Source organism: Lathamus discolor, chromosome 1 (assembly GCF_037157495.1).
Source record: "Lathamus discolor isolate bLatDis1 chromosome 1, bLatDis1.hap1, whole genome shotgun sequence".
Lineage (NCBI taxonomy): Eukaryota > Metazoa > Chordata > Aves > Psittaciformes > Psittacidae > Lathamus > Lathamus discolor.
Genome location: NC_088884.1, coordinates 54,684,991 through 54,806,314, shown reverse-complemented (window position 1 = coordinate 54,806,314; position 121,324 = coordinate 54,684,991). Strand labels below are relative to the sequence as shown.

At 42.1% G+C, this 121,324-nt stretch overlaps 1 protein-coding gene and 1 pseudogene across 2 annotated transcripts; both read right to left on the bottom strand.

The window, feature by feature from the left end:
- Positions 1-4,867: 4,867 nt before the first annotated feature.
- On the bottom strand, positions 4,868-18,201 carry LOC136007144 (very long chain fatty acid elongase 2-like; annotated as a pseudogene).
- Positions 18,202-18,607: 406 nt separating this feature from the next.
- Positions 18,608-101,397, bottom strand: KCNA1 (potassium voltage-gated channel subfamily A member 1). 2 transcript variants are annotated; one of them, XR_010609501.1, is made up of 3 exons: positions 100,136-101,397; positions 19,089-19,169; positions 18,608-18,961 (listed from the first exon to the last, which is right to left on the bottom strand). XR_010609501.1 is itself a non-coding variant. In XM_065665062.1 (1 exon), exon 1 carries the CDS (start codon positions 101,009-101,011, stop codon positions 99,536-99,538), a length of 1,476 nt encoding a protein of 491 aa, XP_065521134.1. In that variant the 5' UTR covers positions 101,012-101,397; the 3' UTR covers positions 99,378-99,535. The 2 variants fall into 2 exon arrangements, 1 of the variants encoding a protein (XP_065521134.1); XM_065665062.1 differs by lacking the exons at positions 18,608-18,961; positions 19,089-19,169 and having other exon boundaries at positions 99,378-101,397.
- Between the last annotated feature and the right edge of the window lie 19,927 nt (positions 101,398-121,324).

The following is a 121,324-nucleotide window of genomic DNA, read 5'->3' as shown; positions in this document are numbered from 1 at the left end:
GCGGCCCCCACGCGTGGATTTCTCGCTAAAGGGATTGCTGGCAGAGAGGGCTCTGGCTGTCAACCCGCAGTCTCCGGTAATGAGAATCATAATCGAAAGCCCCGGGGATTCCTGGTGCTTCTTGATGTGTGTGTGCTCCCCTTCCGCGCCCCCCCCCCCCCCCCCCCCCCCCCCCCCAGCGTAATAAGAACAAAGGAAGGGATTGGGTATTTTCTTTTTTTTTTTTTTCCAGTTTTGTTTGTTCTCCCCCCGCGCATTCCCCCCAGTTTATCATGGTGCAGCTCAAAAGGTGCTCCAAAGCCAGCAGGTGACAACATTTCTATCGGGTTACCTTCATGTTGGCATTTGTGAACTGTACTTTCCCTTTGATGCATTCTTAAACCCACATCCAGGGCTGGTATGTTGCAGTAGATGCACATTTTATTAAAGAAAAGGAATCGAAGCAGCTTTACACGGTGACTTCAATTACAGTTCAGTAATACAATCAGTGCTAAGATCTTATTTGCTGTATTCATGAACTCATCTATTCTACTGAATATCTACATGGGAATATACTAAATATGTATACAAATACTGTAGATTTAAAACATATATATATATATATACCTCTCCGTTCCTGCAGAGTTTCTGGGTTTCAAACAAAATATGTATAGAAAATATTAAGTGAAAAACCATTTTGCCTTTCAGTTGGCATCACTGTAGTGACATTTTTACTCGATCCTTGTGGTAGTACTCACAGCTCCCTCAAAAAGTTTACCTAGATTCACAGAGATTGGTGGGTTTTCACTTAATTTTAAATGTTACCTCTGTGCATGAAATATGCCCAAAGATGTTAAAAACAGTGCCAAAAAGGAAAACCATGATTACATTAACTGGTTACTGTAAGAGATAAATTGCCCATAACATGATTGTGTCCCTTAATTTACTTCTGAGGACTCTAGCACAGAATCGCTGAGCTGTTCTGCCGCTGTGTTCACAGTGAAGGACCACTTTAGTCACACAAGTATTTTCTAGATGCAAAATGACAGATAAGTTTTCTAGAGCAGCCCTTTTAAAATAATGGCCCTTTAATTTACAGTTATTTAATGGAATAATGTATTAAACCTGCAAAATGTGTATAACACCTTTTGGGACCAGGAAGCTGCGATAAATAGACACACTTGTGCACCCCAGCAAGTATTGGCTCATCTGTTTTCAATGAATGCCAGGGATTATAGCTGGAGGAAGAGCTTGCACACTGGTTTTCCAGCTCTGTCAGCTCCTGTAATGCAAGATATTCTCCCTCTAAACCTTACTTCAGAAATAACACTTTATTTCAAGAGGAAACATCCCTAGACATGTCCATACAGATCTCTCAGAGGCATTGCCAGTCAAAATTATTAACTTGCACCCCAGGAACTGTGGCACCTGGCTGTCACAACAACCACCTTTGGAGTCTGCTCAGTGACTAGGTCCCTTTCACAGGGCCAGTCACAGGCATCCACAGACACTCAACTGTGCTTTCACCTGCATATGAATATAACCAGTTATACAGCATAAAACTGATGACTTGCTGGCACTTGTGCCGAAGTATTTTTTACCCTGAGCACATACATGCATGCAATCAGTCCCTTGCACTCTAGCCCATCCACACCGAAACTTAACCATTCTTTCCTGCTCCCACTGCCACTCGGTTCTTCTAATCCAGTTATAATAACTTGTCATGCTCTCTGACTGGGGTGTTGCTTTTCCTCCCCCTACCTGGTCCACACAGCACCATTAGCGCCTTATCCTGCAGTGTCATTTGCAGGTTTTCTCCTGTGGCTGGATAAGGGGCTAGTAAATGGGACTGCCCTGGATAGGCAGCCTCAAGGGGCTGCCTAAATGCAGTTCTAACAGTTCCTACTTTACCAGCTAACACCAGTGAGGGGCTTATACAAGCTTTGCAGAAGCAACTCTGTCCAGGCTAGAGATTCTTTATCTTCTACCTAAAGGCAGGCTGCATCCCCAGCGGCACCTTATCAACATGTCTATGGGGAGAAAAGAATGATCATATCTTTATGCCCTGTACGTGCTGGGGACACTTCTATGCTCAGACCTGTGTAGTAACGGGCACCTGCACCACGTAGGAGACAGCTGTAACTGTCTCTCTTCTGCTGCTGCATTTTCAGCTTTGCACTGGCCTCCCCTGTTCTCAGGTACTGTGACAGATGCAACTGGCTGATCCAAGCCATCATGGGCTGATGGGCACCACCTAATACATTACATAGAAGAGGCAGTGATGTGGCTACTGGGAGCTGTCGTTCAATGTCTGTATTCCTTTAGTCATACACAAAAGCACATACACACACACTACACACTCTCTGGTATACCTGACTGAGGTATAACCTTAGGGACATCCAGTCTTTTCACAAATACTCCCTTTTGGGCCATCCCTATCACTGACAGTGGCTGTGGAGCTGCAGCATCACAAAAATAAAAGTACAATGCTGAGATGTGGAGAGATGCACACATCTCTCCACATCTGCCCACAGCCCTCCTCCTCAGTGGTAGATATGTCTGCTTTGACACATTTTGTGGGGTCAGGGACCCCACGAATGTGCCTCTTGGGGTGACATGGATGACTCCTTTTTTTCCTCTTCGTGTGTTTACTAAACAATTTGCCCATCATGGCAGATGGTGAGGAAGTCAACAGAAGCCAAGAGGAAACTGAATGGGTTAAAAACAAATCCGTGCCTCCTCCACTTGGTTAATTCCCCAGCAGCATGATCCTGCCGTTGAGATGATTCAGGCCAGAGAGAGAGACTGCCACAGTCCCCAAGGGAGACCCCAGAGAAAAGACTCATATTTCCTGTTCAGGAGGATTAAGTACAAGGCCATTGACAAATCACAGTAAACATCTGGATGCGAGCACTCCATCTATCAAGCCCTAATCCACTAAGTTATTCATTAATGAATTCGGCAAAATCACACTGGTTTATATATAGGGTCGGCTGTTTTTTAATGTTTTGCTTGGAGGTGTTTTGTACCTGTGTCAACAGATTTTTATTTGTTGCACAAAGCAATCTACTGTAGTCTGCTTTTCCTTAATTAATTGTTTAGAATTTTTTTTTACCTTTTTTTTCAAAAAAAATCAAACCCACACTCTGCCAATATTTTCTGATAGCATAAAAAAAAAAAAAAATCCTGTAGTTAAAACCCAGCCACCTTCCTGCGTTTTATATTTTTTGCAGTTTTAAGCCCAAGTCCCTCTGGAAGCTTTCCAGCACACAGTGATGGGAAAAACATTAAATAGTAATTGATTTTCTTTTCTGTATTTTGTTTTGATTAAAATGGGAATCCCTCTCATTTATCTTCAGAGAAAAAGTAAGCATTGAGTAAATGGTCTGGTTAATTCAAAAGTAATTTGATCAGAACATCCATAATTTACATTGACTTGAACAGCAGGAAAGATGCTGAGCACTACCAGATATCAAGCTTATTCATTTAAGCAGACTACTTACATTATACTTTACATCTTGTGAACAAAAGCTACTCTAAGAACATATACTGATTCACATTTTATAACGGGGTGACTTGCACACAACTGAGCCCTTAGAAGTCATCTGGTAAGCTTGAACAACACTGCAGTCTGCTCACACGCAGACCAGACCAGACCATGTAGCGGAGCGCATTGTTTTTCACACAGCTGTGCCATCTTGCTTCCAGTGACATCTGCAGGCTTTGCCATTGGTATTGATGGAATCAGCATTTGGCCCAGAGGTTTATACAAATCCAGCTGCGACAGGATATTTTCAATTCACCCTCAAAGCTTTGGACTCTGCCAGACAGCATGAATCATCCAAACTTGCAATTTATAATTTCCAGCCCTTTTGACTTACAGTGCATTGCTGTGATGTAACATTTAACTCTAGGGACTTGATCTTAAAGGGGTAATCTCATTCTATACCTTTATTCTCTTTTAAATTCCTGGAGCACATACCTCTGTCTACCCTAGGTTTTTGTGCTTTTCACAACAGGATGCCCCAAGTGTTCAGTACCAACTGTGATAACCCAGTTTAAAACAGAGGGATGAAAAACAAGTGAGTACAATCTGAAGGAGCAAAGAATCAAGACCTACAGAACCGCTCAGCTATACCTATGTAATTTTATCTGTACTGCTAATGCAAATAATCTTACAAGTTAATTTTGTTTGCATCAGTGCTTTTGTAGTGGCTGTACTCCATGCCGACATCTATTTCTGTATGCAAAGCATGGTGTTTCTGGGGAAACCTAACCCTTCCTTATCACTCAACTGAAAATACTTTATTTATTTTCATCCTATGGCTATTGAACTCATGCTGAAAAAAGCCCTTACCAATTCAAAGTACAAGATCAGGCCACTCAAGCTGTAAGGAAGAGGGACAGGAATAGATAGATGAAAGATTGCATGTGTAGGATGAATAGTTACAGTGGCATGTGATTGAGGTGATCAGTCACAAGCTGTAAGGTGGCAAATTCATACTTTTGTATTTGTTACCAGCTATGTGGCTAGTCACAGTCCAGAATCCACTGCAGTAACCTCTGTCATACACAGACAAATTAAACTGCATAGGCTGCTAAAAAAAAAAGCTAAATGGCATGTTTGCAAATGTATATATTTTAAAAATGAGCGGATTTGCAAAAACATTGAGTGAGCACATCCAAATTTCCTGCTCATTTCTATTTTTTAAGCAGTCACTCAGTTTAAAATAATTCATTGACAATTATTCAATTAATTATTGACTATTTTATATTTAATAATGTATTTATTATTTATTTAAGGATACATTTAAAATTATGAATGTATCAAGAAAAATCAAAATATGTGATGCTTAGTCTCTGAATTCTTGAAATTAGTAACTACAGTCTGAAAAAGCTTATGTGAGAGGAAGCTGAGGCTGAGATCTACTTGTGATTCCCTCACATATAGGAAAGAACGCTAAATTCATTACATTTCTTTGTGAGCACAGATAATTTAGCCAGGAAAGCATGCTCTACCATGAAAATAGGGTCCAAATGTACTGATAGTTTAAGCAGGATAAGGCCATAAGTGCATCATTAAGTGGATAAGAGTAATGAAACAGCTTTACTTGCACTAAGTCTCCAATGCTGGAGAGGCCTCTGAGGAAGACCTCAACATGAATACACTATGTTAGATACACAGCAGCTTTTTTTCCCCTGCCTCACCAAATAAAGGGAAGAATCGAAGACCCACCCAGAGGTTTTTATTCTCTAAAGCTCTAGCAAAAGAAACATTCTCGTATGCAAAAGCAGCACAGTTTATACAGTAGGTAGCATAGAAAAATATTTGACAGGAAGAAAAACAGCTAGCACACAGATGTAAAATAAGCCCTGCTTTGCTTTTCATACTCACCAGTGAAAATCAGAAGAAAGACTACTCAAGTCAAAGGAATGAGATTTATGATTTATCATTGTGGTAATGTGAGCAAATCCTTTGTGTATGTGTGTGAAGGGGAGGAGGGCAAGGGATAGAAGAATACTGTTTTCTCTTCTATATTTGCATGTGAACACACACCGGTGATGAGCAAGTTGCATTTCTTTTGCATAGCCACTAAACTCCAGATTGGTGTAGAGCATATTTTTTTTTGTGTGTGTACATCCATTTGCTAGGTTCAGGCTACCATCTAATCCTCTGGACAGTAGAGACAAATTTGGCTTGACAATGGCAATGCACCATGTTACTAATTCTAATCCTCTCTTTCAAGAGCTTTGTGTTTCAACTGTGAAAAAAATCACTCCTCCGTAATACTTGTTTTAATCAACAAAGCAGAATGCAATAAATAAATACTACTTTGTAGTTTAAAATCTAAATTTAGGGTTTTCAAAGCACTACCAGATCAAAACTTTAACAATATGTAAGTGTCTGCAGATGAATATTAAGTGCCAAATTCTAGGAGCAAAGGAGAAGCCAATAAGTGATGTGCTAAAGTCAATGGAGCTAACACAGCTTTGCCCTAGCCAATGAATTGACTTTATACATTTTTTATTAACACTTTTACAATTAGGTAGTGGAGGTGGTTGCTTATGACAGTGTGAAACTTATATTTGAGGGGAAAAGTATGAATAGAAACCTTCAGTCTATTCTGTTAAAAAGTATGTCATCATAAGGAACAATGCCAAGTAGTCTCAAATTGCACGGAAAGTTCTCTATTGTTATGAGAGCAACCAAAAGCAAGTAAGCATTCAGAAAATGGTACATGATGATTCTTACTGCATTAGTTTCTTTCACGGGATGAAAGTGCTAATAATGCCTTCTTTCTCTTCAGAACAGTGAAAAAACAGAGGCAGCTGTCCAGGCAGACAACATGATGTCCAATTTCCTTCATGCTTGTGTTAATATAAAGTTAAACCATCAGGACCATATAGCTGCAGTTAACCCCAGTTCTGGTGAGAGCTTTCTTAACATGAAATCTGGGATTCAGTGCACAGATGAGTGCATCCTGCAGTCCCTGTGAGTTCCTGGCTGCTGCTGTGACCTGGACACTGCTTTCAAGGCTGGAGGCACCTGCCCCTGCCTGATTTGGAAAAGTAAGCTGAGATAGTCTTATGAATGCAAAGAAAGGCTGCTATGCTGATGACTGCTTGTTTGTCTTGGGTTTGTATCAGCTTAATTAAGTGTTCTCCTAAACACCTTAATCCCCGAGTTTGTGTTATTCATTTTTCCTTCCTAACCTGAGATATTTGAAGGTAACTCTGAGTCTGCACATGAACCTCGCACACACTCCCCAAATACATTTTCTTCACGCGGTAATGTTAGAAGCAGCAGAAAATGTGCAAATTCATCAGACTGTGCTCACTCTCCTCTTCGATTTTCTTTAAGTTAACGTCTCCTGCTTCGCCCTAAGGTAGGTTCATTCGTAGAAGTACAGGAAGAGAGCAGTGAGGCTGAGAACGTAGAGGACTGCAGTGTTGAAGCCACTGGGGGACAGGCATTCTGTGAAGAGGTTGTAGGAAGAATGAGCAGCAGTGGCTACAAACTGGGACTGGAAGGTGAAAAAAGAAGCAGCCAGATTAGGGAGCCTACATGAGACATACCTCAACTGACCATTAGGGCCATCATAAAGAGTATCACAACATACCAGTAGCATCCTCAGCCTTAGTATTACCTGTTTGCCTCTTCTGGCATCCCTGAAATCACAGAATCACAGAATCACAGAATCCCAAGGGTTGGAAGGGACCTAAAAAGATCATCTAGTCCAACCCCCCTGCAAGAGCAGGGTAACCTACAGTACATCACACAGGAACTTGTCCAGGCGGGCCTTGAATATCTCCAGTGTAGGAGACTCCACAACCCCCCTGGGCAACCTGTTCCAGTGCTCTGTCACTCTTACAGTAAAGAAGTTCTTCCTGATGTTAACGTGGAACTTCCTATGTTCCAGTTTACACCCATTGCCCCTTGTCCTATCACTGGATATCACTGAAAAAAGCCTAGCTCCATCATCCTGACACCTACCCTTCACATATTTGTAAACATTGATGAGGTCACCCCTCAGTCTCCTCTTCTCCAAGCTAAAGAGACCCAGCTCCCTCAGCCTCTCCTCATAAGGGAGATGTTCCACTCCCTTAATCATCTTTGTGGCTCTGCGCTGGACTCCTTCAAGCAATTCCCTGTCCTTCTTGAACAGAGGGGCCCAGAACTGGACGCAATATTCCAGATGCGGCCTCACCAAGGCTGAGTAGAGGGGGAGGAGAACCTCTCTTGACCTACTAACCACTCCCTTTCTAATGCACCCTAAGATGCCATTTGCCTTCTTGGCCACAAGAGCACATTGCTGGCTCATGGTCATCCTCCTATCCACCAGGACCCCCAGGTCCCTTTCCCGTTCACTACTTTCCAGCAGGTCAACCCCCAACCTGTACTGGTCCATGGGGTTGTTCTTCCCCAGATGCAAGACTCTACACTTGCCCTTGTTAAATTTCATCAAGTTTCTCCCCGCCCAACTCTCCAGCCTGTCCAGGTCTCGCTGAATGGCAGCACAGTCCTCTGGTGTGTCATCTTGCCTTTCAAGCCCAACAGTGTTTTCCCAACATGAAAGCATGCTACATGTCCACCAACCATTGAGGCTTGCCCACTGCTGCAAGGAACAGGTTTGGAATCTAGCCTCTTCTGCCTAGAAGGAGACCACTGCCCTTGTGCCACTTCTCTGACATAGGCCAGTAGCTGAGATCATGAAATATGGAAACTAGAGGTGGAAGACTCCTCTTCCCAAGAGATAAGCAGACTGTTATACCCAGAACTATCTTGATTTGTATTCTAGCTTACAGAGAGGAACTACAGATGCTACTTTTATTCATTTAAACAATAATCCTTTTTTTATGTTTTACTAAGTCACTTGTCTCAATACCCTTAAGCAATAAATTTTATGTACCAGAAGTATGTTACATAAAAACTTATTTCCTGTGCTATGTTTTGCATTACAAATATATTTCAGTTTCATGCAATGCTTTCTTGTTCTGCTTTTGCCATTCAGGATAAGTAAGAATTCTGGACTAGTCTTCAGTGCACACTATTTTGCATGTACCCTAGCTCTACTTCCTTTTCTCTGGTCTGGAACATTGTTTTTAAGCTCTGCCTTTGAAAAAAACACAGGTTTTCAGGATCTGCCACCTCTTCAGAGATGAGAGAAAGAAAATCCAAAGGGATTCTCTACAGAAAGAGTAAAACTCACATATTTTTCTTTAACCCACCTCTGTTTGCCTTCAGTGAGACATACTCTTCCTTTTTGAAGAAACAGAATGGTTTTCCAGTCTCCTGGCCTACCAAGAATCCAAAGTTTCCTCAAAACACCTCTCAAAAGCAAGCTGTGTTTTCAGGGGATCCAGAGGGGAAAAGGATGCCATATGCAACAGAAAAGGAAGGAAACTAATTGCTAATTTTTCTCTCTCCTTCCCATTACAAAGGTGGGGGCTTATTATTTAATACAGTCACTTCAAGCCTTTTGCTAGTTTTCTGAGAACACCATTCAGAGCAGATCACCCATCAGCTGACCTCTCATAATGGTACATGGGGACACATGAGGACATTTTCATAGGCACCAAACAGAAAGACTTGAGCCAGTGAGGTGACACAGACAGACAGCAGGGACCATCACACACAACATACAGACATTCAGAAGTTAACACAATAAACTAATTACCAGCTGCATGGTGCTTAGGTAATGCTTCTGCCACAGGTAATGGTTCATCTGTGGTCCCAGGCTGACCAGGATATAATAGCTTGTAAATGTACAAATGAGTTTAGCATCCCAATAAAGAAGGCTGAATAGTAAAGAAGTCAGGATGAACAAGACACATAAACCATTCAAGACTAACCTATTCAAGACTAACTCTGTGATGAGCTCACAACCACTCTGATGATGCTTTCAAAATAGATCATATTATCCCTATGCATAAACCTTCAATCCATACTCTACCTAGGAAGCATGTCATATTCTCCATTCTCCTTTCAGCATATATCCATCCCATGTCTAGTGTTCAGAGACAAGAGCTTGAAAGGCAGAGGAAACAATTCTTGATCTTCTGACCTAAGCATTTCATACCATTCTGGTGTCAAGGCGATGCAGCCAAAATGGCTTCCCAAAAAAAGAGCACCAGAGCATCTTGTATAGGGCATACCTACAGTGGCTTAGTATTCAGATGCTTCTCTTTCAGTGGAGCAAAAAGGAGAAGCAGTCTGGATATGTACCAAAAAGTGAGCGAGGACTAGGCTGAACACAGCAGGAAAAAGACAGCCAGAACCTGGGCTGCAGCAGCAGTCCCAACTGAATGGAGAGCAATAAAGCACTGGTTTGGGTGGAGTTACATACAAACCTTGTACAGGATGTTATTGTTTCTGTTTGGACACATTCTGTTGGCACATTCTTGTTTTGGATGAGGCAGTAGATATAGCAGTCTAAATAGCCCAAAGAGCTGAGCAGATGGTATCAATTGAAATGCACATTGTTTTCACACCTTTGGAACTAGGTGAGCTTTCTACCTGCCAGTCAGCCCATCTGCATCATATATTCTATCTTCACACCACAAGAAAAACTGAAATAAAAGGTGTCTGTGGAAGCATACCTCATCCTCCAGGCACATATTTGACCCCTGAGCACCAGTTGAACAACATAGTGCCATGATGGTACACTTGCAGAAAAGTCAGCTGTTCTTGTTTCTTGCACAGGATAAAGAAAACCTGAAAGGAGACAAAGGAAAATCTTGAGATGATGTGTTTAAAAAATAATAAATGATAATAAAATAATAAATGATAAAAATAGATTATAATAAATGATAAAAATAGTTAATGGTGATTTTGAATCTCCCAAACCTATTTCCTCTGTTGTTGCTAAAAACTAGTGAAATTTCACACATGGGATAGATCTCACATTGTCTGGAATGGGGAGTAACTGGGAGACAGAATTTCTTCCACAGAGCCCCAACTGTTTTTACATTTGGATTCAGGTTTCAAGGTCCAAGAGGGACACATCTGAGCTCTGACTGAGCTTCTATACAATTTGCAGCTGCTTAGGTCTGGTCCTTTTCAGGACATAGGTTGGATGTTACTGGTACCTGACAATGATCCACAGAAAAGGTGCTGTGCTGAATGCCCAAATCCTTCCGGAATTTGTACTAGTAAAGAGAGTGGTGTTGGCAGATGAATACATGTCGGGTCACCGTATTTCAGTGTGCACATGCACACACACATAACAAAAAGTGAATCTGCTTTTCGGGGACTCAGGACTGGCAAAAAGCTGCTTTTGTTGCTGATGAAAACAAAGAGGATTGGTCAACGCACTGGCCTAGAAGGGCTACGCAAGCTGACTCACTTTTCAGACAGTGCGTTGTCAGCTTATACCCCAAAGAGCACTAGACTGAAGTCTTGTTCTAGGATACAGTTTACTCTTGCTGATCAAGCAGAGAGGTAGGATTCCTTTGCTAGTTCAGTCATTTAATGAGTTTGTTTATAATACAAGAGGCCTGAATACAAGCTATAAAATGGTGCTATCTTCAGGTGAATTTCCAGTTTCACATGGGACACAAACCTTTAATCCACAACTTTGGCACGAAAAATACCACCTCACATACTTGTACATTTACAGTTTCTTTCTTTACTGTCCAACTAAACACTATTATTCAGCCAGACGGGCAATAGAATATCCTGTCTGGCAGCCTTAATCAACTGGCAGCTAAGATTCTAGGGGGAACCATCTGGCAATAGCCAAGATTAAACCTTTTTCTGTAGCATTGTGGTTAGGAGGGAATGCCCACCCACAGAAAGGGTGCTGGGGAGGGAATGGGTGCAGCTCCTGGGGCAGAGACAAGCAAACTGGACAGCAAAGATTCTTTTCTTTTGGAAAGCAGCATGATAACCAGCTGTGATGCTGGACTTGTGCAGGCCAAATGCTATCAAAACCCAGCATGCTTGGAGCTGAGTCCTCTTTTTTAACAGCATCACCCTTATTCCCACAAACAGGCAGAGCAGAACACATGAAAACAGCATTTACTGAAAAGCATCAACCAAATCAATACAGGATCAACCGAGGACATTAGCTTTTGGCACCTTGCCTCTTTCTGACAAGGAAGTGATTTATTTACAGCACCAGTCCCGCTACAGAGCCGAGCCCTCCTTACCGTATCGAGCAGCATGATGACTTTGAAAAAGAGCCACCAACACACTCTTGCCATCTTCTGGGCAACACAAGGAAACGCTGTTAGACCTCAAAGTAAAATCACTGCTCAGTCTCACCGTTTAAGATTGACAACTATGCACTATGTGAACGCTGCCCACTTGGGATCCACAGGAAAAGGGAAGACCTAAAGGGCTCTTTAATAGCTGTTGCTGTTTCTTTTTTTTTTTTTTCCCCTTTTTTGTTTTCATTGGTATGGGAGGAAGAAATGCACTTAGGGTTGCTTTGGCTCTCAGATGGTTGGTTCACTAGGGTGCTCGCCCTTTGAGAAGGCACGAGTGAGCTGCTCAGAAACTGTTTCTAGCCCGTTGGCTAGTATCTGAAAAAATGAAAATATTCATGCAGCTGCTCAAAGCCTGGTTATATCTAGAAGCAAAACATAATAGCTCTGAATTCAAACAGCAAAAACTTATGCAGCATTTTGGAAAGCTGAAGCTGGTGGGACCCCGCCCCCTCTGTGATGAACAGATAAGGAATAGTCTTAGCCAAATCTCTCTGCTAAAAGAAATGTTGAATATGATTTATGCCATGCAAAGCTGAGGGTATAAAAATCAGTTTTCGTGTTGGTAATGATCACCCAGAATCCTTATATAGTCAATAGACAGAGTTACATATATTTCAAAGGCAATTTGTGTTGTATATACTGGACTTCAGATGGTAGGATCACCCTCAGCCCAGTGATCAAAGAGGGAACTTAGATGGCTATGTTGACTGAGATTATTGATTTATAGAGAACTAAAGCAAAGTGCAACTGTTGAAGCAATTTAGTGAAATAGATTTACAAGCAACAAACGGGACTAAAAGCATCCTTAGGCATGCAAATTGCTATTTATGAGCTGAACAATCTACACACCCATGGGAGGAGCAGGGCCTAAAGCAAGCTTTATATAGAACTGTACCCTCCTTCCTAGTTCACTTCAGCTGTTATCCACTGGCTGGCACAGATAGCTGTAGTCATCCAAAACTGAAGATACCAAAAGCTGAAACAAAAGGAAAGAGAGATCCATTTTCTGTTAAATGCCATCTATTCCAAGAAGATGTGCATATTAATGCTAAGGTCCCAGTGTTAGGGTATCAATCTAGTACTCACTGACAGAAAATCTGTGTAATTTATACAGCTGAGCAAATAGTAATGGTCTAAAACAAAGTACTTCACATCCTAGTTAGAATCTGAAAAAGAAAATTTGGTCTGGGCATTTTTGTAACTCTTTATGCAATGAGCGGAGTGCTCAAAAATACTTCAGCAGGAACACCGAATGTGGGGATCCAGAAACTCTGTGAAAATACACTGATTTCCTCTGCAAAAATCCCATACTGTTTCATTTTGGCTGGTTTCATTTCAATATTAATTGGAAAGCCAAAAACTGGACCAAACAACCAGTATAACTGAACAACCAAGGACATACAAGAAATTTTCACATCTGTCCTTAGATTAAGTAGTAGTTGCTAAAAAGATATTTACAACTTGCTTTAACTAAATGTAACAATTGTGTTATAAACTAAAAGTACAAATTTGTTAAGATTATAATGTTTCTCAAACCTATTTGTCCATATTCCCCTGAAGAACTTCCAGTGGCCAACATAAACTAGGGAAAGGCTTATTCAATGAGAACAAGCAGAAAACAATGTCACCAATACCCTCAGCAGCAGGAAGCTGCAGTGTGCTTGGCACTCTTGGAGAGGAATGCATACGTCTGGGAAAGCAGTTTTCATTCTCAGAGACAGGTACCTCACCAGCCAGACCCAATATGAAACAAGGAGGTTCCACTCCCTCCATACGCTCTGTGTCTCTTGGGGAGATCTGACTTTCAATACTCTCATTCAGGAACCTTTCAATGTTAATTTTATGAATGAGAGAAAGACTGAGAAGTGGGAGGAAATGAGGTATGCCTTGGAAATAATGCTTTCAACAGAGCAATACTGCTTCTCTTGTGGCAAAACATAACGCATGTCCAAGTTGGCTCTTACTCGTTTCATTAGAGTCCATCAGCATAGGTTGTTGAAATAACTCTGGCTTTCAAATGCTTCCTGGATGCTTACCTAGGAGCCAGTCCTGTCTCCTCACCTCTTAAAACATGTAGCCTGATAATGCCATCATGGCTAGATTGTAGGCAATCAGCAGGCCTCACAGCTTCAGTGATTTCTACTGATGCATGTAGAAGGGTCTCAGTGCCACAACAGAGAGGCAAAGGAAGTGTAACTGGAAGTGAAGAGTAGACCGGGGCCATGGGTCTGTTCTTGGATCTGAAAAGCAAAACATACAGCCAAAGCTGGCACATCTCATTGTCGTGGTTTAAACAAAGTCAGCCATAAATCACGCAGTTGCTCTCTCACTCCCCCCCTTCTTGCCCTCCCCCTACTCTCAGAGGGATGGAGAGGAGAATCGAAAAGAATGCAACTCCCACAGGTTGAGATAAGAACAGTTTAGTAACTAAGGTATAACACAAATCACTACTGCTACCACCAATGATAATAATGCTAAAGGAAATAACAAGGGGAAAGAATACAACACCTCAGCACCAGCCGACCCAAAACTCGTCCCACCCCACCCGACCGAGCACCAACCGATACCTTGTCCAACCCTGCAGTGTGTACTAGCCCTTCCTGTTAACCTTCAGTTACATCCTGGGCATGACGTGCTGTGGTATGGAATACCTCTTTGGCTAGTTTGGGTCAGGTGTCCTGTCTCTGCTTCCTTCCAGCTTTCCCTCCTCCCTGGCAGAGCATGAGGCTCAGAAAGTCCTTGGTCAGACTAAAACATTTGTGTTATCAGCTCTGTTCACAGGCCGAAAGTCAAAACACAGCGCTGCACCAGCTACTAAGAAGGAGAAAAATGACGGCTACTGCTGAACTCAGGACATTCATACACTGTATGGCAGATATATTTAATGACTTTTCTTTATGCTCTCTGGTGAAAAGAAAACTCGTATCACATGCATCTGTACAAAGCAGTGCCACAGTCCTCCTAATACCTTGGAGCTCCATTTGCCAGACTTCACTTTTAATGAAGGCTTTAAGCACATTTGAGTTGGGACTGTAATATTAGAAGACTGCTCTGCTGAGCACCAGCCTTCTGCAGCACAGGAGAGAACAGACCTTTCCTGTCATGAGCTGGAGCCCTCACCACAGGCAGCGAGACTGTCCCACACACAGGTGAAAGAAGTAGGTCAGGACACATGCAGCAGGGATGCACTGAACAAACCAAACTGTTCCTGGCTTTTCAGGAGTGCAAACCTTTACAGCTAAATAATAAAACTGTTTCAACCACTGGTACTATTTCCTTCCTGCCCCACAATGCTCAGGACTGTGCTTAGGAAATGCCACTTCACTCAAAAATGACAGAATGCTTCTCACTGCTAAAACTGCTCTTCAAAGGGAAAAAACTGCTTCCTTCAAAGGGAAGCTTAACAGATTATCTGCCATGCCACCTCTTCCTAATCCTGCCTTATCCCTGACCCAAAGAAATTCAGGACACATTAAACCTGCCAAAGCGTCCCAGTTCCCATTCATGCTTTCTTCTCCTATTCCCACTGTGGTCACTGCTCTGCTAAACTCTCTCAGTATCTCCATTTGCTTCCTTACCTGCCAGTCCCAAGCCCCTGACCCCCTCTCGCTGTTGCAGCCCCAGCATCCTTGCAGAAGTCCTGTGTTGAATTTTAGTCCTTGGTTCAATGGTGTGTCCATGGGCCTCAGGGGTTTTTTTTAAGGTCCAGATGACTCTGTTAATCCCCACCACTTCTAAACCTCCCAGTTCTTTCCTATTAGTGCTATGGTCTGTGTCAAGAGCTCTTTGATATTCCACTTCTGGATTTAACAGGCAGTCAGAAGTTCCAAAACTCAATTTAGACCCTCATCTGAAATACAAATTCTGAAACATTTACAGCCTGAGTACTATGACCCATGTCTTGCTCCTGACAAAGCCACCATGCAAGCTTGCCATTCTACCTTTTATAGCTTTTCCATATATCCAGGTGTCCAACAGAGCCTTGTGGGACAAAGTGGACCTGTATAACCTCTAGCTATTTAAGACTTGAAGTCTCCTAACTGCAAAAATGTCAAATTGAGGAGTAGGTTCTGTCAATATTTCATTTCATAATTGTTTTTACTGGCATCACAAGGAGTTTAAACCTCAAAATATTAACTCTTTGGTCTACTAAGCTTTCCCATGACACATGAATATGCCTTTTAAAAAAATTCAGTTTCTTTAATATTCCAGGCTTAACAGGCAATCCTGAGCACATACTTACTGCTCATCCTGTCACGAGCCTGTTGTAGATTGAACAGAAAGCTGCTAAGAGTTCCCAACTCTGGGCAGGTGAAGTCCCCCATGCCTTCATTTCTTACAACTGGAAGTGTCCCTGAGATGTATTTCAAGACTTGAGGGAAGTTTGTGATCATGGAGAAGGAAAAGTGAAAATCAGCCTAGTGAAAAAAATGAGGGCTTATATGAGGATCACGATCCTTATAGGTTTGTTCTTCATGATCATGCCATTTATGTAGAAATTCCTATTTAAGACAGCAACTCTACCTACCTCCATTTTCAAGGACCCAGTTGTAGAATTCCTGAGTTTTCTGCAAGTTGAAGCCATCACAAATTCTGGAAAGAAATTAAAATTAGCATTCATCAGAAGAGGTTAACCCCGTTTATCCTATCCTTGACTGAGTTTTGAATAAGGAGGCTCCTAAGTCAATGGCTCAAGACTACAGGTAATGAAAATAGTTTGCTCTCTGTTGAAGTTAAAAAGTTGGGCCAGGATTAGTCGTGTTTAAAAAAGGAGGGAAGAGAACCCTCCTGTAGTGATTAGCTGTTTAAGTGGTATTTCCAGATTTTGATATTCTGTTGGAGTTTCACCTCTAAAAATACTCTGAGAAGCTGCATACGAAATGCCCAAGCCAGGAGCGCTCTGTACCTTGTTGGGAAGTCAGTCACGTGATATTTTTTGTAAAGCAGTGTAGGCACAACATTCGTGCAAGGACACACACCAGGTGGCACAACTGCATCCTTCTGCAGGCCTTTGTGGAGATTCACAATGCTAGCAGGCAGTTTTGGATAGATTCAGGACTGCTGCTGCTCCAGAGATGTCAATTGAGCTGTGTTGGTTGGTTGGCTTTCTGAGGCCCCGTATATACATTAAGGTTGTTTTGCTTTATCTTGTATATATTCTATAATAGGGTATACTGAATTAGAGCACTCATATAGAATATGATGCTCCTCCTCTTCCCTTCTTTCCTTTAGCAGGAAGACCTTTTCAATGGCATTTAGAAGTTCATCTAGAAAACACTTAACTGCAGGTACTTTCAACAGCTTCTGTTATCTGCCCTAGTTCTCTCCATTAACAAATACACAGGAACAGTTTCCTCCCAGTTTGATCTCCTCCTGGTGCTGAGAAAAGCACATTTTCTCCTTTGACTTCCCATAGGCTGATGACTGCAAGGTACCTATGCCTCCTTTGGACCTGTTCACTACTCTCCTGTGTTCAGTGGGTCCCTGCAGCACAGTAGCTTGTGCATTACACAGCAGGGAAAACTGTAGCCTAATATAACGCCTCTTACACTGGTACAAATGTGTTTTAAGAAGCTTTATGAATATAAACAGTTTCTTAATACCCAGTAGACATAGTTCTGCCAGAACTACAAATGCATAGAGCACGCCTGGCACTGTTTACCAGCTGTACTTTTGACTTTGCACATCTGGATAAAACCTATTAAAATTAACAAAGTTTTTTGTATCGCAGCTGTATACAGATTTATTCTGGTGAAACATAGCAAGCATCAAAAGTTGCTATACCTACACCTCCCTGTCTTCAGACCACACAGACCGACATGCAAATGCACACACAGCATTGTGTCGGTGACAGAAGCACACTTGCACAAATTTCTCTCCTGCAGTCAGTCATTGCAGTCAAACCCCTTTTTGGTGTGTTTCTCCGACATTTACCCCGAGACCCTCAAGCACAAGCACGTTTCATATGCATCCTCACACAGACACACCCCCTTGTAATCCGGGCAGGATCTGCCAGCAGGGGGATTAGTCCGTGATTATCAGCTGGCTCAGAGTCAGTCCAGCAGGGATTTCATATAGTTACATGCCCTCAAACACCCATAAGCATTCCAGCTCACTCTCACTTCACTTCCTTTGCTTTCCCCAAACCGTATTGAACAGGAAAACCCAGGAAGCAGGAACAGACTTACCCCAGCAGAGCCCGGATTTGTGCCTCCCTTCCTTCAGGGGCGTCCTCAGCATACAGCCGCTGCTCCTCTTGCTCTGGGTGCATGTGGCAGCAAAACAAGAAGCTGCAAGAGCGTGTGCCAGTAAAGCAGACACTGTGCTCAGCTTTCTTCTCTGCAAGTGAGGTGAGTACATCCCCTGCTGGGTCTCACACAGATGTGGTGGATCTTCACACCTCTTAAGCATGATTCAGAGTCTCCCAGTGGTAACCACCAGAAAACCACCAGGCACCATGGTGTTATCTCGTAACTTTGCCAGAGCACAGGTTACATCACATACTCTTCCCCCTCCCTCTCTTGACTCCCCACATGATGTATCAGATATGGGGACAGAAAAGAGGAGGAAAATTAATGTGGAAAAGGACTGGGATTCCACAGGAGTGAACCACTGACCTTTAGTATCATGCTTGGGAGCCTGGCCAAGTGGGAACCAGGACAGCATTTCTTCTGCAGGTTTCTTCAGGACATGTCATGACAGCTTTTCAGACAGTGAAAGATGAGGAATCATGCTTGGACAAGACCCTGGAAAATAGTCTGTTTGGAGCACTCCTTCAGCCCATCACAAGGGGCTGTCAACGAGCCTTTTATGTGCCCAAAATGCATCCAAACCACAAAAGGAGGGAACAGAATGGTGGGAATACCAACCCACTCACTCACTGAGGGAAGACAGAGCAAACTTAGCTGGAGTCACCCTTCATATCACGCCTCTGTTCCTAGGGAAGCTGCATTTACTTTTTTTTAAGATATATGAAACAAGTTTGAGGAGTTTGTCGGTGATGTGAGGTTTCCCCCTCTGTTTATTTCTGGCAACCATAGCAAGGAAAGACATAGCGTTAGTCAGCAGTGGCACAAGTCAGTAACTAAAGTGCATGTGATTCTGTCCCATGAGAAGGTACCTGTGCAGAACCAGCACCCTGGCCCCATCTCACCAAGAAACAACAGAAACACAAGTGATGGGGTTCCGTTTGGTCACCTGAGGTGTACCTGCATCTGGGTATAGATATGCTCTCTTATTTTCCCAGTGGTCACAGCTTATTAGCAGAACTCTGAAAAAAAGAGGGTAGTGTCATACCTTGTACCCCTGCGTTGTGTCTGTCACCAGATACATCACAAGCACTTCTGAAGGGCAAAACACCAAAGATTAGCTTTTGAAAACATGATAATTAGACATACCGTATGGTGGTAATTATTCATTGGAACACATCACTTGCTGATGCTGCTGGACAACTACTGTGTTTCCATGACTTATGGAAGCTATAAAAGAAATTAAACAGATACTTTTGGAAAAGGTGATTTGAGTGTGGGGTTTGCCTGTGGTGGGGGGGAGAGAAAGGCAACCCAGTTTAGGAGAAGGTTTGACTGACCTTTGGTATCCTATTGGTTATTTTTTCTGATCCAGGTTGTTGTTGATTTAGGATCAAGCAGACAATGACAGTGAACTTTACATATCATTTTTTTACTTCCTATAAAGTCCGTTTCTACTCATTAACCAACAGTTTTCATCTCTAAAGTTTTGATGCTTGTTCTTGAAAATATTTGGTGATTTATCTGTGTGAATCAATGGAGGTAATATATCAGACCAGCCTTTTCTATCTGTCCATTATGTGTAGATGGGACTGTATTTTATTACTCCTATCTGGTAACTTTAAGTAATGTTTGTTGAGCTATTTAGATTGATTATGAAACTCAGAATTACAGACAAAATTTTTCCATCAAGCATTTTTACCCTGGTGAAAAAAATTCAAAGTGAATTTTCTCAGACATGTTTCATTTGGGGCAAATTTCTTTATAGTTCATGTAAACTGATTAAAAAAAAAAAAAATACCGTGAAGCATATTTCAGTTTTTAAAAACCTGCCGTGTTCTTGAAGTATTCCCAGTGGTACTGTTGCAGATGTTCACTAGCATGGCTGGCAGATGGAGAGATGACATCAGTAACATGGTACTTTTACACTCCAAGAATGGGTGTCCTTTGATGGATGTCAGTTACAACTGTGAGGGCAGCTCTGTGGGGACCATACCCAAAAGCCATGGGGGCTTTCATTTTCAGCAAAAGCTCAACAGAAAAAACATTCCTCCTTCACTGAAATAGTATTAGGGGAGCTATAACTGCCAAACTGAATTGGGCTTTTCATTCAGTGGCTTGTCAAGAAAAAAGGGTATTGCAGGAACATGGATTACAGCCATAGTAATAAGCAACTCAGTTATGTACGATATGTGATAGCTCAGAAAAGTTAATCAGAGATTGAAAAGATTGCATATTCTATTTTAAATCCTGTGTATCTCCTGCTTGTAACATAGGTGTTTGACACAAAATCATTATCAATAACAAATACCAACAGCAAAATAATTCTGACAGCTTCTAGACAATGCTGGTTTTGCTATTTGGTCCTCTGATTGCTGTTGCTTCCTAATACTAAAAGCACAAGTTAATAAAACAGACCTACTTCAATATTTGAGAAAGACAAGGAGCAGTGGGCCAGTTTCATCTGGGTATCACGGCTACATTATGGTGATGCTTTCAACACCATAGCAGAGGCTTATCAGATCTGACATGCCTGTGTGCTTTGCTTTTCCTACCTACACTTCATAGAAAGGAGATGTATGGTGGTACGCATCTAAATTCTAAAACCTCATGGGTTCTAACCTCATCTCTTGTAGCAATGCTCTTTGTAGCTGTGAGCAATGTAACTATCTATCTTAGGTGGCATGGTTTAGTGGCCAGTGTCCCTGCCCATGGCAGGGGGGTTGTAACTAGATGATCTTAAGATCCTTTCCAACCCTAACTATTCTATGATCAAAATTGCTTATGCACCGTAAAACTTTATTTTAACATAGATAAAATTGCTTAAAAAATCAGGTTGTTACATCAAGTTTAAGACCTATTTTTTACTTTTCCAATCTTAAACTATTACCGTGTTATTATTTCAGTCAGCCACTGAATCCAGGCCAAGTCCTATAGGGCAGGAAAGTCTCAGATGCAATATCCCGTTTATGCTCATTTCCACAGTGTTACAAAAGAATATGCTATGCTCATACGACACCAATAGCCAATATTAAAACTGCCAGAAAAAAATAAGTGACTAAGTATACCAACCAAGCAAACTGACTTTTTTTATCAGCTTCTAAACTGCAGGGATGCATGGGGTGATACTGAAAGCAGTGAAAGACAAGATTTCTTCTGCAGCAGAAGAAAACTTTAAGTGTTATCACCAGCCTGCTGAAATGAACAAACACTAAATAATAGCAGCAGGAATTTCAAGCTGGGTCGAAGAATATCTAATCATCAGTTAAGTCATCACAGCATACCTTTTACGACCTGAGGTGACCAGATAGATACCCTCTAATCTTACATATACCTGGGCCTTGAAAAACTTGAACGGCACCAAATTCACTTCATGTGTAATTTAACTGAACTAAACATCTTAACTGTTCTTTGCACACAGGTATTCATATGCAGTGTTTTATATGCAGATATTTAAAATTATTTGGAACTTATGTATGAAACTTAGGCCACCTGACCAGGGATGAAATCCAAAGGAATATGTGCACCACCAGTTTGCAAGATACAACTCAGGTGGCAGCTTTCCTGACTAGCTTCATCTGGCATGGAGGGCTCTGGAGCTGGAGAAAGGTTTCAGCAAGTTGTAAATGTCAGAGCTGTGGATGCAACAGCACAGGAATGAAGGCAAAAAAAAACCAAAAACCCACCCCAAACCTCTCATATCTACATCTGCCCTTTTGCTAAAAAGGTCTAAAGCCACTTATGGGATAACATACCTCCTAGGGTGAGTGCACCGAAGTCATGAGAAGTCAAAGGACAGGATCAGATTGTCAACACTACCAGCAGATGAAGCACTACCTTGCTCCTTAGCAAGACTGTCCTCCAAAGAATATTCTGAACTTCTGAAATGGCATATTCACGAGTATATTTGTCAAGAGAAGTTCACGTAATCTCCCCTACTACACAATCTTTAACAATCATATCAGCTTTCAACCACTAACAACAGAAATAAACAACAGCTGGTTTTATGAGTACTCTCTCAACAATGGCTAGCATCATAATAGATGTTTTTACAGCAGTAGAATTTCTTATAAAATAATAATTGAATGACTTGGCTTGTTTTGCTAATATGGAATTACCAACTCATATGTATTTCTAGAGAAATGCAGTGATTTCAGGTGACAGTCAACCATCGTTCAAACAGTCTGAAAACCTAAACAAACTTTTCAGAATATCTGGGTCTAGTTCACAAACCTCTTGTACATGAAAAAAACCCTACATAGAGCAAATAGAAGCCTTTAAGATGCACAGTGAAGCAGTTTAAGAAGCTCCTTCTGGCACAGGGTTTCTTTTTCTTGATTGCCTCATTTGTACACCATGCAACCAATTGCACAGACCTTGGAAGGTTTGGCAGAAGTACTGAGCAGCCTGTCTCTATGCACAGGACTGAAAGATTACAGCAGCTCTTGTGTAAAGTAAATATCTTCTCTCATTGCGTGCTTTTGTGACTGAACACCAGTCTTGGTTGTTGGAGCCTGAAACGTCGTGTCTGAAAAAATGAGTTCCCAAACAACTTCTAGGTCTGGAGAACTCAGAAACCTTTGACTTTAATGTCAAAATCTACTGATCATTCATCATGTCTTGAATCAGTATTGTTTCAAACTCAGAGTGTGACTGGTAAGGAAGAAGTGACTTAATGCCAATTCCAGTCATCATTCAAAAACCTCACAGAAATCAGCAGAAAAATACATCTTATTAAAAAAAAAAAAAAAACAACAAACCCCCCCCCAAAAACCCCAAAAAACCCAAACCCCAAAACACAAAAAAAACCCAAACACCAAAACCAAACAAAAACCCAAAATTGCAGCATTTAGGGATGGTAACAGCAACAAGGTTTTTATGCTGAAATCTTGGCCAGAAGCAAGGAGCAAAAAGAAAGAAAATTTGGAACTGATGAGCTTTCATTTAGACGTTAGGCTGGGTGTTATCACACCTTGTTTTATACGCCTAGTTCTGAACTAGTTACTCCAGGACTCAGCACAGAGAAATAGGATCCCCTAGTAACCTACTTATCTGCCTTAACTTAGATGTCAGTCTTAGAAATGAGTTGCCCTCTGGGCTTGCCCCTCTCCATTTGCTATAGAAGGAGTCACTGATCATAGAATAGTTTGGGTTGGAAGGGACTGATGATTAACTCTGAATCAGGGCAATAAAACTGGAGGAAGGAATCTCAGCCCAAAGAATGGAAGGAGTATTGTTCTAGTCCTAGAGCTTTACAAAGTACACAGAATGAAATAGTTTGATCAGAGCTTCTCATATAGGCAGCATAGTCTCCAAAATCAGACCTTATAGCATTTACAATATGCATGAGCCATGGGCAGAACATACATTTAATTGCTGCTGCAAGTAGTGCAGTATCCACATAATAAGGCTACAGTGAAGCAGTGATCTGTGGCTGATCTGTAGTTATCTGAAATTATGACCTCTGTCTTGTTTTCCCATCTGAAATCACAGGAATACAAAACCTTTATAAACCTCAATCTTTGTAATACTTGAGTGTTTCTGTTCTTTTGGAAATTTTCCTTTTCCATTTCACTCCCACACAAAACCACCAGCAGCACTGAACTGAGAAATTAATTTTGACCAGCTGTTCCTATCTGAGGGAAAGTACATAATAGTACTTGTCACTGAGCATCCACTGCCACTAAGGAAGGGATTTTCTTTTCTTTTCTTTTGTACCCAGCCTTCTGATGTTCTTCCCTTATGTGCACCTAGCTGATCAAACATGCCAGTCATACTAGATGCTATGCCAGAGGCTGAAGAGAGGTATAAAAGGTACATAGATTTTGTGCAGGCCACCAACAAATGGCTGGGGTTCCCACTACAGGAAAAAAAATTCTCCTGTAATTGAAACGCTGACATTAGAAGCAAGTAATGTGTATTCTGGTTCTGAAATCAGATGCTTTGAATTACTGCAGCAACATCTATCAGCGTCATGGGGATTCTGAAAGTCTAAGACATCTCTCCCTCTGCTTGTTCACCTAGTGAATACCGGTATCATATTCCCTTTGCAAAGAAGTCTACATCAAATTAGTCTTACATAAATCACTCTGTGATGCCACCATGCTTTCACCCCCTTCTGTTTAAGCCCTACACCTGGAGAAATCTCCCCACACAAAGTGGTATGGCTACTGTCTCACTCCTTTTCATCTTCACGTTTTTCGTTCTACTTATGCCTGCAAATCACTGGCATGTGGTGGTCAACAGGCAACAGCCAGATTAGAATGTCTCTTGAACTCTTACCACTTTACCTTCTATTCGCGTTTTCCCTACTCCTACTTTTATCCTGCTCATATCTGCAAAGCATTTGATTGTGTCTAACACACTGATTGCAAGCTGCATGGTCCAATTCCCCATGCAGTGATGACCAAAGTACTTACAGTAGCAATAAAAATTGAGGATGCAAAATCCTCATTCTTCCTTTAATGATGTGGTACATCTGCTCCCAGTGATCTGGAAGCCAAATAGAGCAGATATTTATAGGAGCCAGAAAATGAGCAATTCAACTTTCCAACTTCTAATGGTGGATTGTGTAGCCAGTAGGTAGTACATAATGTTCTCTGTCCTTACGATGCAATCACCATTTGGAAAACAGCAGACGCCTTCCTGAAATTGCCTTACATTTACAATAGCAAAAAAGATTCAGTTTTGTTACGGCCCATCCTTAATCTTTTACCTATGCATGGTCTATGTGAAATAGAAGACTTTGCCTTGAGTTAATATAACTCATAACAAAAGACATAATGACATGAAATCTTTACCAAGGCAGCATACCTTCATTCACAATGAAAGAGTGGTAACTTCCTTACTGGGGAGGACCTTTGCTGGACTTTATATACCATTCTCATTCTCTCTACCAGCAATGAAAACAGTGTGGATGATGACTTTAGGGGGAGGAGGGGATTCTATTCTATGCTATTCCCCCTCCATTTATTGCAGAAAAAGGGTGCAGTTGTGATTCCAGTTCCAGCAGACTCCTTAACCTGGTGGGGAATCAGTTAATAACTATCAAGGCCATATGCAGTCAAAGAGCTACAGAGCTGCATGGTAAAGTGCATGACGTGAATCCTTTGTAACTCCCTGAGGTGTTATGCAGCTTAATTACTGTTTACATATGCTTGGAGATTTTCGGCTAAAAGACAACATGTTCATGGGAAGCATCATTAATAACACTACTGCTGTTGGCTAGTACAGTCCTCAGAAAGGTGACAACAAATTAGGTAGAGTTCTCCCTCCTCCTGCTGCAGTATGCAGCAGTGGGAAACCTACTGCTTTCCAGTCCCCTGTGCCAGTATTACATACCAAGGAAAGTTAAGCAATCCTATGGTCATAGGCGTGGTCATATTTACAGATTATAGGACAAATCCTGAGGGATGATGAGGACTGGCAATCCTGCTTTTGTAGCTCAGTATATTTCAAGCTGCAGTATATTTCAGCCTTCCTTCCTGTCTTCACTACTGTAAGAAGTTTGGAACTGGTACATTCAGGATTGTACATGCTCCTGGGCTTTCAGTTTTGTCCTTATTGCCCTCCAAATCTTTGGGACACAATTTTCTATATACCAGTATAGAAAAAACACTCTTAATGATAGCATATACTCCTAACTGTGGAAGTCCCCACACTACCCTTCTGAGATGAAAATGCTGAACTCTGCCACAGGAGATACAATGCAATACAAAGCAGACACCGACATGGAAAGAAAGACTGCTTCTGAGTATGTGGATCACATACCTCTGTCTCATTTGTTTGCTCAAAAAATGGATGATGTACAACTTGTTCCTTTCATGTCTAACATATCAAGGAAGCCTTTCAAATGACTTTCTGTCATGAGGAAATTAGACAATTAAAACATGACATAATGACTGCACAGCTAGCAATGGACAAACTATTTAGTACAAAGAAAGCAGATAGAAGAAAGAGAACCTGGTTTTGGAAAAAAATGTTCATATGGCTCACAACTTCCTTAAGGCTGAAGAGAGTCTAACTCACATTAGAATAATATGCTGAGCCCCAGGTTGATAGTTCCACTTCTATATAAAGTAGGCAAGGCAGAAGCACAGATTTAAAGGTTTCCCTGCAAAAACATATCCAAAGGTGTGCATTTAGGACTCTGATAAGTGAAAGCATGTTGCTAGCACAAGTAGTCATCAGACTGATTTGTGTAGTGCCTAATCACTGGCCCTCCCTCCCCTCTTACAAATAGATTCGCTTCAGGATTTCACAGCTTCATTTGCGCAGCTCTGTTCCCCAGAATTAATTGCTTAGCCAAAAACCAGCTGCAGTAGTAAAAAGGGATGAGTGAAAGGCTTAATGAAATATATGAGTGCTTACTGGGATGCTGGCGATACAGCAAGAGAATACATTCAGCAGTGGAGGGGAGGCAAGAAGGTTTCCACCCCCGTGAGAGGCACTGATTAGTCACAAAGAGGATAGACCAGTTGTGGTCCTAAATTAATAGACTAACCCATCCATCTGGCAGAATCAGGGAATCACCACTGTTGGGTCTTTTATACGTCAGTTAAATGGAGTATTCAGAGATACCATGTAGATCTCTGGCAAAAATTAATTTCCTGTGAGATACCTGGAACTCAGCCATATATGCCAGGGCTCAGTTGTGGACTAAGGAGCCATGCCAGTTATCTTATTAGCTGAGCATTTTTTTTGCCATGTAGCCATGGGCCTTTTTTCATGTCTTAGACATCACAGTCTCTTCTTCTGTACCTAGGAACATTAAACAGCTGCATCAGCTGCAGAAACAATCTGTTTAAAAAGTTGCCATAAGTTGGCTTAGCAATAATGGCAGGATGTCGTACAACTGGGCTATTGGGCTAAATGAACCAAGTTTTTTTGTCATAACTGGGTACTACTGTTGGAGTCGCGGGAGACAAGCCTCATGCTCTCATGGTCAGCAAGTCTCGTTTATTTAGCAAGACACATCCACTTTTATAGTTTGCAGGGTTAGTTACATTGTCTGATAAGATACAGCAAAATCATTGGTCAGCCTGTGTCGACGCAGGGGTCTCCAGGTAACTGTGACCACTTCTTGTCTCAACATGTCTCGACATGTCCCAACTTGCCCAAGCAAGACCATTGTGCTATTCCAGCAAGATACCGTTGCTCTTATCTCAGCAAGATGCATATCCTGTTTCTTAAGCAAATCAGGGTAAACATTAACCACGAGATTGCTGTGCCCTGGAGGCCTACATTTCCACCAGCTGCACGGTATCATGCCCTTTGTTACTTAGCCATTCAGTTGTTAAGCTCTCTACACTTCCCCCGTTTTCTTTAACAGCAAGCATAGCCATTTTATGATTAAAAGCGTTCGATATCATTTTCTGTAAACACTGCATAATACACGGCAAAAGCAATACTGCTAATAATATTACAACCACCACCAAAACAATTTTTTCTATTAAGGTAACAAGCCAGGGAGATAGCCCGAAAGATGCCAGCCAATTGGTAAAGGGATCACTTGTTTCTTGTAACTTTCGCATATTGTTTCTCAACTGTGCCAATTGTTTGTGAATGGAGTTAGAATGGTCCGAGAGATTCATGCAGCACATACCTTCAAACTCATCACACCCATGACCTTGTGCGAGGAGTAAAAAATCTATGGCGGCTCGATTTTGGAGAACTGCATGCCGGACTCCTTCTAAGTCCATGGCTAGATTTGACAATATGTTTGTTGTAATGTTTATTTGTTTTCCTGTCCAACAAGCTAATTTTCTTAATTGAGTGAGAGCTTGAGCAGATGCTATACCCGGAGCAAAAATACTGGCTAAAATAACTTCAGGAGGATCCCAGAGCGTAACAATATCGGAGCACTCTGGGCCCAGTTGTGTGGTGGCTCTTTTACGGCGTATATGAGTTTTATTGGCTTTAAGAACTGTCATTATGTCGGGTGCAAACATTGTTAGCTGGCCTATATAGCAGGGTCCCCCCTCCGGGCTTCTGGGGATTCCCTGCCACGCCCTATCACCGCAGATCAAGAAATATCCATCAGGCAAATGGCCTGTATTGGACGTTACAATGGTTTTGTGTGTGATGTTTTTGCAATAAGCGGTCTCATTATAAGGCCTATTTGAGGAAACATTTACTGAGTTATGTGGAAGCCCAAAAGGGTCCTTCCAAGAGTCAAAGTGAAAACAATATTGTGCAGGCGCAGAACCAAGCAGGTTAAATTCTTGGATTTCAGAGACATTTTTTCTTATATTGAGCTGAAAGGTAAAATTGGCTGGGACGCCTATCAAACAGGTTCTAAAGGGGTCAGAAGCTTTAGCAAGAGCAAGGCATAAACTACTTTGGTTAACTTTTTCAGCCCAAGTGACCCACATGTTTTTTCGTTCCTCTATTTTGTTTAGAGTGTCCCAAGCTCCTGTATTGAGGCCGAAAACGGCGACAAATACGATCCCAATCTTCAGGTTTAACTTGCCACAAAAGCGGAATACCCACATCTTTACCGCACTTAATCTCTAGAGGCACTGTGGCTAGTGCGGTTTGAATCTGGGAGAGAATCTCCTGAACCCGATATTTCAAATATCGTTGTTCCAGATCTTCCCGATTCTCGACTAATAGATACGTTAAGGGTAGATTTATGGGAGGAGTTATACCTGCCTCCGCCAGCAGTGCTCTATAAGGATTATAATTATGATGGGGATTCCAGGTACAGTTTACACAAGCACCATGTGCCTGTAATTGGCTTTGGGACACCCAAACCTTTTGGTAACAATTTCCACACTTAATTTTGATCCAAGCTCTATGATAATTTTGTAAACACGCTAAACAATGACGAGTAGGAGACAAAATCCGATCAAATGTTCTCATAAGTTCCCAAAACAAATGGAGTTCTGCCTCTTGAGTCGAATAAGAAAAGCGAATCCCAAAACGTCTTTCAAGCGGTTCCAGCAATGGGCGAAGGATCAGCTGCAGACGATGACGATGACGGAGTTCTGGGCTGTTCATTCGATTGAGCAGCTCGAGTCCCGCGAGCAGGGATCCACTTGGGTCCAAACACCAGGGGCCTGACAGTCGCGACGAATGTGGCCTAATTTTCCGCATCGAAAACACTTCATTCGGGTGGCTGGGGCTGCTGGACGAGTCTGCGCAACTGCCGCCTGAAGAGGTGCAAGGGCTGCCAAAACTTGGCTTTGAACTTTAGATTGGGCGTTAAGGCCTTCACCAATTTTGTTAAGGGCTTCCACTACAAAAATTTGACTGCTTAAGGGGAGAGTATTTGCTTTATCTAAGAGGTCTTGAATTACCCAGTTGCCAGGAGCAGTAGCGATAAGGGAGCGTGTGACTTGATTACCATTTTGTATAACACACTGCTTTAGGAGTGCGTCCTGCATGTGCTCCGCAACACCAGCTTTAGAAAGGGCTTGCATCAATTTGTCAATGAATGACCCAAGGGGTTCCTCTCGGACTTGTTTAATGTTCATATACATAGGAGGCCCCCCCGGCTCCCAAATTTTGTCCCTTGCTTTTTTTTTTTTTTTTTTTTTTTTTTTTTGCCACCCGCATGACCTCTCTTTAATTTTTCTACTCCTATACCAGCCTGGGCATCTGTTCGAGTATAATCACCGTTTCCTAGTAATTCATTCATTGTAATTCCAAAAAGGGGGTCTCCTTGGGCACGAGGTAATGCTACTGAAGCAGCCGCTTCCTCCCCCCATCTTGCATCAAATGTAAGTTTCTGATGAGGGGTATAAATTAAACGAGCAATACCCTTGATGTCTACAGGCAGGAGAATCATTGAATTAAATAAGTAATCAAGCATCTGCTTGGCCGGTTCACTAGTAACCCCAAATTGAGAGACTGTAGCTCGGAGTTGTGCTAATATTTTCCAATCCATTTGAGTGATATCTACCCTATGACCGCCGCCTGGTCGAGGGTGAAAAATAACAGGAAAGGCCATAGAAGTAGCAACATGGTCTTGTGCCGCGTCGGCAAGGACCCTATCTCCGTTTTCGACTCCGTGGCGTGCCAGAGCAGCCCAAACTTCCCGTCTCTGACTTGCCATAGCCTCCGCGAGGTCCGAAAGGGCTCCGGGGAACGGCTCCGTGGCATTAAGAGACAAAGGAAGGGAGTTTGAGACTCAGATGGTCCGTTTTCCATAATAGAGGCAGACGGGGGAGAGGGAAGAGGGGGAGGAGGGGGGGGGGTATCCGAGGGGGGAGGGAGAGGAGGAGGAGGGGGGGGGGGGTATCTCGACTGTGGAAACGGTCGGCGGATTAGGGGCAGAAGGATCATAGTGACGATTTTGATTTTGTGCCAAACGGGCACTTTCGGCCGCACGTTTCTCTGCCTGTACCATCAAGAGTTCGTTATGTATCAAGCGCCATAATTTGGATAATTTTTTAGCAATTTTATCATCGTCTATCGTAAGGTCCCATAATTTATCGCCGTAGCGGCGCCATTCCGATAATTGGTGAATAGAGTGGGGATCACTAAAAATACCGAGGGACCGAGCATGGGAAAGAAAGGCAGGGAGGTCCTTATCAAAATCTAAGCCTTTTACCCCCCGACGACGGAGGAAGGCAGTAAAAAGATCATACGCCGCTTGCCTGTCCATATTTACCGGATCCGTTGCACCCTCCAGGCGTCGGCAGCGCGTAGCAGCAGAGCCTGCCGATGCAGCACTCTGGGCCAAAGCAGGAGACGAGCAGCCCACCGATGTAGCACTCCCGTTCTGCAGAAGCCGTCTTTAAATCGAGACCTGCACCCAACGCAACTCCTTCAGGCAAAGGGAAGTGTTCCTGTTCGGGCGCCAGTTGTTGGAGTCGCGGGAGACAAGCCTCATGCTCTCATGGTCAGCAAGTCTCGTTTATTTAGCAAGACACATCCACTTTTATAGTTTGCAGGGTTAGTTACATTGTCTGATAAGATACAGCAAAATCATTGGTCAGCCTGTGTCGACGCAGGGGTCTCCAGGTAACTGTGACCACTTCTTGTCTCAACATGTCTCGACATGTCCCAACTTGCCCAAGCAAGACCATTGTGCTATTCCAGCAAGATACCGTTGCTCTTATCTCAGCAAGATGCATATCCTGTTTCTTAAGCAAATCAGGGTAAACATTAACCACGAGATTGCTGTGCCCTGGAGGCCTACATTTCCACCAGCTGCACGGTATCGTGCCCTTTGTTACTTAGCCATTCAGTTGTTAAGCTCTCTACATACTACTTAATAGTATGGTAAGATTTTTTCATTTCCCTGCAGAATTTCCTGAACTGGATGTGATTTCCAGTAGGTCATTGGATTTCATCTCACTGGACAGCAACTGAAGACATTGAATTTGCCTTTAAACATAGCTACAAACAGATGTGTGAATGCATGTAACACAAAGATCGATTGCTTCCAAGTTCATGGCTGCAGATGGCCGGAATTTCAGTGAGGGAATGTTTCAGAAATGCTGGTGCTATTTGTACCAAAATATACAACTCTCGCATCACCTTGACAGGTTAGAAAAGTGTAACAAGCAAAGCCCAAAGCACGGAATAATTAAGTGTATGAAAAGTTGAGCAGGTTCCTTTTTCTCTACCTGATGAACTTCAACACAGTAGATACTTCCTTTCCTGGGTGATGAGTGGAGATAAGAGTATGTAAAGAAATTTAAGAGCAGGATGGTACATTTACAGTAACACATTCACTTCCAAATGAGATGTTCTGACTTGATTGCCTACCTCAACAGAATTTTACCCTCTTCTGCCATTAATTATTCCATGGCCTGAGGTCACAGAGAGATTTTGATATAGATTCTGATTATGCAACCCCTCAGTCACCTGCCTTCCAGAATGACGTTTCCAGGCTGCTTAATCTTTCCTCTGCAGTTCTTTATTTCCAATATATATAGCATTTGAGTTGCTCTCTTCTGAAGCCTCTCAAATTTGCCTACTTCACTAAAATGCAGTGACCAGTAGTGAATCCCATTGTCCAATAAAGAACACATAAGTGGAAGAAAGAGTGGAATAATTCATCTAACTTCCATCACTTTTTGACACTCCTCACTTTTTTATATGTAATACTCCTTTCAACAATATTTAATTAAACCATTAACTCACTTTAAAATGCTAAGATTGATGCATGCACTATTGTTTGGAGAGCCTAGATCCTGGTTATACCACATCAGTCCAGTCCAGCCCACAACTCTCAGTTGTTCCGGTGTGAGGCAGGCTGTGTTTACCTTTACTCTTTCATCAGTATGTTTGAGAATATTATTCTTAATATTAGTGAAAATATGTATTTCTCAAAAGCCCCCAAAACAAAGCACCAAGCATGCTATGCGAGTGGATTAGTCATCATCTTGTACTTTAGGCAAGATATATAAATTTGTGCTGGGCATGTAAAATGTTAAATGCTACTAGATCAGCCTGCAGAATGGTATGGTCCTTTATGAAGACTAAAAGGATGCTGCTGCTGAACAATAAACACCTGCAAATTTGTCAGGAAGGTGATGCCAACCAGGCAAACACCAGGCTTTGAGATATATTGGCAGGGTGTTGTGCACACACAGACTACAGAAAAAGTGCTGGTAAGGCTTAAGCCCAGCATATGTGGTGTGGCATGATTGTAACCTGCCAGACTCACAGGAAGGGCTTGCATTCTAGTTCTGGCTACTGCAAATAGCCCTTGAAATTGAAGAAGAGTGGGGCTATGCACCATGTAAATTTTTCTTTTTTAACCTAGTTTACTTTCACATTGTGGTTTTCAGCTTAACAGAAAATAGTCACTAACACCTCTGACCTCTGCAGAATTTCCATTTCCCTCAAGTAAGCAAACTAGCAGGCTGAGTCTATAAATAGAAAGCATTACACAATTTATTAAGAATGGAATAAGTACCATCAGGAATTGTTATAGGGATAGATTCTAATATATATATATATATTTCTACCACTAGAGGCCTGTAATGTGCTGCATATTTTGCAAATCCACATTATCTGTCAGTAGCACAACAGTACTGTGAGTACAAATCTGCATAATGTTTTTTAAGAAGTTTCTACCTATTTAATTTCAGCTTCCAAAGAGAATTCTCTGCCAATAACAGAACAAGTTCAACTGTTCAGTGGTTTAATATGATCATAAGAGAAGACCCTTACTAGTCAAATTGGATGCTTTTTATGCATGTGAGCAACTTTCCTCATCTCTCTTTAAAACTCATGGACTGATCACTTGTGTGATATTGCTCAGACTGGGATTTACTGAACAGATACCCAGGCAACTAGCTTCAAGTTAGGAGTAAATAGACATTCAGGAATATATCTTCACTTCTAGTTTGTATGTGCATTTGATTTGAAGATACAGCACATCTGACATCTTCCCTGTTATTGGTAGTCTGAAAAAAAGTACTTCACCTCTACATAAATGCTACACTTAATGCTATTAAGAGAAACATTTGTTTATTCTAAAATAGTCATGAGTTGGATATTAAAAAAAAAACAAAACTTCTGTTTACGATGTTTGTTTGTTTTTTCATGTTGATTTGGCCGTTTGATCACTCTGCTTTGCTCTGATAAGGCAAAGGTTTCCTCAAGTATAAGTAAAACTTTTCTGTGGATTTCAGAGGAACCATTGAGATCTCAGTCTTTAACTGAAACTGAGCCCTCAGACTGGTGGTTTTCTACTTCTAACATCCTCCAGACTATCACTCCAGATTTAATGGTTACTCCTTTATAAGCTGGCCATAAGTACACAGGTAGAGTGCTGACATTTCCCGATATTCATTTCAAAACTCTTGCTTCACAGTGAAGCACATTTCTTCACAAGTCACTGCACAGGTTTCACTGGAAGTTTTAGCAGAGGAAGGTGAGAGATGGCAGCAGGAATTGATTCCTAAAATTTATCTTACCTAAGTTTACCCACCTGGAAGTTAGATGTCTTCAACAAACCCACAGGCAGTGGAGACAAAACTGGAGTTATTAGGAGGTGACTCACTGTGCCTATCTGTCAGATCTACCATGGGGCGGCATGAATCACGTTAGCAGTGCCTAGCTTTCTTACTGACAAAAGAAAGAGCCTAGACAATTAAATTAGGTTTTATGCAGTACCAAAAATACTTGGGTCTGAAGCTCTTTGCTTAGGGCTCTGTGCAGTAATTTCTCTCTGGAACATAATGCAAAGCACACAAAGTCTAGTGTAAAGAAATGGAGAAACTTTTGCTGGTGCTTTCTCCCCCACTTCTGTCAGTGTAAATCACTACATAAACCACAGGGCAGTCAGACTAACCCACAGTCCCTAGACCAATTCTAACAGCCAACAGGACACATAGAAAAAATGCATGTCTGAGATCCTCATAGCAGATGCTGTGCTTCCCTGCTCCGCTCTTCCCACATGCGTGGCACTGCCACCATCCCTCTCTGAACTGAGAATCAAGGGTCACTGCAGACTCTGAGAGCAGAAAGGCAGCAGTGAAGCAAAAAGAGAGGAGTTTGGGTGGTGCAAACACCACCCTTGCCACCCAAGCCAAAGCCTGAAGGTGACTCATCCTCCTCTGCACTAACTCTTGCACAGCTTCTGTAAGAGGGAGTTTTATGTGCTGTTCTTTCTTTCCTTCCTTTTTGCCTTCCTCTCTTTAGAGGTGATCCAGAAAGTTCTCCTTTTTCCTGTGAATGACTTCCCTCACATTCCTTCTCCAGAAAGTGGTCTTTTCTGCTTGGTCGCTGGCCTGTGCAAATCCTGTTATTATGCATGGCTCCAGGCACTGTACAAGCCTTTAAGCATTTACTGCAAAACAGCATATCAAATCTGACACACTTGGTGGAATACACATTCAAAGTTGGGTTCTCAGCACATATAAACTGATGTGGCTCCAGAGAAAAGATGACCCTCAGTACCAGTCGGTCGCTTGGGACAATAAATACAAAATGCCCCTACAAAGACTTTGAAAGCAGACTGGGTTTAAGTGGGTGCAGCTTTGCTCATTTAAAAACTGTTCTGCTTATAATTCACACCAGCATGGGAATGTTCGATAACAGCCTTATTGTGCGCTTCAGCGCACAGCAAAACCTATCTTCCTACACAGAAAGGAGGCGTCTTCTAAAATTAAACGTCATTCTAGTTAGCATTGTAACATGCTGGATTTTCATATTGAAATATGGCATATTGGCATATTGAAGAGCTGATAAACAAATACTCAAGAATGAAACTTCAAATGGAAGAATGCAGCAAAGCAGAATAATACTGCCTTTCCCAAGCTGTAGATTTGGTGCAGCAATTCTAGGGAACAGAGATCATCTAAGTCTCTGCATCCCTGGCACAGTTGTGTATTTACTTGTTCTGACAATGCAGAAGAGCCAGAGGACTCGGTGACCGTGGGAAGCTAATCAGCTTCTAACTCCAGGAAATTCTTTCCGTAGGAAGACAGCATTCCCTTTCTGGGGTTGCTGAAGAAGACATGCACCACTGGAGTCATTAAGGAAGGGTTGGTTTCTCCCTTTCTCAAGACTACATCAGTAGGCTGATGCACACAATGCAAAAAATACACGGGAAGTACAGAAACATCCTTTCTCTCATCCCAAAACAAGTCCTTCAACCTAGCTGAGGCTGCCCTTTTAGGCAAACAGCTTAGCTTTGCACACAAGAGACAAGGTCCCTTGGCTGCTCTAAGCAGGTGTAGTTGGCCTGACGTCAGGGGACACCAGCTGAGGCTCAGGTCAGACCTTTCTCCTGGGCCCATATGTTTCACAGGACACCAGCTCCGTACTGTTGCATTTTAAGCACTAACTCAACTCCTGTAATTAATAAAAAGCAAACATAAGCCTTCTGGCAATGGAGGCAGAACAGCTCAGTGAACTATAAGAGGAGAGATTCAGGCTGGATGTGATGAAGAAATTTTTTACAATGAGGGTGGTAAAATCCTGGCACAGGTTGCCCAGAGAGGGTGGATGTGCCATCCATGGAGACATTCAAGGTCAGACTGGATATGGTTCTGGGCAATCTGACCTAGTTGAAGATGTCCCTGCTTATTCAAGGCGGTTGGGCTACATGAGCTTTGAAGGTCCCTTCTAAACCAAATCATTCTATGATTCTATGACTCAGTTGCAAATTGTGCCCCTCCCTACACTGCACTAGAAGAACAAGGAGAGGCCATCAGATGAAAAAGTGACCAGTAACAGTCCAGCAACCAGGCTGAGGATAAAACGTTCCATCCCAAATTTCATTTCCATCACCAACTCTGCAACGAGCTTGCTTTAAAACTTCTGGAAAGCCCTTGCCTTCTCACACCAGTATCCTTTAGCCAAGCAAGCTCAAACCACCACTGAAAGATGCACAAGTATTACTTTCTCTACTTCTGTCCACCTTCTTTGGGAGGGGAGGTGTTCATACTGTCTCACTGGAGACTACTGGCTTAAGCATTTGTACCTTGGAGACATCCCATCATTCTTCAATTTCTGTATAACAAAGCAAGTCCTTAATGTCAATTTTATGAACAACTTCTAAATTAGGATCTTAACACAGATGATAAAAATACCTGCAATAGGCCAAAGGCTGTTGGCTTTTGGGAATTTGAGCCCTTATTTGTTGCAATGGTTTTTTGCCACCTCTGTAAAGTGTTTAAATTAGGACTAGGATCAAGATGGGATCCTTGGGTAGTCATCACAGGGAGGCATACACCTTTATTGGGAAACCATCTTGGAGGAGGTCTGAGCTGCCCTTTGTAGATATTTATCTTTCCTGAGAGGCAGGCAGGGATAAGAAGCCAGTAACCTATTTAGAGTTCATAGTTATGCATAATAAATCTAGACCATAAGTGTGAAAGAAGAGAGAGTTTGTTTCTAGAAGGGCTGATGCAGTTATTGATATCTCAGCAGGTTTTCCAGTGGAGCCTGGACCTTCACTAACAGGTTTGGATCAAAGGTAACTCGTGTCACACCATTGTGACACACACAATCTGTACCTGGTTGCGCAGGTTGTTCCAAGACACACTTAGAAGAGGTATAGCTATTGAACAAAACAGGCGTGTAAAACACAGATTCCCTGCATGCAAACACAGTTTATGTCTTCTGTGGAAGCAGAAGCCTGCACAGGGCAGCAACAATACTCCTGCCACAATGGCACCCTTCCTATTCCCATCCGGAAGCAGAGTGGGTAGCATCCTGCTCCCAGCCCACGTACCAAAGTCATTGAGATGAAGGGCAGAAAGTTTGGTCAGGGGGAGAGGAAGCAACTTCCTACAGGGCTCTCAAAGCTAAATGGTAGATTCAGAACCTGTGAACAGCCATGGGCTCATGTGTTTGATTTAAGCCAGGTCCAAAGCAGGCAGAAGCTGGCGAAGCAGCCTCTGCAGTGCTGTTAATGTGCTGCGCTCCAGAGCTGCACTTCTTAAATATCTTGGTATGTGTGGCTCACTCTGGCACCTGCTTCACTTGAAATCTGCTACCCACAGCCTCAATGAACAGCTGTACGTTTTGGGGCTCTCATTTCCTTTTTCCCTGATACGCAGATTCAGAGAGAAGACAATGACAGCAAAAATAGAATAGAATAGACTACTTCAGCTGCAAGGGACCTGCAACGATCATCTGGTCCAATTTAGGGCTGACCAAGTTAGAGTGAGTTATTAAGGGCATTGTCTAAATGCTCTTAAATGCTGACAGGGATGGGACATCGACCACCCCTCTAGAAAGCCTATTTGAGTGTTTGACCACCCTCTTGGTAAAGAAATGCTTCCTAATGTCCAGTCTAAAAGTCACATATGGCAGGAGGATATGCTGCATTTACTGCTATTGGTGAGACAGGGAACTGGGAAAATGAAGGTTAAAAGCTTATTCCTCCCAAGAACCTTTCTCCTGAAATACAGACATCAGTATCTAAGCTATAGCTGCTGTTGTACCATCATTCATGTTGATATTTGCTTTTGTGGTCAACTATTACATTCAAGTAAGGATGCTCTAAATAAATGCAGAATGAAGACCATTCATTCTTTATCTCTTTTGGTTTAGCTTTTATGAGCATATTTGAGTGGAAGGTGGTGTAGAAATGACTACTTTCTTTCCTTTCAGACCTCCTACCATTGTGGGATTTCTGGCACTTGACTTACTTGGTCTAGAACTTTTTCCTATTATAAACAGAGTTTAACTGAAGCTACTTTAGTGAACTAGGCATGAGGATTGTCATGGTTTAAGACCAGCCGGTAACTCAAAACCACTCAGCCGCTCGCTCACTCCTCCCCTCTTCCCCCTCCCCTCATTCCTGGAGGAATGGGGAGGAGAATCGAAATAATGTAACTCCCACGGGTTGAGATAAGAGCAGTCCAGTAACTAAGGTATAACACAAATCACTGCTGCTACCACCAATAATGATAAGGGAAATAACAAGGGAAGAGCATAATACCGCTCACCACCTGCCAACCGATACCCAGCCCAACCAAGCAGTGATCTAACCCTTCCAGGTAACTGCCCCCAGTTCTACACCCTGGTCATGATGTGCTGTGGTATGGAACACCTCTTTGGCTAATCTGGGTCAGGTGTCCTGTCTCTGCTTCCTCCCGGCTTCCTCTCCTCCCTGGCAGAGCATGAGACTCACAAAGTCCTTGGTCAGAGTAAACATTACTGAGCAGCAACTAAAAACATCGGTGTTATCAGCGCTGTTCCCAGGTTGAAAGTCAAAACCACAGCACTGCACCAGCTACTAAGAAGGAGAAAAATGAGTGCTACTGCTGAACCCAGGATGGGACCTAGAAATAAAAGGCACTAGAAATGAAAGTCTCATACAAGACTGTGGAAAACTTCTACTGCTTCAGTCTTTGACTCTGACTGTGCTGGCCCTCAGTTTCTTATGGGAAATGACTGTAAATCACATCCAGTCTTCCTGGGTTTCTGACTGTCAGTGACTTGGAAGAGACCTGCTGTGCTTGCAAACTAAAATTAACACCACTGCTCCTGCCCCCTCAGAAAGAAAAAAAAAGAAAGAAAAAAGAAGACTGGACACCAAAACCTTGGGGCGTGGACTTGCATGTGCATATACTGAGAGGGAATCCTGTTATTGCAATCTCTAATGCACTGGAAATATTTCCTTTGTGAATCCATATGGACTCTTCTGCTGCAGTTCTCCATGTGTAGAAGATGACAGGATTTCTTCTAAGAAGAAATGAGAGTCCTCATATGTCCTTGTCCTGGGTTCAGCAGTAGCAGTCATTTTTCTCCTTCTTAGTAGCTAGTGCAGTGCTATGTTTTCATTTTTTGGCCTGGGAAGAGAGCTGATAACGCCGATGTTTTTAGTTGCTGCTCAAATGTTTAGTCGGGCCAAGGACTTTCTGAGCCTCATGCTCTGCCAGGGAGGAGGGGAGGCTGGGAGGAAGCAGAGACAGGACACCTGACCCAAACTGACCAAAGAGGTATTCCATACCACAGCACGTCATGCCCAGGATGTAACGGAGAGTTACCTGGAAGGGCTGGGACTGCAGGGTTGGGCGAGGTATCGGTCGGTGCTTGGCTGGGGGGAGTGGGGCGAGTTATCAGTCAGCTGGTGCTGAGGTGTTGTATTCTTTCCTCTTGTTATTTCCTTTAGCACTATTATTATTGGTGGTAGCAGTAGTGATTTGTGTTATACCTTAGTTACTAAACTGTTCTTATCTCAACCCGTGGGAGTTGCATTCTTTTCGATTCTCCTCTCCGTCCCTCCAGGAGCAGGGGGAGGGCAAGAAGTGGGGAGAGTGAGTGAACGAGGTTTGTGGTTGGGTTTAAACCACGACAGTCCTCATACTGGTATATCCTGTAGGATTCCCATGAGAACTTGGAGCAGCCCATTTGTCCTTCGTTAATCTAACTCAAGGACATTTTTAGTTTTAAAATAGCCCTTTGAACATGACAGTCTTGTGCATATAGTGAGGGTTGCTCTGAGATGCAGGAGTGTTCTGTGTAGCTGATATTTGGTTTAAGAACTTCCACCCAAAGACTGAACAATATTTTGGCATTTCTTTGAATGCTGTCTATGAAAAACTACTGGGGAGGGGGAGGGAAGAGACAGAGGAGGGGGATTGCTCTTTTCTAAACCTCTGCATGATGCCATAGGACTCATAGCAAGAGATTTACCAATGTTTCTAACTCCAGGGTCAGCATCACTAATTGAATTCATTGAGGCTGTGCTGATTTGCACCACCACAGAATGTGACTCCAAAACATTACATTTAAATTCAATTCCCCTTCCCGCTTCATATTTCCAAACAGCAGAGTATGAAAGAGAGACAAACTGCCTCCCCCTCAGCAACTGTAGAATACAGTGTCACAGACTGATCTGTTTGACTCTCCTTGCATGATCCAGAGCAGCGGATGAAAATGGAGTCCACTTGCCAGTGGTGGCAAAGGAGGTGAATGGAGGTCCACTGATAACAACAGCATTTACACGACCTGCCTATCTTCCCCAGTAGCATCACACTAATCCCACCACTACTGCATCTTTTTATTAAGGCACCTCTTCCTCCTAATGGAGCACTTAAGGACACCAATGGGGAGCTTGTGCTGCAACAGAAGCTCAAGCCAGTTCTGCTGTAGGAAACAGAGGTCCTCTTTCCTGTATGTCTCTGGGACCCAGCCCAGCAACTCAGTCTGCATGACAGTTTGCCCCTAGAAACCAACAACCTATTGCCCTGCTTTAGACATCAATGCATAACCTGCTTACTCCACTTCTACAAGAGCTTGCTGGCTGCCCATCCATTCAACTGCTCTGCATAAAGCACAGTTACTTCCACACATAGTGCCCTGTAATTCAGGTGAACTCTGGTTCACCCTGATGCTGCTATCCATTTTCACCTTAGAGCTACATTTCTCCAAATTAGCTGTGTTCCTCCAAATGATGTCTATTGACTTGGTAATTTAACCCTGGTCTCCCTTCACATGTTTATATCTCTCCTGGAAACGTCAGTTGTCTTTGTAGTGGAATAGGGCCTCTTTGCACGTTTGAGAGTGTTTTCTAGGATGCTGCAACACTCATCACAAATTCCCCTGCACTCCAGGTATCACATAGAGTATCACATAGAGTATTACCAAGTATCACTGCTTGGATGCAGTGCTGCACACCCCACGGATTTTGCATGTTCACAAGCACAGAAAAGCAAGGTTCAATGCTGATAAACCACTTGCTCATTCTTGCTGCCTCTTGTCCATGAGAAGGACAGAAATTATAAACCACAATTATAAGCAAAATATCTATGCCATGTTCTCATGTGATACCCGTCAAGACAGCATGGAAGAACTTTGTGGTCTCTAGGGCAAAACCTTAGAAGCATAGGAAAGAGCTATCTCCTTGTATGTAGAAATTGGGGCACCTTCCAATTTTCAAGAGGAGATAGAAGTTTGGGTATCAAAAGTATTTTATATGCAAGGGATTTTCCACCCCTCAGTCCTGGAATGAGCTCTGCTGAGAGAGGCCAACTTGAACTGCAGCCTGAACCCTGAAGAAACAAAACAGGCCAAGCTGTCAGATGCTTAACCATTGGTAGTCATGCTCCCAGCGTGGCCATCAGCTGCCGCTTTGACCGGAATCCAGCATTGTTTGGTGGTATTTACCTTGGGGGGCAGACATTCTCTGCTTTAGGGAGAGCAATTAAGATTTCAGAAGTCTGTATGCATGTTTATTGCTTTTTCTGTTCAAGTATTATTCATGTCACACCTTATACTCTGACTCAGCTTAATTAGCATTGGAAAGGTCATCTCACAGTAATTTAGGTAGATGAAGTACCATTTCCCTTTCTCGCTACAGGATGGAAAGTCTAAGTATCTTTATGCTTGTTCTTGGCTATGTTTTTGATCCATGGAGATGCCATCATATTAGCAGTGATTGTTTAAGGTATTGCCAACACTCATACTGCAGTCAGAGGTTAGCTTTGCTGTAGCAGAGGAAATAGAACATATGCTGGCTCTTTGACTGTTATTGTTTGTATATGGTGTATTATCTGAAAACAGCAAACATTCTTTGTGCGGGTGTCAAAACAAAAGTAGCTTGCAAAAGTAAGTAAGGCTTCTGAAAAAAAACCACAACCCACCTTTACCTATATTTTTCCAAAACCGTGCTTCTACAATTTTTCTATGGCTATGCAGTGTGTTTGAAAATGAGTAGAAACCATTGAATTAGACAGGAACACTGGCTCTCAGGCAGTGTGCTCCTGGACATATCAAATTCAATAATGTGTGTTTAATGGTACGTCATTAAGATGATGTTGAGTTGGCTTTACCCTCATAAATCACATATCTCATTGTATGACGTAACTTTATTTTTTCAATTTTGTTTCAATAATATTTCACAGCCTAATCAAAGCTATCCCAATGCAGGAGAGGCTATCATCTTTCATACAGTCCATGCCCATCTTCTACAAGTACAGCTTTGCCTGATATTTCTATACCTCACCCACTGGCTGCCAGAATCCAAGACAGCAAATGTGAGGTGACTTTAATCACTTTATTTTTTTTTTTTAATTCTTGCCAGCAATAAAAAGCATCATGTTTTTTTCTGTCTATAGAGTGCCTGACCATTCTTCCTGGAACTAAGACCCTACAGAAGTGCTCAACCTCATTATTTAAGGATTAAGTCCAGCATTAAAACCTAACCTTCAATCAGGAAAGCTCACTGTGGTTTGAGAAAAATGGGAAAAAACAAATATAGAGAATGAACTAGAGGACTTTTTCCACTGGTACTGGCATGGTAGGGGTCCTAACTGCTTTCAAGGCTATTACAGGGGTGATTGATAAGAATAATATTATTATCATATCAATAAATGCCCGAGAAACCAAAAAGTACACGTAACAGTAGCTATGCCCAACAGAATTCCTCATTCCATCAACTCCAGTACTCCTCCATGCAGCACATGAACATATTCACAGTGGCAGTTCAGCCTTCTTGGACAAACAGCTCCATACTGAGAAAAGGACAAATCAGCAACAAGCTGTGATGAAGCAAAAGTGAGAATGGCAATCAAGTGCCATGCTCAGACAGTAAAGCTAGAGTGTAAGCACACTGAAAGTTGGGCTGTTCCAAGTAGGTGGAAGTCAGTTTGGGGGATAATTTGACTCAATACTGAATAGTCTTCCCAGGGCAGGATGAATTCGGTTCACCAAGGAAAGACTTGACATGCAAGTTACATGTATGTCAAAGGCTGCAAAAGAACAGTGGAGAGAACAAGACACGTATTTTCACAGGCACAGCCTCAAGCCACTGGCTTCTGCAACTGGCTGACATGACAGCTAGTGAGAGCAACAGACTTCTGGGGTCTTGACTGTTAAATACTGAAGATGGCCCTCACTGTTTGGTCCAGCATGCCAAGGCAAGTAGGCTCACACAGCCAACTTCTTTTACTTCCTGGAAACCAGAGTTCCCTAATGGTCTGAGCAACACATTATACAAGCTTTCTGCCCCTCATTTCCTAGAGGAATAGCTTTTAATCTAGTGATTCTCATACTCTTTGTGAGCTCCTGTCCTCTGCCCTAAGGATAAGTGTATTTCAAGAATTGCTTATGCAGTGTAAATTACTCCAGCAGATTATAGAGGGGATAGGGGATAGGATATCCAGCAGATACGGGAATCACTGATAACAGAATACAGTGTAGGTGGGAGATACTGGCTGGAAAAAGTCCAGGGCTAGAACAGAAAGCCTAGGAATGAGAAAGCTGCAGACAGTCCTGAGAGCAGAGGCAATATGTGCATGGCAGCATTGTGCAGCTGCCTCTCAACACGAACTGCATGATGGGGTCAAAGAAAGCATGTCTGAGGCACGACAGAACAGTGCTTAAAAGCAGGGAGTTTCTCTTTGTACTGGCATTCCTTCATTACACCATTCCTTCATTACACCATTCCTTCATTACACCATCTCATAATCATGTTTATCTCCAGAAGTTACCAGCAACACATTCCCCCAGAAACACCTCTCTCACATCTGTTTCCATCAGCACTCCCCTGGATTTCGGCAAGACTGATCAAGGGAGACAGAAAGCCACTGGAACTTATGGTCCTCTGCTACTCATGTGTGTAAGCACGGCCAACTTTTGCGTTTGCACCAATACATAGTTCGCCTGGGGCTAAACCCACTTTCTCTCAGCGTCTGCTGATGTTCACCTATAGCTCAGGATCGGATTGAAGTTTGCGGGTGGTGACACATGCTTGGAGGCATTTCCAGTAACACACATACAGAAGAAAATTCAGAGAGGCACAACTGCCACCCACTGGGAGCCACCCGCAGCAGTACAGTCACTGTGAATGCCACCTCCCTGCCATCACGGAGCATGTTCAAAGCAGGGAGGTTGCCACAAGTTCAAGAACACAGTAGCAAAACCAAGGCAAAGATAATCTGATGGGTATTAGCACAAGGATATGTGTAATAAAAGGTCAGCTAGTTCAGGAGAAGCCCCTTTGAAGTTTCAGATCTGCCTGACATCCGAGAAGTCTGCTGCCTTACAGAGTTGGCAGCAGGAGCCACTGTTTTTCTCAGGCTCTTTTGCCCATGCCTGCTGCATGCAAAGCAAGGACATACTTCAGCACTGCTGACAAGCCAGACATGCCTTGAAAATCACACTTGTTGGGACAAGGGCATTCCAAGTCCTGCTGGATTAGTGTAGTCAGTGCTAGGGAAACATATTTTAACACAAAGAACTCAGAGTTCATTTTAATCCTTGTTCCCCTGTCGCCCAACCAGTGTCTTCCCTTCTCTGGCTAGGGCTGGCATCCAAGAACACATTCAAAACAGCCCTGCTGCTGGGCGGCTACTCCTCTACTTCCACTCAACAGCAGCTAGACAGCCCCAGCCTTGATAAGGGGGTGTTAAATGCCCAAGGACTTTTGCTGGAGGGTGCATGTGGATCACAACTGAGAAATAAAGGGTGCCAGCTAGCTCAGGGGAGCCATATACTTCAGATGGGAGCAAAACCTTTGCAATCCTACTCTTTTGAGTTGTAGCACAGCCTTACTGTTGCTAACCAAGTCGAAGTCCAGCTTCAAGGAGTCAGGGTTACATATAAGCCAGCAGGCTGACATCTCAGCACCTGACTTGGATTTATTCAGTGAGCATGTCTTAATATGCTTTGGGTATGACTCTGCTTGTATGTGGGGAGGCACAAGGAACATGTATCTGAGTACAAAGTTAATCCTTCATTAAAATAGCACTTGCTGGCTTCTCATCTGGTAAAAGGGAGACAGATGAAGCCCTGACATTTTGTCCACATAGAACTGGAGCTGTATACTTCACGGAGAAGGGATGGTGATGGATGCTGCCAAGAAAAGGTCTTTGCTGTGTTCCGGTTTCTCCGAATGAGATGTTCGGGAGACAGACAGCAAGCTGCTGCTACAAAATCTCTCCTATCCACAGAGCTTTTGGTAACATTTTTCTCATGGTTCCCAAGCCTGCCTCCCTTATTTTTCTCAGATAGTAAAGGAAAACGCCCACTGAATTTGAAATACAAATGCACTCTCACTTTGGCCAGCTGCGGCAATCCCAAATCTTTTGTAAAGGAAATCCTTTCTGGGGGACTCTGCTTAGAACAGGAATCCATTGCCTTGCTCCTCTGAGGAAAGTGCTCCAGTCCTGCCTGAGGAGCTGCATCATGGCTCATCTCAGGTCGTTTCCTGCGCAATGCCAGCATCTGCAAAGTCATCCAGACTTACTTGGCTGCAGTCTGCCGTGCTGAACTGAAGCTCAGCTCCCCAGCTCCACAGGCACTGTGCATTAGTGCTGGCAGGGTAGCAGCGCACAGGGAATCAAGGCAGCCTCGCCATGACCTTGCAAAGTCAGTGAGCTCACGTGGAAAGGAGCCAGCCTCTCGTCCTTCCCTCCTTTGTAAGCCAGTCTCTTGCAGTGGGGCACAGCGAGTGGCACCTGTCACGAGCTCCATTTTCAATTCCCCAGTTGCTGTGCTCCCTCTTCCTCCTCATCTCTGACAGAGGACAGTAGAGGTTACTGGATTGCCTGGTCATTTCCAGCTGTCATCATGCCCCCAAGTAGTATGATTTAATTCTAGGAAGTGGACTTGGCCCAGCTCCAGAAGCCAAGGACTCTAGTCTGACATCAAGTCTTTTCTCTCTCTCAGGTCATAGGCCTCTGCAACTCAGACAAACACCTCCAGATAGCTCAGACTACTAGCCCACGTCTTTATAGATTACAGTCCCTTGGTCCTTAAGGGACAACTTCACCTTTTATCATTTTCCAGGTAGGAGCTTCTGAACAGAGCCAGATCACTATAAAATAATATTATTTCGCAATACTGAAAAATGAGCTAGAGTGTCATTTTACATGAAAACCAAAACAAAACAGGAAGGAGAAGAAGAAACACTAATCATATCTGGATTCACCCACAATGCCACTGTTGCACTGGCAATTACTGCAAACCTCTACTTTTTTAAAAAACGAAAAGAGGATATGCTCTTGAATCCCCCACCTTTTCTAACACAAACTATGCTGAAAAGGAAGTCTAGATAAATGTGTGAAACATACCTGTAATCCCCCCACCTTGTGTCTATAATACTCTCATTCCTACATAATAGAGGGATGAAGCTCTGAAGTAACAACTGCAATATAACAGATTACCTTTTCCCCTTCTCATACCAAGAGTCCCTATCTGCTAAACTGAACAACACTCACTTGAGAAATCCTTCTCTCACAAACCCCAATCAAAAGTCAGAGCTGATCTTTCATATCTGAGAGGAGGCAGAAGACTCCATGCCAGTGAGCTGCACACTTCCCACCACTGACGAAGAAGCAAAGAGCTCAGGGGGGTACACAGCAGGATCTGACAAAAGAGCTGGAGAAAGCTGCCCCTGATGTAAGTACAGGCATCTTTCCTGCTGCAGGAATTGGAACACTAGGGCAGGCTTCTTAGGGACACAACGATTAGCCAGGACAGATAAAAATGACAGTAACAGAAAATGAAATACAAGACTTTCATTGCAAATTTAATTCTCCCCTTAGTGAAGCTTGTCCTTTTCATTTGTGAGGCTGGTATTGTCACCAAGGTCAACATAAATGTACTGTCAGCTGAAGGAAATTGGTGGAAACCTCAGCATTTCTAAATGTCCCCAGGATTTCTGATGGCTTCTGCAAAAAGTGCATGAGGCTTCATCGTCCTGTCAGAAGCCCCCTTGTACAGCTAGTGTTACCCATTAAGAGTAGACAAGACATCCTCTCCATTAATCTTCTCTGCCTTCCTCCACCAGCCGCAACCAAGAGAAGCTCAGTCCATACTAACACACTATAGTCCAGCTCTCACACTAAATTGCAGAGGTGGTCCAGCCAGAGCAGTACCCAGTCTCCATCAGCACCATGAGCCAAAAGCTGCAAAGGCGGTTGTAGGGGGAAAAAAAAATGGGTGCCGGAAGAGAGTACTGGTAAAACAGCACTTCTGAGATTAGCCAGCTCTCTGAAATGTAAGAATATTGCTATTGCATTGTCTGCCAGCACCACGACACTGCAAAAGATTGTACTCTCTGTAGGCATGCTTCAGAATGGGTGGGTTTCACCATCTGTCTCCTGTGCACTGTAGAGAGCACAACAACTCACTCTGCACATGCTCTGGCACGCACCAGCAAATAGTAATGCCTCCAGCTCTGGCTCAGAGTGGGCAGATGCAAGCAAATGCATCACTGTGTTGCTCTAGATTTGCGTTGCTATAACTCTGCTGAATTCCACAGAGCTATGCTGGAGTAATACCTAACTGAATCTGCTGTTTCTTCCCCTGCCCACACACACACTCCCCACTCCAACTACAGCTTCCACACAGTGGCCTATGCACAGGTGGGTTTGTGTAGCAAAATGTTTTAAGAATGGAACACTGGCGGAGGAGACCTCTTGGTGAAGTTTCTTTCTCTGTGAAGCCACCTATGAAATGTACTGGGAACCAGAGCATCAAAGACCAGTGAGAATGCTTAGCGTGTAGGTAGTAATTTTTACCCACAGAACTAATCTAATCTTAAAGCAGAGGGAAGAAAGTGTTGCCTGTAGTTGCTGAATTGACCAAGAAGGGCAAACAGGATCTATGTTCCCTGACTCCAGACAGGCTATTCCAATGCCTTATAGACACTTTATGAAAACCAATTATAGACAATTTATGAAAACCAATATACAGCTGAGTTAAAAGAGATGAGAGTGGCCACCATGTCATCTTCTCTCCATCAAACCCATCCCAATGTAATGTGAGTGGATGATGTCAGATTTACGAATGCTGCCGATTTTTCTCTTAGCAACTCTGACAGTTGCCGGGAAACAACGACTTGCTGTTACTACGGTGACACAGGGTACCAAAGCCACATGCCTCACAACACCCACCTGCAAAAAAAATGGGAGAAATGCACACCTTGAGTCTCCCATCACTTCATACGTGATGAGGTGGTTAAGGAACATCTCCGCTCAAGTCAGAGAAATAATGACAGTGTAAACCAAGCCCAGTGTTCCTGCCACATGTGGTCTAAAAAAGTTTTTGACCACCTGGACAGATCACCAGTAGGCTTGGTGTTGCACCTCATCCTGCCAGCACCCAGAAGACATAGTTTTCTTGTCCCTTCTGCCAGCCACAAACAATGACAATGAAAAATCTAGCAAATTAATTCCTAGCTCTGGGACTGGTGTCAGTGTCAAAATTTTGTGGGTTTTGACCATGGGTCTGCTGGTGGTAGACAGGGTACAACTGTCCCAATTGGGAAAATGATCCTAGCAGGAGCTAGTGACTGAGGATGAGGAAAAGGATGAGGTAGTTAATGATGCATCTGTCTCAGTCTTTAACAGTCAAACCAGTCATCTTCAGGGTAGTCAGTTCCCTGAATTGGATGGCAGAGGTGGGGAGCTGTTTGAAGTCCCCATAATCCAGGAAGAAATGGTTAGTGACCTCCTGCTGAATGCTGAAGGAGCTGGCAGAGGAGCTTGCTAAACCACTCTCCATCATCTGTTAAAAGTCCTGGTCTAGTGGGCAGGTCCCAGAGGACTGGGGGTTGGCCATGCTAAATCCTCTCTACAAAAAGGGCAGGAAGAATGACTCTGGGAACTACAGGCTTCTCAACCATGTAAGCCTCTCAGTTCCATGTAAATGTGCATGGCTAGTAAGTACTAACGCATTTTGAGGGATCCACCATTCAGGCTGTGGACTGAAAGAACCAACACCCCACACAAACAGAAATAGACAGCTTGCCTCAGAATCGTACAGGGGGTTGCCTGCTTATAACAGCAGCTTGCAGTTTTCTACTGAGCCATCGCATTAACACAGCAAAACAACAGGATGCCATCCCCTTACAAAGATGGAAAGGGGTCTGCAGTCTGTTCATGACCCCAGTACTGAGGGCCTCTGGCCGTACGCAGAACAGCTACAGGATTCCAGCTCTGACTTTGCATCGGTGTTAACTGTCTTCTCCTGCCTCAGGGGAAACCAAGTATCAGTCCAGACCAAGCCTTTCAGAAGAATGTACTATCTGTATCTGCTAATGGCCTCTGAACCTTGAGACCAACACAGATCTCTGTCCCCTCTTAGTAGAAGCTCAGTTTCCTTTCCTTGCTACAGAGGAAGAAAAAAGGTCTTAGATGTTTACCTCCTGGCCTAAAATGGGTTGACTGTACCTCACAGTCCAAAGCCAAAGTAGGTGGAATTGAAGATGGATAGGAAGCAGACCCATAAAAACATCCACTCTTCCCCATCACTAGCCTACATGGAGATAAGCCAAGATGAATATGGTGTTCTAGCCAACTGGATGGTGCAGAGGGAGCTGCTGCTTCCTCTGCTGTTCCTGCACAGGGAAGAGCAAGAGATACTTTGCTGTAGCTTCATGCAAAGTAGCACACCTCCTGACCACATCCTATTTACCAGGTGAAGTAAAATACTACAAAAGACTTCAGACCTGCCATTTTGCCACACATCTTAGCCAAGAGGATTATTTTAGTAAAGGCAGATACTAAGCTCTGATTATCTTATTCCAAAAGTACAGATTACTGCAATACAAGCTGCAGGAAAAACAAACAAACAAAATCAACAAACAAACAACATCAACACACTCAAATGAACATGAGAACCAGCTGACAACAAATCAAGCCAAAATGTTTTCCTCAAAGTGTGGAACAATAAAAAAAAAGTTTTTCTTTTTTGGTCAGTTCAAAGGCTGGTTAGAAACATTTCATTCAAGTCTTAACAGAAAATACAGGCAAAATGTTTTGTATGGCATCTAAGCACAAAGGAGCCATTTGATCTCTTGGTCTGATTGCTTTGTGTTCTGTAGACTTCAATTTCATCCATTCACTTCTTCCACAAGCCCAGTGAGAGATTTTCAGCTAAAGCTTCTACATCCCGAAAGCCATCAAATTTTGAAGACATCAAGAGATGGTGGTACTTCCCTTGATCATTTCCTCCAGGGAATAACCACCAGTTTCACAACAGTGAAATTTTCTGTTCAGTTCTACACAAATGAGAAACACTAGGTAATTTTGCTGCAACCAGCACAAGGCAAAAACATACACCTATGCCATCCAGTCCATTATATTAAAATTATTAGCACATTTCGGAGACATCCATCATCGGGGCCATTTATTATTTATCCAGCTTTGGAAGGATATCAGCCCCCAGCTGCAGTTGAGATCATCAGAAGCATTCTTCCTCCATACCTTCCTATCTGATTGAAGAGCAATGGAAATCCTGGCTGGGCTTTCTGACTGTAGGAACCACGCCAGCTAACCTCACTTGATGCTTCCAACAACCCTATTTATGTAACCACACAGACTTCCTATGCCTTGGGGCAGCTGGCCAGGAAGCTGATGGATAGTCTAGAATTACAGTAAGTTTGAATATGAGGTACAATTTGTGTTAGGAATTGGGAGTGTCTTCTTATGGCCGAAATAAGCAGACCTGCATGCTATGACCATATACTTTAGAAAGCATAATATTCTAAATGGTCAACAGACAAATCAAAGTCTTAGATTTTCAAGAGAAACTAGGAACAAAGATCTAATTTAAATTAAATGAGAATGATTTTCTTCTTCTTGGTAAATCCCAACCTGAACAGACAAACTCAACATTTAGCTTGAAACTTCAAATGCCAACCAGGGGACAGTGGAACTGGCATTTACATGGTGACTTGAGCTTTCTCTGATATTTAAGGCAGACTCAGTAATGAAAAATTCTCTCAGTGAGAAAATTCTTGAACAGATTCCCTGTGATTCACTGTGTTCCTTGCTCCATCTGTTTCCCTTAATATCCAATGTAGCTCCACATTAACCTCACATTTTAAGAATGAATTATGAAGACTATAGCCAGCTTTATACTCTGCAGTGAAAAGGCTGCATAAGGCTAAGATAAAAAAAGTTAACACTTCTAAGTGGTGTCTTTCAGCTTAAACCTGTCAAACTCTCCCAGCAGTATGCTAACCTGGAACACTAACCTGTTTTAATACTCAATAAATTGTGCCAGCTGTTTGCTTCTGCCATGTTGCCATTTCTTGGCTTTTTCTTTATTTTTCCACAATCCTTGTTTTCTACTTGTGAGCTAAACCTCAAGCCTAAGTCTTTCATTAGACCTACAGTCACAGAACTCCACCAGGCTGCATTGTCAGGACTACTGCCTTTTCCTGCTGCACACTGTTTACCCCTCACATACCCAAGTCCAGCTCAAAGCCCCTTCAGTCACTGGCAGCTGGAAGATTCTGTGAAAGCAGTGATCATCCTTTCAGGGCTTGAGTCAGCCAGTGCAAGTCAGGCCTGACACAAACTGTTGGGGAAGAGGACTCGCTGAGGTGCTTTGCAGTAAAGCACAACCCTCAGGAGGGGTTGCACCAGGGGCAGAAGGTTGTATCACAGAAGAGAACTGCTTCTAGCACAGCTCTGACCATCCAGGCCACCCAGTCTTCTCCAGCCTGCTTATGTACTTCATGCAAGCCCAGAACGCCCCTGCACTCCCAGCTGGTGTGGGAGGTAGTTTTGTGACATTTAGGGATTTTCTACACGAAAAAAATAAATCTCGTAGTTAGGTGGTTGAACTAAGATTAGGGCTCATATTTAATTTTCAGAGGAAATATCCTATCCATGATACCAATTAGTTCTCACCAACCCTATGCAATGGGGCACAACGGAGAAAATCATATAGGACCTTTATTTTCAAAGATAGAATGGTAGCGAATGGAAAGAGATGGCCTAATTGTACTCGCCTATACCTGTCTATTGGACTAAGTTGAACTGCAGTAAGCACAGTTTTAGTTGCATATCAGTAAGCAAAACATAATTTGTGTCACTTGAGCTATCATACAAATAAACCCACCAACCAAGTTCTAATTATCATTGATATTTGTGGCACAGTTAATCATTATGAGATTCATTTCCTCTCAACTTCAGACATTTGATATAACCATCTAGGCTTCTAGAATTAATGAACAGAACCAGAGACTTCTAGGATGCATCTTGTCTCCGTCATAAATCTGTGAGTCTATGATTCTATGATAAATGTGTACACCTCTTTTAGACTAGACAACACGTGTGTTTTGTTTCTGGAAGTCACAGGAGCTGAGATGGCTTCCTCAGAATTAGATGTCTCTGTGTTTGCTGTAGATGAATACAGTTACATGAGACAAATCCTGTTCTGATTGTCTCTGAGATTTAAAGGAGTAGTCTGATCAGCCTTGTATCTGAGGAGTTACAACTAAATACTTAATGTATTGTGAGCTGATATCTCTGGCTCCTTGGAGACTTTCGAATTTAAGGTTCTAGCCAAAGCATTTCATATCCACCCATCTCAAGACAAGATCTGAATTGCCAGGATCAACTACTTCATAATAATTTCTGTAGGGAAAAGTATTTCTAACTACTCAGTTTAGATAAATGTCACCTTTAGGCTGCTGTTGCTTTCTCCTAACTCTTCATACATTGCAATTATTTTTTTTGGCAGTATCTTCTCCAAAACTTGAACCAACAAAGTAGCCAGCCCTTGAACAGAGCTTGATATGTCTGCCATCTTGTCACAACTGCTGCAATTAGCTATTTAATTAATTGATACCATCCTAGTTTTATTGTTTTGTTAAGGAGTTTATAATGAGATCTGTCAAACAATCCAAACATATTTCATTAGCAAAGCACTAATAATTGAAGACTTCAGATGAATAATAAAATATATTTCTTATTACCCATTCTTCCTACAGGCCTCCTGGCATTCTTGCCCAACTTACTCTTGGTCAGGATGCATTGCTCCTGTGCCTGGAGAAAGCGATCCTTGAATATTAACTAGCTGTTTTGAGTTCCCCGGTTGTCATAGGTGAAAAGCCATGTCACACTGTGAATGTTTACAGGCAGCAGATAATTGGTTGTGTGTGTGAGGGCTAGAGAACATCTGAAATTGATTAAACTCAAGTACAATTATGATACTTTCTAGCTGAAACCAATAAAGAATGATCATAAATTAAGATGATAGTACGCGAACAAAAGAAGCCTGATCTTGAATCCTCCTGTTTATTAATAAAGAGCCATGGGACAGGCCTCCAATTAGGAGATGTTGTTCTGTACATATGCTACTTAGATTTTAAAACCCAGGGGCTTAACTTCCAGAAAGAAGGGTTACCACTAAAAAGGTTTTCCAGAAAGAACCAGGGGTCTCAGACAAGAATAAGCTGAAGATCATGATTGGAGGAAAGATCCTAAAATTGTAGAAAATCCTGGAGGCTAGAATGCAGGGGGATGACGAGAGACCTTGACAGACTTAAAGTCTGCTTAACTAATTAAGCTGGGTTGCATGTGAGCAGCATAAATCTAGGCACTCCTTGTGAACTAAACCTGATATCTGGACAAGATTTGGCATAAGAGTAAGCCTTCTTTTCCTCTGGAGAGAGTTTTCACCACAGTAAAGAACTGTACCTAGTCAGAAAGCAAAAAGCTGACTGAACTAAAACATGTAAGCAATGCGTCCCAATCTTCTCTGGATAAAAGATCTTTTTGAATATCTTTATAGTCTCAACTCAATATCAGGAAGGTAAACATCCTCCAAAATGGAAAGGTTTCTAGAAATGATTTAACATTGTCAGTGCTAAATCATTCATCATCATTCAAAGTCTGGCATCGGCCTAAGATGCAACCTTGGCGGTATCAATCACTCAGAATTAGTGACTTCAGACATGCAGATATATGTGTGGAGTAATCCCATGCTCTCTTATGACATAAGCTTATTACAAAAAGACTAATTACATACTTTTAAATGGGCCTGCTGCTGGAAAGAGTCACTCATGTTTTCCACTTATACTTTTTAAGAACTACTTCTAAGAAAGAGCTTTTTTCTCTGAAGATAAATGAAATTGCAGCCTGATTTAGATGGCTAGCTTGAATTTATGTTGCTTAAGGAAAATGGGTTCACACAGTAAATAAGAGCTGAACTGGTATGACACTCTTTTGCTTTTTTGGCGTTTGAGTTTTTTAGTTTATATTTTTCATAGTTCATAGGAAAATGGATGAGAAATAAACAGTCTTTGAAGGCATCATTACTTTTACTAAGCCATCTGGTACCTTCCTTTATTATTTTCTATTTGAATTACATCCGATGGAGAGCAAACTGCTTTACAGCAAGTTTCAGCCCAGGGTATATGGCTTTGACTAAGGTCACTTAATTTAGAGTTAAGGGCACTTAACTCTAAATTAATTAGCTCTAAGCAGTCATCACAGGCTTGAAGCACCTGAAAGACTTTAAAGCTTCAGACTTTGGGCAATTTGAAATCTGAAATTTTTTGTCTTTGACTGGCATTTAGGCTCTTGGGTGCTTGAAACACTTTTGAAGACCAATCTTACTGTTGGGACTGGTAACCTTAAATGCACAAAGGGCTTTCAGAAATGCATCCTTTCTTTTCTCTGTACCAATTTCCTACCTGTAAACTGAGGGCAGCAGCAAGTTAAGGCTATTCCTACAGGCTGGGCTAACTACAGTAATGATTATTAGATATAGAGGTTATACAGGGACAGTGGGGTTGACCAAGACAAAACACCTCCTGATTTTTCCCGATGCTTTCAGTCCAAGGCAAAAAGCTCTGATCTAACTCTGAAAGTGAATGGGCGAGACTGTCTGCTGCAGGTGTCTAACACACTGCATCTCACTCCTTCACTTTTCTTCTAAAGTAGTCACAGTCCAGCAGTGCTACATAGAGAAACAGTCTGCATAGACCCTGCTGAAATTACTGGTGCTACAGGCAGTGCATATGCCAAGAAACCTAGTTTTCTTTCACAGTCTCTAGAAATCTTCCCTGGAAGGAAGGACTGCTTACCCCTTCTGTTGTGAGCAATGTGACTTTGAGAGCAAGATGTCAAATACTCCTCCTTCCTGTTAAATTAAGACATTTTCAGAAGTCAAAGTCGTTGTTTATCATCTCCTCTATGTGTTTATCCTGCATGCAGGATGGTCAGGCATATGAAATTTATCTCACTTTATTTACTCCCATCTAGTTGGCCTCTCATTCAAGGGGGTTATTAGTTCAGCGGAAGAAAGAAGGGCAGTCCAACCTGCCTGAGGAGAGATGATGGAAAATGCAGTCTTTGCTGACAAGAGCAGCAGGACAAGGGTCACATATTGGTAGCAGTGATGAAAGGTCCTGTGGGTCTATTCAGTCTGGCTATGAAAGTGAAGAGATTTGCTGGACCTGAAGAAGGAAGAGAACACAAATGCTGTTTTGTTCCATATCAGTTACAGATTCTGGTCACTTGTGTAAGCTAATACTCTCCTAACTTCTTTTGCACTCATTACAGCTCTTCTTATGTTACAGCTTGGCAGCGGAGTTCTGCCTCTCTTTCACCATGGAAAACACACTGCCTTCTGCCACTAACATAGGTACGTGGTTGTAAAGGACAGATTTTAATCTTTGAATTTGCATCAGTAGTACTATCAATAAGCTCCACTCAGATAACTCAGGTTTCTCATTCATGTAGGAGAGAAAGACAATCACCCTTTACATGCATACTAGCCTGTAATCTCATGAGTGCTCTCCCCTTCTGAATCAACACAGTCTGAGCCTCTATTTGTTCTGATGAGAAAGTGTCTTAGCACCACTGTTCTCGAGAGGGCTTGTGGCTGGGCCACCTCCAGCCATGTACTGCAGTGCTGAGGCTTTCTACTGAAAACAATCATTCATTTAGTGGACAAGGAATACATTTCTATCAAGATGAAATAAAAATATAAATAGGTGAGTTCTCGGTGCTGTTTGTTTAACTCTCTTCTCAAAGTTTTCTCCGCCTGCAATGAGGTAGACTTTGGCTGTTGTTTTCAGGGTAACAGCATCAGAATCATTCCCCAGATAATTGCTCTAGAAATTAATTCTATTGCAATGATGATGACAGGTTTTGTGCTAGCTAAGCAAACAACAGACTGAAGTACTGCTCATACGGTGTAATACTATGAACACCACATGAAGTATGTTCAATCAGTGATAAAGTGAAAATGGTAAAGACATAAGCTCTGCCTCTCTATTCACCTCTTGTGGGACATTCTGGAGTACTACATCCAGTTTTGTGCCTCCAGTACAAGACAGACAGCCACTACTGCAACGATATATCAAAGATGCGAGCCTCTGCTTCATTAAGGTTATCCAAGCAAGGACCCTTTCAATGCAAAGGGGATATTAAATAAAAAAGGAATTAATGAAACAAGAACATGTAGAGGCACAAACCAGGTGCACAAGAGAGAGGCACTGGCAAAGACCAAAAGTCTTCATCCACTAATTGATGGGCTGTCAAGAAAATTCAGGCACAGCTTTGGAGAGGGCCAGTCTGGACTTCAAAGCAGGAAACAAAAGGAACAGAAGGACTCAGGATATTTGAAGTGGGCCTGTGTAAAACGTAAGGAACATTTAGGGAAAGGGAAGAGGAAAAAAGATAGAAAATAGTATCAAAAGGGCCAGTCACATGTAAACCGTCACTGGTCAGTACATTTGTCTGACCAAGCCCTGCACCCAAATCACTACAGTCTTGTTCTATCTTAAAACCTTTCTATCTGTACAGTCTCAGAGTCTATCCCATGTGTATGAATGCTGTAAAGACAAGGTGCCAGCAATTGGAGACACTGGCACAGGATGACATGGGACTAGCAACTGAAGTGAGATGGGACTGCAGGCTGGGAACACTGGGATGAGGCTCTCAGCACTGTCTGCTGGAGCAGGACTGTGGGTGACAGCCTGTGTGTCTGGGCAAAGCTGGACCAGAAGCATCCAGGCATCTCCACCCACCCAAAAATCTTTCCATGATTTTGCACCACTGGACTACACTGACATACGCCATGGTAGTTAACAGCTTCTCATGATGGTCTTAAGGTTCTTTCCAACTCTAACCATTCTATTATTCTACTATGATTCTATGTTCCAAGAGGTCAATAAGGATATAGCCTTTGAGCAAGAACATTGTCATTATAAACTTTGCAAAAGCTATTCCAGCTAAGTACAGGGTGTGCCTATTCTGCTCGTGAGTCCTCAGGCCCCTTCTTATGCCCCAGGCCCCTTCTTATGCCTCTGTCAGCCTCCCTGCATACATGGGATTTTACCCCATACTTCACACAGGAAAAAAAATTGCTTCATGAACACGACAAGGAAAATATAGTTCACTCTGTTGCACATCCCTGAGGTTGGATAGGTACCAACTGAAATAAATGCAACTCCCTCACCCTGATGTGACTGTAAGATCTCTGATAATATCCAGTAGAGCTAAGATCTTTGGAGCTATATTTCACCCCTCTGAAAAATTCCGGATTTCAGTCAGCCAGAATATTTTGCAGTTTTGTGCCATCTGTAAAGCAATTTCAGCTGAAAACAGATATGCGAATAGACATAACTTATTTTAATATTACCATGACTGCTACAAAAAAATATTGCTTCAAATTTTACTTTCCCTTTTCATATACATGTACTTTAGAGACCAATAAGAAAAGTGAACGAGTTTTCTACATGTAGAATTTTGGAATGGTAATTAGGGCAAAATGCTTGGTCTTTAACCTCAAGCTGATCTGGTTTTTCCAAGACAAAATCTCAAACATTCTGTTTTGGGAAATTTCCCCTGAAAAAGAAATGATTTTTTTTAATGTCCTCACAAATGACAGTTGCTGAGGCAACTCTAAAAAGTTTAGATGCTTAAGTACAAAATGTTTTACAGTGTGAGGACATACTTGAGCAGAAAATAGAAGACCTCTCTGGTTAACCCAGGACAGTGGGTGATGTTTTCTACAAGGACTTTTCTCCACTCAGAAGGACTATAGCAATGTATATATTTTTATATAGGTACAAGTAGACACATACTACAGTAGAATTTAAGAAAAAAAAGAAGACTAAGGCAGAGGTAATAGCACACTCTAAACTTTTTCTGAGTTCTTGTTATAAGGCAAATCACCTTTCCTGAGCAGTACCATGGCACCAGTGGGAAAGGTACCAAGTTTCTCCTATGAAAACATTACAGCAGAAGTGGTTTAGCTGCAGATACACAGATGGAAACCATCTATTCCTGGGTATCTCTTGAATGACTAATACAGTCCTGAAGCCCTTCAGGCTTCACAGAGGTAGCAATACATAATATTTTACTTCATGCAGTGCTATCTTTGGAGAACAGTTTTAGTCAGCACGAGTAAAAGTGGTAAAATACGCCCTTAATGAAAGCTATTTCTCTCCAGATGCTCATCTGACCCCTCTCAAATTTATCCCTTTTAGAGTCATATTCCAGCCTGCAAGTAACAAAGCCCTTTTCCTACCCAGCAGAATTCCGCTGCTGAAGAAGCCTTCATCAGCTTTACGTTGAAGGAATGAACTCAACTTGAATACCTTTTAATTGAGAAAAGAAAAAATAAATGTAAACAGATATATGCTTTATCTAGGCATAACATTCAGCACAGTAAAGTCTCAATTTCACATGGGAAGCAGCTAAGGAAGGAGTACCAAGAAAGGGGTTAAAGTCTCTGTTTAATAGATTCCCCAATTCTCTTTAGTATTGTGTAATTCTGGACGGATAAACAGGTGCAGGAAACTTGGGTCAGTAAGATGATCCAAGCTTGCAACCACCATGTTGATACATCCAGCAGCATCTGAATGTTCAAAAGCAGAGAGTGACTAGCTAAGAAATCTCTGTGGGTATGCAGTGCAATAATTTGCTCCAAACAAAACCAGTTCAAAACCTGGATTAGCTTGCTCTGCTTGTCCAGCTGAGTTTTGAATTCCTGCAGGGATGTATCTATCACCATTAAGAGGGGGACCTCTTAATCCAAGTCCACCAGGAGGAGAGACAGATGGGCAAGGTCTATGCAATATGAGAAACTGTAGAGCAACTTAAGCAACTCTGCCCCTCCAGAGGAGGAAATGGAAGTACTTTGGGAACTAACCGCTTCATGGAGCTGGGAACTGGAACTGACTGCACTTCTGCACCCAGCTCCCACACTGAGTCTTGTTCATCATTCACTATATGAAAGACAAAATAGTCTTCACAGGGAACAGGCATGCTGACTGATATTTCATCCACGTTGTCAGTCTGGATTTACTCATCACCATCTAACTCTACCCCTAGTCTTATTTTGTATTTTTTTCATGGAACAGAATAAGGCCAACCCCTTTATTCATCTAAATGTTTGTTGACATGATTTGCTGCACTAAGATCCTGTGGAGATAACAGGAAATCTTCACAGGCAATCATATACTAATGTCAGCATCAATCACCAACCACATTAGAAAGTAAAACCTCTTCCAATATGTCAGTTCAATAAACAGTGATCAGATTCCACTCAGTGCAGGCCACGAGGACTTGCTTGTACTCCCTAATGATTTTTACGTGACAGCTGCTTAAATCTACAGGAACTGTGCTGCCCTGTTTCTAAAGAAAGGAATAAAAGAACTGTGGGTTTTAAATCAGGAAAGAAAAAAAATCCCTCTCTTCCCAGGAACAAATGCACACCATCTAATCAATAAAACAGATCAATCTGATTTCTAGGTTGCTTGAATTTTAACAGTATGGACCCAAACAAAGCAGGCTCAGCCAGTGAGTGCTGTTTTGTGATGGAACAATGTGCATGCTTAGTTGCAGCTGAAGCCAGATCAAGATCTCTATTTCAGATTTGCTTCAGGCATGGCTGTTCTGGAGAAAAAGTGAAAAAAAGCTCTTTGCTATTGAAAGAGCATACTCCAGAAGCTGCACACCCAATTCTCCTTGCAAGTACAGCAATGCATGCCAGGAGTCAGTCCACCACAATTTCTAGTTACACTGATCCACAAATTAAGTGAGTGGCATTCATTTCATGATTCTTTCTTGCTCTGACCTTTAGAAATCCAGCATCCCCTGAATCCTGGAAAAAGAGTAGGTTGAACTTCATGCTGGAACAATATCCCATTTTGGCCTCAATGTAACTGTGTAAATACAAACTTTATGTACTATGAAGGCATGTTTTTCACAGAAATCATGGCTGTGAAGAAACAGTAAGTTTCTACCTGAAATTATGGTCCATTCTTTTCTGACATTTTTACCAATGGCCAAATTATCCAATTGGAATTTCACCTATACAGCTGACAGTCTCCCTGTGGTAAGTTGTCAGCTTTTTTCCAGTTTACTCTTTTATAATTTTTTTTTGTACTGTTTGCCAGCATATTCCACAATTCCATTGCTAGTTTCCTCCAGTGAAATGAGGAACTGTTTCTTCATGATGCCATCATCATTCTCTGGAATGCAGTAATCCAGGAAGCCTGAGAATTGCATTAGTAGCATGCAAATATCTTTTGCTTTGAGAAAAATGAGAAATCAGAAAGCTAAATTCCATGGATCTCCACAGATTCAGCTCAGCATTTCATATTTTAGAGGTAAACACTCATAAATCCAATTTCATCTTCTACCAATATACAATATTAATATGCATAATGGATTTTCCTCCTATTGCTTCCAGTTCTTATCTTTTCTTCCACTGCACTTGTTCTTCATATGGTTATTGCCTGAAGCAGAGAGACTTCTTCCATATAGGGCCTAACAAATAACGTTTTGATTTCCAAAGGTCTTTTGGTAATATGGTAACACAAACAATAAAGACAAAATTTCCCTGGGGAGCTTTTCAATACAGTATTAACCACCCACCCCAAGAATTTACACCATAACTCACTTTTTCCTAATGCTGGTATCCAGGAGACAAAATACAAGAATGACAATTTAAAACAAAACGATAGATGATGCAGACATTTGTCATGCAGTCCTTTTTGTTACACATCCTCATCCTACCTTTCTTCTTCCCAGCGTAACTCTTTTTGTTTAAAATACTTCCATTCCGATAGGAACCTGTAGCATGAATCTCAATTGGTTTTAGAACAAACTCTGTTCTGTTCATCTTAAAATAAGGTTTTCTGTCCGATAAGACCTTAAAACCCATGGGCCCATCTCCTTTATCTGTAGTCTATGGTAAAACTTAATTTCTTCACCCTATCATGTCTTCCAGCCTGATTTCAGTAGCATTCCCATTCCATGTTATTGCAGCATTTTTCCTGGGATCCCACAAAAATTCCTTCCATACAACCACAAGTATATTTCTGCAGTACTTCCATATCCATGTTCCTCAAGCATTTTCCATGTATTTTACAGCATCTCCCAATCACACCAGCATTCCCTCAGCCAGCCTTCTCTGGAGGCAACACAACCCTCACTGTCAAGAGACTGAGATCCTCACAACCATTCCTGAAATCTCCTTGCCAGAGTAAGGGGAGAGAGTCTGTGTGAAAACTAGAAAGGAGTCAAGCACATAACACTGAAAAATCCAGTGCTATGATTTCCGAAGATAGCACTGTGTCTCTAAACATAATTTTTATTTTTGCAAATACTATGGAAATCAAAGAGGATGATCTTAGTCTTCATCAGGGACAGAAGGCCCCCATCCAACAAAGCTATACTGAACTCTCCAGTGTTTCCAGACTAAGCAAGTTCTTCCCATTTCCATCTCTGAGACATAATATCAGTGCTACTGGACAGGTTAATCACAAGACTGAAGGACAGGGTTTGTGCATCCTTTGACTTTGTCTTAGCATTCTGCATTGAAGCATGTCAGGCCTTGCTGGTGTCACAGGGGGCAGACAGGCTAGTCTGATTCCCCTTAGCTCACTTACCCTCCTCCCAAACTCTTTAGCATTATGAAGAATTGAAAACAAAACTAAATCTCTCCACTTTGCTATTCAACTGAGTATCCTAGAATTCAGGATTTTAGATCACTGAACATGGGAATCACTATAATTCAGCTAACCTGTCCGCTCTTGCTGTTTCTGTTTGTATTACTGTTGGCTAGATTGTGTGCTCTCAGGGCTAAACCCAGTTGCTAGATGCTCAGTTTTCTGTTCAGCTGTTGCTTAAGCGGCGAATACTCCCATTAACTTCTGTTTAAATAGAATCATAGAATGGTTTGGGTTGGAAAGGACCTTAAGACCATCTAGACTTCCAACCCCCCTGCCATGGGCAGGGGTGCCTTACACTAGACCGTATCACCCAAGGCCCTGTCCAGCCTGGCCTTGAACACTGTAAACACATCCATAACTAGCCAAAACACAGGTCAGTGAAGAATCAAGCCGTTCTACCAGCATTCAAGAGCCACATCCAATAATACTTCTTGCTGCCTCCTAGATTCTAAGGAAGTTTATATCATTTGTAGCCCAGCATATTCTGGTTTCCTTTGTGGCCATAAGCCGTTGTAAACCAAAACCTGAATCTCCCTATACACGCCTGACACATACTTATCTTGAGAGCATTTTTGCTGTTGATCATTGTCAGTGCATCCCATCTTGTCTTAAGACCACCTAATTGAGGAGATCTCTAGAACTTATGCTAGAAATATCCTGATAGTTGCTAGATACATTTAGTTTAAGGGAATACTATTGGCTGGACTATATATAATTGTACTCTCATGCATTTCCGCCTCTACTTTTAGCAGTGCTTTTGGATTTTCTTGTTTGAGAAAGATTCCACTGCTTTGTGTTGGAAATGTAGGAGGAGTACATAGCTTGTCAAGAAGAAGGATACATGAAATAGAACATCACTCCCAGAAGTTTGGTGTCCAATTGCTGAAGGACCCAAAAATGGTAGAGTAGCACCTACACACTTTTAAAGGATCGGAGAACAGTACATTTTTCTGTTAATGGCAAGCACTTATTTATAGTATTTAGAGCATAAAGCACCAGGGGTGCTTTAGTTCAGAACACCGAAAATTACATGGAGTTCTCCAGCTTGCCATATCCCAGGCCTCGTTTAACTTCAGAGGGAAGCTTTGATCAAAAAAATTATCATAGGGAAAAGGCTGGTGAAATCCCAGATGGAAGAAGGCCAGCACAATTAGATACAGTCCTACTTTAACTCATGATATTTTCCCCAAGTAAATTATTGGTAACTGGATATACTAGGAAACACAGCTGAAGCTTACAAAAAAAAACCCAAAAAACAACCTCTGCTCCTAAAGACACAGTGCTACAGACCACAGAAAGACTAAGCCATGCTTATTTAGCAGCAATATCAATGGATAATTGGAGTAGACGAATTTGCCCCAAGACTGCAGCTTTCTTGAATGGTGTACAAGCCAACTAGCTATCATAGAGAAGGCGAATGGATTGACAGAAAGAATAGTAGAGAAGGAAATGCTTATTCTTTAAGTATAAAAGTCTTATGACTGTAAGTAGTATATTTTCTTAATGTACCCATTAAAAAATATAAAAAAATAGAACTCATGTCACCAGCATGTACAAATATAAACCTAGATGGCAAGAACAAAAGAGTTTGAGCAAAGACCACATCTCAAACAGAGTTCCAAACTTTCCTAGACACTTTTTAATATAACTTTTTGGCATGAACCTCACAGCTTCAAAAGAAAAAGAATTGCACACACTTCCAGTTGTGGAATCGGCAAACCCAGCATACCACTTAATTGGAGTTTGTAGAAGATCATTTTTGAAGAAGCAGCTTGTGTCCCCTCACTACAGACCAAATGTTTCACACCCTCATCCAAATTTGAGATAGAGATGAATTCATCTTCCTTACTCCCTGTTGTGTAGAACAGGTTGCTTGCTAAGTGGAAAAACCTTCTGGAGTCTTTATTAAGGAAAAGTAAGGGACAGAAGCTCATAATTAATAACAGCCAGCTCCTGGAGTGACAATGACTGTGGCTTGCCCTCTAAAGGTTACTGCTTTTTCCACACATGCACACTCAACTCTGAAAAATATCATGCTTTCTTTGCATGCTTTCTAATCTCTTGCAAAGACAAAGAAAGAACATTCTTCATGTCTTCCTTTGACCATGAAAGAGACATGAGTAAACTTGTTATTCACATATTTGCAGTGCAGTAGCTTCCAAAGGCTTCCCTCAGGATCAGTATCTACTAGGCTAGGTTCTCTGTCAGCACAGAGGACTTCACCTTCAAAACCATGCTTTTTCCATCTTCAGGCCCAACCCTGAAAAAGCTAGTGCATACATACTCTTAAAATATAGGCACCAGTTTTCTTAAGCACTCATTCTAAGACTTCAGAAACCTAAAGTGTGATGTGAGATGAGGACAATGTAACAGAATTTTGTCTACCTGTATACTGGAAATGTCTTTCAGTTATCATAGAAGTATGAAATATGTGCCCATACCTCTATCCATATTTCAGGACATTTTGTCTAACTTTTGTAGAAGACCAGGATCTTGAGTAAAATCTTAAGAAGAGTGACCCCAAGAGCTAGACTAAACCCATAAATGTTGAGGTACAAAAATTAGTTTCCCTTCATTAACTGTTTGCTGCATCTCTTTCCCCAAGAAGTCCTGCACACATTTCTTATTTAAGGCATAGATAAAAAGCAGAGCAGTTTAGTTTTATTCTTTATATGCTGCCAGTATTCAGCAGGCCATCCTCAGCAGCAATCATGGCTAAGACAAGGCAAGCCATTTTCTTTAGCAGCCTCTAGGTTCCTGGCATGGTCCTCTTGCTCCTTTCCACTAACACAAGAAGGAGTGACTGCCACTGAATCCTCTGGGTCTGAGCAAGTGAAAGAAAAGGCAGAGCAAGCCTGTGACTCTCTTCCTCAAATAAAACAGTACAAATTCCAGCCAACCATCAGTACCTCTCCTCCTCATGCTTCCATAGTTGTACACCACCTCTGTGCCTCAATGGGGAACAGCACCATTTTCCACTAGCTAGAATAAACCAACAAAGCCTCTTTTATTTATTTCATAACACAGCACCCTCCCTTTCCCTAAGGCAGAGAGAAGAGCAACAAGCCACCCACCCAGCTTCACATCTGTTACTGACATACCTTGAATCGTGTGAGGTTAGAGAATGAAAATTAATTTATCTTCATCAATGCCATAAGAAGGGAAAACCCTGAAAAGTCCACCAGAATAAAAGCTTCCACTGAAGCAAGCATATGAGGAGTGAGTACTAAGCAACAGAGCTACAGAACGTCAAAGAAATATTGATTTTCTATAGGGGCATTGAAAAGATTGGGTAAGTGAATACCACTTGCATTCATACATTGTATATGCTTTGGTAGATAGGGGCTGACTGTACATTAGATGTATTTGCTGGAAACTCATTTTACATAACCAGAAATTCCAGCAAGTTTTGTTTGTCATATACAGAAGTGTCTCTCTGGTTGTCAAATCACATTCACCACTCACATAACTTGCAACCCTGCTTGAATTCAGTTTTGATCAGCGTAAAAGAACTTCAGTTTAACTTTACTGGCTATGATGGTGCATATGGAATACACTTGCTTAAACATTTAGGTTGTTTTGTGGGTTTTTTTTAAAGAATATCCCAATCCTTCATTACAAGATTAGCACAAGCAATTATTCTAATGTCTTCATTCATCAACAGCAATGCCATCTTATACAGTGAAGTCACTAGCATAATTTGGTGATGCTCCAAATGCTTCATGCTCCAAATGGCAGGATTAAAGCTAGGCCTAAGGCAGTTAGAAAGCCAAACCATTCATTCATAGGCACCAGAATAACCTCTTCCAAAGAGTGCACAAATGTACAAACACTCCATTACATACCTAAAATAGCCTACATCTCTACACTTAGATTTATCTTCTTTCTTGGAGTGGCACATGTACATTCTGCTGCTGCAGGTGCTTGTTACTACTAAATTTCAAAGCATTAATAGACATCACTCCCACTCCCCTATATTTGACACAAATACTTATTTTACTCATTTTTTAAGTCCTCTCTTCCACCCCAATCTTGCCTATTTTTGATAAAGCATCAGCCTTCCCTACTTTTTTCTTGGGGATTTCCATGGGGCTTTTTGGACAGTCAGAGAACAGCGCCGTTTTACTTCTACTATCCCTTTTTGAGTCCACAGTGTTTTCTTCCACATTTTCTTTTCATCCTTTCTCTTGTTGCACTTGTGCTTGACTGGATGCCAATGTTTACCACTACAGCATTCTCCTGAAACATGCAAAATGTGAGCTCTAATGTTAACACAATTTGTGACAAGGGGATTACAGAACAGAGAAAACTACTTTAACCCCAGTTAAAGTAGTAACCGAGCACTTTGGTATCTACTAGTTAGGGGATCTACCCTCACAAGATTCCATGTAAGCATGCATTCATACCGCTGTTTAAGGTAGCGCTGTGAACCATTAAGTATGAGCCCAAAATGACTCTGATGTTTACAGAAAGACTGAAAAAGATTACTAAAATCCAAAAGACGATTCTAAAATACCACTCCATCTTTGCATCACAGGCTCTTCAAATTCTATAGAAGAGTTCACAAACTGTGTAGAGAAGGCCCTGTGCTTGAACAAGGCAGTGTTGGGGAACGGTTGGGCTTAATGATCTTAAAGGTCTTTTCCAACCTGGTGGATTCTGTGAATACCATGCTGTACGGCTTCCCAGGTGCTTAACATCTGGGCCTGCTCAGAGGCGCAACTGGTGTTTCTCCACTCAGATATGCTAATGTGAAGGGTTATCTCACCTGTGCAGTAAGACCACCATAGTGAAAGAGAGGCAAGGGTACAGTTTGCATGGATGCAAGAGAATTCAGTGTGAAGACAAAATAGATGGCATTTATCACATTTAATTCCCTGAAGATACCTGAATGAGAAGCTGAGCAAGCAGCTTTGTTGCTTTCTAGTCGGCCCTGCTCTGCACAAGAGACCATTAAACATCTCCAGTGGTCCCTTTCAACCAAGATTTCTCTGCAGTTATATGAAATTGATGCAAGGTCAGAGGCTTGCAAGATTGGAACGTGCAAATATGGTTACAGAAGTGATGACAATATGGTGAGAATGTATTACCAGTCATCATGTCCAAGTACCATAGTCTACTAACTCTCTACCAAACAGCAGAAAAGATCAGTATTAGGTGATATTAATAGATCTAATAGTTTATCACCAATTTGGAGTCTGGCCCCATTATCATTCCTAATAATGTACAGATGGCATTCACAGAGCATACAAAACTGGAAACCCCAAAACCCAAGTAGGACAGTGAAGTGATACAAAAGGGCCTTCAGAGACTAATTCAGAGTTATGAAATACCAGATTAAAGTTTTTTCTGTCATTTGTTCTCTCAGCAACAGAATCAATATGACCATGCAAACCTGGCAAACTCTGATCCCCAAGTATTGTTTATTAGCTACATGCTGTGTACAAGTAACTTCCTAACCACTTTGCAGCTCTGTTTCTGTAGCTCTGCCTTTTCCTATTTTTGGCAGCCTTTAAGAACCCAGAATGTAGTGAATATCACCAAATGCCTCACAGATTATTTTAACAAGCATACAGCTGGATTCAAATATATTTAAGACTTAAAAATGTAGATATGCAGTGGGAAGAAGAAAGCTGAATAGCAGTGCTGCTGAAGAATGGCACTGAAAGCCAAAAAGAGAAATACAGACAGCAGTTGGATGATGCTACCAAAAAAGTCCTAGGATGCGTTATATAGGAGGGTATCAACCTAATCAGTTCTGAAAACTGAAAACACCAGAAAGGTGCTAAGCTATAGGCACCATTATCTACATCTTGCACCATTAGATGCTTAGGCAGACTATCAAGTGATTACAAATGAAACCAGTAACCATCTCCAGGTACTTGGGATTGTTACAGGACAGACACAGGATAGAGAATTAGAATGAGGGACTGCAAATAAAACTGAAGTATTTAAGCAAAAAAAAGTAACCCAAGTGACAACAGAAATGCCCTAATGGTAAGATCTGGAAAATAACCTCTCAAAAGGGTAAATACCAGAAGCAATACTACATCAACTATTAAATAATGTCTGAGGAATATGCTGGAAGGAATTAGACTACCCAGAGCAACCAGGTCTTTCCAATCCCAAGCTAATAAAATGCTGTAATTCAGCGTGTTTCCCCTTAAGTATAACTATATCAGCTGCTAAAAATCAGCAGATGAGAAGCCATAAGGCAGGACATTCAATTCTCAGCCCCAACTGGATTAAGCAGAAATCTCTTGGGTGTGAATGATTGCAGCAAACGCAACAGAAAGACCCACAGAAAAGGAGGGAATGCAGGTCCTCTGAGGCTGTTCTACTACTTTATCCTCTCTGTTAAATTAAGGGAATTTGCAGGATGGCCTGAACTCTTCAACAGAGTTTACAGTCTTCAAAAGCAAGAGGCAGGGAGAAGAAACTTAAGCTAACTGCCATCTCTCATCAGCTTATTGACCGAGACTGTGAGGAGAAGTAACACTATACTCTTCCAACCCTGCTTGCCAGGGGTAGCTGCAGGTGCCTCCAAGCCTTTCAGCCAAGCCCTCCAGAATGATACACTAAGGCCCAGCTTCCCCCTTACACACAGCCAGACCTCGCAGCATTTCTCATTTGCTAAACACCTACAGCAAACAGTAACCAGGGAGACCAGGCCTGAAGTGAAAAGCTACAGCCAGTTCTTCACAACTCCTATGGTTCATGTGGTCACAACTCCAGTACCTGGAGGCAGGTATTGGTGCTTATCTGATATAAAAGCAGTCTACAAACTAGTCTTCTCTCAAAAGAAAGAAAAGAGGTTTAAAGAGATGTCTAATACAGAGATATAGGTCATGCTGCTACTTTTAAGATGGTGACTCCTGACAATATTTCTACTATGTTCCTGAACTTTACCTTCTATCAGTGATAACAACAGACTAAGGGGTGCAAAAGTCCTTTCAGGCTTCTGTCCGTAGAGCTGTACAGAACAATTCTGAGCAAATTCAAGACAAATACCAAAGCAGTCACCCTCAGCAGAAGCTTTCTGCAGATTGAACTCTCCTTCAATACACTAAGAAGAAACCCATTGGATTATTTTTACTATTAATTGCAGGAATAAAAATCCATGACATCTCAGGAAAAAGGAACCTTACATGCTAATTAGGTAATCGAATGAAACAGAAAATTATATAGAAAGTTAAATAATTAAGAATAGGTCTCTTTCATTTAACAGCTATGTCTTTTCTGAAAGCAGCTGGTCTGGAGTTTAAAATAAAATCAGACTTCCCCCTAACTGTCTCTCTCCCTCATTAACTTGATTAGTTTTCCTCAAATCATCTGGACATACCTGAACTCCGGTAGTCGAATCAGCTACCAAATAAACACATTGCATTGTTCTTGCTCAGCTACTGCATCTTGTAATGATATTCAAGTTGAAGTATATTCAGTGTAAGGACTATTAATAATGTCTTTTATTGACATTCCTTTGGCTGAACTATTTGGGGTAAGCTAAAAGTGTTCTTTAGTAAGAAGAGATTCTGGAAGAAACAAATGTTCTATCAGTTTAGGAGGCAAAACCAGTGCACACAAACAAAAATAAATTATGATCAGTTGGACATTTTAATTGCTGTTAACAAACCAGAATTACAGTATGTGACGAATTTCCTCTTTTAAAACTTATAAATCTAGGCCAAAAATATGCTTAAATATTTTTCTCATATACCTGAATTAGCAGATTCTTTCAGTTTAAATAGATGTGTTTCTTCAAATCCACTTGGGAGTGTGCATACAATCAGCTGTGGTTAGGAAAACATTTGTTATTTGCAAGGTGCAGTTATAAACAATGGCCCAGCTATTTCTACAGCATTACTGATTACCAACAAAGATGACAGCTTCATGCATCAAGGTAAGGAGAGTGAAGTGCTGCCCTGTTTTCTATTTGCACCAGAAGAATACCACTCAGCATTATCTAACTAGGAGCATTATCTGACTGGCAGTAAGAAAGCTAGATCAATCATTTTCATTCCAAAGCTCATTAAAACGTGCTTGGAAGGACCTAATGCAATGCACTTTCACATCAGTGGAAAACCTCGCCTCATTGAAGAACCTACAGCAGCAGCAAGTTTTATCTTCCACATAACTCATTGCAAATCTAGTCTGCATAGAATAATTATAAGTGCTACCCTTACTGGTAAGTACCTAAAGTTTCAGTCACCCTTTCAGGAAGGAAATTACTCTCCAACTTGCATAGAAGTTCAATTACCTCTGATGATCTAATACTACTCCTGGGATTCATCAGGTTCCCACTTATGCACAGAAAAAGTATCCTGCAATCAACAGAAAAGAAAGCAGCATCCTATCCACTTAAACAGATCCCTATGGCTGCTACAGCACAGAAAGGATGCAGCAAAGACACAAGTAAAAAGAACCTGCTTGTGAGATACATTCACATTAGCTGCTAAAACAACCTTTCGCAAGAAAGTCCCAAGTAAGTACTGGAGACAAGCCAAATAAAAAATGAAGCATTTCTATGAAAATTTCAGTCACTGATTCATTTATTTTGGCTGCCAAGTTGTTTGTTTGAAGATGTTTCATCCCCACAGCACATTTAAAGTAAACAGGTACACAAAAAGCTTTAGTACTTTTTATCATACACCCCCCGCCCACAATCCTTAAGCTTCTCTCAGCAGTTTGCAAATGCAGTGTCCTTCTATACAACCTTCTATAACTGTATGTACACACTAGTTCCTTTCTTCCAGCGGACACAGTGTGAGCTGTGCATGTTGGTTCAGCACTAAAAGCGAAGGGAAATGGTGACTTGGGCTGCATGGCCTCAGTATTTCAGAAGGGGTTTCTTTTATTGGCTGGTGTCTATATACTACTTCTGCCACATTAATTTATCATGGGACTTTGATTGCTTACTTTTGAGCAAAGGAATGGAATCCTTTGCTTGGGGAAATGAAACCACTAGGTACACTTTCCAGAAATGGCCCATTTTCAGCCAATACAACTTAATTTATAATTCATCTTAATTTTATGATACAATGAGTCTGTAATAAGCAAGTGGATATTAGTGAAAACGTGAAATGACCACAATGAATTAGTTAATACATCTTCATGTGAAGCAGGAAAATCATTCCTTTGACAGTTAACTACAGTTCTGTTAAAGCAGTACAAGCTGCTTAAGCAAAGCCTAAGCCACAGAAAAGAGCAAAGCACTGCAGTTCCTAAAGCAGACTTCAGCCCCATACACACTCTGCCCCGTGCATTCCAGCAGAGGCTGCAACTGGAACCTCACATCAGCACTACAATAGCTAAGGGTCTGCCTGCATGAGGATCTCCTGCCTCCTGGCTGCCCTGTCTCATCCTGGGGACAGCACAGCCTCCCTACGCATGAGAAAACTTGTGACAGATTTATATGCCCACAGTGCCTCCGTGGGATCTTTCAGTGCAAGATCTCAGTCACTTTTAGCCCATGTGAGACTGTACTACCACTTGAAGGAACAGTCCTCTCTTTTTACCCTGCCCATAGCTTTGGGTATCCCATTCCTTCCCCAGTCTCCTATTTTGCACCAGTGACACTAATCTTGTAGCTACACAATGATCTGATCTGCAGACTGATCAAGCCAAAAGCTAGTTTTCAGCCAAGCTCGGGGAGCTGATCTGAGTCACAGCACAGCTTCAAGAACACAAAGTCGATATGGGCTGTTGGGAACATTAGCTGAGCACAAGCAGAAGAACTGCTCCTTTTGGCAGCAGATCATGATTCAGTCATGATAAGCTGATTGTGAAGCCACAATCTCAGTAAAACACTTCTTTTTACTTGGCTCCAATAGCTGTAGCCACAGAGTAATGCACACTTAGCCAATAGGTTGCAAAGCTCCCTGGACTAAGGACCATGTTTTCATTTATCTTTGAACTACACCCAGAACCAAAAGGCACCCCAGCTCAAGTGACATTCTTGAGCCATCTCAGCTTTTAAACACCTTGTTATTATAATCCCTATCCTAGATCCATGCTGATCATGCCATGTCAGAATCCACCTCTTTCTCCTATGCAGAAAACAGGCATATGTTTCATGAGTATGTTTCACTCCTAAGCATACCCTGTCCCCAATAACCAAGATCTCCTTTCTTTTCCCTCTGAACCCTGTTAGGGCTTTCTGCCATCTGCTACCTCTGTGACAGATGCATGTGTAACTGAGTGATCAGGCTAAATATAAGATATCAACACCTCCATATGCTCTAACCATTTCAAGTTTAGTATTCCTATTGTATGCAAGGCCTAAACATAGTAAGACAAAACAAAAACATCTTCCACATTGAAGTAGTCTTTAGATTGATGACACCTCAGTGCAAGGCTGCTGAAGCTTAACAGGGAAGGGAGAGCACAACATCTCCTGTTATTAGGAGATTAAAAGCATAATTTCCAACTTCCTAGCAACCCCCTCCCTGCAACAACAATGCTCTTCAAAGAGAAGCAACATAGTTGGGGTTAACCATGTTTACGACCATGGGTACAAAGCCATAGTGGTATGGAAGCTCACTGTCAGAGAGCAGCACACTGTAGAGAAGACCAACTCAGCTTGGGAGGGGACTGTCGTATTTTCTAGGCCTGTAGGCCAGGAGCAGATGTTCCTCATCTTGCTCAACGAGGCAAAGCTGGCCTCTTTTCCATGTCCCTGTGGACCAACCTGTACAGAAAAACTGTTCTGTTTTCCTCCTCCAAAGCTGCAAGGTTCCTGTGTCCTAACTGACAGTGAAATCAGGGAAAAGAAACCCTTTGCAAACTGAAGAATACTTAGCACCCACAAAACCTACTGTTTCTGTAGTGCTTTTCACTTTGAAGTAACTCAGAACTCTTTATGTAGTGAAAGTAGCTGCCAGTTCACCCACCACAGAAACCCAGCTACTCATCTGGTCAGAGGTGGCAACCTCTTAAGTAGACTATCAGGTGAAAAAATACACACGGAAGTAGAATATACCACTGAGAAATAGTATAGTTTTAGGAGAGGCATATTTAAATAGAGGAAAATAGATACATAGGACTTCACCAGCTACATTGACTTGAGAGATCTGTAAACCGCAAGGAGCTAATACCTTTATTTATTTGCCTCAGGAAAATGGAAAATAAAAGAAGACAATGCAAAGATTACACTGTTTTATGGTACCATTGCAAAGCACAGATGCAGTATTGCATCTGATGAGGCAGAGCTACCAGGTTTCACTCAGGAGTCTCCTGTTCAGGCACTGTCTATATTTAATAATATGGTGTAAGTTCACCAGCATGGAGACATCCACAATACATTTCTGTGAGTATTCCTTCATGTAAAAAGAGATCATTGGTCTCAAGCACCAAGAGCAAGGGTTGCACAAGCATGGAGAACAATCTATGAGCCAAAAGCAATTGCTACATAGGCAATGGCCTCACCAACTCAGGCACAGTGCCACTGGTGCAGCAGATTGCTACCTAGCAGGGCCACCACAGTGACAGTGACTAGTTCCCCTAAAATATGAGGTAAGAAGTCAGGTCTGAAGTCAGGCCTAAAGTCAGTCCATGGAGACCAGTCAGAAACATCAGGAGAGCGGGACAGAGACTAGGTACGAGACTACAGCATATGCATGAAATCTGTACTGAAGAGAAAATAGGAAGCAAGCTACCCAACATATAGTTTTGAGATCCATCTAGGAGAAATATCAGGTGAGGTTGAACAGCGTAATTAAGTCATATTAGTGCTTTCAGGAACATGACACCAAACACAGCAAGTAGATGGGAATTGTAAACAAAGAGAGAAAGGGCAGGCAAGATTCCTGTCTCACGTTAAACACATCAGAACCTTCCTATGGTATCCTGTTTGTATTTTATAGTATCTCATTTATATCCTATGATAGTCACAAGATAAAAACCCAATACCTCAAAGAGTCAACACAGATAGAGACAATGAGAATCTTCTAAAGAGCTTAAGGCAAGACTGGCAATTGCATGTGGGATAAATCCGTTCTGGATATGAAGCCGCATGTAACAGTGACTTGGTAACAGTGGTCTTATAGGCTTGTTTGCTTTCTTCCCGAGTCATCCAAACTACTTAAATGCTCCCAAATGGAAACAGCCCTGCTCATATGACCTATCTCCAGCATGGGAGCTTCACTCAGACATCTTGAATGCTATCTGTACTTCAAAAAATCAGCAGCTGGCCAGTGTAGGTTCTGGAACATAATCTGACATTAAACAACACCGAACATAATAAAAAAAATTGGGCCCAAAAAATGGTTAGGAAAGCGACATAAAAATGGCTCACCAAAGGACAGCTCTTTTGAGAGATGGCCAGAATTTCAACAAGTAAGATGTGAAAAGTATCACACTCGTGTTCCATTTAAGAGTGGAGGAAGAGGACAACTGAAGTTCAGTGCTGTAGAGAGCATCTAAGTGACATGCTGCGATAAATCAACACTGGAGAAGCTGTTACTATGAGGTGCCAGAGTCAGAACAAAAGAGAACCACGGAATAATTTGGGGTAGAAAGGATCTCTGGAGATTTACAGCCTAATCCAAAGTTACTCAGAGCACTCAGATCTCCTATTTTGCAAACTCCCACTGATGTGTCTTCCCAGTAAGGAAAGAAAGAGAATAGGGCTAGATATTCCAAATTATCACTCTCTTTTGGTTGCTTCAGTGTTAGTCACCCAGCTTAATACACACAGAGTAGGGTTCTCATGTCTGTCCAATAGTTTGAACCCCACTCTCCTCTGGAGATGCCAGGGGCAGCAAAAAGAGATCAGGGTGGAATCATCAAAATTCTGTCCATTAACACTATCAGAGTAAATGTAGTAACGAAAACAGTTGGCCTCACTTTGGACATTTTCACAAAAGTATTTAATTTTAGCTAATTAAAATTAATGTTTTTTGAAAAAGATGAATGTTTTTCTTTTTCCAGACAAGCTATTCTGCATATCTACTATATCTGCTCTTCTCTAACTGATCCTACTGCATTGTTCGAACTGAATAATGCAGATTTGCTAGCCTAAGGAAGTAGTGAAGATCACCACTGTCGAACTGCATACTGCTGTAAGTCCACTGAAGGATTTAATCTCAGTGGAATTTCCTTATGAAAGCACCAACTTTTCAGGAGGCGAAACAAGCTGTGAACACACTGTCAAGAAAACTCTTCAAAAGGCATTCTTCAGAGCAGCCACAGAACCCTGACACAAATACTTGCAACAGCCTCTCAGAAAGTCATGGAAATTCAGGTATTTGATCTGATTCAGGAGCTTTATTTGTGCGTAAAACACATACCCAGTGAAAGGAGTGCTCAGCCGTTACTAGCATGTATGTTTTCTAAGTGACCCAGGAATTTTCCTTCCCCATGAATTCTGTTTTATGTAAAACAGGTTGGAGTTTTTTGCCTCTTTGGAAAGCAAAACAGTCAGTCCAAGGATATCCAGTTCCCACCCCATCTCAGTAACTTCTATAACATTTAGTCAGTTGGCATTTCTTATTATATATAGGTGTGAATCCAGGATTCATACTTGCATGACCACTCCTCAGCTTACCCAGGAGCAAAACTGGCATCAAGCTGATGAGCAGGTCAGGAAGAACTTCACAGTGAGTTCTTTGGAGACTTTGCATGTAATGCGATATTTCGTACATTGTGGATTTTTAAATATCCAGTTAAGACTTGGGACTGAACAGCAATTGCAGCAGGGCCCTACAGGGACATAAATGAGATAAATCAGTTTGCGTTCCCATGGTAATGTTTTAAACACATCATTGCAGTATGCCTATCAAATACATACAAGGACATTCACAAATGATCACGGGGAGAAATCTTTTGGCTCAAGGAATGGATACAGCATCATCTCTTTTTCGCATTCTTGCAATATCTCCATGGTATTTGGGCATCCTCCCACTATAAACTCAGAGATGTGACTAGTGTCTGCAATCTCTTTCCTAGAATGACCATAGAAGAACAGGAGTCAGTTCCTTTTCCCCAGAGGAGTCTGAACTGGGAAACACAACTGTAAGGCTGATCAACACAATGCACTTACAGAGATGAAATGTAGTGAAGGTGAAGAAGGAAAACACAGCCATTGGCACCATGACAGACTCATGCTGAGCTGCTCCAGTTAAGTGATTTCCTGAACCAGGGCCACTATGCTTAGCCCTTTCCACACAAGGGTGAAACATTGATTCCACAGGCAGTGAGAAGCTCCCTAATTTGAGGAAAAGGTGGGGTTGGAATGAAAGGCTTCTAGCCATTCTGTGATCTCAGCACAGGACTGGCAGCTATGGATGGGCTACACTGGTGCTGTGGCCCCTCTCTAGTGGAAATGCAAGGACATTTCATCTCCTTAGCTTGTGTTATCTCTAGATATCCTGGTGCATTCAAACTGGGTTTTCAAGAACTACGATCTATTCCCAAAGACAAATGTCTCCTAGCAAATACAGCTCAGCAACACAAACTGCATGAACTGCATAAACTGCATTGGAATAAAACACCAAAGTTAGAATTAAGCATCAGCTTCTTCACAGCGCATGAGTATGGCAGAAAGCATTGACATGCATCTTCTATATCATAAAACCCCTCTCTTCCTTCAGTGCTACTACAGACCCTGGACTGAACCAGTTTGCACAAGCTATATCACTGCTTCTCTTCCTCAGAAGAGACTGGATGATGCACAGCACTGAAGACCTCAGCATTCACCTGTCCCTTCAACCCTACAGTTTCCCACAGTGTAATATTTCTCCTGCAAATCATCTGTAGAGAACACTTCTCTACTGGCATGCAAAGGACAGGCAAGGTGATTTCTGAGCTACAAGGTGCAGCTCTGCTAGTCTCAGAAATCTCTGTTGTCTTACTCTCTCCTATCTTTTTACTCATGTAGCGTCTATTCTCAACACAAAAGTGTTAGCTGGAAGTGACCTCTAGAGGTGTAGTGCGGTTTGGCTGGGATAGAGTTAATTTTCTTCAAAGAGGCTTGTATGGGGCTGCGTTTTGATTTGTGCTGGAAACAGTGTTGATAACACAGGGATGTTTTAGTCATTGCTGAGCAGTGCTTGCGCAGAGCCAAGGCCTTTTCTGCTTCTCACCCCACCTCACCGGTGAGTGGCTGGGGGTGCACAAGAAGCTTTGAGGGGACACGGCTGGGACAACTGACCCCAACTGACCAAACGGATATCCCATAACATATCACATCTTCTTCAGCCATAAAAGCAGCGCAAGAAGAGGGAAAGGGGAGGGAACATTTGGTGTTACAGTGTTTTTTCTTCCCAGGTCACCATTACACATGATGGAGCCCTGCTGTCCTGGAGACAGCTGAACACCTGCCTGTGATAGGAAGTGGTGAATGAGTTAATTGGTTTTCTTTGTTTGTGTGCACAGCTTTTGCTTTACCTATCAAACTGTCTTTGCCTCAACCCACAAGTTTCCTCATCTTCTGATTCTCTCTCTCATCCCACTGGAGGGAAGAGTGAGCAAGCGGCTGTGTGAGACTAAAATGTGACAAGAGGTCATCTAGACCAACCTGCTTCTTAGAGCAAGATTATTACCAATGCCAGATCAGGTCAGCTGCAGCTTCATCTACCCAAATCTTGGGAATTTCAAAGATTAGAGTTTCCAACCCCTCTCCAGGTGGCACATTCCATTGCTAAAATACCACCTGGGAACTTTAGTTTGCTTCTAATGCCTGATCAGAACCTCAATAATTTCACCTCTCCAAGGAATTTTTCTCCATCTCAGTATCATTCTTCTTTCAGACAGCTCCCATCCTTATCCAGCAAACTCCCACACTAACACGTACCACCTTGCCCTTACATTTTCAAGGGTTTATATAGGACATACAGCTGTAAAGCTCCTGTTAAATATGACCTAATTTGATTCCAAGTTTAGCATTACCAGAAGGACAGTTTCAGGGATGGGAATTTCATGGATTTGTGACTGTTCAGTCATGTGATTTCAAGAAATAACATTCATGCGCATAATTTTCAGTAAGGCACTGAAGAACAGGATATTTCCAAAGGTATTTTTTTCAGGGGACAACTGTTTACCAGTGTTTCTAGGATCCCAAAAGCTACCAAGGACCATTCAACACAAATCCGTGATTTTATTTCAGACCAGCCTGCATCACAGAATGCCCACAGAGAGTCAGACTCCTTCCAAAAACTGGAGTATTATCTTAAAAGCATCACAGAGAGACCATGCAAAAGGCCAAGAGATCTGAGCACCAGGAGCATAAAGCAATCCCAGCCCTTCCAAATGTGAAAGAAGCAAGCTGGCACGTCCTGCCTCTACATTCTCAGTGGAAACTATAATCAAAGGAAACCTTCAAATTGTGAGGATACAACTGCCCTTGGTCACACCATGCAGCTCCCCTTGAAGGCAGCAGGACCTCTAATTATGTACTTCCAGGAGAATATACCTCTGAGATGATGCAGGGGTACTTACAACATAGTTTTACTTTATAGGAAAAAACACCCCAAACCCCAAATTCCATGTTAGAAAGACTTGATTTTATATTCTGACAGAACAAAATGAATGGGCATAAGGAAGCAGGCGATGCAGTGTAGGCGATTCTCAGCAAAGCACTTAACAGCATCTCAAAAAATGTGCTTGAAATATAACTTGGACATAATAAATGAATTGAAAACCAAGTATAATTGCATAAATGAACAGTAGCGATTGGCTGCACTATATCAGAGAACACTAAGAACACACTGGAGGTGATAAGAGCTTCGTTATTACCTCAGTGTAAATACCTGCATTTCAAAGGAGAGAAGCAGTTGCAGTTGAACAGAAAGAGATATCACAGCAGTACACAGCAGCTACGAAATCCAGCTTGGAAAGCCCACAAAACCTGATTCTTCACTGAGCAGTACATCAATACTAAAGGAGACCCATGGTTTTCAGAATAATTTGGCATAATAAGGAGATGAAAACCAGTCCAGGGGAGTGCGGGAAGGGTCATCAGAATGGCAGGTTGATGCTGTTTCCACAGCAGTCAGAGGCAAAACTCAGTCCTCTAGTGCCTTGTACTTTGAGGCCAAACAGCACACTCAAGCAGACTGAGAGTAAAAATAGTACCCCACCAGCACAGCAGCACAGCCATGGGAAACCCGGGATAGAGAGGATATCAATTAATGATGCAAAATAAAGAGGAATCATAAACAGAGGCTAATAGCTTCAACGGAAGAAGGGTAGGACCATTAGAAGGAAGTGTCAAGAGATCTGGGATTAGCAATATTCTCATAAACTCAGCCAATGTGGCCAAGATACCAATAACCTTTTTATAATTTGTCCATATGCAGAAGTGAGAAGAGAAAACCACTTGACCAGGGAATTCCAGAAACAGTTTTCAGCCATATCAGAAATAAGTGGCCAGAGGTTGATGAACTAATTTATGATACAGCTTCTCTGCACAAATAAGGTACATGTCTACATAGTGCTGTAAATAGCAACATGGTATGGATTCTGAAGCTGGCTCTGTGTGGACCTGCTGCACAGATATACAGAGACTGTACCTCAAATTACTGTATTGATTCCTGGGATCATCTGTATTAAAAGCATAGCAGCAAGCTGGAACAATTCCATTCAAGTGTGACAAAAAGACTTCAAGGGCTCTATTTATGAAGAAATTATTTCTCCCCATCAGTCTGCCCTAATTTTATTCACCCTTTTGCTTCCAAAGATCTACCCAGTCTCTCTCATATGTAAAGTTACAAAAAGTAACAGGTAAAAAAATCCATCAAAGACTTTTTCAGCAGAAAGATGTGCTAAGGGTGAGTTAGCTTGTCTACAAAATGTTGAGGTTTACAGACTCATAATAGATTTTCTAAAGTTTTTGGCATTTCCGAGTTTCGATAGGAGTAAGTACTGACTTTTACTGCATCATATAACACAAATACAAGGCTTCCTTCAGCTGCCTCCAGTTTTACTGCTGAGAGGCCTCCTGAACTGTTTCAATAACATATCTATAGAATCAAGACTCCCCTGTTGACCCTCCAGTAAGTTATACTCTCTCTACATGACAAGCTCTGTACTCTCCCCCACATCAAGCAGAGAAAGATGTAGCTGGACTGTAGCTGTGAGATTGGTACCCCCTGGAGAAGCTCTGCATGTGCTGCAGCAGGTGTCCACAATCCCCTTCTCCCGGGAGGGGAACAGGGAGCAGGAAGTATGTTAAGAATCGGTTTCTTAGGTAAATCAGGGGGTTCACTACAATGAAGTCTGCAAAATGTGAGAAGGTTGGGTTTTTTAAGTTTTCAGCTTCCTCTCACAATCAAGAAAAGGTAATTGTTAATAAGGCTAGAATCAAGATTATTCTGGGGTTTGGGATTTTTCTTTTCTTGACAGCCAAATGTTTTCTTCTATCAGCAAAAGAACTCCTGGGTATTTTGATGAAGATTTCTGGAGAAAAGAAAAAGCTTCTACTTCAAACCACGGCTCTGCATGTTTCAAAAAGTTGGTTTTTTTACTCTAGCTGAGATTTTTATATTGTTGAAAGTCAGTAAACTGAGGAAAGTGAAAGTTCTTCTCTCTTCAGCTGCTGGTTTGTGAAACCATCAGTATTTCAGGAAGGGAAGCTTTTAATCTCTCTCTTTAGGCCAAAGATTCATGTCTCTTCCCTTGGCCTAGCAAGCTGGGAAGTGGGCTCTGCTCAGTGACACACTCCTGCTTTGTGTGACTCCAGACTCCTTATTTTCTCCGACTCTTACACTTACACCAGAACTTCTGCAACTGGAAAAAAACCCAACGCCCCTCCTTCCACTCCTCTGGAATTAGATTTTGGGTTAAAAGATCCCCTAAATCAGAAGAATCTAAGCATCCTTTTTTTTGCGTGTGTGTGTGTGATTCTGCAGTGACTGCTAATCCCAGATGAGGATGAAACACCCAGCCTATAATTCTCCATGTTCTCCTTCACAGACACTGATTGACTAAAAAGAAGGCATGATTGATTTAAAACAGTGTGCTCCAGTGTGCTCCAGTGCAGAGTTTGTCCTTTTTTTGTGCCTAGATTTCTACAGCAGCAGCATCTGCTTCACACTGCCATCCCCTCACAGTGATGTTTCCACTATCTCCTCAGGCTATGATGAATGTAATTTGTCAGTGTTTGCGTGAATCCCACACAGCAGTAATCAGCAATTATCAGAAACAGCAAACAAAAATAATTAGACATTTTCAGGACATTCAAGTACACTCTTCCCTGGGATACGTGCCTCACACAGCTATGGGTAAAAAGTTGACTGCACAACATATGTGATAACAGGGAAAGCACAACTTTACCTCCATGTCTTGAGCCCAATCCAAGCAAGTTAGACAAAACAGCGTGGATGAAGGTGTTCAAGTGATTTCACATATTCAAAGCAAACAAGGGGCTTAAAAGTGACACCTTCTGTTCAGGTTCCATGATCAGCCTCAGAAACATGGGGAAGCGCAGTGGGTTAACTTTGGCTGCACAGCAGCACTGTTACCTTTAGTGCCTGGTGTCATTCCATTTACTTTAGTATCTGACATCATTATGTGTGCTATGGCAGATCAACCAGTGTCCTTCACAGCCTCACTACCAGTTTCTCCCAAATAAAGTCCAATGCCAAGAGATTTCAACCTTCATTACCCTGACAAGTCTTGACATGTTATCAGTCACATGTTCCTGTTGTCTTCCCTAGTTTGAGTTCCTCTAAAACTTTGACATAGAGGATATATTTTTGCTAATGTGTAGTATTCCCTACCTCTAAAAAGAAAAAAAAAAAAAAAAAAAAGAGTAAGCTTTTGCATACTTTTCTAACAAATTGCATCTTCCTTTCCAAATGAAATTGTTGGACAGGCATACAGTTAGAGGAATAATAAATAAGGATGCTTATATATTCAAGTGTGCTCATTTGCTTTTCTCAGACTTAAATTCTAATGAATAATTAGTGTATATGTGTGTGCACACTGAAGGAGTGGGAATGCTGGCTGAATAACCTACCCTCCCATTTCACCTCTCCTCTCTCCAACTTATTTTTGCTTCTGAAATCGCCAGACCAATTTACATCTGCTATAAACGATCATAACTTAGTGGAAATCAATGGACCTACATCAGTTCCCATTACCTGAAAGCTTTCATGTACACAGTGTACTTACAAAATCTAGCAGGTTTGATTAGACCACTGGTCTACTGAAAATCCAGTCCCAAGAAATCTCTGCTCCCAGAATTAGCTTATTTGCTCTTAAACTTATTAACATCTCTGCTTTAATTTTTAGGTATGTAAATCTGCATAGAATAAACTATTTCAGTGAACTGAATCAGCATCAGAACAAATGGGTCTCTCCTACGTTAATAATTCCTCAAAGGACAAGAAAGATGACAGATTTTCTCTCCAGATTTTGTATTTTAGTTCTTTCCTTGCCTTTCAGAGAAACAAATATATCCAAAAGAATGTGTGCATATATATATATTTATATATATCAAGAGTATTTCTCATAACTACCTGTTTAACTTTTGAAAGAGACACTGAACCTCACCTTTTAGATTTTAATGAATCTCTGTGTACCAGAAATCAGGATGAGACTGCATATGAGAATATGTATAAAGAGTCTTAGATGGTCCTACATGTGTTTCCTTTGGGGTTCCTGTGTATTCCATTAGCACTGGCTTCTGCAGAGGACAGACAACTCGGCTACTAGTCATACAGAGACAGCTACTGATCTGTCATGTACGTGCAGAGATAGGTCTTCAAATGCCTCTGTCTGAATTCACAGTTACTTGTGATCACACTGTCCCACTTGTGATCACACATCCCACAAAGATGATCAAAGGACTGGATCATCTGTCATATGCTGCAGCAAAGGCTGAGAGAGCTGGGACTATTCAGCCTGGAGAAGGAAAGACCTTGCCAATGTGCATAAATAACTGATGGGGAGTATGTAAAAAAGACAGACTCTTTTCAGTGGTACCCAGTGACACGACAAGAGGCAATGGGCACGAACTGAACTACAAAAAATTCTACAAAATTCCACAAAAAGTTCTAAACATGAGAAAAACATTTTTTTTCTTTTTAATATGGAGGTGGTTGAACAATGGAACACATTTCTCAGAGACAATACGGAGTCTCCATCCTTGGAGATATTCAAAACACAACTGGATTTCATTCTTTGCAACTGGGAGACACAGCTTGAAGCATGAGAACTGGACAATGATTCAACAGAGGTCTCTCCTAAACTCAGCATTTCTGTGATACTGTACTACCACTAAGCAAAAAAGAATGACTTTCAATGTCTGGTCCAACACGAATTAAACCAGCACTATTCCTCATCCCTGGTTTTCCTGAAAAATACACTTGCTTGTTGATAAAGAGTGCAAAGAAAATGGCAAATATCCCTTTCTGGCACTTTGTGAGTCAGCATATTAATTTCCATTGTATCATAAAACTTCAAGAAGAGATGACCATGTCCTTGGAAAGTCAACGTGAGGAAGCAGAAACAAGTATAACAGCTTTGTCTTCCCTACATTATACTTTCCTTCCCTGCTTCTTGCCATAATACTGACCTGCATCATTCCAGAGCAATGATCCTTCCTATTAACTTGGAAATTGTCATGACCCAAACTGCAACTCATTTAATCACAGAGAAAGTATGTGATTAGGATAGAGCAAAACCCTGTGCTTGCAACTGGCAAAAACATATTGTGCCCTCTGAGAAAGGGTAAGTACCACAGGCTATGGAAATATTTGCAGATAACATAAATTTTGAAACTGGGAACCCAAGGGAAGGTCAGGGGAAGAACAGGGAGGGTAGGCAAGCGGAAAGGAGGGCAAGGACCAGGATGCTGTACACAACTGCTCTTTATACCACACCATTTCTTTACTCTCTTAAAAGAATAAAACTCCATTGACCCCATGAGTCACACACAAAAATGTCTGTGTGGCCAAGAGCCATAAGACAAGTACCACGTTCCTTGAAGAACTGCAAAAAAAAAAAGGGAGGGCTGAGAGTCATTTCGAGTCTTATCTCCCCACCACTGCAAAATGAGGATGGGCACAGCATTCGGTGGCATTTTGTTGGCATCTGGTGCTGGCTTGCTCATTCTGCCATGGGAAAGAGATGCAGATTACACAGCCTTGCTGCCTGCCATGTGATGCAGTCCCATGACAAGAAGCAGGCCCACACTTCTTGCCTGCTGTATGTGATTAAAGAGCCAACTAGTTGCACAGCTTTGCATCAGCAGTTAGGGAAGCCTGCTCTCATTTGCACGCTATGGTGCTTCTGCTGCATTGGGCAGGATAAAGTTCAGGAGACCACACAGACCACAAGAAACTCCCATGTACCCTAGAGATGAGCACATCAGGAATCTTCTGTATGTCTATGGGCAAGGACTCTGCAGAGTCAGGTAGTGACAGAGGCAGTAAACTGCTAGTACTCAAATCTCCTGAGAGCAAATTGTCACCCCAGTCATCTGTGTTGGGCAGTGTATCTGTAGACATGGCTTTTACATGTAGCCATGCATCCTAAAGACGGCGAAGGCTAAAGCACAATTGCTTGGCAGGCTGTAAATTAGTCGCATTATCAATAGATTATAGTGACCTTGTACAATATTTATGAGCAGAGAGACATTTACCAAAGTGATTCCTAGCAGACCCATAAAAGGACTAGCATCTTACTGCTTCTATTGAGCTTTACCTCATGTTACTCATAGAAACCCTGAGAGAAAGAGTACAGTAAAGAATAAACCAGTTTTCTACACGTTACCCTGGAAAAGTTCAAACAAATGAAAAAATAGCAAGACCTTTTTTTATCTCCATTTCCCTGTCAGTCACAATCTCAGCTTCCACAGAGATGCTGTTCACACGGGTTGTAAACAAAATGAGGCAGAGAGCTTTTCTCCCATTTATCCATAAAACACCTGCCTCGCTCCAGATGTTACAGAGTTGAAATAACCAGAGAGGGCTTTATTTTAAATACTAATCACCAAGATTAGATACATAAAAAAATAATATCCTTGTTTTAACTCCTATTTTTAGTGTAGTTACACCATGACTTGCAGGGCTCCACTTGATGCTTCACACCAACAGTCCCTGTCTTGAGTGGGTAAGAAGCATGCAAGCTTTATCTGAACTAACTGCAGAATATCATTCAAATAACAGCGTCTACTGCTTTTCCACATGTCATTGTTCATATAATTCCTGCTCAGTAGCATATTAGGAGATGCTGAACTCAACAGGAATTTAGGGCACTTGGAAAGATCAGCTCGGAAATGAATGGGTATTCGCAGAGAAATGCCCTCAATTGCTCTCTGCTGCCGTAAGCTGCTTTTATACTATAATTTCATGGCTGATGCCTGCCCATTTTCTTCATGCTGGTAATCTCACGGGGCCACTGGCTCCCCTGGAACTCCCATTTAAACCAGTTGAGGGTCGAAGTGGTCTTTAGTCTGCCCCCCTTCTCCAGACACAGGGGCTTCATTCCCTCCCTCGGCACCATCCTGGAAAATGAGGAAACACTAGCTCAATGTTTCATGGGGGTCAGTCAATTTCTCACATGCCCTTCCCAACTAGGGACCATGAGCCAAGTGGCCCAAGTTGCTCATGCTATTCTGTGCAGCAGCATTTTTGATTGTTTAAAGTTAATTAAGATTCTTCCGTGACCATAAATTTACCTGGTTAAATTTTGTGTCTCAAGACAGCTGGAAAACCCCCTCCCCTACCCTGAAACCAACCCAAAAATCCCACGAGATGTATCTAATAAGTGAGGTATAGAAGAGTCAGTCCCATTCTACCAGCCATGACACTCTGAAAAGGTCCAGATGCTTTGATTGCTTTATCATCATCACTGCTAATCAGTGTTTCACCATGCAGTGTAAGAAATCTTTAAGTTGGGTGTAAGTTTCAGCACAATTTAGACTGTATTAGAGAAGATTCACCTCCAAAGAGCATGTAGGTTATATTTGTAGAAAAATTATTTGTATGGGGTTTTAACAATGTTCCGAAAAAACTAAGATAAACGAGCAGATTTAAAGTATCATAGCAGAGATTTACTGTGATAGAAACAGTTACTACTCTTCTACTAGCCTTGTAGATAATATTTATCTGCAGGAGGTTTTAGGCTTTCATGTAGAAGCCAATAGCGCCTGGAGCATATCAACTTCCACTACAGTAAATCGCATCTTTTGATACTGCTACACTAGCTTTATCAGAGGAATGGTAAAAAAACTCTGGAGAAGAGTAGGCATTAATAAGTTAGCTTGCTCTGTAAATGTCTCCACGAAAGCTGACATTTCTCCTGTATCTTAGATATTATCAAACTAATTCTCCAGCAGTAGCTTATGCTTTTCATACACTATTCCAAATTAAGCTCAAATCTATGCACAATGAAAGAGAAGAGTGTAAGTCTTCAGTAAACCAGCATCATGGTTATGAGGCCTGTGGGCAAAATAAAGGATGTTCATATATATATATTTCATTGCCTCCAACTTCTAATTTTATTATCTTAAATACATTCTGTGTGATAACAGGTTACTGTCCAGAGTCATAAAACATCAACACATGAAAATGTATTCAGTGTCAGTTTAAAGTATCTCTCCTTTAAAAGAGTTTGTTGGGTTTTTTTCCTGTTTACTGTACCATGATGGCGCCTGATGGGCAAGATTCTTCTCTCTTGGCCACACAAAAGCTCTGATTTATATAAAACATTACCAGATATGAATAGGAAGGAAAGACCCTCAGCTGGTTAGTTCAGATGAAATAAGCTATGCTGATTTGCACCAAAGCATTTTTCATTTCATGTAGGAGGAAAGAGCTGCACAAGATGCAGGCAGTGAAGTTTCAGTTCCCATGTTCTTCATGTTCGTTTTGGTACCCAAGTCACAGGAGTAAGAACTCAATGGGTATTACCAAAAATGACACCCAGAAACCAAAAGACCAACACCCCTCCACTCTTCTGCCTGTCTCCCAGTCACAGATAGCCTAGCCTGGGATGTGGGGTTGTATGGATGCCTGGATCTTTTCTGGAATGGGACCAAGTTGCTCTTTCTGTTGGTAGATTTCAACAGCCTTTTTAAGGTGTCATAAATTGATGAGATCACAGACATTTGAAGACCAGGAAAAAAAACATCACAGCCCTATCAGACAAAATGCATGTTTTGAATATGCATTAGCAATAGTGGGTGTATACTATGCAGTGAGAGCCAGCTTCCATTTACTACCTTTAATAATTGAAGATATTGACTACAGTAGTTTCAGATTGCTGTTTAGTATCCTCCGATACACAGATTGATAACCTATATTAACATAGTGTCATCCTGAACAGTCCACAAATCCTTTACTAATTTAATAAACTGACACACAAGTTCCCTTCCATTTTTGAAACACAGCTACTTCTGAGATAAAACACAGCTGCTCTTCCACAGCAGCCTGGAATACTACCAAATGAGGAGAACAGCACATGAAAAATATACAGGGCAAACGAACACAAAGCCAAAGTAGACTAGAGCAGAACTCCAGTTCTGCCCAGACACCAGGACGGCATCACAGTCTTTAATGACACCAAGATCTCATTGCATTACTCAACCTAAGCACCAACAGGATGCACCTTACTGCCATGTTGGAGATCAATTCAACATTACCCCAGAAGGACTGAATCAGTGGCTTCAAAGTCTCTACACCAAACATATAGATGTGCTGAAACATTCAGCAAATCAAATTTCACCTACATTAGGGCATTCATAATTTCTAACAGACTAGCCACAGCACACAAAACATGGCAGTGCTCTGGTTCATGCCAGATTTATGTCTCAAACTCAAGAGGACAAAAAAAGCATAAAGGAAAAAGGAGCAAATCGTTAAAGCCAAGATGACAGAAGCCAATGTGCCATGAAGCCCACTGGAAGATGTTAGCCCATCACAATCTATTGAACAAATTTGTACAGGACAAGCAAGATTATATCAGATCAGTGTTTTTCTCATAGGCAAAAAGATACTTCATTTGGCATTTGGAACCTCAAAGTTAATTCATTCTTCTGTAGAACCATTGCCTCACTGAAGCAATGACCCAGGGTGACTGTGTGCTCCTAATCAGGCTCTCATCTCAACGGCCAATGCTCAGTTGCACTTGCATTACTACACTCCAAAGACCAGTTGTGGCTCTTACTCCAGAAGTGCATAGCCACCATATTGCAGATACTACCTTCTAAACACCACGCTGTTGCTGTACATACCCAGCCATTGTTCCTACAATATTCAGATCTTACCCTCTTCAGGATTTAAATATTAATTACCAAAAGAGTTTACATTAAAGCCCCATGAGCAGTAAAGGCTCTTCTCTTGAAATGTCAGACATTTTAATCATCTAAATAATCATAGCAAAGGCATGTGACCCAAGTAACAGAGATACCCTTTTTTAAAAATTCTATTCTTTCCCAGCTATGTAAAAAAAAGACAGTTTCAATTCCCCCTCTTTGGGAGGAAGCTGTTCAAATGCGTTTGGGGAAACGTTAATTTCCCTTTTTATCTTTTCAAACTCCTGAAGAAGTTTGTAACTGAAACAACCAAACTTAATGACACTAACTGAAGCTGCAGATATCAGGGTAGTGGGGAAAACCCCATCTTTGAGTATTTCAGGAACATTTGCAAGAGATCTATTTGCATCAAAAGCCACAGCAACAAAGTTCATCAAACCGGTTCCTAACAACATCTGGCTAACTAAAAAAGAAACTAAAGGAAAGCTACCTCCCTTGTAAGCTGGAATTGCCTTTTTGGGGCTTACAATGCATACTGCACACTGAAACAAAAGGGAAGGGTCAGAGCCACCAGAAGAAGGCAAAGATACATCTAAACACCTACCATTGCCTGAGCAATTCCACTTGGAGGCATGACCCTGTTGACAGGCTCAACTCCCACCATCAATCCAGAATGTGTAGGAAACCAAATGCCATAACAGTCTAGAAGATTCTTCATTCAGAATTTAGTGCAGAATTTTACATGCAGATTTGTATTCGTTATGGACAAGCAGCAATGAGCTAAATAATAAATTAAAACAATTTTTTTCCAACCTGTAAAAGCTGGTCAAATCTATATTGTATTCTCAATATTCATGGAAAAATTATCTGGAGAACCCTTCCATAGCTTGTCTGAAGAGCTAGATTTTTGGAAGTCTGTTTCTGATGTCTTGCTCCCAGCTGAATTATTCTTAATGAAGTTTAGCCTTATACTGAGCTATGGGCCTGATTCAGGCCCTATGTATTTCTTGTCAAACAGGAATAACTCTACCAAAATTAATTGAGCTACTGTAATAGTATGTGACTCCATGGATGTAGATGTGTGCACCACCAAAGAGTGTAGTTGTGGGCTTAGCCACTTCTTTCCCCAGTATGTATCAAGATGAAAAATATGAGGTATTTCTTACAGGGACTGAAATGACAACGAACCCCACACACACATATGGCCATTATAGCAGGTACATTTGCATTGTCAAGCCCTCAGGCATTCATTCTCTTATTATTTGTATAAATCAAAGATGTTTAACTAACTCTTTTGAAGTGACTGTAGGCTGTGTCAGTAGCATCAACCTAGGTAACTGTGGGACACCAAACCCCACTTCACATGGCATCCAGGTGTCACATAGCAGGCTTCTTATCTGAACTGAATACAGGTGAACCTCCCATTCTTCATACGCTGCTGTTGACCAAGTAGGATGGGAAAGGTGACCTATGAAACACATCTGTCCTCAACCTGTCCTCCTTCTAAGGGTCATCCAGCCTTTTTTATGCAGCGTTATCACACTCAGAGACAACTGCAGGCTTCTTTGCTCAAAAGCCAAATGTGCTAGTGTTCCTACCTAGTGAGAGGAGGTCATCAAATATACCACCTACAATTACATTTTCATCTTCTAGCTGTAAAAGCTTTCTATTCAACAGTCATTATTGTCTTCTCTTTGGAATAAAATGTGAGGTATTTTAGGAAGCTGTTAGAGAAGCTGAGTGGATTGAAGTATTATTGTGCTAATTAAAGCTTTGATTTTCAAACACTTAATCTCAACACTATAAAGTGAGCATTTTTATAAAAAGACCAACCATGAGATATAATGCAACTCTAAAAGTACCTGTTAGAAGCCTTGAGTACAGAACATTTCTTATTTTCTTAGCAGACTGAAAGGGAGCATGAAATCACACTCTTTTTACAGTCTTCTGAAGTGAAAAGATACAATCCGATTTACTTGTGTGGACTCTGGTTTACTTCAAGAGCACGCATTTGTACATATCTGCAGAACTTGAATGCAGCAGTACATAGCAGCTGCTCTCAGGGTTAGCACTGAATCAGCCAGTCTGATTTTCTTTGGCAGTCAGGCCATCTGACTTAGACTGCTAGCCCTGAAGGCAGCTGCTCCAGATGTTTTAGAGGAAGGATAAAACATTAACAGTGGGTAGCAGCTCACCTGTGAAAAAAGTTTCGAGTTCAGAAATAAGACATTTTGTGCTGTGGAATATTAGGATTCTTATAGATTGAAACATAAATATCTGGTTTCTGCATAGCAAAGGAGTACATATTCTCACCTGAGATTCATATGTTTCCTTAAAGCTATTATTTTTTAATACATTAATCAAACAGTACATGTAAGCTGAGTAACTTGCGAGACCAACTGTTAGGTAAATCAAATTCGGGTTACATTCATCAATATTATATAGAGAAGATAACATGTTAAAAGAGCATCTTGCTACTGAATGGGCTCTCTCTCTTTCTGTGTTCAAAGTCTGCTGAATTAGTCTCTGCTCCCCTTAGAACCAGAGTGCAAGTGCAGCTGAAAAAGAAAGAGGAGCCTATTCCACAGATCATCAGCATGTCTGTTATCTAAGTTACATCTTCAGAATGAAATTTTTTTTCCTCAGTGTAGGTTGCTTCAAAGAAAACCTACCAGATAAAGAGGCGTCTCTGTGTAACCAAAAGAAAGACTCAATACACAGATTTTTTTTGTAGCTGATGAATCATAAAAGACAAGATAGGAGAATTTGCATTTGGGGGGAAAAACCCCAAAAAGCAAATACCTATTTTCTTTTGAGATTAAGTAAGAAGTTAATTCAGAGATCCAACTAACCCAGTACACAATGTTTTGGGGTTTTGTTTGGTTTGGGGTTTTTTTCCTTTGGTTAGTTGGGGCTTTTTTTAATGGAGTCATTTCAGAGGGCAAAGAACGCGCCCTAGAACCTGGTGCTGAATGCACTTAGCTTTGTTTGAAAACCTCCACTTCGCAAAACTGACCACATCATAGTAAGTAACTCAGTACAAGGTATACCAAGGGGTACCATGACTGCAGAGGCTGTGGGAAAGATGAGGAATCATAAAGCATGAAATGCTACCTTGTTAGTAGGAACCTAACAGGTGCACTTTCCACACCGAGGAGGTAGCACAGATGGAAACAGGCAAGGTCTTTCTTCAAAAAAATACATGGTTGTGAAACAAGAATTGGCATTCGCACTTCTAATAGAAAGGAGCTTTTTGAGCTCAATCCATGACAAATACGATGAGACAGACCACAAAGGACCTCAAGTGAATGCTTTGGAGATAGTATTTTACAAGATGAAGTGTGGCCAAGAAGGGAGGAAACTAGTAGAGGGATACAGAAATGTGCTATCTGACAAGCGAATTGTAGATTCAGGAAAACAGATTACACAGCAACATTACTATTTGACCCAAATAGTGCAACAGGAGCTTTACTAAGGACAAAAGGGAGAACACTAATACTGTGGAGGTGATAAACATGCACGTATTTTTTTTTTTTACACAGAAAAGAAGAAGGAAGCAGTGAGACTTTATATACACCTAGAGCAAACAAAACTCAATGACACTCGAAGTAAATCATAGCCATGAGTACCTTGTTGAATTACGAACACCACCACAGAGCAGCTAACAGACAAATGGCTTGGACTAGACCCATTTAAGACTGATACTGCAAATCTTTACTGTCAGCTCAACAAAATGATTTTTGTCACTTTATAAGATTCAATAAGATGTACTAAATATACTTGAAGCTATTGATGAATGATGATTTCATTGACAAAAGCTTTTCTTGACCAAGAAAGCAAACAAAGAAGTAAATAAACTCACATGACAAGCCACACAACATGTTCCGCCTCATATATTTTCACTTCATTTCACCATACGTAATCTGCATTCTACAGCACACTGATCCCACTGCTACAAACTGCACCTCTCTACAGAGAGACCTGGCAGTCTTCATAGATGGACTTCTAATGCACAGAGGCAATACCTTGGGCATAAAATAAAATAAAATTAGCATTTATGTCAATGCCTTCTTTATATATAATACAATATTGAGTCATGACTGTAGCAGACCAGTTTGCATGAAACACACCTTGAAAAGAACCAAACAATTTTCAAAAGAAAACAAGAGCAAGTCAATTTGACTTGCTTATATTTAACCTGAGCCAAAAAACCACAACCAGTCATGCAGTTGTTTGAAACCTGATTTCAAGTCTGCACTTACATGATAATGTTCAGATTCAGGAATGTAGCTGTAAAATGTTAATTCATACCCACCAAACCTTTGGAGAATACAATCAGTTGGCTTAATCTTATTTCCACTGGGTTTGGTGGAACTCAGTGCTGTCTCAGCAGGGAAGGCAGCAGAGTTTGGCCCCAGAAGATTACTCACTCAAGGGTAGATCCGAAGCTGATGGAAGACAAACCCTTATCCTTTAAAGGTTGAATTGACATTTACAAGCCTCTCAAAACCCATAGCCATGCTTCCCACTCACTACATAACCATTTCTTATACCATACCAATAAGAAAACCATCAACGAACCAACCATTCATTTCAGATAAAACTGGCCAGTAATGACAGCAGAGAAACCAGACTCCAGAAAATAACCAGACAGAATAATCCTGGGTAAGATCCTTAAAAATTATCTTTAATTGATGCCAAGTATGAACAGATGAACAAGTACAGAAGCAGGTAAAATTGCATAGATGAAAACTATGCATTTCAAATAGCTCAAGAACTTATAACATTAGATGTTCTAAAAAAAGGTAAGTCAAATGATTTCACTACTGGAAGTAAAATGAGCTGTAATGACAATGAAGTACATACTTGACCCAAAGTGTAAGCCATTTGTAAATGGTGGAAATAGGTACAGCTGTGTCAGCTTAAATGGTCTGTTGCCCTGACGGTGCACTTTCATATGGAGACTATTCAGTTTATATATTTCACATTGGTAATATTTGATCTTTAAAATCAGAGGTATGTCTGAGAGGCCATATACAGTTCTATCAACAGCTGTTATTTATTCATTTCAAACCAACATACTGCAAAAACAATGGTTTACATGTAAAGGAAAAAAAGATTTCATCTTAGCAGGTTATAGGTAAGGGTTTGCTGAATTTAGTCATAAAAATATCATTTTTACTTTTGTACAAAAGTAAAATATACATTTGATCCCAATTACATTATAGAAATGTCACTGAAACAATAACATGGATCAAAGACTGATGCACCTAAAGGAACTGAATGCAAGGTCTTCATTTTATTATATAAACTAGAAATGGAAGATGATTTTTGTTTTATAACTTGTAGTGGCATTTGCTAGAGCATGTGAACAGGTGAAATATACAGAATTACACAGATTACAGATATTTTGACACAAATTTCAATTAAGACCTCAGTTTCATTTCATTTCCTTTGAAAATATCAAAGCTATGCCTTGACAACATAAATTGTTGACCTCACTGGTGGCAAGTTCACTTGTACTGAGTGAAACAGTAGAACACCCTGAAGTTTCATTTTTGCAGATACAAATGCTGACACCTTTCAGAATACTTGGTAAGCATTTCAGGAAAAAAATCAGTTCTCTACACCTGATTAAGTAAAGCCAGAACAACAGAAAGCAGAAGAAACTCAGCCTGAAATAAGTTCAACCAAAATTGAAATGTAGGTCCCTGGTTAAAGCATCTCAGAAATGGAGCCTGTTTCAGACTTGCCATAGGCAGGTCTGGAACAAACTTGACATGTTGTGCAATTGCAAGGACAGCTTTCCAGTTCCACCCAGCTCTGTGGGTATGGAGGGTAAATCACACTTTAGAGCTCAGCCTGCATTCCTGTGAGTCTGAAATTAGTCTGATGAACAGTGGCATCAGGCTGCTGGAAGCCTACAGAGTCAAACCATTCCTGGAAAAACTGCAATACTTCCCTCTTCTTCATGTTAGGTGAATTTAATTAATCAACAATGGCACCCCTCTAAAAAACAGTTATCCAGCTAATATTGGAGAGGAATATATTCTCTCTGTATGCTACATGCGTATGCAGAAGATCTTATTCTAAAATACAACTTTCTGCCCTATTCCTAATAAATTTCAGATGTTCTTGTCCTAGTGTTTACTTTGGTTAATATCTGTGTATATGAGAAACTACACTGTCCAACTGAGAATTATGGAAAAGTGAAACTTGCCCTCAGTTCCTTTAAAAATACTTTAAAATAAGTAGGTTTTTATGTTACACATGGGCTTCAGCTCTCTCATAATAGAAACAAACTTTCTGCACTTCTGCCTAATGAAAACAGTTGTCCTTAGTAAAACATTTGTCAACAAAAGTTGCCACTGCCCCAATTATTGATCTGGACCAATGTTGCCTCTAAAGAATGATGTGTAGCTGATTTGCTAAGAAGGCTCTACATGTAGCTGATTTGCTAAGAAGGCTCTACATGCCTGAAATCTCAACTTTGGCAAAATGGCTGCTGAAAACAAGAGTATTTTGCTGAATTTTGTCCTGTCCCTAGTGCTTTGTACTGTCTTTCAAGTGCTTGTCCACATAGTCAACAGTACATCAGGTTAAGCACATGCACATTTAGAGACTTTGTAAATGGAAATTAATTTCTTCGGGCCATGATTATTGTCAACTTCCCAAAAGGCAGCATGATTGAGTTTCCTCACACCTACAAATGTGTAAACCATGAACAAAGGAAGGAAATCACTAGAACCGTTACCATGCTAGTCCTCAGTAAGCCAGGCTGTGAATCTCCAGCACTCACATACTAAGAGTTTAGAGGCACATGGCCAAGCTCTGCCCAGTCACCCCCTGTGAAGTAGGGTCAGTTCCATTACATTTAATGATTACTAAAGGCTTATCTGTCTGAATGAACTTGTGAGGCAGATGAGGTAAACTGCATTAAGCCCCATTGTGTTGAGAATTAAAGCAGCCTTAATTTAATTCATCTTACTTTCCTTCCAAAAAGAATGACTCTGAATCAGATTAAGGTTGCTTTTATTCTGCAACAGAATGTCCATGCTGGGCTTTAAAACAGTTTAACAAATCTACTTTAAATGCACACCTTTCATTAATTTGCATTAGTTTTCCTGAAGTCCCCAGTGGAGATAAGGCTTAAGGACTCCATGCACGAGAATCTGCATGGGTTTGATAGGATGCTGTGAACTCACACCCTGGCTTACTGCACACTATCTTCCCTGTGAAGACAAGTAAATCCAGTTTTTTGTCTCTCCTGAAGCTGCCACATAGAGAATTTGAGCTCTTGGCAGTCTGGCAGCAACCTCACAGTTCAGTGATGGAAGAGGCTACAGAGCCTTTTATTTCCACTCTCCCCCTTGCTCCTCGGCCTGTTCCCTAGTGCTCTTTAGCTAAGTATGGTAGGGCCAGATGGGGAATTCTGGCAGTAATACCAGCCTATGGGATTCCCACCCACAGCCCCTCCGTTTCATTCCTGCCTCTGCACTGCGGTGCACTGCTGCCTTGCTCATGTCAGGTAAGTTCTCTCATCCCCTTCACTGTGTGGATGAGGAAAAAGCTGTACTGGGGCAACTAAAAAGCAGAAGAGGCATAGAGCAGTGGCTGGTAAAGGAGGCTGAGGCAGTGACTCCTTACGCTGGAAAAGCTGCTTTACCTCATCAAACTACAGCCCAACTAAGATTGTCATATCCACTGGTTTCTCTGGCCAGCATAACAAGGAAGGACATTGCTTCTGGGAGGTCCCTACCAAATGAATGAAAGTCTCTTGACTCTTTCAGAGATGCACTAAATTGGCCAACAGCTCATTTCCAGTCCTTGTCCACTGACATAAACAACCCCATAGAGTTCATGTGTGGCAAAATAAAACATATGCCAAAATGGGGTGGAAAAAAAGTAAAAAAAGGGGGAGAAAAAAAAAAAGAAAAAAAGAAGAAAGAAGAAAAAAAGAAAAAAGAAAAGGATGCTAACTGGTAAGAACAGATAGTTAAGTGCACCTTCAGGCCCACAAAGACACTTCAGCACTCCTGCATAAAGGGAGTAACAGCTTTTGTTGTTATCTTCTTGAGTCAAACTTGTCGAAAAGACATGCTTATGCTACATGAGATTAATTCCTGAACTCTGTATGTTTTGAGATCCTTTGCAGTGAGCTATAAATGGGCAAAGCAACGTTCAGGCTCCCCAAACCACCCCAAGTCCTAATGATCCATCCTGGTCTCCTGACAAAGAAGAATCGCTGCTTGCAGCACTTTTCTCTTTACAGATGCAGAATGATTATCATTCTGTTCATTAAACTAAGATGTCCATGCCCAACTGAGGCAGAAGTTGTTACCAAAATGAGGTCTTGTCTCCCAGATGCTAATTTCTGATCATCAGTCCCACAGCACTGAATAGATTATTGCTGTTTAGTTTAGTCAGTTGGTTGCTTTATAAGCTGAGTGCAGCATTCAAGTCTGTTTTGACATGAGAAGTCATATCCTAGAACTCAAGTTTGGGAGCATCAGGACCACCAGAATTTAATGGGGAGATGTGTACAATGGGCAGGGGTGTAAGCAGGGGACAGGAAAGAGGCTTTACAACATCTGCCTGGAGAATGTAATGCCCTGTTTTATTTGATGTTTTGCATTTCTGGCAGGAGTTAAAAGCCCCCTCAGTTCTTGATTGCTTGCTCATCGTTAAGATTCACAGAAGCCACACTGAGAAATAAAGTCAAGTCTTTCTGGAAACCTGGCAGGTCAAGCTTGTGCGTTACTGCAGAGTTAGGGTTGTTTTTTAACTCTAAGTGCCTTGATTTTATATATGTGCATGTCTGCACGTGTGTGTGACACACACGCATAACCACACATATATATTTATTTATACACATATATACACATATCAGAAAGACAGGGAAGAAAGGATCTGTACAATGTGGAAGGAGAAGTGTTCAACAGTAGTTGGCCACATGCTAAGTGCAGAATGAAGATCCTCAACTTTTTCCATTTAAAAAATAAAGATTAGTGCCTACATTAGTTCAGATAAAAGGTTATCATCTTCCAGAGCCTAGCAGTCAAGGATGGCATATTGCAGCAGATACCTTCTCCTAGTGTGGATTCCTTCACCAGATGATGGGGGAAGTAAAGTAAGTTTAGGGACCAGAAAGAAGAATATGGTTTAAAGGAGCTGTGATGGGATTTAAGATCTGATGGACTGACGAAAGGGGATAGAAGAGGCAGGTATGGGAGGGCACTGGAAAGCCTCTCCCACCTACCTGCTAGGAAATCCAAGGGAAAGAAAAGCACAGCCCTGCAGTCTGGTTGCCTGACTGGGCGATGCCGCAGCTCATGCTGACCCCTAGTTCTTCCTGCATCCTTCAGCCTGTCCTCAGCTGGGACAAACTGCCAAAAAGCCATCTCAGGGAAAAGAAGGGCAGATACAATGATGGCAGCAATGTCTCTATAAACAACCTTGATGAACTCGAGGTCTTGCATAAACACAACTATGAGTTATTTGGCAGAAGCAAATGCTGAGCCCTGCAGTATCAGACTGGCTGGGGAAGGAAGGTACCCTATGGGCGCTGATGGTCTCTGCCCCCTTCTTCTGCATCCCTCTCACTCACACTTGCTCTTTCTCTATCCTGTCCTGTGCAGTGCCAGGAGGCAGCAGAGAACGCTCCTGTCCTTGTGCTGGTGCCTTTTAACCCTTTCCTTTGCTATCTCTGACCAGCTCAGTTCCTGGAGGCACTTTCAGCAATTTAGGGGATGTAAGATAAAGGCACTGCGCAACTACTTATATCAATCTGTTGAGTCTCTTCGGTGAGTTTTAGGGGAATACAAAAAAGTCTCAACTAATGACTGCAAAAGAAACTGGCTGCTGCAATTTGGATGCATATAATAAATCAGTTTCGTTTACATTCTGAGAATGCACCAAAAAGCATGCATCTGCACCTTTCAACTATAAAGGATACTAGGTTTTAGGTGTTGCTATAGATAACTTGACTTCTTAATTTTACATATAGCTTTCCCTTTAAGGGATGGGATATCTTCCTTTCCGACAACGCCTGGACAAAAGCCAACACGTTTCCCTGAGCAGTGCAGGAAAACAATCAAGTTTCTCTAATCAGTTCATTTAGGCCTTCAGTCTATCAAGCAGGTTTGTGGGTTGTTTTTTTTTTTTCTTTTTGTTGTGTTTTTTTATTTTTATTATTAGTTATTGTTATTTTTATTATTATTGAATTCATGCATTAATTAATTCAAGTTACACGTTAATCAAATAGGCCATAATGCTGAATATTTGAACATGCTTTGATCTCCAAAAGTTATTGTTCCCATTTGACTAACATATGCACTTAAATACAGTACTTTAAATTACTAGTCAATGATTTAATAAATTAAGGAGTGCACTTCTGGTGAATGCAAATCAAAAATAAAAAGAAAACAAAGAAAAAAATGAAAGAAAAGAGAGATAAAGGACCTATTTTTAGGAGATTCAGTTCAAACGAAAGCTTATCCGCTATTGTCTGAGGTAACGTTTCAAGCATGCTATTATAAAATAAATAGTATCAAATTCAAACATGCTTCTATTAAACTCCATTGTGCTATCTTGCAACAGAGGGGCTTAAAGTTTTGTATCCAGTTCTGGACAGGGAAAAGGAAAAGTATGTTTAAATCATCTGCATGTAAGAAAACTTAGCAGCATTGCAGATGTTTTGTCTTCAGTTTTGTTTGTTATTTTCCTTTTAGAATAGTTCTTCTATGGAGAGCAAAAGAGACCAGGCTTAAGTACGTTTGTAATAAGGTAGATTGGAAGCATGTAATCTTTCACACAGGGGGCAGAAGGAAGATTTGCGCTCCTTCATAAAAACCATGGCAAATGCTTGCTGCAGGTTTTTGCTAATCTTTTTTCATTATCTGATGCACTTTCTTGCAACTGTGCAGTTTTGCAGAATATTTTCACTGGAATCCATGCATATGCTTTATAGCTCTAAAAACTGTCTTGCTTAGTTTAAGTTAACTGTATCAAACAAAAAAATAAAAGGAGGTGGGAGAGGAAAAGTTTAGGTCTATCATCATACAGCTTTAAACTAAACTAGTTCAAATGGTTACCATTTACCAGGTGGAAAATGCTTTTAAAAAATAAACAAAATCTTATCTTTCATGGATCCTGGAAGCTTCTTTATCGCTGAGCAAAAATTTGCAATGCAACAATGCATTTACGAGGTAAATAAAGCATTCAAAGACTATCAGTAAAGCATCTACAAAGTGTGACTGTGTCACTAAAGTCTTCAAGCTGTGAATGGGGATTTAGTTGGGGTTTTTTTGTTTACACATCAGTCAGCAGCTTGCTTTTATTAACGCAGTTTTGGTTGGCTACAGTGCAGTTGCCAGTTCTGAGATTAGCCTCTCTAAAATTGTCTATGCTATTATTCATATCCTCTTCGATTTCCATGTACTCAGATTTGCTGATTGTGGAGGAGCTGCGGCGACTGAGATCACTGTCAGATGCTAAATTAGGGGAGCTAACGTGAAGTAACTGAGCCTGTTCTTCCCCTTCTGTTTCTCGGTGGTAGAAGTAGTTGAAGTTGGACACGATGACAGGTACGGGCAGGGCAATTGTCAGCACACCAGCGATGGCACACAAGGAGCCTACGATTTTGCCTCCAATTGTCACAGGGTACATGTCACCATAGCCCACAGTGGTCATGGATACCACCGCCCACCAGAAAGCATCAGGGATGCTGGAGAAATGAGACTCAGGTTCTTCAGCCTCAGCAAAATATACCGCACTAGAGAACAAAATCACCCCAATGAAGAGGAAGAAGATCAGCAAACCTAGCTCTCTCATACTTGCTTTGAGGGTTTGTCCCAAAATCTGGAGACCCTTAGAGTGCCGGGAGAGTTTGAGGATTCGAAAGACTCTTACCAGTCTGATGACTCTCAGGATGGCCAAGGAAGTGGCCTGCTCTCCTTTCTGAGTCCCCTCCTGCTCGGCCATCTCGGTGCCCAGGGTGATGAAGTAAGGGATGATGGCCACAATGTCAATGAAGTTCATGATATTCTTGAAGAATTCAGTTTTGCTGGGGCAAGCAAAGAAGCGCACCACCAGCTCAAAGGAGAACCAGATGATGCACAGGGTCTCCACAACAAAGAAGGGATCTGTAAAGATGTTGGATTTGTAGACCTGGGTGGTGTTGTCAGTGCGATGCACTGTGTATTCCTTGTCTTCTTTTAGCTCAGGTAATGTCTCTAGGCAGAATATCACGATGGAGATGAGGATCACCATGACAGAGACTATTGCAATGACCCTTGCCGGCCCAGAGCTCTCTGGGTATTCAAAGAGGAGCCATACTTGACGCTGGTACTCCCCCTCCGGCAAGGGTCTCTCCTCGTCTTTGATGAATCCTTCATCTTCCCTGAATTTCTCCATGGCCTCCTCACCCAACTCATAAAATTTGATCTCCTCAGAGAACATGTCCAAGGGCACATTGACTGGCCGGCGGAGCCGCCCCCCAGACTGATAGTAGTAGAGGATGGCATCAAAGCTGGGCCGATTCCGGTCAAAGAAGTACTCATTGCGCAAGGGGTCAAAGTACCGCATGCGCTTCTTGGGGTTGCCCAGCAGAGTGTTGGGGAACTGGGCTAAGGTCTTCAGCTGCGTCTCAAAGCGTAGTCCAGCAATGTTTATCACTACGCGCTCGCAACACTCATGGTCATCGTGGGCAGCGGGCTGGTAGCTATCCTGGGGGTGGCCAGGTAGCGCAGAAGTCTCATCCATGTTCTCTCCAGCCATCACGGTCATGGTGGCACACGGGAAAGGGGACCCAGGGGCAGGGGAGGAGAAGAGAGGGAAGAGGGACTAGAGAGTGGGGAGGAGGATGGAGGAGAGCAGAGAGCCTCCCAGGACAGTTCAGGGGAGGGGTTGGGGGGAGGCTCAGAGTCTGCAGGGAGGGATGATGAGTTCGGATGGAGAGCTTGAGGAAGGGATGGATGAGAAGCCTAAAGGATGGAAATAACAAAAAGGGGAAAGGAGAGGTGGGACGAAGGGAGAGGCATTAGGGATGATGGGAGGGTGAAGAAAGAGGGAAGAAGTACCTTTAAGGGGGGAAGAGGGCAGGTAAGGTGAGGGGTCCTGTACCCCAAGCCGGGAGGCTGAAGGTCTATGGAGTGCACCCCCAGGCTGAGGTCCCCTCCCCAGCCGTCTCCTTTTGCCTTTAACTCGATCCGTCCACTTTTCTCGCTGACTGGACCATCTCTGCAGCTGCTGTCACGAAGTTACCACACACACACACACACACACACACACATACACATACACACAAATAAATAAATAAGTAAATAAATAAATAAATCACGGGGCTGCTGGGAGGTGAGTCCTTGCAATGCCAACTCAGCAAATTTCCATCGCCTGCCCCCCCACACTGCCCCGGTCCTCTCCTCTTATGTGCTGGAAAGGGAGTGATGGAGATAACCTTCTTTTGAAGGCATAAAGCTCACTTGCAGGATGGAGGCTGACAGGGAGGAGAGAAACATAATAAACCAGCCCCCAAACCCCACCACACATACACGCTCAGGCGCAATGGATTGGCTTTCACACCAGCAAGAGCATCCCGCTCTGCCCACTACAGCAGCACATGCAGAACCCCTACACGTTCCCACACATCCCCAGACATGCACCGGGGCCTCCAAGGCAGGAAGGGGCCGATGTGGACTCTGCGGTACCCTAAGCACATCAGGAGGGCTTCTTAGGCAACTTCAGTGGGGTCGACTCCTGCAATAAGTCTCCTGACCGCCGCACTCCCCACTTCACAGACAGTGGAGACTCAGCTGAGCACTGACAACTTCATCACACCAATCAGGGGAATAAGGGGAGGGGGAGCAAAGCATCTCCTCTCTTGCTTTACAGCAGCTAAACACAACTGAGAGAGAGACGAGGGGAGGGAGAGCGACAAGCCGGACCCAAACTGTCCAAAACAGAGTCCAGCCACGAGGAGGGGAGAAGGGGATTTCCTTACCTGTTCCGAGTGCTATGCGCTGGTTAGGAGTAGGAGCCAGTGTCGGAATGCGTCAAGTCGCCTTGCAGCAGCATCCAAAAAAGCCAAACCAAAACAAAAACCGCAGCGGCAAACTCAACCCTCCTCCTCTTCTTGTGCCCCTCTTAATAATACAGCGATCGCTTTACAGGGCTGCCTGCGAGACACTGAAATATTCATACACTGTCTTAGGCTGCATCAAGGGCGAGTGGGTTTAATTAGTTTTCTGCCGAGAACCGCAGTGGGGGGTGGGGGAGTTGGTTTAAAAGAGTGCAAAGTACCTTTGTCAAAAGGCTTGAGTTAGTAAATAAAATCAAGGAGTCCTAGATAGCTGCTGGCTCTCCTGCTCTCTGCCCCTAAGATAGCTGGAAGAGGAGCCGGGCGCTGGGCAGTGGCGGCTGGAGAGATGTCAGAGAGCCGCAGTCCTGCAGCCGCATCCCCGGAGTCAGTCTTGGCTCGTCCCGGCAGCAGCAGCAGCAGCAGCAGGAGGCAGGAGCTGGACGCGTGTGGCAGGAGCGAGAGGGCTGCTGAATGCATAAGAGCAAGGAGCAAACTCGAGCCATTTCTTGACGCTGCAGTATCAGCAGAAACCTGAGAGCTGTTTGGTGCAGCTCGGGGAGCGGAGGGCGGGGGGACGGGTTTTGGGGATGGGGGGGGAACGCACGGGATCAGCGGGAGGAGCGGAGGCAGGCACGCTGCACCCCCTGGGGCGCCCGACAGCGCGGCCCCGCCGCCGCGGCGCGCTGCGCGCCGCGCCCCCGACGCAATGCAGGCTCCGGACCCGGACGGCACGGACCGCAGCGGGGCCCCGGGACAAGGGGCGACGGGAGTCGGGGGTTGTGCACAAGAGGACCCGTTCGCCAGCTCGCAGCCCGCAGACACCTGCAAAGGGGGCGGCTGGGGTGGTGTAGGGCTTTACACATCCCACACGGAGGGAGGCAGCTGCTCCTGCAGTGTCCCGGAGCGCCCGTGGTGCTGGGCTGGCACGTCTCCGTTCGGCCCGAGGTCCCGGTCGCGGCCCCCCCGCCCCGCCGTACGCCCGATAGCAGGTGAGGCTGTGCAGCCAGAGCCTTCTGGACGTGGTGGTGCAGGCTGGGTCCCGAGCGGTGTGGCTGAAACTGGGAGGGAAGAGTTAATCGGTAGGCAGCGTGTTACAAGGAAATTGGCCTTTCATGCTGCTTTATCCCGCTGAATTCATTTAGTTGATGAATCACATAACTTCGAGATGGAGAAGACCCATTATGTCATCAGCTTCCCTCCCCTGCCAGTGCAGGATTGTTCCCTACAGTATAGGATCATGTACATTATATAAAAGCCTTCTGCTCACTTTGTCAAGGCAGGCGAGGTGATCAAAATACAACCGGGGCCTGTGTAATTTGAAGCACTTCAGGGCTAAGTAACACCAAATCCATGTTTAACAGACCTGGTCTCATTAGCTTTCCACTGCATAATACATTATCGTCACTTAAGATCACCACCTTGGCAGTCCAAAAATACTTAATCACCTGACCTCATGGACAGTTTCTGTCTTTTCTTCCCTTCCCGTTATTTGTCCCCATGTGTTGTTAGCTTGGAGTGGGGTTTTTTGCCAGAGTACAAACCATTCTAAAATCCTCTAGCCCTAGCTGTGCTGGAATCACAGCTGCTTTGCATGCTGCATTCACCAGCCCTGGTGGAAACAAAACTGTAAGGAAAAAGAAACAGATTTCCTGTCTAGCCTGGTATAGGCTTTTTTTTCCTTTCTTTCTTCTCAGAGAGTGTCACATATGGTGAGAGTTTTGTGAGAAACTTCTGGTGAAGTTCTGAGCAAGAGAAACGTCTCTTTATGCCACTCCTGCGCAAAATAATCAAAACACCGAATAAAAGGAGAGGTTATTCTCCTAGTGAAAATCACAGCCATTCATTTCCTGTCTGACAGTTTAGCAGCTCAGCATCAGCACCCTGACTTAGACCCAGCAGCCCTAGACCCTCTACAAACTAAAGGCCCCCCAAAGAGAAAGTCAGTTCTATTTCCTAAACTAACCAGGCGGCTTTTCAACCCTTCAAGAAACTCAGCTACAGCCTTTAACTCAACATCCTCTTATGGCAGTGAATTCCATGCCTGGATGACATGCTGCATAGAGCTGACTGCAAAGTATTCAGAGAGCTCTGCATTCAGTGTGTTTGGAACTGCTTTGCAGAAATAGCTCTGAGAGCTACTGAGCCGCCTCTGGTGCAGTGTTATATCCCCCTGTACGAGTTCAAAGACAAATACGGATGCTCAGGAATGTGATGAAAATGCAGATCTGACAATCAGAGGCCTGAGTTCAAGGGGCTGTTTTGCCCTTGTCTTCCTGCATGATTGCAGGCAAGTCTATACATTATGCTTTTATATCTGGAAAATAGGAATAAAAGTGCTTCTCTTGCCTGTCACAGCTGCTTAGGCTGTTTGTTCCTGCGAGCTGTCTTTGTAGAGCAGAACCCAAATCCTTATTGGAAGCTGTGGGTACAGCAGCAACAGAAAACACGTGTAAAAAATAGCGCCTTTTCTTTTGACATTACAAGGTAGTGATAGGACAAACTGGGATATTGCTACCCCCCTCCTCATTTTTAATAGCTTTGAACTCTGATTTCTCATTCCAATCTAACTAACATTAGCACCAAGCAATTGCACTGGAAGGTAGATATCTTTCGAAGAAAAGTGGACTGTTAGCCATAGGATCACTGAAAATCTTGTTGTGTATAAAACTAATGAGCAATAAAACTAGAGATTGCAAAGAGGTCGTATGTTACATGTTACCGTGCTAAGTAGCTTGAATTAAATGCTGAGGAATAGAAGGAAACTCCAACTTGCTGCTGAGTTTGGAGTCAGGCTGCTGCTTTTCCATACTTTCTATGGAATTTTCTTTTCTAAGAAAATGGCCACCAGCAGTTGAACTGGTAATGCCTCCCTGAGCCAAACTGAGAAGTGCTGTTCAGGGGCAAAAGTTTTCATAGGGAAATGACGAGTTGTAAGCAATCAAAAGCCCAGCTTTGTGTGGTTCTAGGTCTAGTGGAACAATGCAAATGTCATTATCCCTCTCCGATAGCCTTTCGCTATGAGGAACACTTCCACTTGAGCTCCCCCATGGAAAGTGCATCCAGCCTGGCATGGTAGCGTGGATGAGCACAAGCAGATGGGGAAGCAGCAGGCATTCTGAGTTGTACGGGGTGAGGAGCTTCACTGCCAACTTTTACGGCTGATGATGTAACTTTTCAGAGTTCAACCAGAACTGATAGACTCCTTGTGTCAAAGGTGGGTGAGCGCAGCAAAAGCAGAACCATTTCTGCAAGTTCAAAGTCTCGCCTTGTAGACAAAGGCGCAGATTTCCTGTGTTTCAGTCTGGTAAACAAAAGATTTCCCCAGAAATATTGTTGTTATTATTATTCCACAGATTTTTTCATTAGTATTTCAGAGAGAGAAAAACAAATTTTTGATTAAAGCTCTTAGTGTCTTGTAAGGATTAAAGAAAAATTGTATTGAATGATTGATAATCTGAAGCTGGATTAAAAAATAACTATTGGCTTTATTCAGTGAAAAAGGCTTTAAACACTGTCACCAGGGGATCTGAAAACTGCTGATTGAAATCAAGGGATGCAGGAGCAGAGTGGATTTCCCAGCATGACATTATTCATGTAGGTATCATGAGGGACACTGTCAGCATGCTGAATTTTCACTACATGAAAAGACAGTTCTTGTGACAGAAACCACTGAAAAATCCAAAGTGGCAAGAGATGTCTGGTGTTGTTTGAACCTTATGGATCTTCACAGGCATGGTAGCCCCAGTTCATTCACGCCTGGAAAACCACCTCGTAACACAGCTCCATTCAGAACTGCATAAACCCACAAATGAGTTGTGCAGGTGTCACCATAGACATAATGTAACGGCCTTGGAGACAGAGGGTGCTATGCATGAAGGGAGATGTTTTGGCTTAAATTTGCCTTGCAGAGCAGTCATAGTGACCTATTGGTCGTAATGACCTATGAAATGGAAAGAGTCTACAGATAGAATAGAACAGACAGAACCAAAGGTGAGCTTGTGGTATTGACAGCTGGGTTTTATTCCCTAGGGGGAACAAAAGATCTTTTAAAAAGTTTATATCTTTTAATACTGGTTTATGAGCCTTGTTACTATCCTGCAATATTATTAGGCATTGTTATGACTGGGATAATCAAATCTCATGCTTCAAAGCATACTGATAGCTGATGGGAGATGACAATGACTTTTGTTCCCTCTTGTCATATCATTACCTTGTTTTTCCTGCTCCTTTTTAAAGCCTTAAATATGGGCCTTCTATTATCAAAAGAGTCAATGAGTAGATCCAATCTTGTTGCTACACAAAGGCAAGATGAGGACTTGAGAGTGCATCCATCACTGGGAAGAAAGAAGCAGAATCTGTCCTCACTCACCTGACAGTTTTGCTGCTAGGACCAGCCTGGAGAGAAAAGATGCCACCACTTTGTAGCTTTTTACCCCACAGCAGTGGACTGGATGTGGGAAAAGTGTGGCAGTGGAAGGATGGTTTGGCAAGGGAGGACAGAAAATGTGCTGTACTAGGACAGGGTTGAACCTGCTTTTGACCTCCTCTGAAGCAGCTGTGTAATCAGGCAAAATGGAAGGGCAAAGATGCTAATCCACCCCACAGTGCCCAGAAAATATCACACTCTTGTGGGCATGTACCCGTAAGAGGAACACACTTCTATATGAAATGTAATTGAAAATGCTCAGGAACAATGTTTTCATGGCTTTAATATCAATTCCTCTTTCTCTGACCTCCTTTCCTAGTCCTAGATTTTATTTCCCAGAGCTTTGCCTAACTGGCTGCTTGCTGTTGGGAGAACCCCATGCTCAAGCAGATTGGTCTGGCCTGTGAGAGGAAGAGACCATATTTTATTGAGACTTGTGGACCAAGTCTCTGAAAATCATTTCTGTTTCCCATTTTGTGCAGCAGGAACAACACATGGAGAAGAAGCCCTGAATAACTTAGAAACTGCTGCTTCTTTCTATGATTACCTGAGCATACTCAGTTATTCAATACACATTAATTCTTTCTTAACAGTACCCAGTATTGGCTTTCCATGATTGTATTGCTTAGATCTCATACTGGTGCAAGAACTTTGTTCATGAATGCTGCTGGCCACAGGGTATAGAGACCAGAGGGTGAACTTTCCCCATGTCACTAGGTGTGAGCATCACATAAAGTGCCACTGTAAGAGATGGGGAACACCTACGGAAGACAGAACAACATCAAAGCAAGTGTGTTTCTGTAAACCCCAATAAACAGTTCTTGCAATGGGTCCTCGTAATACACAACAAAGAATTCAACTTTAGGAATCCTTAAGTTTCTCCTGTGTGAGATCATTTACAGCATGATTCCAGCTTATAAGAAAGATGCTTCAACAAAGCTGACACTTATCTAAAGAAACCCGCCTTCATCTGGAATTTCTACTTGAACTGCCTCGGAAAGAATCAGGAAGTGCCGGTTCTTAAGGAACAGCAGGTCTTGCTATGAAACCCCAAGCTTCAGGCTAAAGGCAGCATGGAGATTAACATAATCATTTTTAGTTGAGTTTCTGAAAAAACAATGTGTGGCTTAGTAAGTCTAAGCATTTCAGGGTACTCCCAGTGCTCAAATAGTCTACCAGTCCTACCATAGCTATAATTACAGCTGTCCCACCAATAGCCCATCCACAGCCAAATTTAGCCCTATCTGGGGTGCAAGATCACCTGCAGTAGAACTCCAGGAACACTCATTAATGGCAACATTAGACTGCAGTAATGGAACTTACAATTTACAGTGATGCTTTATAGTTGAGGCTATTTTGAGGCCAGTGAATGGATAGGAGTTCTTAGTAAGCTGTCATGAAGTATGGCACATTATCACTTGGTCTTATGATAAAGGGCACTCAGAAAGTCCATCCATCCCTAAGCAACTCAAGTAAGCGTAGCATACCACCAGAATATCTTCAGTCTGGGAGAGCAGAGGGAGAAGTCATCATGGGCCCCATTTAGCCTTTCAAAAAAGTATTTCCTTATAGTTTGAGGAGACTGATACCTCCCTCAAAAGCTGACTATGAACCTGATATTCAAGCTACTGAAACAGGAAACTGTTGACACTCTCAGTGTTACTAAGGGAAAACTCTGTAAAAGAAAGAGGAAAGATGTCAAGAGACCTACTGAGAAAGGAGCAGAGGATAAATCAGGAGCAGTGGAAAATAAAAACAACAGGCATCTGCATAAAATGAGAATCTACACTGATGCCAAACCAGTGCACACAGGATTAGAGAGGAGTCACCAGGCTTTAGCAGTAATAGAAGTCAGCCTCAGTTTCATCTATCAAAATCAAAAGTATTTGGTGCTTGTTATGAGTTAGATCTGTATCTCGAACTGGATTCCTGCTCTCCTGCATCACACCTGACAGAGTGTGAAAGCCGAGAACATGATTATGATTACAGCGTTCCCAGCAGACACTGAAACGTGCAGTAGAGCGGCTCCCAGGGACCAAAGCAGTGGGTGGTGGCACATTCTGCTGTAACTGAAAGTGCTGAAGAGGGAGTGCCCAGTCATGATTCCAGATTGTGACTGGCCCCAAGGAGATGCTGAGAACAGCATGCTAGCCCAAATGCAGGTAAACTGAAGCTTGCAGAGGACAGTGACCAGAATATGTGTGAACTTTTGAGTGCTTCCACTTACACCTCAGAAACCTTAGAGCTGCTAAGGAAATGACCAGGACAAAAGTGGTGAAGGATTTCTAGGTGCTCATAGAGAAGATGAACTACTAGATTCTTCTTGTCTATCTTTCCACCTTTCCAAACACAAGAATTGTCTAAGCAGTTAACTCACAGAGACAGAATTTGGCAGCAGTCAGAGCCCCATGTGATGGGGTAAAGGCAATCCAATGCAGGGAACTGGTCCCAAATTGCTATAAACCCCTGGAACAGATAGAGCCACAGAAAGCTTGGAGTCATGCTGCTGCAGAGTCAGCACCTTGAACACTTACTGGTGGAGCCCTGACACAACCAGGATGGAGTCAGATAAACAAAGAGCTGCTGCTCCTGCCTAGGGGGGGAGGACAATCCCATTGTGTCACTTTGGGGCATGGCATAAAGATGCAGTTTGAGGTCCAGAAAAAAGCAAGCATGATGAGGAAGTGCTGAGTGCTCCTGAAAAGCTGCCTGGGTGGGATGATAAAGGCATTGAAGCAGTTCATACAACAGAGTATGTGACTATGCTGGATAGAAAAAGGACTACAGGCATTGCCTGCCTTGTTACTAGGCAAAAGATTTGAGTGTTGTTTGTGTGTGTGTGCGCGCACATGTGCAAGATGGGACTTTATTTAAAGCAGGACAAGCAGTAATCCCTGCGGATATAAGAGCTGACATCAGGAAATGAATAACTTCATACCTAGGGATAGAGGGTGCTTTATCTGAGCCAGACAATTTCCACTGGCCTGGCACCTATGTGCATTGCAGAACATATAAGACCCAGTGTGACATGTTTGCAGGATATATTGATTGGTTTTGATCTTTCTGCCGCTCCAAGACGCCTTTGCAAATGGTCATTTTTAAGGACAGGAGATGGACAGTCTGCTTTCTGAGAGGTGACTCTGGAGGAAGCTCTGGTAAGAAGTGATCAGGATTCAAGCAGCACCCTCCCAAAGTATGACATGCCTAACACGCTCTGCTCTGACACGGCTTATAGCACGCTGCAGCAGGATTTATGTGATTCAGCACTTAACAGGGCAGATTTGAGCACCAGATGTCTTGCCGTGGGTATCAGAAATGAAAAGTGCGAGAGCAAACAAAGTTGGCAGCATAAACAGCGGAGGGACTGATAGCAAAAACAAGACAGTCAGGAAGAGAGCCTTACCTGCCAAAGCTGGGCCACAGCAATGCTTTTTCCCTAAAATTAGATGGGAAGCAAGGAATACATTGACTAAAGAAGAAGGTGTAGAGGGGGGTGTGTTGCAGTCCAGCAGCCAGGCTTTAGAAGCATGTTACACACAGGAAAAAAGGAAGAAAAGACGCATCGTTTGTGGCTGCTGTTCAGAGTGAAGCAGATATGAAGACAGACAGTGAGTAGCAGCATGGGTAATGGCCAAAGGAAAGCAGCTTCATTCTGACAGGGATCATAGGTAATAACTACAGTGACAGGACACTGTAAAGGAAAACCGAAGACAGCTGCAGACTTGGGAGAAACAACTTGACACAACCTTAGCAAAAACTAGGCAAGTGCAGGACCTCACAGGAGCACCATGCTTCGCGTGTAGCATAGGAGCATGAAAGGCAAATGGGGAATGACTTGAAAGGTCTAGGGAAAATCAAAAGCCCTGCAGTCAGGGGCTCCATCTCTCTTGGAGGGACTCAGGATCTGCAGCCTCAGCTCCAAGTCTACAAAGAGCTTGCAAAAAAAAACACATAAGGGAAGAAAATGCTGAGTGGATAGTTCAAGTGCCTCTGTCTATAGCACTGGGTTGGAAATGCTCCCTGCTACTGTTGTCCTCTCACGACGAAAGGTAGTGCAAGTTGCTTTGCAGAGCTAGTTTGGCAGCAGGGCTTCCCCTTGCATTATTATCATGCAAGAGAGGCAAAAAATGCCTAGAGGGTGTGTTTCAAACGTATACCTTCCTTACAGCCTCAGTCAGAGTTACAGTTGTAGAACTTCTTTAAGGAATAGGATGGTTTCTTTTTGAACTGCTTTCTGACATACTTGGCCAGAATGGTTGTTGTACACTGGAGAGACAGCTGAAGTGAAGCAGAAGCAATTATTTATATAAAAAAGAGGGAACTTGAATAAACAAAAATACTGGCAGCTGCTGTGTATTAAAGTGTGTCCTGGATTGAGCAATGGGACAGCCAGGTACAAGTCCACGGCCACATCCATCTCTCCCTGCTGCTGGAGCCCAACCATATTACAAGTCATTGCCATAAAGTACAGTGAAACAAGAACCTTAGCCCAAGCCCCACACTTGATAAACACTAACATAGCAAATACCAGCTCTAAGTAATGTACTACATTCTGAAACTCTGAGAGCAAGAGAAACAACTTTGAGAGCCAATAAATCAGCATTGTGACGACTATTAATCCGATCATCTCTGTCATTATCTCAACTCTTCGAGCCCCACGTTGGGTGCTCCAGTGGCGCCATCGGTCAGCGCGCGGTACTTATAGGGCAGTACGCGGAGCAATAACGAGGTCTGTGGTTCGGTTTAAACCATGACAAAGTGAAAGACCCAGATGCTTTGAAGCCTTGTTCTCAGGTGATTGTAAGCACTTCAAAATTATTCTAAGTCTCACCCAAAATGAAAGCAGCTAGATACACCTCAGAGACTATCAGTCCATTGGCATCCGAACTCTTCTGTGCTTTGGGCACTGCTATTGCTCTAGCTTCTCAGTCTTGCTTTTTTGTGTCTTGCCTACTTATGTGTGGGCCAGGGTCTATTTTGGAGTCTAGAGGTTTGTGACTTACTCCTTTTCTGGAGGACTCAAGCCTCCCCTCTAGTGTCCTGTGTATGGCAGAAGGGAATGGACGATTTTCTGTTGAGTGTATTGAAATGTGTTGCTAGATCCTAGCACTTGAGTCCTGAGCACCTCTTTTTATGATTTATTTTCCTTGAAGTCTCAAAATCAAGTCTCATGATATTTAAAATGACACTGAATGCTTAGTGAGCACGTTGCAGTAGGGCCATTACACTTCAGACAAATCTTCCTCTCCCTTCATGGCAACTTGCTGATTTATTTACAAATTGCTTGCCTTTTGAATTTCTAAAGCTTTTGCCCCATTATGTCTCACATTCCAAATCCTTTTGCATTATGTAGGAAAAGAGAAAGGACATTAATCTGCATTACCTCCTGTCTGTGCTCCATTGCCTCAAAGCAATAGTCCATGAGTTAGTATTCAACACTGTACAGTATTTTCTATCTTTAATAGTGTCTAAGGACTGATTCCAGGATAATAATCCCATTGTACTATGCAGCAGAGAAACACATTGCTAATGCAAGACATGCCAAGAAGAGCCTTTCAACAAGGTACAGATAGCAGCAAGTATGGCAAGATGTAGTGAGGCAAACATAACAGCACAGTGCAAAACGTCTTGCCAGCAGCTACTTGAAAGTGTTTTGCTAATAACAGTGTATTATAAAAGGCAAAGACACACACTAGGAATCTCCAAATCTTAGTCAGAATATTGAACCTCTCTTCTTACTCAATCTTACTGAATATCTTCTTTTTCTTACACTCCAAGAGATTCTTTGGAACATGTTATCTGCTGGACAAAGCCAGCTCCCTGACATGGGACTGTAGCATGGGACTGGATAAACACCCAGTGTGATGTATGGCAGGAGACACTAAACATACTCATAGGAGGACGTTAGGTGTCTCTCTGAAACCCGAAGGTGACCCAGTAACTGAACTAGCAGGCACACTTTTTGGAGAGGCATAATCCTTGTTCCACGCTCAGCCCACTCACTACCTCTATTTGGATTCAGAGCCTGCCATGCAGTCGTAATCTTTGATTTTCCTTATTCATATGACACAGCTTAAAAGCATAAACCTTATGCTTGCGTCTCCCTCATAAGGCAACAAAGTGTTGGCTATGGAGCCTTCCATGAACTGAGTGAAACACAAGGCATGCAACCTAGCTACAAGAATAGGTAATACCCACAAGCCAGGCCTCCTGTGTCTTGTCATGTTTTATGCATGGCAAATCCATCTCTTTTTCCACTGTGAATGAATATGGATTTTTTTTTTTACCCATTTGTTTCTAATTTTACAGAATTCACACACTACCACTTACATATCTATGGACAGACTTCACATTTCCTTATGAAAATGTACCTAGTTCCGTAAGGCTATTTTCCTACAACAGCAAAGCAGTAGAAAAGTGATTCTGATATTTTTTCTTAAACTGGTTACTCCAATTTATGACATTCATCACAAATTGTGAGTAGTTTCAGATTATCTGCAGCTGTAAACTTCTAGAGTTAACTTTATTTAAAATAAGGTCATTCTTCTAACACACACAGGCACTTGTGACTACACATATCTCATTGGGTTGCTACCAGCTGGAAAATCAGTGTGCAGAGCAGAACTTCAGTCTTTCTGCTGCAAAACTGGAGGAAACAATCAACTGAAGGAGATAAAAGAAAAAATGGTCATTAAAAAGGAAGTTGTACATGGCAAGAGGGAACAGAAATCAAATTCTCTTGTGCAAAGATACATTTTGCCAAGTAGCCCACAAAGGACAAAAGACTCAACTTATTTAGCCACCAGGATAAAGAATCTGTGAATTATAACTTGGAGCACTAAATTAATCAGAATACTGTTACACTTTATTACAGCAGAGGTTGGAGGGCCCATTCGGGTGTGGAATTCTGCTTTACAAAATTGCTGTACGAGCAAACCAGGCTGCTCTTTTACGCTGGCCAGGGGAACAACAGGACATCCAGTGACATTAACACCAAGTAAATACAAAACAAAGGAGCTATTTCTTCGCATAATATGAAAGTCACCACTGTATTGAGGACAAGCACAAGTCATATGTTCCTCTTAAGTCGTACTTAATCCCTGCTTTGAGAATTGAAAGGACATTTAAGTGATTCATAAGCCTTGAGCTTGTTCTCTGCACAAGAACGATTTTTACCCACCACGGAGTCAGCTGAGCCATGGAAAATTCTGCTCTCTGTTGCATCAGTGGAATAATGCTGCTGTGTTCGAGAAGCTCTGTTTGACCATTGCAGCTGTAGCTTTAACATCTGACATACTGATAATCAAAATCATGGGTTATGGTGTGCACTAGTTCCCCAGGGGGTTCTGGAAGTAATGTATGTCTCTTACCGGCATCATTGCATATCTGGCTGGGAAAATAAGTCAAGGAGTTTTTAGCAAAACATCAGGCACCAGCCAGGAATAAAGGCAGGAAGTCTCTTCTGATAGTTCATTGATCTGATCCAGCGTGGCAAATTTCCTGTTTTCAGAGAAAAAAAGAAAAAGGAAAAATGTGTGTGTTTTGCAGAGAATATGTCCAGCCAGAAAATGGGCAGAAATCAGTAAGATATAAACCAGTAAAATGTTGCTGCTTTTGAAGGTAGCAATCAAACTGCAAAAGATGGCTTCAGATACTATTTGCACACTGTATGTGAATGTATTTTCCTTGTGTTTCTGGTTTATGCATCCTTATGGTAATCTGTTATTGTATATTATTTGCAGACCCTTTGGTAGTGACTCTTACATCTATTACAGCTCGGTTCTGCAGCATACAGTGGAAAGGAGATTTTTCTGATCTATAAACCTGTCCATTGACACTCCGTAATATATTGTGTAAGCTTATAGAGGTGAATTTATGCTTCTGGTTTTTACTGCTCTTTGTCTCTGAGACACTTTGATGCATAAGAATTTTTCAATAAAAGGAAATAAACATGCAGCCCTGACACTTATTAGGGCCATGAGCTCTCAGAATTTCTTTGTTAGGGGGGGCTGATACTTTCATTTCTCCTTTCCTGAAAGGATAAAAATACCTGAAGGATGTACATCTAACTTGAAAATCACATCTTGATTTTGGTAACAGCTTAACAGGCAGGGTAACAGAAATTCAAACACATTGAGAGATGCAAAGAAGAATGAAAAAGTAATGAAAAAGTGTCGAAAGAGACAACATCGAGGCAGAGCATTCTTTTCTTCTTCCACAGAATAAATAAAGTGGATGGAGGAGCATGAGCTCGCAGTGTCACTACTCTTCTCCGTTAGAGACACAGTGTAGTCCTTGAGACTGTCAAGGAATAGCAATGTGTCTGACAGCATAAAGTGCTAGATGCCAAGACACAGACAAAAGTTCTAGATGCCTGATGCTAGTGCTAGACCCTGGCTCCCACTTCTGACTCTCAGTAGCAGTACTAGATGGGTCCAGCCACTCTCCGTTCCCTTCCTATCTTTCATCTTGCCTTTTATGCATAGACTGCAATCTTTCTGGAGAAAGAGTTTGCTACATGTCAGTGCCATACCTAATTTGGGTGACCCTGAACCTGTGCCAGTAGAAGAATACAAAAATCTTAAGCTTGACACTCAGCAACATAGCTGGAAGGCTGGAGAGGAACTAATAGCACCGTTTGTTCCTGGCAGAGCATGACCTCTGTCCAACTTTGATAACTTAAGAAAAGAAACCTTTCCTAGATCCTTTTGTACTATTTTGCCTACTGTGGTGTTCTTTTTTGGTACTGGATAGTTCCCCAGCTGTGACAGAAACTCCCACCACTCTGTCCCTGCTGAGAGGAAACAATGCTTCCCTGCCAGAAGAGGTGTTCTTGATGCTATTATAAAGTAGACATATCTCCTGTGCAATGGGGCATATTGCGTTTACTCTGGTTGTTTAGCAAATAAAGGCTTCCTAGTCTCATTGCAGCCGTCCTTTCCTTCAGTACCTACTATAAGTCGTCTCCCATAATTTCATCCTCCAACTTGCAACCATCCATAGCCATGTTGGAACACCTTTCTCTTTGCAGCAGATGGCAATGCGGTACTGCCTGCTGCCAAGATGAGCTGGTTCATTTTTCCATCATCTGCATCTTACTATGAAGAAAAAGAGATTAAAAAAAAGCCACTTGGCAGATGATCTGTGACAGGTATCTCCTGTTATGGGGCTCTCAGCAATCTGAGCACACCGATTCAAATAACTAAGAAATAAGCAAATGACTAAGTGTAGAGACAGCATGCAACAGGCAATTACTGATGTAATGACATCCTAAAGAGAAACTACAGAGTAGCTAAAAACCCAGCCCCTGATTCTTACACAAGTTTTATTTTCCCATGTTCTTGACAGGAGAGGGGGAGAACATGTGCCCTGAACACAGTTTTGTAATTGAACACTTTCTTTAAGATCTCTAACTAGATTTGTGACATTGTACCTTTTATATCTGTCCTCTTCCCCCACTCTCACTGCATCATGTCCCAGCATTAGCCTGGCTTTTGCTGGATGACTACACCTGATGTCCTATTTCCTCTTTTGGAGTTAAGCCATATTTCCCCTGACCCATTGAGTGTCTTCAAAATAACAGACCAAAGCTTCATAAATATAAGCACAGCCTTCTTTGCCCTGTAAAACTCTGACTCTTAGAAATGTATACCCTAGGCTTCCTCAATATTAAGTAGAGAGATGGGCAATTCTCAGTGTAAAGAGTAATTTCTGAACTGTGTTTATGTTTTGGATTATTGGGAAATACTAAAAAAATAAAATAAAAAAAAAATCTTGAATTTAAATCTGCACTGGAATAAACTGCATTACTGAACTGCTCGAACTACTCTTACCCTTCTATGTCAGACCAGTTCAATGTTAAATTTTAGTTCTCCACAGGATACATTGCCTCTTGGCATTTTTAACTGGGAAATCTCATGCATTTACCTTCCCCATGTTCATTCTGCACCTTCAAGCATTCAATTATTGTGATAATACCATGTGGCTGAAACAAAGGGAGATCATGTGCAGCACAGACAATATAGCCTGTCCAGAAAACATTGCACATGCACAGAAGGAATCAGGGAAAGTATGTCTGGAGGCAATTGACTAAGAGCAGTGCTTTGCTTAGCCCTGTTGATGAAGAGAACCCGGGACTGAGTGTCTCATTGATTCTCTCCCATTTCAGAAAGCAAGCAGGTGCCAGCGGCCCAGGTCCAAGAACTATCAGCAGAGAGTTGCTGTACAGGGCAAGAGGGCAAGATGTGCATCATCTCATCTCAACAGAAATTCAGATGAGCCTCTGTGGATGATGCAAGAGAAGTAAGTTTGAGTGCAGATGGTGAAACTGAACTGAAGCCTAAGCTCTGAGTTGTAAACAAGTGAGGATGTGAGGACATGTTAGTAGAGCACAGGCTCCACTTCTTGCTCTGCTTCACATTTGATCCATGTCACTCCAAACAGAGAAGGAAAAGCTCCAGTGTTGCTCATCTTGGGATAATAAAGTCTTCGGAGAGTTGCAGTGGGATAAGGGGAGGATGTGTTTTCTCTAAGTAATTTTAACCCAGCCTCTGATCTACACGCTATTAATCAAGACTCCTAGCTCTACATCGCAGAGCTGGAGGAAGATCAGAAAGAGGTTGTGGGAAGAGAAGGAAATCACAGTATTCTCCATGAACTAAGTAAGATCTCTGGGGAAAATAAAAAAAACCCAACCCCATATCAAGCCTTTTAAAGCTATATAAGCTGTCTATTGGCTTGTCTTCCGAGACTGAAAAATAGAGAAGGTCCTCAATACTATCAGACACAATTGTCTCCAATGATCAGAACTTTTCATTCAGAGATGCCACTCATTTGGTTTTTGTGGGGTTATTTTTCAAGGTTTCAATTTTGTAGTTACTGAGAAAGTCTAATGTTATGCTAATTAGGAACTGCAAATTGACCACGCAAAGAGACTAGCTAGATATCATGGTTCTCAGGGATTATATAGAATCATTGGTAGATGTTAGTTTCATGCCTGTGTGCTCAAGCAGGACACTAGTCAAGCGACACTTTCATGGGATCACAAAATGAAAGTCATACCAGGTCAACCTACTTAAGAGAGGATTACAAAATGCATGAAATAATGTTTATCCAGTTATAGCTAAAGTAACACACTTTAATTACACAAAGCAACTCGCAACACCCTGATGGGATGACACACAAATAGTGAAAATGGCAACTACAGAAAATTCATGCTGTTGTACTGGAAGAGAAAAGTGTTTTCAGCTAGAAAAAACATTGCAAGTTACTAATGGCAAAGGTAACTTGCCATTCAGCAGTGTTACTTCTTTTCATATTCTTCATGCTGTTGCATTAAGGTGTCAGGCTAACTTCAGTACTCAGTGTAACTTACCTCTGGTGCATGAAAGATAAAAAAAGTAACTAAGGCCCTAGCCAGCAGAGATGCATTCAGCCATGTGATTTTATAGGCTCCAAAGATGTGGAAATAAGTAGGGTACTACATATATCCAGGTACCATAGGTGCACTGTAATACTGAATGTCATGTGCCCTATAGTAGCCCTGCAGGAAATATACCTATATATTTGCAGCGGGCTTGCCACCACCTCAAGCCATAATTTAAACAAAACAACACAGGTCAAACATTGCTTTAGCCTTTTGCTCTTTGGATAATACTACCAGCTCTCCCAGGCTTCACTGTAAGGAGCTTAACTCTGCAGCATTATTGTGACTAATCTCATCAGAGACTACTGTGGCTGCCAGGCTCCCATAAGACAGCCTAGGGGAGGATCCTAGGGAACAAGTAAAAGGCAGATGGGGAAGCTATGCTTAAAGAATATGAAATAAACATTTAAGAGCTAAACTGAAATCCCAGATAATAAAAACAAATCTGATCTCCAGGCCTCTTTGGACCCTAAAATTTCAAAATCCCATTTCATAGACTAAGGGAAAGTAATTGTGTGTCAGAAGAATTGTGTGTCAGTGTGGACATGAATGCATATGGAATATGTACTACTGGGCTTCCCATTAGTTTAAGATTCATTTTACACAACTCATGGTAGCAGAAAGCTTTTTATTAAGAGATTCATTAAAAAAAGCTTTTCTTTTATTTTTTCTTCTTTAGGAAAAAGGAAAAAAAACAAACAATCCTTCGCTGTCTGGAAGCAATGGGATCATAAGAGGGGAACTTCACCTCAGGTTGTGATGGAGACCCAAAAACCTGCTACATTCCAGATTTTCTTAGGGCTTTCATAAAAGAGCCAGAAAGACACTTCTACCATAGCAAGGGCCAAAGAGATAGATCCAGCCCACTGGAATACATAAGTAGAGATCCCAGCAGGGTTACGAACCTTTAAGAGAGAAAGGTGCATTGGTGAGAATCTGCTGTAAATTTTCTCTGTCTACAGTCTTCCAGAGTCATCTAAAATGTGCTGTTTCCAGTGAATTTCATCCCTATGATAGGAACTCACCGCTAAGGCGTCATTGTTTTGGTAGAAAAGTTTTTAAAAAAGAAAATCTTACAGAAAACATGTTTTTCTGGAGTTTTGTAGGCACTGAAAAATTAAGATCACTAAGACTGGAAAAAGTCACGACAAAATCTACTCGTGATCCCAATATACAGGTAGGTCTAATCTTTTTTGGAACTATTGCAAGACACATTAGAAGAATAGAGGTAGCTGTCTGGGAACACATAACAGTGCAGGACAGAGTAAACATCCATTCATATCTAGCCATCCATCCATCCATTTATTGATCTCGTATACATCCTGACAAGAAGATGTGCTTCTCTCTTCCTTTCTTTCTCCTCTCACACATCAATCCAGGCAGTTACTGGACATCATAATTATAGTAAGCTCTTAAATCCCAATAAATACTACCAAGCTGGCTACTCAGAGGCTTCCGTGCCAACAACTTTTTAACACAGTAATGATGATTAGACTATATTGCATCTGACTGCTTTTAAAGGTCTACCCTTTGATTAGACTTAGAGGGAGGGAAGGAATAAATACCAGCAAAAATGAGAAGGAGATATTTCAGTTTGGAAAGGGATTTAGAGGCTGTGCTTCCAAATTCTCACAAAAGGCACCATTAGTTTTGCTGTTTTAAGATCTTTCCATTCTGTAGCAGCAGCAGCAGAGTAGGACCAGGATGAAAGAGAAAAGAAACACACAGAATCAGTGAATGTTTGGCTCTCCAAATGGCTGAAAGGTGAGGAAAGGATCCTGGCACATCGTGAATTAAGGAAAAAAAAAATGTAGGAAGAGTTGGTACAACAGCAAGTGAGAGCAGCATGCTTTGAGTGGAGGAGGGCTAAAGGGGATCAGTAACATTGCAAGGGCTAACAAATCTTTAGACAGCTGTGAGTGAATAGAGTGGAGGTAGAAGGAAGCTTCATCAGATCCTTCTCCTCAATCTAATAAAAGAGTCTTAAAGAATCTGGATATTGACATGTACATCATTGCCAAGTGATCCACTATCTTTTGGTTGCTGTTAGTGCGATGAAGCTCTGTATACAGCAAATGGTGTCTAAGGCCCAGCAGTCTGTGGCAAGAATAGTGAAAGCACAGCAAAGCCATGGCAGCCTGTGTGTTCTCCATGTCACAGGACTGGAGTGATTCACCAATAACTTTCTTCTTCATTTTCCATTCAAGTTTGTCCAGATATCCACAAAGGGATGCCACACTTCAGTCCATAATCAAGGTTCATTGAATGCCCAGGTGGTTTTGTACCAAGATGCAGCTTCTGGTTTGGGGCAGAATTGCTTCCAAAGGGCAAAGATGAAAAATAACAGCAGTGTAACACGCTAATCTCCCCAGTGCAAGAATTGCAGGAGCTGTTTGTTGCAAAGAGTGAATACCTGTATTCACAGATACCCACAGACTGACACATATATTCATCAGACACTCACCTAAGAATTTCAGAAGATGGTTTTGTGAATGTTGAAGTCAATCCCAAGAAAAAAAGGCTAAATACACTAAATAAGGTCTGTGTTTCAAGATTTTTCCGAGTTCATCTCCAGCAGTTAGCTATCTTAATAGAAAGTTAGGCTCTGGTTGTGCATGACACTGGGGAGGGCACAAAGAGACTTCATATTGAGAGTTGTGTTGACTGTAGTAGGGTGTGCAGGACTTAGCCTGTAAAAGCAATGTATAGGGCAGGTCTTTATGAACTAATAGGGTAGGTGTATAAAATGGTACACTTGGAAATGGTATGGCAGTCAAAAATAAAGGCCAGTTTAATTCAGTTCTGTCCTGGGTTCAGCAGTAGCAGTAACTTTTCTTCTTCTTAGAATCATAGAATCATAGAATAGTTAGGGTTGGAAAGGACCTCAAGATCATCTAGTTCCAACCCCCCTGCCATGGGCAGGGACACCTCACACTAAACCATCCCACCCAAGGCTTCATCCAACCTGGCCTTGAACACTGCCAGTGATGGAGCACTCACAACCTCCCTGGGCAACCGATTCCAGTGCCTCACCACCCTCACAGGAAAGAATTTCCTCCTTATATCCAATCTAAACTTCTCCTGTGTAAGTTTTAACCCGTTACCCCTTGTCCTGTCACTACAGTCCCTGATGAAGAGTCCCTCCCCAGCATCCCTATAGGCCCCCTTTAG

Excerpts from the sequence above, each read along its gene's own strand:
- KCNA1 (XM_065665062.1), bottom strand. The coding sequence starts at position 101,011 with ATGACCGTGATGGCTGGAGAGAACATGGATGAGACTTCTGCGCTACCT.